Source organism: Rhododendron vialii, chromosome 5a (assembly GCF_030253575.1).
Source record: "Rhododendron vialii isolate Sample 1 chromosome 5a, ASM3025357v1".
Lineage (NCBI taxonomy): Eukaryota > Viridiplantae > Streptophyta > Magnoliopsida > Ericales > Ericaceae > Rhododendron > Rhododendron vialii.
This window is the reverse complement of record NC_080561.1, coordinates 36,975,528-37,118,812: the sequence shown is the minus strand read 5'-3', so window position 1 is coordinate 37,118,812 and position 143,285 is coordinate 36,975,528. Positions and strand designations below refer to the sequence as shown.

Below are 143,285 nucleotides of genomic sequence, written 5' to 3'. Positions count from 1 at the left end.
GTTGTGGATGGATTAAAGAATGTTGCTCCACAATGTCTATGTCTGTCTTGATCAATGGGGCAGCGACGCAAGAGTTCCAAACACAGAAAGGGCTGAGGCAAGGGGACCCCTTGTCCCCCTTTTTGTTCAACCTAGTGGCTGAAGCACTCAATATTATGCTGGAATGAGCTCGAGTGAAAAATATCATTAAGTGTGTTAAGTAGGGGAATAATGGAGTGACTGTCTCTCATCTCCAGTTCGTCAATGATACAATTCTTTTTTGCAACAATGATTTGGAGGAAATGGGGAACATTAAGCAAATTCTTAGGTGCTTTCAATTAATGTCTGGCCTGAAGATCAACTACTCTAAGAGTTCCCTTTGTGGTGTAAAAGTTCAACAACAGGATATTGAAGCACTTGCACAGGTGATGGAATGCAAAACGGAGTCTTTGCCCATTAAATAGCTTGGGCTTCCACTAGGTGCTAATCCCAGGATGGTGAAAATGTGGGAACCAGTTTTAGAAAGAGCTCAAAAGAGGTTATGTGTATGGAGAACGAGAACCATATCTACCGAGGGCAGGCTTACACTGATCAATCACAACTCTAGCACTTTGCCGATTTATTTTATGTCCCTTTTCAAAATGCCCATGGAAATAGCCAAATCGCTTGAGAATTTACAAAGGCAATTTTTTTGGGGTGATACACCGGACAAGAAGAAAATGCACATGGTCAATTGGGAGAGGATTACTATGAAGAAGGAAAATGGGGGTCTAGGGATCAAGAGACTGTTAACAGAATTTGGCTCTACTTGCTGAGTGGTGGTGGAGATTCAGCAGCGATAAAAACTCTTTGTAGGTAAAGGTTATTAAAGGAAAATACAATCTGGACCGGAGGAGCTGGCTCCCGTACTCGCCTGGTTCTGGGTCGGTATTTAACGTATGGAGGGACATTTATTCAGTTGGCAATGTTGATTCGGCACTTGGATTTTCTATTCGGGAGGGGTTCAAGGTGTAGGTAAACTCCGGTCAAGATACGCTATTCTGGGAACATACTTGGTTGGGTACTATTGCTTTAAAGATGAATTTCCCAGGTTGTATAGGCAATCAACACAACAGGATAAGGTTCTGAGTAGTTTTTGTGGATTAGGGGGTAGTGGTGATTGGAATTTGTTGTTTAGGGGCACACTAAGGGTTTGGGAATATCAGCAGTATAAGGTTTTGAAACAATGGTGTGACACTAGATCCTTCAAAGCCTGATCTGTTACAGTGGATTTGGACAACGGATAAAGTTTTCTTTGTAAAATTGGTTTATAGGCAGTGGGAAGACCAGACAGCCACGGAATACTCTACTCGGTTCATTGTGGAAGAATTTGAGTCCCCCTAAAGTGGAAATTTTCTCATGAATGGCCTTTCAAGATAGAGTTGCCACAAGGTCGGTACTTTTTGATAGGAATTTAATTTCTGAGATTCAATTGGCAATGTGCCTCTTGTGTGATTTGCATGTGGAAACACCTGAACATTTGCTCCTATATTGTCGATTTTCGTAGGTGGTATGGTCAGAAATTTTGGCTTGGTGGAACATCCAGTGGGTACGTCCATCCTCTTTAGCAGAGTTTGCACATTGGTGGTTTGAGAATAGGTATCAAAACTTGGAGAAAGATATCTGGGAAGTATGTTTTTTGGCCACGCTCTAGTCCATCTGGTTAATGAAGAATGGGTATATGTTCAATGGGCGACAACCTAGGCTTCGGAAGTGGCGGATTTAGTTAAAACAAGAGTAGCTATGTGGATGAAGGCTAAGTTTGACATTAAGATTTACACAATGGAGGATTTCAAAGGTTATTTGAATGGGATTCAAAAAGTGAAGGTGTGGAATGGATAAATGAGGTGTTTTATCCAACTTTGGTTGGATATATTTCTATGCTTATAGTTCTTTGTAAGTTTGCTTTCTCCTCGATGTATCCCTTCGAGATTTATAAAAGTTTCCTTTGCCGAGCAAAAAAAAAAAATGGCGACAAGCAAGCTACATTGTCGCTGAAAGTTTAACCGGCAACGGAGACATGTATCTCTGTCACTAAAACACACTTTAGGTAAAAAGAGGCCATTTTTGTCACTGAAAGTATATCAATGGCGACTCGACAAGCCACAATTATCGCTGAAAGCTTCATAAGCAACGGCTACATGTATCTATTTTGGCCTAATAAGTCAAATGACTTATTTTTCTATCTTTATTAAAAAAAATCGCATTAGTTAGTTTTTCTTTGATTTTTGGTGGATTATTACTCTGTCATGACGAGAGAAATCTAAAAAGTAAAAAACTACGACCAACATTCAATTTTTTTTTTTTTACCTACCCATGGGTTGTCAACGTGGTAAGAGCGAACATGCGCTTGTAACATAGTGGGGTTTGATTCCTTCCGGAGACAAACCATGATTTACGTGGGGGCCATGGCGGTGGGTTGCTGTGCTAGTCTTTCCCGAGGTTTGGATTACGCAGTTTGGTCCAATAGTGGCTCGGCTGTAGGGTTGTTCCTCGGTTACAAAAAAAAAATTCAATTTTTTTGAATAAAGACGAAAATTGCCTTATTGGTGTTTTTGTCTTTTTGAAAAATTTGGGTTTCGATCATAGGTTTTTACTTTTTAGATTCCTATCGTCATGACGACACAATAATTCACAAAAAATTGATGAAAAATTAACTAATGCGAAAAAAATTGAAGGACAAAAAATTTGCCATTTAACTTATAGGCAAAAATGGGTCGCTGACAATTTTTTTTTTTTTTTTGTCACCAAAAGTTATGAATCTAGGCACCCAAGCAACGGCAACATGGTTACGAGTAGACTGAGAGTTTAGAAAGCAACAGTGCAATAAATGGCATTCATGCAATCCGAACATGCGAATATGCGATGAACTTGGTAAATTGGAGATTTTCATTTTTAATAAGTTCCTTACGAAATTAAGAGTTGCGTGAAAGAAATTTGTGTGTCGGGGTCATAAATGAGACACCACTGAAAGAGTAAAGTATCTCCATAAAAAAATTTAAAATTTTATTTAAATAGACTTGAATTTACTCAATGATCAGATTCTTGTTGTAATGCAAAGTAAAGTTAAATTTGAAAATTTATTTCATAGTCAATTCTATTCAACCATGAGGTTTTCATTTTTCAATAGACTTGAATTTTGGTGTGGATGTAGTGTATTCGTCAAGCTCTACAATACGAACGGTTCGGATTCAATATTTTCTTTTAGAAGGGATGGGTTGTTTAGATTTTCGGAAGAAGAATAATCACAAAAGAAAATGAGGGCGTATTGGACCTTTAGTCATTTCCATTTCTCTTAACAGTGGAAGCATTTTTTTCATCAATTGGGTGTATCTGCAAGTTTTTACAAACCACATACAGGGGTGCGTATGAAACAAAGTGAACCAGAGAGGGTGTAATTAGAGGGAGTGTAATTGCACATGAGCCAAACCATGGAGAGGTTTAAAGTTAACTTTGCCCTACATGCATAGAAGATCGAGCAAGAAGAAGAAGATTGTTGGCACACATCAACAAACAAGGAAATATCGATTGCAAGAGACAAACTATGGAAACTTTATATCCATCTCAAACCAATTGGCAATGAATGGAGAGGTCCCAGATGTTATTAAGTGATCACCCATTCCACTCCCAAGCAATGTGAGATTCTATTTCCTTAACATCCCCCCTCACGTGCAGCCGCATTTGAGGTCTGTCACGTGTGGCCACTTTTTGGGTCCTATCATCGTGCAGCCTTTGTGCTGGTCTGTCATCGTGGGGTGTGGATTGTTAATTTTTAAAATGTGGGGTGGAACGGGCCCCGCTCTGATACCATGTAGAAACTTTATATCCATCTCAAAACCAATTGGCAATGAGTGGAGAGGTCCCAGATGTTATTAAGTGATCACCCATTCCACTCCCAAGCAATGTGGGATTCAATTCCTTAACATCCCCCCTCACGTGCAGCCGCGTTTGAGGTCTGTCACGTGTGGCCACTTTTGGGTCCTATCATCGTGCAGCCTTTTCGCTAGTCTGTCATCGCGGGGTGTGGATTGTTAATTTTTAAAATGTGGGGTGGAACGGGCCCCGCTCTGATACCATATGGAAACTTTATATCCATCTCAAAACCAATTGGCAATGAGTGGAGAGGTCCCAGATGTTATTAAGTGATCACCCATTCCACTCCCAAGCAATGTGGGATTCAATTCCTTAACACAAACACCCATCAAAGCACTCCATATGCCATAGCCATAGGCTATATTGTAGGATTGTGTGATAATCTCGAGCCACGATATATATATGAACAGAATGAATTAGCTGATCGGTCCGCAGCCTAACCCACTCGTAGGCTCGTACAACTTAGCTTCCTCAATACTATGCTTAACGATGACTGCCTCAAACATGTGGCCTCGTTGCGAAAGTGAGCAACACAACGCAAGACACAGGCAACACAGAGTCTGGTACACGACGTCTATGAAAACAATGGTTACCACTGCGAGGGCCGGCCCCAGGAAGACATATACGTTGACGTGTAAGTCGATGATGTCGTAGGCTTCGAAGACGGCCAAGATTGTGAAGACAACAGAGACGTACAACGCTGTTATAGCGACGATGTACCTTTTTTTTATCAGCAAAAATAATACTTCCTCCGTCCCATAATATTTGTTCGGTGCGCAAAATAAGAACGTAAAAATAATACTCCCTCCATCCCAAATTGTTTGTCCGGTCCGCAAAACGAGGACTCAAAAATAATGCACTTATTTCAAGAAAAAATTCAAACTTTTTTCATAAATTAAAAGAACTCATCGATATCTAGTGAATTGTTGAAAAAAATTTGATTTTTTCTTACAAAAATTGTATTATTTTTACATCCTCGTTTTGCGGACCGAACAAACATTATGGGACGGAGGGAGTACAATTTTTGCAAGAAAAATTAAATTTTTTTTAACAATTTACTAGATATCGATGAGTTCTTTTAATTTATGAAAAAAATTTGAATTTTTTCTAAAAAGAAATGCATTATTTTTTAGTCCTCGTTTTGCGGATCGGATAAACAATTTGGGACGGACGGAGTAGTATATATTAGATGGAAATGAAAGGAAATACTATCTACCAAGAATAAGCCAAGAAAGCAGAGAAAAAAGCACATGAGCTAACCAGAGTCTAATCAACAGAACAAACGCGAAATGGAATAAGCGGCGATGTAATTACCTGAAGGGCAATGCAGTGAAGAAGTCGCTGCTCGCGAACTTGGACAGCTGGATCACGACCATCTCCACCAGCGATAAAAAGGCGGCATACAGGGCGACGCCAGTGAACCACAAGAAAAGGAGCAGGCCTCGCTCTTTGTCCGTCCCATACAGGACCGGGCGGCCAGAACCCCGGCTGTCTCTGTTGGAATCGAAGCCTCCGGGGAGAGTGAAAACTGCGGCGTAGTTGACGGTGCCGATGAGTGCAGAGACGAGGAGCAGGCCGCCGTTCATTGATTTCAGGGCTTCCTCGGCATCTTTTCGTAGGCCGGAGTGGGTATCTTCGAACAGCTCAGTTGCCGTCTTCCCGTCGGAGTTTGGGTACCACGAGAGATGAGGAGGAGAATCATAATATACAAGCTGCATGAATATACATTTGAATATGGCAAAGGCTTACTATCTTGCTTATGTATTAATTATTCGTCCCTTTTAAGAATTCTAAGAAGACGTGAATGTAGCCCACGTACTTTTGAAGTTGTTACGAAAGCATAGTCTAAAATAATTTATATGTAAGCAAAGTGCCACCAAAAGTGGAGGAATATCTATCCACCAAAAGTGGAATTATTTTTGTGGATGGCTATCCAAAATAGCAATATAGCATAGCCTCAAAGTCTGTTCTAGTTAGTAGAGGAATTGTTGTTGCTGATCTACACTACCTCTGCCCCTACTGCAATGTTGAGAGGGAATCCCCGGTCCACCTTCTCTTTCTTCGCAATTTCTCTTGGAAAATATGGTCCGCATTGGTGGGGGATGACTCGGTTATGCCCTCCAACTCTTCAAGTTTTTCTACAATACCGGCATTTTTACAAATTCAAGAATCTGGAAAAAAAAATACGCTAGGCATGTTCCAACAAGGCAAGCTAGCATGCTTCTCTGCAACTTTGTGGACCATTTGGCTATGAGGTGGTGTTTAACAACAAAGTGTGCTATCATTGAAAACTAGAAGACTTCAAAAGGTGCCTGGAAGTTATGAGGAGAGTAAAGATATAGGATCGAGGTCCATTGGTTCCAGTTTGGCGTTTGTTGGTTGATGTGTGTGTGTTTCTTTTCTACTTGGGGATGCAGGGTCTGCAGTCTGTGTCTGGTATTTCTCTCTCCTTTCTTTGTTTCCTTTTCATTTTTGGGGTGGGTTGTGGTCCTGTTTGTGTCTTGTTCTTTAGGCTTGCACTTGGCTCTCTTTTTGTGTCCTTCGTTTCATTGGGGTCTGATCTTTTTCCTTTTTGGTCTCCGTTGGTTAGTTCTTTTTGTCTGGCCAGTTTCATATTTTTTATTTTTTTTTGCACTCGGGTGGTGCTTGGAGTTTGGTCCTTTTCTTCTGTTGTCTCTGGTGGTTTGGGGGTAGGCTTGGTGGTTGTGTCTTGGTTTTGTGTCTTTTGATCACACCCCATCCAATTTCTAATTAGGCCTTGTGTATGTGGTGGTGCTTCAGGTGCTGAGGTAGTGTTTCCCACTTTTCCGCCGGGTAGGAATGAGCGGAAAATCAAATGGTGCGTGCGGTATGAACACGGGCGTGCCAGGAGTTGTCGTCGTCCAACGTATAAAAGGCGGGAGTGCCTCGATCTGACTTCGTATGTATTGCGATTGCGTGTGACCCAAAAGGTGAGACCACAAAGAGATTCGTGATTTTGCCACAACAATCGTGGACTTATAATTTCCCAACCGTGTGAGAATATCGTAAAATAAACACGAACTTTATTATGTCGGAATAATAAAAAGTTGGGTACAACGGGAAAATAAAAAACCCAAATTACTTGAAGAAGTAATTGAGTTGGTACAGGAAAAGTAAAATAGGTGCTTCGCTGGAAAGACTTTGGTTTAAGCGCTGGACTTTGAGGTGTGGGAACTCTTTTTTCTTCTTGAGTTCTACTCCGTAATATTTATAGGCCATGGTTTCCTATGGTTTTTGCATGTGAATATCTCCTGACTTCACTCCATTGTGCCAAGTGTCCCATGCAACTGCACATCGTGGGCTAATGGGTGGTTAATAGCAGTTACTTCCCTGTTTTGGAGCCAAAAATCAGTCACACTCCCTTATGCCGTGGAACTAGCAGATAATGGGCCTTCAAAAGCTTCCAATGAAACACCAAGATGCCAAGTGTCCCACGATGGCTTGCAACTTCCAAGTAAAATGCCAATGCCAACTGCTCCTGATCGTGGGCCATTTCACATGCCCAAATTCTAAAATAAATCATAACCTCTCGGAATAATTACTTCCATGGAAAATTATTCGGTGTATCTTATTTTACCTGGGCTTTAATGAATTGGGTCTTGCTCCAAATCACAAAATTAATGTGACTCATTAAATTTTTAGCTTGAGCAACTCATAAATATTGGCCCAAATTAATCGAATTTCAATTAAATGGCCCTCCAGCGCTAGCCCAAGATTTGGTGTCAAAAACGGATGTAAACAGGTAGTGCGTACATTGGGCATGCTCTTTTAGAGTACAGAATTCATTTTCGCATATGATGGGGCTAAAATGTGCCTTTGATGTTTGGTTTCCCAGCTCAAATTGCTGCAGCTGTGGTAATATTTATGAAGCATGGTTCTAGTGGTGGTTTGGAACTTTTGGACGTCAAGCTTTCACTTTGCTGAAGATGCAATGCCATTATTGAGGAATGTGTCTAGTTGGGGATTTGGTTTTGCTTCTGCTCCTAGTCAAGAGTGACTAAGGATGCATGCCAGTCATTTGCATGACTAAGGATGCATGCCAACTTTTTGTGCCTTTGATTGGCAGTTTGTCTATATAGTCCGCTCATTGTATATTTGTAATATTCCTAGGCTTACAACTTTGCATCCAATTTTTTGTTAGATTGATGATGTTTTTGGTTTGGCCTTTCACTTTTCTTCATGTATCAATGTCTAGTGCTTTGGCTCTAGAGGTTGATACAACAGAATTTGGCTCTACTTGCTAAGTGGTGGTGGTGGTGGAGATTTAGCAACAATAAAAGCTCTCTTCGGGTAAAGGTTATTAGAGGGAAATACAATTTGGAACAGAGGAGCTGGCTCCCGTATACACATGGCTCTAGCTCAATCTCTAATGTATGGAGGGACATCTGCTCAATTGGAAATAATGATTTGGCCCTTGGATTTTCTATTCGGGAGGGTTTCAAAGTGCAGGTAAACTCAGGTCAAGATACGCTATTCTGGGAGCATACTTGGTTGGGTAATACTGCGATTAAAGATGAATTTCCAAGATTATATTTGCTATCTACTCAACAAGATGATGTTCTGAGCAATATTTATGGAGGAGGGGGTAGTGGTGACTGGAACTTGCTGTTTAAGAGAACGCTGCGTGTATGGGAGATTCTTCAACAATACGAGGATTTGAAGCAAAGATTGAATGGCGTGATACTAGATCCATCAAAACCTGACTCGTTACAGTGGATTTGGACAGCAGACAAAATCTTCTCTGTAAAATCGGTATATAGGCAGTGGAAAATCCAATCCCAGTCAGGTAATACTCTATTGGGTTCCTAGTGGAAGAATCTGGGCCCCTAAAGTGGAAATTTTCTCATAGATGGCCATTCAAGATAAAGTTGCAACAAGGTCGGTACATTTCAATAGGAATTTGATTTCTGAGATTCAATTGGCAGTGTGCCCCTTGTGTACCTTACATGTGGAAACACCTCAACATCTGCTCTTATACATTGTCGGTTCTCGTGGGTGGTGTGGTCAGAAATTTTGGATTGGTGGAACATCCAGTGGTTCTGTCCATCCTCATTAGCAAAGCTTGCGTCTTGGTGGTTTGGGAATAGGTTTCGAAATTTGGAGAAAGATATCTGGGAGGTGTGTTTCTTTGCAACTCTTTGGTCTATTTGGTTAGTTAGGAATGGTTATATCTTCAACAGTGCAACAACTCAAGCTTCGGAAGTGGCGGACTTGATCAAAACCAGAGTAGTCATGTGGATGAATGTTAAGTTTGACATCAAGATTTACACAGTGAATGATTTCAACGAGTTATTTGGATGGGATTCAAAAAGTGAAGTTGTAGAGTAAGTGAAGTGTTTTATCCAACTTTGGTTGGATATATTTCTATGCTTATAGATCTTTGTACTATTTTGCTTTCCCCTCAATGTACCCCTTTCAAGTTTTTATAAAAAAGTTTCGTTTGCCGAGCAGGAGAAAAAAATCTTGTGCTTTGGTCATTTCTTTTGCTTCTCGATGTATATACCCTTAACGAATTACAACTGAAGAAATTGTTATCGGTATGTCGAAAAAAAATTTGGGGTTTGGTTCTATGTAATTTATAATGTAGTGTGAGTAGTGTAGAAATTAGTTCAAGGGGGTTCATACCTTAAACCAATATACATTCCATGCCATCCGGTTCAAGCTTCCAAAGAGAACTCTAGGATGAGCACCGTCTTTGGCTGCCAAGTGCAAAATGGAGTTTTTATCATGATCAAGAGCTGCCATCATCCAATCCTTTCTAGCAACGTTCTTCTTCAAGAACCAGTACATTCTCTCGTCTTTCTTCTCCACTACTATGTGAAATATGTTCTTCCCGTTGCTATCGACGCAGTAGGCAGCCTCAGGGAATTTCCCGAGGATCTCTTCCACCAACTCTTGAATGCTGTTCTCTGCCGCTTGAAGAAGCGGGTTTCTTCTCGTTTTAGTAATGATGGGCTTCGGCCGATCATCATCGTCATCATGATTATACCTTCCACATGAGTTGGTGTAATGGCTCCAATCTTCTTCTTTTGCAATAAACCTTTTGGCTAGGTCCAGGGCACATGCATGCTTTTTCTTTACTTCATGAACTCCTTTTAGCCAAGGCACCACTAAACAATAGAAAAACAAATGAAAGGAATAAGAGACAAGCCCATAATTTTGCTAGTACCCTCCACCACAGATCACAAACCATGACATCCGAAAGGACCGAAACCCCAGCCGATTCGGAATCCTGGGGTGCGCCAATGTAGCCCAAAAACTGTCAAGATCCGATCCATAACCCTCGCCCCCAACGCCGCCCTCTATGCCAGCGGCCACTGCTTGCTCGACACGGCCTCATGTATATGTGGAGGAAAAGTAAAAACTTGATGGATCCAATTGTACAGCACAGTTGGATCTTTCAAGTTTTCGCTATCCCTTTCCCTCCACAAAGGATTTTGACAGTGTTTAATTTGTTCATGGTTTTGTGGAGGGAAAATGAAAGAGGAAGGAAGATCCAACGGTCATGAAACAAAATTGTGGTGACAAATTTGTTCGTTTTGCATTTTTGGGTATTTTAATTTTGGTAATGAGTGGAGAGAGAAATACGATAATGACAGAGAGATGGGTAATGAGTAGAAAGAAATAGAAAGAGAAATGAAAGTAATAATTAGATAAATAGGGTAATAATTGCAGAAAAAAATAAAATAATGTTTAAAAAACAAAACTAAAATGTGAAACCAACATGGCCCACAAGATTTGTGTGATATTTGTTGGAGAGGCTAGGAAATAAGTCAAACCTGAGATAATGTTTTCGATGAAAGAGCCTTTTGATTGGCAGATAAAAGGTTTATTCCTCTGGGGATCCTCTACATCTCCGGTAAGTTTAGAATCATTTATCCACATTGGAATGCCTACCAAAGTTGCAACAAGTAAATCGTTCGTCATATATGATCGAGAGTACGTAATAAAATACTATTTCATATTATAAAACAGAGCGATTTTTAATCAAAATATCTATGCATACAAACAGAACAGCTTTTACAACCGTTTGATCATGCTTCATGTTAACTTTGTAGCCGTCGGATCAAATAAATATTTTCTAATGTATAAACCTACAATAATGTAAACGTTTTGCTAGCATTGAAGAGAATTTCCTTTTAAGTTTTACACATTTCCCTCATACGGGAGAAACTAAACATATCCCCCTTTCTTTTCCAATTGATTTTGATTTAATTTGTTCTCTTTTCCTAAACCTAATTCAGTATTAATTTTATATCCTATATGACTTCCTAAATAAGTTTAAGTTCAAATTTTATTGGCCAAAGAAATGTCATGATTAATTGATTCCATGATTTGGGTATCTATAATAATTGATTTCAAATTGACCAAAGTATTTACTCAGAGCATTTCTCTCTCATTTACTCGTCCGTGTTTACCAATGTTAGCTATTCCACAATGGATCTGCAAACCACCACTCTGAATGAACAACTACTGTGCTATCTATAGCATCTTCGACTTATTCGTTGAATCTCATGTTCGATCGATCTCTTTATTTATCTCACTGTTTGTTCTAATTTTGAGTTTTATTTCTTTTTCTTTGTAGCTTCAATGGTGGGAAAGCTTTTTCACTGTAAGCGTTTATTGTTCAATTAAAGGAGGGTTGATAACTCTTATGAAAAGGTTATATCATTACCATTTTTTTCCCCAAATTCTTTCTACGTTAGAAGCAGGCAAGTTTCACAACCTCTCTCTACGTTGATTTACCTTTGGCGGAGTGCATAGCTTTAGCGGCGGCATTATTCGTGAGGTTTATTCTCGATTTCTCTAACTCCCTCACTGATTCCCTCTCTGTGATGGCGTTGTCCATGAGATTTGTGCCCGAAGTCTCTAATAAAAGTGGGGTTTGATACTTCATTTAAATTGCGCTTAGAATGAGTTGTGTCGTGCCTTCAGGCACGAACATCTATTATTATATTCTAAGACACAACTATTAAAAAAATGATATGTAAAAATTATGGAAACCCTAGAAATTGGAAAACAATCATAGTCACCATCACCACATGATACTTGAAATTGACGGAGCCCAGAATTTAACTATACAGGGTCGACCATGTATGCGGGATAAAAAATTAAAATCAACATGTATAATTACATAAATAGTAATAGCAAAACTAAAAAAAAAATGCAAAATAGCAATACTCCATACTTAGTTACAGTGGAGGACACAGAAAATCACAACAGTGGGGGCACATATTGTTTTGTAATCTTCAAGAAAAAATTTGTAAAAAAACAAATGACGCAAAGCTTGAATATTCAATACCGAATAAATTTGTATAATATGTATGTTTACAAAAAGTTTTTACAATATGTGTACCTATTAGGTATTTCTCCATGTTTTCAATAAAAAAAAATAGTTCTCCTAGACTTTACACAGATAAGATAAACTTCAAATACTAGCTAGTTAGATGAAAAGCCTTACCAATGACTAAGTACAAAATCTTTAAAATGAGGCTACAAAATACATTTAAAGTCCTAATTTATTCAATATACAAAGTCATGATTTGTTTATCAAAAAAAGGTACTCCTAATTTAGTTAACAAGAATTTCTAACTCAAGATCAAAATCAAAACTCCAATTTCAAGGTACAGTAGTCAATATTTACTTATCAAACAAAAGACCACCGCGGGTTCCAGGTTTGACCAAATGAAAATGAGAAAGTTAATAATGTTTGTCTTTCGTGAGATCGCATGTTCGAATCCTGCGAAAGCCAAACATTCCAAACCCTTGGGGGACACTAGAGGGTTTATCCAGTAGTTAAACCTCAGTACCCTGGAATCAGTCAAAGTGCGCCCAAGCTAATCCAAATATCTAGTTAGCAAACAAAAGTTGCAGCGGTGGGTTAGCTTGCTGTGGAACAATTCCTCTTTAAAATCTGAGGAATAAATCCTAAAAGGATAGCAATTACAAAAAAAAAAAAAAAAACCTTTGATTTGGGTTGAGGCACATGACCCCACGTGCCCCTTATTGCATCCGCCCCTGCTTAGTTATGCTTTTCATATTAATACTTAACGAATTACCTCAGTTATCTAGTAAAACTAGATATATTCAATTGCACTAGATGCTCTTTCACATCATTGAAAGTACTAAATTAGGCTCCGCCCTTTTGGACATAACTTAAATATGAAAATTTTGTTTTTATTTGAATTGTTTCGCATTTGTTAGTTTTGCGCCAAACTTTTTTGGAATATTGATTTGTCTCGACGAGAGAAATCGGAAAAGGTAAATTTTCATTTTTACTCTAAAAAGTGGTTATTTCTCAAATACTTGGGTAAATGTACCAAAATTTTACTTTTCCGATTTCTCTTGTCAAGACGAATCAATACCCCAAAAAAATTTGGCGCAAAATTAACAAATGTGAAAAAAATTCAAATAGAAACTAAATTTTCAAATTTTCAGTTAAGTCCAAAAGAACGGACTTAACGGGCCTGCAAAAATACTAATTTAATCACATATTCACATACGTACTTTTCAAAACATGCAATCTGCCTTTTAGCATTACCATTGCTTTTCTAAACAATATGTCATTACCAAAAACAAGCAACATTGAAAATTGATATAATAGTCAACAATTATCACTTATCGCATGACTATATCTAGAAGTCTAAAACAACAATTAGGCAAAAATATATCTACAGCATAGATTTTACCAACAATTAGGCAAAAATATGTCTACAGCATAGAATTTAACAAGGCATTAGGATTTTCAAAATCTCTTTTCCTTTGTTTCCATTTTCTTGAAACTGCCTTCACGTTTTAGTGATTAGGAATTTTGTGCTGAGAAAGAAAGGTCTCGTGTGCCATGGAAATTTCAGAGCAGAGTTTGAAACTCTTTTAATGATTGGGGATTTTTGTGGGATAAAAATTAACTTGTGAGTTTATTAATTAAAAATTCACAATGTTAACCCTTAAATTTAATATTTTGTTATGTTTTAACCCTTAGCATTTAAAAATTAATGTCAATACGCTTGTATAGCAAATTCAAAGTTAATACTGTTTGACTTTTTTTCCAAAATATTAAACGGGGTCTCGAACCTACATACTTTCATAGGAAATTTTTGTTTTCTAATATAATAATACAATTCTATGAAGTTAGTGTGTGTCGGTTTTCTTCTACTTGTTTCCCTCGATGTACCATTAGTATTTCTTTTGTCGGTCAGAAAAGAAGAAAAGAAAAGAAGACTGACTTACAAAGGTAGACGAGACACAAAAGAAACTGTAGGGGAATGAAGGGTCTACTGCCAAGATTCCTAAGCCAATAGGATGACCCACTTTTAAAGGAAACGGGTTTGCTGGCCAACATATTCAGTGCAGTGTCTCCATTTTTATCATGTGCTCCTGCAAGATTAGGAAATGATTCAACAATCTCCATAGCCAGACCTGCAGGTTCAAAACATTAACCAAAATTTTAATCAGTCCTTCTCGTAGAGAGAGAGAGAGAGAGAGAGAGAGAGAGAGGGGTGTTCTACTTATAGAAAGGACAAATGGGGAGGGAAAAAAATTACTGTAATGTTCTCCCATGATAGCGGCATGAAGAACAGTGCAGCCGTCGTCTCTCCTCAGCACCTCCTCAGTGTCCTCACTAGCAGCCGCCACTTTGAGAAGGTTGAACACCTCCCGCTCTCCATTCGCAGCTGCCGAGTAAAGCGGTGTCCCTCCCATTGCATTGAGCTCCGAAACCAACTCTCTCTCCCTCTCCATAATAATCTCCACAACATTGACCCTGCCAAACCTGGCTGCCTCATGGAGCACCGTGTCCCCTCTCCAGTTCCACGTCCTCATCTCTCCCCCACTGCCCCCGTTGCTCCTAGTCAGTAAGCCGCCATTAAACAGTTCTCTGAAGGCAGTGGCGTTGCCACCTGCTGCCAGGAAATGGAGTATGGTGTTGCCTTGCGCATCTTTTCGTGTCAGAGACTCAGAATATCCGGTTCGTCGGTCAGGATCCGGTGGAGTACCGGTAGCGATTTTGGGGTCCACGTTAGTGCTGCTCTGAGTGCTGCCGAGTGGCTGCTGTTGGCGAGGTTGGTTTCCATTTCTGTTGGGAAAACACACACGGAGTGTTTTACTGTTTTTGTTTCCTATGTATAGCTTAATAAGTTAACTTCTCCTGCAGAAAAAAGGATGTAAATAGAGATTAGTATCTCTTAGAGTGTTTCCCTGGTTTCTCCCTATAAATACTGATGCATTTGAAAGGTTGAGGAGTAGTGGGTTGAGCTGAGGAGAGTATGAGAGGGTGAGGTCCTGAGAGGGGGAGCCGGTTGTGGCTTTTTCCGGAGAGGTTTTTTTTCAAGTTTGTATATATTGCGTGAATATATATATAAATGGAGTTTTTCCTCTGTAATTTGTGTTTGGTGTGGTGTGAGTGTATGGGCAAACCTGGGGCACAACAATTGGTATTAAAGCTCAGAGGAGCAAAAATGGGTGCTCTGTCGAAATTTGCCTGGAAGGAAAGTTAGTCGAATCAAAATTTTGATCACACCAATGCGAAGCTCTCGTTGATAGGAGTTCAACGGTGCAAAGATCGGACCACTTAGGTGCACACGGGTTGCTCGCAGAGCCGTGTGCTCTGTCTTTTACTTCGAGTCTATTCCAGAGACTGACAAAGAAGAAAGGAGGTGCTGTCTTTTTAAAAAAGGAGAAGTTTTTCAGTGCTGGGTGGGCACCGTCACGCCAAGCACGCATCTCGGCTGTTCCAAACGTGTTTTAAATTATCCAGATTTATTTAGGCTTTATGGGGTATTTTGATAATTTTACACTTAAAAATTACCCAAACAGATTTGGACCATCCAAAATACGTTTGGACGGCCGAGATGATGCTCGACACCACGTGGCCCGTGCCCATCCCGCACTAAAAAATTCCTCTAAAAAAGGTAGCAGGTGAAGACTTTCTGGAAATGATGAATGAGAAGTTATATGGTGTGACAGGCACCTTTGGAGGGTATGTGCAACCGTATGGGTGAATAGTGTCGTACGTGGGAATAGTGCCATATGGGTGAATAGTGCTATACTGGTGAATAGTACTATCTAATACGCGGTTGAATTTGCACTAGAGGTCCCTAGAGTTCTATAGATTTACGTTTGAGTCCATAGAGTTGTAGAAAGTTGCAGTTCAGCCCCTGGACATGTTTTGGACCATTTCGGATTCAACCCCGCACTCCGTTTTTTGCGTGGAGGCTCCTAAGCTGGCGCGATTGCTTAGTGGAGCAAGAATCGAAGGTTTGGAGGTTGATTGGGTTATGAGGAGGCTTGTTGCAACAAGGTGATCTGTTCCGGACAACCATGGGGGTCGTGATCTATCATAGTAATCAAGGATACATTCTTTCGAGCATTATATCCCGATTTGGGGGATGCTGGAGAACTCGTCTGGTAATGACACAGGCGCTTACTAAGGGAAAGATCTATTACCGATGGAGATCGAGGGCTAGCTGCTGGAAAAGCCTGTAATGGAACGGGGGTGGGCTGATAGGGACAAGAGAGTTGATGGTTATAGAGCACACATAGACAGGCTGTAAGGAAGTTACCCACCTGAGGAGGATTAAATGACTTGCAAGGACCCAGAGGTTGATCAGTGCAACCTGGTGATTGATGAGATGATCGACAGTGGTTGGAGGCAGTCTGATTCAATCCAGGCAGACCTATCATCCGGAGATGCAGTTTTTTGATTCAAGTTGCAGGAGGAACTAATCGGATGGTGATTTTTGGTCTAACAGATGATAGGCCACTTATGCAGGCTTGAGGAAGTGCAGTGGCAGAATGGAGCTAATGTCAGGTCAAGTAGTATGGGTGTGTATTGACAATGAATGGAATGAGCAGCAGTTGCGGACGCACACGGAATAGGCACGGGACTACGAGGAGTTGCGACCTGAGATGTACTAATGTGTGTGCCTAGGAAGGAATCAGGAGGTGTGCGAGATACCGGCCGGTAATGATGAGTGCAACAGCTTGCTGGAAAGTGTTCATTGGTGCTCCGGACAGAGGAATTGAGATGGAGATGAAGACAAAGCTTTGCAGGATCTCTTCCCTTTATGGATTATGTGACTAAGATCAACTCCAGATGTGTGGCCACATGATGAGGAGAGATGATGTCACTGAGATGTGTCCTGTGACTAGGCACTGGCATTCGTGGATTGGCGGACGCAGACTACGGCATTCGGAGGAGTGATGCGAGCGCTTAAGCAGTGGAGGAGCGCAATATAAATCGACTCTGTTGCGAAATACTTGCAAACATTGTGAATTCTAGCAAAACAACTTAAGAGTTGAAGGAGAATGGTTTTTAAGGAGGCTGAGTCCCCACCATTCTTTCCTGGGAATTCACAATAGTTGAAGGCAAGTGGGTCATTCGAGTTCAGATGTGGAGGCATACTGGAGAGACAAACAGGGATATTGAGTTGGTTGAGCTCCGTCAAGTTCTGTTGGAGATCAGGCATGCGCAGGCCGAATGCAAACATTGTTTTTGGGGGATGAGGACATTGTTCTCATGGATGACAGATCAAGAGCATCTGGTTTTGGATGCGGGCACTCCAATTAGGGTGTTGCTTGACAATTTCTTAGTCCTAAATTAATGGGTTGCCCCAAGCATAGGGCGGAAACCGACGTAGCACAATATCCGGTAAATTCAAAGTCAAATCTACAGAGACGGGGATGTGTGCTGACTAAAAACTCGGGTTTAACTAATTTAACGGGCTCTTAGGTAGCCACCCCTTATCGTTTTATGCGGAGATTAACTAAAACCTAAAAATTAATTGTGCTTTTCAAATAATTAAAAGGAGGTACGGTCGTAGGGTTCATAGCACTCATAACCAGTCCGAATTAATCTACTCCATTCGGTGTTCTTAAAAACGTTCAACTTTAATTTGAAAAAGATACCCTGTAAGATGCAAAACCTCATGGCCGCCGTTTACCCATGCGCAGCGGAGAATGAGTTTTGGACCACCATTCTTCCGTTCACATGGGCTCCGATAATGCTCAGGTTCGTACTTGACCGATTTTTAGACCTAAGATAATGGATTGCCCCAAGCGTAGGGCTGAGACCGATGTGGCACAATACCCGGTAAGACTGGAGTCGAATCCACTAAGAACAGTGAAGTGTGTGCTGTGGAACCTCGGGTTGTAGTGTTAAAAATAGCTCTTAGGTAGCAACCCCTTGTCTTTTAGTTGATTAATAAACTAACATTAACAGATAGATTGCTCGAAAGATTAAAAAGAGAGGCGCAGTCGTAGGGAAACCGGCGCTTGCTTCCCAATCAGAATCCGCTCGCTTTTCAAAGTTCTAAAAAAATCGGTTAAATTTAGGGAGAATTGGAAACTCCGAAGGATGCGAATCCTCTGGTTGCCGGTCCCGTACACAGCAACAAACAAATTTTGGTCCCCCGTTCCTGCTCACATGAGTCTTGGCAATATCTCGGATTCGTCCAACGGACGTAGTTTTTACCAGCTAAAATCATTTAATTAAATTAATGAACGAAAAAGTTACGAGACAAATTCTAATTGGATCGCAGAGCGCCTTTACCCAACGACCAAACCTCAGAAAAATTACTTACTCATTATTAAACAAGGAACAAAAGAAACCCTAATTTGAAACATACTTCTATTACTCGATACAGAAAATGAACAAGAGATCCAAACCAAACAAAAATAAATGAACAGCTCTTATGAAGGACATAAATTAAAATAAGTTACCGAAATGCGAGTAATTAAACAAGACTTCAAATAACTTGGTGGAAAGAAAAACTCGGAACCAAAACAATATTCACGACAGCAGCTTCGTCTGTTTTCTGTGTTTCTTTTTTTCTTCCTTTTCCACGGCCAGAAGACCCGTCCAAAAGCTGCCGACTTCTTCCTTCAGTAGGTTAAATTATTTATATAGGTATTAAAAAGTTTAATCACACAAAGACCTTTGAACTTCATGAAATAATAAATCAATAATCTATCTTTAAACACTTTGCATTTAAACCCCAAGTTTCTTGTATCTTCCGCTTTAGTCCAAAATCTCAAACAATTAGCTCGAACAACCTATAAACAACAAAAGAACAAAATAAAATCAATTAACAAAAATAAATGAATAACAAATGTAGTTTGGAGGGCGAAAATATGTATATGTTGGCACTTATCAGTTCGTTCACGAGAAGTATTTTTTCAATCTAAAATCGTTTTTTATTGTTTGGAAATAGGAGCAGTACGCGGACTGGTCACGGTATGCTAATCACTCTGCGACCCTACCTATACGACTACTCACTCATCATTAAGCAATAAAAAAAAGAAATCCTAAATTGAAACATGCTTTTATTATGCGAGAAAAAAAATAAATAAAAGATCTAAGTTAAACAAGAACCAACGAATAATTTTTATAAAGAACAAAAATTAAAACGAATTATGGGAATACAAATAATTGAACAAAGTTTTAAAACTTGAAGGAAAAACTCACAAAAAAAGTAAACAATATTCGGAAAGAAAAACTCGGCAACCCCGTCCTCTACTGCTTCATCCGTGGAAGAAAATCTTTTTTTTAAAAAGCTCCGCACTCCAGTAGGTAAAAGGTTGGTTTTATAGAGTTTGAAAGCATTAATCACACAAAGACCGTTGGACTTCATGAAATAATAAACTAATAATTCATCTTTAAACACTTTGCATTTAGACCCTAAGTTTCTTGTATCTTTTGCTTTAATCCAAAATTTCGAACAATGAGTTCGAACAACCTATAAATAACAAAAGAACAAAATAAATATCAATTAACAAAAAATAAATGAATAACAAATGTAGTTTGGAGGGCCAAAATATATACTCCCTTCGTCTCACTTTGTTTCGCCTGTTTCCTTTTTTGGACGTCCCAAAAAATTGTCTATATCTCACAATCTATAATATTTTATATATTCAATATGGATCTTATTTGACAGATCTCAATTTATTTTATTAAACAAAGTTTTCAAAATCATAAAAAACATTATAGATTGTGAGATATAGACAATTTTTTGGGATGTTTCAAAAAGAAAACAGGCGGAACAAAGTGGGACGAAGGGAGTATATTTTAGCACTTATCGCACCCCCCAACTTACACTTTTCTAATTCTCAAGCAAAGAAAATTATAAAAGATTAATTCTAACTACGCCACTTTCGTAGGACTCATGATTGCACTTAGCCCGTGCAACAAGCCTTTTAAACTCCTAGGCGATTCCTAAAGGACGAGTGTAGTCTCGTGAGGGTTTTCAGCAGTAATCACCCACAAAACACTGTGAATCCTTTCCACATGAAATCCGAAAAACCATAAGACAGCTCAATGATACCTCAAACGAAGAACATGAAGCCATCATGAAGAGATAACGGGCATAAGCAGTTCTAGATACTATCAAGTCAGAAAAATAAGTCATGGACTTAGCGTATGTGAACAAGGGCTTCGGTCACAAGTGAAAAATAACCAAAAGTTCTCTCCAGACCGAGTCTCGACTTCAAATCTCACCATGTCATGCACTCAACAAATGAAATCACTCGAAACAATGTACATATTACTCTCAATATGTGCAGACAGAAATATGTAAATGAAAGCAAAGTATCCTGCACAAGTTGACACGAAAGGAAAACTTTATATAGTGGACACACGATCTCATGAATGGAATATCAAGTGTTGAAAACTCTCTCTATCCACCAATTCACAACCTATTGCCGCTAGGATCAAATAGGACTTCAATTCCGGTTATAATGTCAGGTAAGGGAACATATTTCAAAGCTAGATAAAATACTCAAGTGTCCGAGAATGGTTCACAACAATTCACATAGGGCAAATATAATAATGCGAGTCCCTCTAACTTCTCTTTCAACTCCACCACATCTCTCTTTCCTACCTTTCTTTCCCACATTAAGAACAAGTATTTCTCATTTCCTCAATAATTTGGTGTTTTCCTTTTTTTCTTTTTTTTTCTTTTTTCTTTTTTAATTTTTTTATGAGAAATATCACCAATCAATAAAACTCAATTCTCACTACATTTAATCTCTTTTCTGTATAATTCACCTCCACATAATTATTAAGCTTTCTCAAGACACAATTTAGATGGTGGAGCTCAACAAGAAAAAAATATCATGCGAGAGGTTCAAATGGGCTAACAAGAGATAAATATATGAAAGAAAGAAACGAACCTACTTTAAATAGCAAAAATGGCCTATAATCCTCTCCAATTGGCAACACAACCATGCAAATTCCAAACCCAAGAGATAAGTAGACAATTTAAAATATTCCCAACACTCGACGACAAAAATAATGAGATCAACAACGAATTTGCTATTTCATGACAAACAAAAGTTTATTTGACTCCACTCCAAGAAAAGGTAGGCTCTAAGCTCACATGGGCATAAGTTTCCACTAAACAAGCCATCAAAAACATTCAAGTCATAACTCACAAACAACCAAAGCCCAAATAAGCGTGAAGTGCAAATGTATTAGAAATAAATGCCATGACAAATTTTTCGCGACAAGTTAGTAAAAAGAACTACAATGCCACAATAATATTAAAAGAATGACTATCACATCTCAAACTCAATTAATCACGAGCCAATCTCAATAACCTTCAAGTCTCATGCAAAAAGTATTTCACCATTTTTTAATTAATTTTTTTTATTAACAAAATAAAGAACAAAGTGATCCCTCCCCCCAACTTAAACTATTCAATGCTCTCATTGAAAGCATGAAAAATAAAGATAGGACAGAAACGTAAAAGATAGAAGAGATATCACCTCGAAAAGCAGGGCTAAGGAGAGTAAACTATAGAGAAAGAAAGAGAGACCCCCCAACTTGGAACGAACAACCTACAAAATATTATCCTCCAAGACAACAAGAAAATAACTAAAAGAAATAAATAAGGCAAGAAATAAAATAAAATACAAAAAATCATCCACTTTCTACACTCGAAAGACACGGGTACTACTTTTATCTCTGGCCAAAAACTGTGGTTCCCTATTTGTTGGAAGGACAGTATGCATAGGATTCAACGATATCTTGAGAAGTGGTGTCATCATCTAATAGGCTGTTACTCCCTCTGGGGCTGCCAGATTCCTTATCCACCACTCCATTTGTGAAGCAATCTCTACAGAGTTTGGATATTAAAGTCAGATGGTTCAGACAGAATTTTCGCTACTAACTACGTGCTTGCCGTCAGACCCAACCTCCTAAGTACTACATACATAGCTTCGACCAAGTGGCTATACCAAACCATTATGCTAATTTATTTTTTTTCAATTTCCTCTTCTTCTTTTTTTTTTTTGAATTTTTATTGCTTAACAAGAAATAAAAGAATAAGTATACAAAGATTGTGCCCAAAACCCAAGTCAATGATGGGTACTTCTATTGCTAGGAGGCCGCGTCCACTTCTCAATGAAGAGAGTGGTACGCAAAAGCTACCCGTCAGAACTTAAGACAATGGGGCGGCCAGCGGCTTAAGAACTGGGTCCCAAGCGGCGTCATAGTTTTTTTTGTTCTATCAGTGTTAGTGTTTTTTTTTTTTTTTTTTGTGCAAATGGGGTGCGAGTCTGTGTTTGTTAGAAGAAGTGGCAATAGTGTGGCTCATTCTATTGCGAAGAGGGGTATTGGCGGGGTAGGTGATGGATGCTTGTTAGCGTTTGTTAATTGTGTAACAGATGATCATCAATAAAAATTTTATCATTTCGAAAAAAAGAAAAAGAGAAAAACAAGAAATCGTGCGTACAGACTAATTGGAATTCAAATAAAGAGAAAAACAAGAAATATATTGAATCCAAATGTGTACGTGCTTCTAGAGTAACCCACTAATAAATCGAACAAGGTAACGCCAGGCTACTAGTATTATTGTTCCAAAAAATTAAAAACCCATGAAAAAAAATGAGGAAATAAAAAACACATGTACTTCAAAGTTATTGTTTATCCTCTTTTTGCATGTTCCGAATTAAATGTCCAAACCCAAAATCAATGGATGAGCTTATGTAATTTTCCAACTCAATTGCTCAAATTTAGTTTCCCTAAAAAGTTGAAAAATTAAAATTGAACAAACAAATCGAGACGGGACGGACAAAGGAAGTATGTTGAATTTCAGGTCGATGTTATGGTAGGCTTCAAAGCACGCCGCAATTGCAAAGACGACGGAGACATACAATGCGGTCAAAGCATGCAGCAACGAATCTACAAGGCAATGCCTTGAAGAAATCGCGACTTAAAAAAAAAAACTTGGACGGATGGATCGCAACCATCGATACACCAATGAAATGAAGGCGGCAAACAAGGCTACTCCGGTGCGTACCACAAGAACAACAACTACTTTCACTCTCCATCGGTGCGGTATAGGTTCAAGTAACCGCGCGAAGTTTTTACAAAAGCATCAGGCAATACCGCAATAATTGATCATGTCTTTGAGTCCTTTCTTTGCGTTTGCTCATGGGCCCGAATCGTTTTCTTCGAACAGTTCACTTACGCTACCTTCCCATTGGAGTTCCGATGATACGCGGAATAAGTGGGAGGATCACTGCATATATACAAGTTGCAACCTGCATGCACGTGAAAGGAGATAAAAGAATAAAGGTTAGATTTTGGTGGATGTCGAGTTCTATATAGCTACAATTTAAGGTACTTTGAAAATCTACCTCTTGCAGTTTTCAGATGTAAACTGTGAATTGTTGGAGAACTTGGAGTAGGGTACTTGCAGTGGTGGAGAGAATTATTGTGCCAGAGACTGACTCCAGATAATAAACACAAACCAACAATCACAAAGATGAGAATGTCTTATTTACGAAAGTGCTGTAAACAGCCTGTTGTGTTTACAGCACCAACAAATCTCAGCTGTCTATTTGCACAATCAATAGTTGATATTCGTTTTCAATTATGACTGGTCACAATTAACTCTTTCTCGGAAAAGCTTCATCAACGTTTTGACCGTCCAAGTGTTTTGGACGGTCACGATTGAGTGTTGTAAACATTTGTTTACAACACCGCCGTAAAGAAGATTTCTCCACAAAGATTTACGTGGTTTGGTAATTGACTAGGTCTAGGGCCTGAGGATTTCAATATGTGGAGAAAGGAATACAATTCAATTCGTGACTCTCAATTCTCGACTATCTATTCTCTCTCTCTATCCCTGCCTACCTAGACTCACAATTAATAAGCTCAGTGTTTATGAGGGAGGATTGAGAAAGTTGATCAGATCAGGTCCGCAAGTGGATGTTCAAATCTCTGACCTTTGAAACCAAGCACAATCACCATGTATGTACTGTTCCAAACTCAGCTTGACAATTCAAAGCATTTCTCTTGGATTTGCAGATTTGTGTTGGATCATAAATATGAATATGGAGTTGATAATGCCAAAACCATTTTTGTTCCTGCTAAAATCCTTTTTGTTCCTGCCAAAACTCAGTCATTGCATGACTTAATTGTCCTCCACTAAACCATTTACTTTATGAAAATGCCCCTTCAAATCCAGAGAATTATTTTATCCTTCCAAAATAGTTTCTTGCACCCATTAGAAACTATACGCAGAGCTATTTTATACACAATAGTTCTTTATTTGAGTTCCCCCAAGTTTATTACTAGTATTCTACTGTTTATTGCAACCTTAGGGTTTGGACTTTTAGGGTTTGAACACCCACCATCACCTACCTATTGGGTATTTCCAAGTTTTATTAGTATTTCATTCCCGTCAACACCCACCATCCAAATGTCAATGTGGTGAAGAGTCTTGGCAGTGAGTGATTTGCTTTGATTTTTTTTGTTGTCAATGCGGTAATTTGTACAACGACAACTATGTATATTTCAACTCTCCATCGATAACATCATTAGTTAATGCCACGTTCTCTGTTCTTCTGTAAGGATGACTCTCAATTTATAGAATTAACATTATTACTCTTCTATTGTATTTTGGAACTTTAAGGGTTCGAATAAATGTAAAGTCTTTTTTTCTTTAACTTTCATAATGTAGATTTGATGAGTGAAGACTAGAGTATGCATAATGGAGTTTTTGTGCGAAGACCGGAGTATTATCATTTGTTATTCGCAACTTTAGAACTTTTTGGAATTGATGTTTAATTCTTGATGATGATGTGAACATGGCTCTTCAAAAATTTGCTCGTGTTTGTTAGATGGGTTGCTCATGAATTGATAAAATATGTAACTGGAAAACATTGAAGTTTAATTTTTGTTTGTTTCTCTTCTAAAATTAGTTCTAGTTTTGCTCGTGAATTGCATTTTTGCTTGAAAAAGTGGAACCGGAAAACGCCACTTATGGGATTTTTAGGGGTATTTTCGTAAAGTTAGTGATGTAGTAAAGGACAATTAAGTCATGCAATGAATGAGTTTTTGCGGGAACAAAAAGGGTTTTGGCAGGAACAAAAGTGGTTTTGGCATTATCATTTCCCTATGAATAAGTTCTTGGTCTAATATATTTTGGAATCCCAAGTCAAGCTCAAATATAGAAGATATTTTTGGAGGAGTCTTAATATCTAACTTCTAGAAGATCCAGAAGCTCCTTGTCAAAATATCAAGATTTTTTAGAGCACAAGTATAAATCTAAAATTCTCTATAAGAAATATCTATAAAATTCTCTATAAGAAATATCTTTAAATTAGAATCATCCATAAAGTAGTATAAATAGGGGAGAGTTCTACCAAGCCGAAAATATTTGCATTCTATTGTTATGACTTGTTGGACAAGATTTTGTTGGAGGTGATGTAACGACCCGGATTTTCAACCCTATTTTTTTTAATAGTAATAGTATTAATATTGTTAGGTCTTAAATTTTTTTACATTATATATATATATATATATATATATATATATATATATATATATATATATATTCATACATGCATTTTCTTTCTCCTGCACACATACATGCATGAACCCTTTTTTTTTTCCCTTCTGCCACCCCACTCTCTCTAACGACCCGGATTTTTAACCTTATTTTTTTAATAATAATAGTATTAATATTATTAGGTCTTAAATTTTTTTTACATAATATATATATTATTAGGTCTTAAATTTTTTTTACATAATATATATATATATATATATATATATACATACATTTTTTTTTCTCCTACACACATACATGCATGACCTTCTTTTTTCCTTCTGCCACCCCACTCTCTCTCCCATACCTCCTGTCTCTCCCTCTCCTGCAATGTCTCCCTCTCTCTCCCTCCCACAACTCCATATCTCTCCATGCAAAAACTCCTTCCATTTCTTCCCCTCCAAGAAAAACTAAGTTCTTTCCACATTGCCTAAAAACCAAAAAATCCTTCATCACCAAGCAAAATCCGAAATTCAATTCGTTTATATCCATTCATTGCTTCCTTTCTAGCCTTAAAAACAGTTCCAATTCGTCCATGCCTAGTTCCATGAATCCAACTCCATTAAATTTGATCATATCCTACCCCACCAAAATTCACCTATAAATACCCACTCCATTGACCCTCGAGCACACCACAATATTTCCCACACTCCATCGACCAGAGAAGAAGAGAAAAATAGAGGAAAACGAAGCTCCAATCTATGGAGTTTTAGAGAGAGAAAGAAAGAAAGAGAAAAGTGAGTTTTGTATCTACGCCCAACTGAAACCCAATTCAACCATACAAATCACCTCCTACACCCCTAGGCATCACCAAACAATATTCAATTCGGTCCCAAGGTTCCTTCATATCCAAAACCGTAGTCATCTTCCCCAAAATTCAAGTTTCGGTTTGTGAATCGATTCGATCCAATCGAGGTATTATAATCATATCCAACTCTTCTCTAAGTATATTAAAGTATTTTTAAGCTTAACTCTATGCCCCAAATGGACCCATGCATCAAAACCATCGCAAAACAACAAAAAAAAAACGATTCTGCTCCCAACCTTACGGCCACAACCTTCGTACCGCAAGGTTTGACTCGGTCATACCTTGTGGCTGGGGCTCCCACCGCAAACTTGGTTCATTTTTATTAAAAATCGTTCGAAACCATTTTGCGACCTTCCAAACAACATTTTTGACACTCGAACTAGTTTTCCTAGACTTCTCACATTTCAAAGATGATATCTTGTTAATTTTAAATTTTTTATTTAATTATCTATTTATTATTTATTTTACAAAGTTTTCAAACGAAAAATCTTTGTGACCTCATAATTCATGTCATTAATGCCCGAATAATTTTTTTTAGACTCTTTACATTCCTAAGATAAGACTTTGTTAATCTCAACATATGTTATTTATTAGATTATTTATTATCTATTTATTTTACTTTCAGCAACTTTCATTAATATCTTTATTTTTAAATATTTCCGCGACCCTTCGGGTCCAACTTTTGATACTCGAACATGTTGCATAGGACCGTAGGACTCGTTTTAAGGTCATGCTACTTCATTTAATATTATTATCTATTTTTTTGTATTTATTATGATTATTAATCTATTTAATTCTTAAATAAAACTAGTATAACCCCGGACTTAACTATTTTTTTTGACCAAAATGATTAATTTCCTTCTTAATAATTTGATAAAAGTTTCTTGCTTTATTAATAACATCTTGGTCATACAAGACTAAGGGCAACGGCCCATTCATAAAAAGTTATGTGATTGCATTGCTTGTTATTGTTTTAATTACTATTTTGATTAATTGTATATTGTTCCAATACTTGATTTGAATGCTAGATTGGACCCTAGAGACATGGGGTGGTATGCGAATAGATTTCATCTAGACGATACTAAGTTAATGAAAAAATGGTAAAGTTTGGAGTTATGAGATTGAGGATTTGAATTGGACCATTGTAGTGGTGAGAGTTACCAGTTGGGCCCTATATTGAAATGGGTTATCTGCGGGGCCCGGTGATGTTATTATGGCAACTCTAACGTATGGTACTCCATGGGAAGTTCCAAACAATAATCGTGCCCTTGCCAAACAAGCAAGGGGGGATTGTCCCATGACACGATCATGATTAGCGTTGTGGCGACTCTAACATATGTTACGCCATGAGAAGTTCCAAAGGGTAATCGTGCCCTTGCAGGGCCAGCAAGGGGGGATTGTCTCATGACACGGTCATAGTTAGTGTCTAAAGTATGATGATGACCCTAACGTATGGTACGCCATGGAAAGTTCTGAAGGGTAATCATGCCCCCTGCTATGGTTTTAAACGAATTCATACTAAGTACATAACTTAGGTGTACTCATTTAGGACCCTGTGTGCAGGACAAGTAAGGGGGGGATTTTCCATGACACGGTCATAGTTAGTGGATATGGGAGGAAAGGATCTTGTGAAGAAGATCTTAGATTTCACTTAGGTTAATAGATAGTAACAAACTAGTTTATGTGTAAAATCTTTGCTTGACTTCTTCGATTCAATATTATCTTGTTATCTGCTAGCTGTAAAGTAGGAGGGGTAGTTGGGTTAGATTATTCTACTGGGTGATTTATCACTCACGGATATGTTTGTATCCTGGCAAATCGGTTGTTTCGGCGATCAATTTGCCAGCGACTGCAGGATTCAATGATGGAGCGGCTTTGAGATAGGAGGAAAATCGGGAGTGGAGATCGAGTATGCTTGGAATCTGTATCAAGATTAGAGTCGCTCTGGAGTTATTTCAATAAAATTGTATTATTTTTAATGCCTCCGAAATTATTTAAAAAATCGGGGTGTTACAGGTGAGTAGAGTGATGTTGGGGATATTGGAGTGTCTGTTGTCAATATTGGAGAAGAACACGTTAGTTTTGATGATAACGAGGATGAGATGGCAAATGTTGGACTGTGAGCAAAGTTGATGGAGAAATAAAAGAGGTGAGGAAAAAGTTAGAAGGAGCTAAAAAATGCTATCTAAGTATGTTTTGGCCGATTCATTTTCGCTGAATGCTCTTGAAGATATTCTTCTGGAAGACCTTCCATTACAGGAACCTGTTGAGATCAGTGTCTTTAAAAAGTTATATGTGAAGATCGAAGTTCAATACCAAATGGGGTTTTGACCACACACATCTACTGAATTCTGATTGTATATTCCAAAAGATGCTTCATCGAGGTCTGGGAATAGATTGTGTTGTTTTGGAGGAAAGTGGAGGAAAATTTTACCTTAGGCTGTTAAAGCAGAAAATCAGAGTACTTATGTAAGTATTTTTTATTTAAAAAATGAATATGATGAAATTTCTTTTTCTAACTCGCTCTCACCCTTTTTTGTTGTGGTCAGGTTGACCTCGTCACAAGGATTGGACGAGATGATAAAACTAGGGTCTAAACTTCGACTCCTCATCCAAAAGAAGGAGCAGTTGGTGGAGCCTTCCAAGTGAGGCATTTCATTTCGATGATGAATAAATGTTGTTCATGTAGAAATTGACAAAAGCAAAAACATCAAGAACGTGAACAACATTTATTCATCATCGAAATGAAATGCCTCACTTAGAATGCTCCACCAACTTCTCTTTCTTTTGGATGAGGAGTCGAAGTTTAGACCCCTAGTTTTATCATCTCGTCCAATCTTTGTGACGAGGTCAACCTAACCACAACAAAAAAGGGTGAGTGCGAGTTAGAAAAAAAAAATTCATCATATTCACTTTTTAAATAAAAAATACTTACATAAGTACTCTGATTTTTTGCTTTAACAACCTAAGGTAAACTTTTCCTTCACTTTCCTCCAAAACAACACAATCTGTTCCCAGACCTCGACGAAGCATCTTTTGGAATATGCAATCAAAATGCAGCAAATGTGTGTGGTCAAAACCCCACTTGGTACTGAACTTCTTCACATATAACTTTTTAAACACACTGATCTCAACGGGCTCATACTCTAATGGAAGCTCTTCCAGAAGAATATCTTCAAGAGCATTCAACGAAAATGAATCGGCCAAAACATACTTAGATAGCATTTTTTAGCTCCTTCTAAATTTTTAAAATTTTTCCTTGCCTCTTTTATTTCTCCATCAACTTTGCTCGCAGCCTCAACATTTGCCGTCTCATCCTCGCTATCATCAAAACTTACATGTTCTTCTCCAATATTGACAGCAGATACTCCAATATCTCCAAAATCACTCTACTCACCTCCAACAAAATCTTGTCCAACATGTCATAAAACTGTAATATTGACCACTGGTTCTTCTATAGCAGGTGGTTCCATAGCTTTTGGTATTTTTCCAAAATCTCGAAGAATATGTTGTAAAGTGACAGATAGTACTTCATCAGAAACTGCAATTAATATTGACCAGCGATGTTCAACATTGTCAGTCGGCTGGCCTCCAAGGTGACCCCGGCCCCTTCTTACTGTTTAATAGTATAAGTTTTGATTACTTCTTCATTCAGATTTTAGGATAATAAAAAGTTAGATGATTAGATCGAGCACCTATAGGTATTAGATTGAGCTGATTTTTTGCGAGAACCCTTGAAAAAATATTTTACATTTAACGAATGGCTCGGATCATTTGTGTGAGAGCAGTAGTGGGCCCCACGACATATCTATGCAGAAAATCTAACCCTTTTTATTGTGTGTGTATCATTATTGGTTTGAATAACTTAGGGATGCAACAAACACTCCACTAGACAATGAGAAAAGTGATAAAAGTAACCTTAAAAAAATAAGTACTTATTTGTAATTTTCAAGCTTAAAAATAATTGACTTATTAAAATAATTTTTTATGTAATATGCATTTTGTTTTATAAATCTTTCTACCGTAACATCTCACTAGCTACAGTAGAAATACCACCTGTTACAGAAGAAATACCACTACCACCTCCAGAAGAAGTACCACCTGCTATAGAAGAACGCAGAAGTGTTGTTTTTGGAGGTCAGCAGAGTGATGATAGTGATGAGGAAACTGACAACGTCGAAGTCATGACGAAATCTTTGCACGAGAAAAAGTTACAAAAAACTAAAAAACGTGTGTGTGTATAAGATTGCTTTGGCGGATTCGTTGTCCCTAAATGCTGTTGAAGATCTTCTTCTAGAAGAGCTCCGAGCAGAATATGAACCCATTGACATCAGTGCACTAAAATACTTGTATGTAAACAATCTGAGAACTAAATGGGGATATGAATGCACACCTATGCCAGAATAAGTGGGGACTGTAGTTTTAACTTTTGCATGCTTTTCATTTGATTATGTTTGAAGACTCGGGGGTTTTCGTTTCTGCATTTTTGTGTAGTGCATATTGTGATTTGCAATATTAGTGGGTTTCAATGGAATTGGTTTATGTTTGAAGACTTGGGATGATACGATGAACTTTTGTCCAAATTCTGCATTTCATTACACTAGTGCTCTGCACATGCTCAATACCTTAAACTCATTCAATTTAGAATTACAAGTTTGTTGAAGCAGGTCCGACGTAGTCTACCTTGACTCATATAATGTTTCAGATCCTCATGCTTCTGAAGTGATAATATACCCATAATAGTGTATTAATTTGTCCCACGCCCCAACTCCCCAAGTGTGCGAGCCTCTGCGAGCCTCAATACTATTGTCTTAAAGACTACTGTAGGAGAATGGAGCAATTGCTCTAGGAGCATAGAATAATCTCTGTTCAAGTAGGGTACCTGAGGAAAAACATATCATTGATGTGGGATAAGATTTGAAAGATTAAATATGCTCAACTCCTCTGATTTTGACTAGTAATGTCTTCGACTATTTTATTGAATACTCTCTTATCTCTTACTTTTGAAATTAATGTGCAGTGTATTTATCACAAATTTTAAGGGACAACAATGTGATTTACCATTTTGTTTGTTTTTTTGTTTTATGGTGGCATTTTTTCTTTGGTCTGTTTTTCTTGGGGGTAAATTCTTCTTTCGGTCCATGCATAAACGAAGTAAAGGTAATTAGCCTCATTTTTGCCAAGAGGCCTTTGATCAAACTGCATTGGGGTGCACTACTTAGGTGCTACGAGAAAGGAGGTCACGGGTAACTCCTCTTTCAATATGTTAATCTAAGTATTATATCAATACTGACTTTGGTCAATAATATATATTAGGGAAAATGACGGCCCATGACGTGTTTTAATAATTTATACCCGCCAATGACATACTAAGAACATTTGTTAATACTGAAAATGTCCTTGACGAGTATTAATTATCAAAACACGTCATTGGCCGTCATTTTCCTTATATATTAGCCCGGCTTTTCTTCCACACTCTGTAATTTTGATAACCAATACCAATGAGCTTCACGGGAAACAAAAGTTACAGGGCCCAAAAGTTTACAAAGGTACAATAGTTTTGATGGGATGTCAACTAGCCCACTTAATGCACAAAAGTTTACTGGGCCGCCACGTTATAGCCAGCCCATTTCCTTCTTCCTGCCATTGTTTGCCTTCTTTCATATTTATTGGGCCAGCAACAGGCCAGGCCAGATTATGCCTGCATACGGTCTGGCCATAGGCCCACAGTTTACGCTTATTTGAAAATGATGCGAAAGCATCTAGGGAAAATGACGTCAATGACGTGTTTTGATAATTAATATCTGTTAAAAATATTTTTTGCATTAATAAATATTCTCACCATGTCTTTAGCGGGTATTAATTATCAAAATACGTCATGGGCCGTCATTTTCCCAAGCATTCTAATCTACTTCCTCCATCTCCAAATAAATGTTCGGCGCGCAAACCTAATTCTCCAAAAAGATGCATTTGTTTCGTTAAAAAAATAATTTTTTCCTCTATGGGAATGAGTTCTACTCCCTCCGTCCTCTTTTTAAACTCCAGCATTCTATTTTGTGTTGTTGCTTAATAAATGTCCATTTTATAAAGTTAGTAGGTAAAAGTTGGTACATTTTTTATTTTGCACCTTAAAGTAGATTTTCCTTTTTGAAAAGTTAGTGAGTAAAAATGTAATGATAATGTCTCTATAGAATGTAAGTAGAGAAAATGGAGATAAAAGTTGATGTGAAATGTGTAATGATGAAGTTTTCTTAATAAGTTGAAGTTACAAAGCGGGATACTTAAAAAAGGGACGGAATGAGTATTAGATTGTGAAAAAAAATTAAATTTTTTAACGAAAAACATGCATTTTTTGTAAGGTCTAGGTTTGCGTGCCGAACACTTATTTAGAGACAGAAGAAGTAATATAGAAAGGGAGAGCAATGTTTTGGTGTGGATTCTTTTGGAGACCGGCCAACACTTTTGAATTCCATTAATTTTACTACTATCATCTAATTGCCCGTTCAAAAATAAATAATAAATAATAAATCTAATTGCCGTGTATATTAACAAAAAAAAAAAGCTTTTACGCGTATATTAATAGTGTACCCAAACTATGTTAGATTCTTGAATTCTCCACTAGTTGCACACAATTAAAAAGTATATGTGGGGATTATTTGGCCACTCATCATGAAATTAATAAAACTTCTAGAGGTGATTTTACAATTTAGAATCATGAATCTTTTTAGAAAAAATTTCTTGCCAAGTGCAATTGGGACCCAAGTGAAAATTTGAAAAGGGTAGTGGAGAACTAGCAATAGGCAATAGCTTTTGGCCTCTATGAGTGGGTTTATCTACAGCAATCAAGTAATACCAAATTGTTGCATCTTTTGCCGATTGAGATAAGCATAGATCCATTCCAGTAAATAGACCAAAAATGTATAATAATAATAACAATAATAATAATAATAATTCCACAAAATGTGAGGCTTAGAGCACATCCAACCATTTTTTTTTTCTCATTTTTCTTAAACACAAAAGGGGTTTGGCTGAGTGGATACGAGAAAGCAACTAAAGGGGCTTGCCTTGCATTCACAAAATGCCGCGAATTCGAATCTCACGAAAGCCAAACATTCCAAACATTGGAGCCGCTATAGGTTTGTCCAGTTGTTAACTTCAGGGCCACGAATTAGTTGAGTTGCACGAAAACTGACCTGAACTTTCGGTTAAAAAAAAAACCATGTTTTCTTTTTTACAATTTTGGAGAATGAACACTTTATTTCGATCTTGGCAAATGAAGAATCAAGTTCGAGTCTTTATGTATGGAGGCACATCCAAACCATGAAGACATTTTCCTTCTTATTTTAGACTTTTGAAATATGTATAGCTTCTGATATTACGATTGATATTTGTAAAGTTTGCGCGGCCTGAACGATATTCTTGGTATTTTAAATATATCTAGAACATTTAAGAATATAAACTTTTTAAATTCAGAAGAAAAAAAGGAATTTTGAAAACAAAAATAAAGAATTAAATGAAGAACTATGATTGAAGTGTGCAATCTTTCAGTTTGTCGTTTAATTTTGTCGGGTTGTTTGCAGGGACATAGCCAGAATTCTATTTTGGGATGGACATAAATATGCCACCTGTTCCCTGTCCCCTGAATATGTCGAAATATGTATTATTGTCCCTAATTTTGTATTTCTTTCAATTATATCCTTAGTTGTTCTTTACAACCCTAAAAAATTACACTTTTATGCGTAAAGTATTTCAATTTCTGTATGTGTTTAGAAGTTGTTGTAAAAAATTGCATTATAATTTTTTATGCGTAGGGATAAATGGTTAAGTTTGGTATCGTTTAGTCGTGCTCTACAATGTGAGAATCTTTTCTAGAATATGATCTAAAATGCCCCCAATGACAAATCTCTGGATTGGATTCGCCATTGGTTGGATTTATCATTTACATTGTTTTAGTTAGCTACGCGTTATCATTAATGCTAGGGACAAAAAAAATTTACCACAAAAGTGCCCCTAAAGAGCAACTAGTGATTGAGATTCACTTTTGATGTGTGGATCGACCCAATCATCAAAGTGAATATCAACCACTGATTGCTTTTTTCAGGGCATTTTCGAGGCAAATTTTTGTTGTACCTAGCCTTACTCATATATTTGTTTTGGGATACTGTCTACAGTACTTATTCACAAATGTAAGGGAGTTTTTACCTATTTTGGCTTCGAATGAAATGAACCAATGCAAATAATACCATTCTTGTAAAACCTTAACTTTTTTTTCTTCGTTTTATGTATTTTGTTTGTCTTTTTTGAATTTTTGTTATATTCGATTAATCATGCGTCCATCTAGACGAGAGAACTCCAAAAAGTAAAAAATTACGACCAAAAGTAAAAAAAAAATTCACTAAAGACGAAAAAATGTATCAAATAGCTATCTTATTTATCTAAAGTGTTGTCTTATTTGAATTTTTTGAATATCGCTCTATATTTTTATACTTTTCCAATTCATCTCGTCGATACAAACGATTAACCCCAAAAATTACAACGAAAATCTAAACAAAAAATTACAAAAAAAAATACAGAAATAAGTTTTAGACTTATAATAAGTTTACAAGAACGCAACCACTAAAAAGAAATTCTATATAAATACTAATAATTAGTGCATCTTTTGATCAGAAGAGCTCATTTTAACCCTCATCAAGGTCATCCCGTAATACAGCCTCCCCTGATTAGATGATGGCTGGGTACATGTTTTTTAACAAATGAGATAATAATTTTTATCGAATAATTAGCAGCTTTCGGCTTTTAATTTGCTCAAGGGCCTTTTGAAACTCTAGTGGATCCAATTCCAATCAGAATTGGACACATTTTCCATTTAGGTGGATCCGATTCCAATCAGAATTCGACACATTTTCCATTTAGGTTGCTGCCATTTGTTTATTTAAATAAACACTGGTGCTAGCTGGATTCTCTCAAAAGGGTTTGGATTCTCGAACCGGGGAGCTGCACATTCTCGAACCCGGGGAGCTGCTGTGCGGTGATGTGCACATTCGGGCCATCCCTTCTGCAATTTAACGGTTCAAAATTTATATCGGCAATGAACGGTTCAGATGCTCAAATGGTAGAGATGAGATTTGGACCGTTGGATTGCCAAACGGACGGCTCGAATGTGCACAACACAGCATGGTGCCGCATGGCATCCTCCCCGGTACTGGATTCTCCCCGGTCCAAAATGCTGAACTTGACCGTTCAAAACCAAATCATACATTGGAATAAGCAATGGTTTGGATTTCTTCATAAACTATTAATTAGCAAATGTTAATCTGATTTAAGAGTCTATGAGTAAATTCGAACCGCCACAATATTATTGCAGTAATGAATCATTCAGATTTGTACTGTCCCGTCCCGTCTGAATTCAAGATGGGAGGAATCAAATCAAATCCGAAAGAGATTGATAAAGCAAAAATACTTTATTGTAATGATCAGAAACAAAACTAGTGTAGGTATATCCCAACGTGTTTAATGGGTACGTTCTCCGAATACGTTGGAGAGGCCAAAATAATTCTACGAGTATCCGAAGAGTTTTTTTTGTCAATAAGAGAGATCGCTTACATCTTACTCCGATATGAAATATAATGTACGAATCCGGAACACTTCATTAAATGTGAAAGAGTCTATGAGACAACTAAGCTCAATGATTCAACCGAAAATGTCCAATATCTAATGTGTGTGACCAATCTCAAGTCCACACAGATGATTGAAGATATTCATTTTGTAGAGAATAATTTCTTAACCTGCCTTTTGAAAATCAACACAATCTAGCATAGGTGTGTGTGTGTATAGGGAAGGGATCAAGGGACAAAACATTTGCCAAAACAATAGACACTAAATTCTAGCCATTAAAATGAACGGCTAAGATTAAAAATTAAAAGGCACATTCTCTCTCTTCCCCCATTCAACTCACGTGCTCTCTCTCTCTCTCTCTCTCTCTCTCTCTCTCTCTCTCTCTCTCTCTCTCTCTCTCTCTCTCTCTCTCTCTCACAAAAACTCCCACTGTCAACGAGCATCTACTGCTGAAGTTTCGACCTCCGGCGACGAATGAAATCCGCCTGAGTGCTCTCTATTTCTGGCAACTGTATCACTATCTCACCCCTCTCTCAAAACCCCAATCCAAGCCCTAATTCTGGTGAGACAGTTTCGGCGACGATAGCTTTCCTATGAATACCTCTAAGTATTATCGACACTAAGAATCATTCATTAACTAAAGGATTAAGGTAATTTTTTGTTTTTGAATTCTTGGTGATGTAATTTTTGGGATTTCTTGTTTCAAATGGAAGGATGTAGTGGCCGGAAAAAAAAAAATTAAACCAAATAAAAAAAATTCCTGGGCGACATTTTTTCGGAGTTGTCTCTAATATCTTTTCGGAGTTGTCTCTCACACGATTCTTGGTCGACATGCACGTGCGTACATATTCTAGTTGTCTCTAACACCTTGCTGGTTAATTCGCTAGAGTGCAAGGGATTTTCAGAGCTATGCTTTCTAGTCAAACAAAGTTCTGTTTCTGGGATTTTTTTTTTTTCTTGATAGGTTGTCTTGCTTGATCATGTAACTCGAAAATTTAAAAAAGAACCACAGGATATGTTCCCTGGTCCACAACTAAGGCTGTAAATGAACTGAGCCATTCGCGAACTGTTCGAGGTTCGGTTCGGTAAGAGCCTGTTCGAGTTCAATTCGTCTGTTAAACGAACTTAACCTGAACCTCAATTCTAGGCTCGTTCCGTAAATGAGCCGAACCTGAGCCTAACGGTATTCGGCTCGGTTAGGTTCGCGAACCTATACTTAAATTTAATTAATAATTCAATAGGGGTCTATTTGTAAATGTAAAAAATTTTAAGGTTATATATATAATTCAATACTTATTTTTTTCCCAAATTCTATACGATCAATGAGAGAGTTTGGGTTCGCTTGAGTTTAATGAGCTGAGCCGAATCAAACCTGAGTCTTGACGAGCTCAATTCGAGCTTAGATTCGGCTCGGCTCGATTCATTTGAGTTTAACGAGCCAAACTCGAGCTAAGATGTTCAAGTTCGAATCGAACCCGAGCCGAATTCGAGCCGAACTCGAGCCAGACTAGTATCTTAACGAACCCAACCGAGCCGAACCCGAGCCTTAAAAAATTTTAACAAGCCGAACTCATACCTTAACGAATCCGAGCTGAACTTAACAAGGTTCGGCTCGATTCGGTTCATTTACAGCCCTATCCACAACCATTAACTCCAAGGATTAGAAAATTGCATTTGTTTTACTGTTGTTTTTTATTTGGTCTTATTTTATTCCAATTATGTGATTGATGCTTTAAGTGCTTTGAATTATGATAAGCAACCGAGAATGTAATGTAGGGTGCGCTAGTGCCTAGTTTTAGTTTAATTAAAGTACTAATTAGTTATTATTAACGTTGTTTGCTTGTAGAGTGTTCTAGTTCTGTTTTGTAGGTGAATCGCCAAATAGAGGAATTTTTGAGGCCTAAGGCATGTCAAGGCGGGAACAACCCGATGGCCAAGGAATTGCCAAGGCAAGGATGACCCGACGGCTAAAACAGCTCAAGCAGAACTGCCAAGGCAAGGCAGAGAAAAGCCAAGGCAACAGGCAAGGCAGAGGATGGCAGCCAAGCATCGAGCTATTAAGCTCGGCATCGATGTAAAGTGTTATAGTCCATGGATGCCGAGGCAATTAGTGGAATTGGGCAAAGCAGCTCGGCATCGATGTAAAGTGTTTTAGTCCATCGATGCCGAAGCACATAGCAGAGCACTCTAAGGCCGTTGCCATCGATGCCGAGGGGCTATGTGGTGGATTTTCTGAGTATCTTGAGAATATTCCAGGCGCGGATCTTCAGGATATAAAAGCTTGTGTCATCATTTTGTACAAACAAGTAGAATAGATTCAAGTAGTACGTTTTCTAGATCTAGATTAGATTTCATTGCAATTCAAATTTGTTCTTGAGTGTTCTTCATTTTCAGCTTTGAATATTTTAATTTCTGCCTTTAGTTGTTAGTTATTGATATTATCGCCTTAATTAAAGTTGTTTCTTTACTCCCGATCTATCTTAATCTCTAGTTTATTTTAAGTCTTGTTATTTCATTATGTTAAGTAAATTTTCACTTGCTCCTATCTCAATAGATATGGGTGAGTAGTTTACCAAGGTTAGGTCATGGGGTGATTAGCACCTCATGGCTCAAGTAGAATTGCGTTTTTCACCATAAAGTTTAAATCTTTGGATTCGATCATTGATGTGGGGTTCGGATTTATTTGTCAAATCAATGCCTACCTACCACATATGATACTTGGAGCTCTGACGCACGAGGCATTTGCTAAATAAATTCTAGAGCTAACTTGGTGATCGAACCATTCTATTTTCCGATTCGGGAACCTTAATTGTGTATTCTGAATTGCGTATTTGGGTAAGAAATGCAATTTTAACTTGAGTCGTGAGTGTTAGTAATTCCTAGACCTAACCTGTCTTTTATCTTAGTTTATTAACTTTTTAATTTAGCCCCTTTTAATTTCCACTACGCACGTAAAACCAAGTTGGCTGTCTAAAAGCCAAAAGCCCTTGCTTGCATCTACAAATCCAGCAAAGCCGTATTAATTATTCCCTTGGGTACGATCCCGGATTTTTGAATTATCATGCTTCAATTGACGTATTAGGCCCTACGCTTGGGGCGTTATCTCTTATATCGGAGCGAACGAAGCAAATTACCTAGGCATTATTTTTTGGGTCATTGTGATCAATTGGTATCTCCTGATTGGATTGTAGTGCGCTTTTATATGCTAATTTTTGTTGTTGTTCCCATCATTGCACATAAGCAATAATATAGTTTATTGACACATGGTGTAGTTTATTAGGACTACATTAAAAAAGTTTTTTTGGATTACATTGAAAGCAATAATTTGTTGGCACTGTAAGTGTTTGCTCCTTGTGAAGGGTGAGCAATGGAAGAATTAACCTTTTGAATTAAATGATTTCGAAGTAGATGAAGGGTTAAAAACACCATCAAGTGGGATGTCTTTTGAGACAATTGAAGAAGCATGGAAGTATTATGAAGATTATGGTAGACAAAATGGTTTTTGGATTCATACTCGGACTTCATGCAAAGGACATAACCGGTCGAATGAAGTGACTAGTATGCTATTTGTTTGTGCAAAAGAAGGGAAGTATGTTGCGAAGATTGAGAACGATTGTGTCGTGGAGGAGACTAATGAGACAAGAGAAGATGGGAAAGAGATACCGAAGAAAAGAGCTAAAAGTTGTTCAACTATTAATTAGTATGACAAATGGAGTAGCAAATTAATGGAAAGTAAAAGTTTTCACCGATGCTCACAATCACCCATTAGTGACTCCATCTAAGAGAATGAGAATGAAGTCAAATCGACACATGCCCAAAGCAATTAAGAAATTGACGAAAGCTTTTCACAAAGATACAATTTGGAAACTTTTGGATAGTTGCAGCAAGCGATGATGATGATACTAGCTCTGCTTGGATTATGGTTGTGTTCGTGGTAGCAAGTTATAGAGTTTGAAGCATGCTATTGCAAGATTTTGAAGCATGCTAGTCAAAGGAAAGCTAGGCCAGTACAATGGTTTGCTTATTTTGATACTAATGCAAACTTTTAGTCTAGTTAGAACTGAAATTTGGTGGAGGATTGAGATTTGGTGTGAATATTTGCTATTGTGTCTACTAATGCAAACTATTCGTTTGGATTATGCAAACTTTGCTATTATGTATCAACCAAAAGTATCATTGTATTAATGAAGAATATCTGCATTTGTTGCTTTGTGGTTCATTTCCTATAATCTACTGCTGTTGATGATATTGCTCATTCAAGATGCTTAATACATGTGGGTGTGGTGTTATGGTGGTTTCATTACCATCCCCTTTTTCTGTTTCAGTGATGTCTTTGTTGGTGTAGTAATAATATTTCAATAAACATTAGGCCTGGTTTTGCTGGGGTTGGCTTCTCGCCAACTCTTCTCCTTATGTGGTAGCGGGTGACAAATAATTGTCCTTAGCCTTGGTGCCAACATAGTTGAGATGTAGGTTTTTTGTTGTGATACCGTTTTTCTCCCGTGCCCGTTTAATCTTTGTAACTTTTGGTTCAAAGATTAATAAAATTCTTTCGCCGATCAAAAAAACCTTAATGTGTTCTATTGACTATTGTCTGATTCCACGTTTGTTTGTTTATGTTGAATCCTTAATTTTCTTGCGATCTCTAAGTCCCTCAGGATTTGAAGTAATTTTCACTTCTTGAGAATGTTTTTTTCTTGGTTTGTTTTTCTGACAATAGAAGCTTATATTGTTCTCTCTTTTCTGTTACCTTTTCATTTATTCTTATGGAAAAAAATAGGAATATTGAGAAGATATAATAAGATAAATTTTCCAACAAATTCCCCTACATGATTCCAAAAAAATTATTGTCACATGGAAAAATTTTAAAAAAATAGTTTTACATAATTTTACATTCATTATGGATCTTATTTTGTAGATTTTTTCAAGTAGATTTTAGAAATATAAAATTTATAAAATTAAATTTGTACAACAAAAGTTACACACATTTTAAGATTTAAAATCAAAAAGGAAGGAAGGAGAGGGGGAGAGAGAGAGAGAGAGAGAGAACGTGATTTGAATGGGGAAAAGAGAGAATGTGCCTTTTCATTTTTATTATCAGCTGTCCATTTTAATGGCTAAGATTTAGTGTTTATTGTTTTGACAAATGTTTTGTCCCTTGATCCCTCCCCATGATTGTTATATTGAGATCGATAAACGCAAAAATTGATACACTAATATATGTTGCATCTGTATGATATTCTCACCGTCCCGATTTGTATGTCGAAATTAGACAAATAAATTGGGACAAAGGGAGTATTTAAATCAAATCAATGCTTGCTTTCTTTTGAAAAAGCAAAGGAACATATGTATGATAGTATTTAAAAATCTGATACTATTTGAAACTTTAGGCAATCGGACAAAATACCTGAGTGGACCGTAGCCGTAAATACATGCAGCCCTGGCTAGCTATAAATACACCACCATCAAGGCTTAAAGCCTTAAACCTCCTACTCCTCACCTCGTCTGCTCTTAATAGTACAACTTCAGCCTTCAGAATGACTGTAAATATAACCAGCTCCATCGAAACCTCATCCAATGGAATTTGGCAAGGCGATAATCCCCTCAACTACGCCTTCCCGCTGCTCATAGTCCAGACCACCTTGGTCCTCTTCCTCAGCCGACTCCTCTCTTTCCTCCTCAAACCCCTCCGCCAACCCAAAGTCCTCGCAGAAATCATCGTATGCTTTACTAATCACTTACTTTGTCTGTCCTTCTTTTCTTCGGCGAAAGTCAGTATTATTAATCATAACCAGCGAAGTTTGAACCTTAGTCAAGTGCATAGGAGTATACGATGCTTATCACTCCACTAGCTGCTTACTCTGTTTTTTTTTTTTTGTCCCAGAAAATCGAAATTTACTAGTAGTTTTGCCAACTCTTGGTGTCAGTTTACGCAGACAGTAACTTTTTTTCGACTTTAAATAAAAAAAAAAAAAAACTTTACTTGTGGACATTGGAAATATCTAGCTTAAATGTTACTCCCTCCGTCCCCTTTTTAATGTCCAGTATTTCATTTTGGGCTGTCCCTTAATAAGTGTCTATTTTGTAAAATTAGTGGGTAAAGCTAGTACATTTTCCATTTTGCCCCTAAAAGTAGATTCCATTTTAAAAAATTAGTGAGTAAAAGTGTAATGATGATGTCTCCATAGAGGGTAAGTAGGGAAAACAGAGGTAAAAATTGATGTGAAAGGTATAATGATAATGTTTTTTTAATAAGTTGAAATTACGAAGTGGAACACTTAAAAAGGGACGGATGGAGTAATTGAAATGTGCGTAAGTTAATCAAGGACACTTAGACACTACGAATATAAGAAAACTAGTACTGCTTAACAAAAAGTTGCGAAAAGAGAAAAATACCGAAATAAATTTCAGACTTATAAATTTACGAGAACACAGCCTAATTATGCTTTAACATGCAGGGCGGGATTCTTCTCGGTCCATCGGCTTTGGGGCGAAACGCGGAGTATTCACACCTGATTTTCCCCTCATGGAGCACTCCGATACTCGAATCGGTATCGAGCATCGGTCTCTTGTTCTTCCTCTTCCTCGTCGGCCTCGAGCTCGACTTGACCTCGATTCGCCGGAGCGGTAGGCGAGCTTTAGCCATTGCCGCCGCCGGGATATCGGTCCCGTTCATCTCTGGCATCGGAGTCGCCTTCGTGCTGAGGAAAGTCGTGCGCGGCGAGGATAAAGTCGGTTACGTCGCCTTGGTGGTGTTCATCGGCGTTTCTCTCTCCGTAACCGCATTCCCTGTCCTCGCGCGCATTTTAGCAGAACTCAAGCTCCTCACCACGCGAGTCGGAGAGACCGCCATGGCCGCCGCAGCGTTCAACGACGTCGTTGCGTGGATTCTCCTCGCTCTCGCCGTTGCCACGGCGGGGAACGGCAGCGACGGACCCCACAAGAGCCCCTTGGTATTGTTAGAAATATTATTCTCTGTGTGTTTTAAATTCTACTCCATATGCGACAAAGATTTAAGTTTGATTTGTATATTTTTTTAAAGGAAATAATATTGACACTCCAAAAATTGATGCAAGCACTCTAAAATCAGTGTAACTCCAAAGTCACTTTCCTTTATTTTTTGAAGTGTCTGCATCAATTTTTGAAGTGTCAATATCATTTCCCTTTTTTAATCACAGGTCAATGATTTCTACGTGATATTAATTGAGGTTATGCGTATAGCTTAGTAGTTAAATCACACCATAATGCATGAAAAACACCGTTTGAGATTAAATTTCTTCCACCGCCAGTAAAAATCATGGGTTTTCTACCACCGCCCTTATGAATCCCACCATGCTTTTATTGGTGATCTGAATCATTCATGTTGTAAGATCCATAGCGTAGTACAATTACTAAAAAAAATAATTATGTGATGTGTGACATTAATATAATGATATAATATATCAAGATTCACAGTTAAAAATTGTATTTCGCCTAAATAATTATCACGTATAATCTCCCAAAATGTATATTATGTGATGTGTGACGTTATTAATATAATGTTATAATATATGCGTGTCTTATGAAATCACACGTCTCTTCAATCTTTACTATTAGAGTGTATTCCACTAACTAAAATAAATACACTTATTTTTTGAATTAAATACAATTAGCGGAACGGGGCCTTAGTCGCAAATAGGGCTGTGTTTTAATACTAAAAACTTCTTGCTGGACCCTTGCCAGGCTTGTCTCTGAAATAACAACAAAAAAACATTTTTACAGGTATCAGTCTGGGTCCTCCTCTCCGGCATAGCATTCATCACTTTCATGATGGTCATGATCCGACCCGCAATGAAATGGGTCGCCCGCCGCTGCTCCTCTGGGGATGCCGTCGTCGTCGAAAGCTTCATCTGCTTAACCCTAGCCGGAGTGATGGTCTCCGGCTTCATGACGGACCTGATCGGTATTCACGCCATATTTGGCGCTTTCGTCTTCGGACTAACCATCCCGAAGGGAAAATTTTCCGAGAGGTTGATCTCGAGGATCGAGGACTTCGTCTCGGGTCTACTTCTCCCGCTCTACTTCGCGTCAAGCGGGTTGAAGACGGACGTGGCTAAGATATGCGGGGTGGAGGCGTGGGGGCTCTTGGTGCTGGTGATTGTGACGGCGTGCGCCGGGAAGATTTTGGGGACGTTCGCGGTAGCGATGTCGTTTAGGGTTCCGACGAGAGAGTCGTTTACGCTTGGTGTTTTGATGAATACTAAAGGGTTGGTGGAGCTAATTGTACTCAACATTGGCAAAGAGAAGAAGGTTAGTTACCATATTTTAACTTATTTTTTCCGTATTTTTAAAATTTTAGCTCATTCCGCATTTGAATTTTTTGAATTATTTGTTCATCTCAGCGATTGAAATCTAAGAAAATAATAAGTAAACATTTAACAAAATTCACGAAAGACCACAGAATAATATAATATGGACAGATATTTTAGATAACTTTTATATTTTCCCAACTTTTTTAAGTGATACCCAGATCCGGATCCTTTCCTAATCAGCAATTGTCTAGTGGAGGTGATAAGTAAAATTACTTTCTTACCCTTCTGTGTTGAAAAAACAGTGCAAACTTTATTCTGCCGAAACCACTGTAGTTGGTGATTGTGTACGTATTACTTAGGCCCCATTTCCGAATAACAAATAAGTACTTATTTTTTAAGAAGACAATTTCAAGCTCAAAAATCATGTGCTTATGCAAATAATTTTCCTATCACTATGGATCTTATTTGATAGATCTCATTAAGATCTTTAACACGGTGCAAAAAAAATTAAAAATTATTTTTCATTTACATTATTTTTGAGTTAGAAAATGTAAAATAAGTACTTATTCTTTAAGAAGATGTTTTGGAAGGGAGCCTTACTCCCTTGATATTTTAATTGCATGGTAACTGTACTTCCAAGAGCGCTGAATAATTACTCAATCCATAGTGATGAGCACACCAAGAGTCCGAATGCTTTTAAGGCCCCGTTCCAGAACGGGTTTTAAGTCCTTATTTTTTAAAAAGACAATTTCAAGCTCAAAAATTATAGGCTTATTGAAATTTAAAAATATGCAATATGGATCTTGTTTGATAGATCTCATTGAGATATTTAATACGATGCAAAAAAATTAAAAAATTGTTTTTCATTTACATTATTTTTGAGTTTAAAAATGTGAAATAAGTACTTATTTTTTAAAAAGATGTTCTGGAACGGGGCCTAAGCAGATCAACCAGATGAGTAGTCTAATCAAAATCGTTAGTGCGCACATCACCAAATTAGAATAAAGGCAAAATTCTCCATTACTAACTAATTATGCATGAAAAGTTGAGATTCTTGGCATATATCTTCTGCCACCACTGCAACTGTATTGCAGTGCCGCAATTCTATCATGACCACATTTGGTGACAATGACTAGTATACCATATAACTATCTTTCTCCCATTGATTAAAAAAAAAAAAAACCATAACAGGTGAGGCCCCGTTTCACCGGTGTATTAAAGACGACTTGCATGGCATCCTAAATATGGTCACCAAATGTGGCAGCATATCTTTTAATCTACCAAATTACAATGAAGTTGAAGTTGGTACTCAATTCAAATACTTCTTTTTAGCTACTTGAAAATGTGTAAAGATTCTAATTAGTGAAAGAAAAAGGGAAATGATTTTATCACTCCCTTTTTTATTAACGCCACTCCCCTGCAAGTATATTTTTGCACCAAAAATACATTTGCAGGGGAGTGGCGTTAACAAAAAAAGAAATGGCAAAATTAGCAGCCAAGAAAAAGGATCAAATATATTTATCTGGTTCGATTTGTGGAAAAATACTCTTGCAGGGGAGTGACGTTAACAAAAAAAAGTGGCAAAATCAGCGGCCAAGAAAAATGATCAAATATATTTATCTGGTTCGAGTCGATCTCTCAAGAATGAAGATCTAAACTCGTTATTGGCTAACACGCAACTACCTAGATATGCTCAAGTATATGTTTTATAACACGTGATGGTAGTGAGAGCGATGCTCCTATTTGTACCCCAAGAAAGATGAAATACTTTCTAATTAGGATCTTGATTTTTGGGTCACACAGATCTTTGTCCACTGGTATTCTGTGTTTGTCTAGCAATGTAAAGGCAGCATCTTCTTTTTTCTGAGGAATGGGATCATCTCATGTCGTTCATTTGGATTGGACGGGAAAGTCTATATCTAAATCACAAGTTACGGAAAAGTACTTTGAATCACAAGTTACGTTATTGCTATAGCGGACAATCAAGTACTTATTGAATGGTCCGGTAGCACCACCTCATCGTGTTGCAACGCTCTCCAACCACTGTACAATTTTTAAATGGAAGGAACATGGAGAATTCATAGTGATAACTACTTATCTTAATTTAAAATGAAAAAAAAAAGAATCTAAGTACCTCAATATTTTTGCATTTTTTTGGCTTATACCAGTCAATTACCATTTAAATTAATTTTGGCATATGGTTCTCACCAGGTACTCAACGATGAGGTATTTGCAATATTGGTCCTCATGGCACTGTTCACTACCTTCATGACTACTCCCACAGTCATGGCCATCTACAAACCCGCCTGCAACGTCTCCTCCTCCTCCTCCTCCTCCTCCACCACAACTAACGGCCGCTTCAAATCCGCTGCTCTAAAAACCACCAAAAATGACGAGTTCCACCTCCTCGCCTGCGTCCACGGCCCCGGAAACGTCCCTGCACTCGTCAACCTCATCGAGTCAACTCGATCGACCACCAACGCCCGCCTCAAACTCTACCTCATGCACCTCGTCGAGCTCACCGAGCGCTCCTCCTCCATCGTCATGGTCCAACGGGTCCGCAAAAACGGCTTCCCGTTCATCAACCAGCACTGCAACCAGGGTGAGTTATACGACCGAGTCGCCGTAGCATTCCAAGCTTACACCCAACTCGGCCAAGTCAGCATCCAACCCGTAACTGCCATATCAGCATTGTCCACAATGCACGAGGATATATGCCACATCGCGGCAGATAAAAGGGTGAAAATGATTATCTTGCCATTCCACAAAAAGTGGAGGAAATCGGATGGTGATAGTGAGCTGATGGTGGAGAATGCGGGCCATGGGTGGAGGGGTGTCAATCAAAGGGTACTGAAGGATTCGCCGTGTTCGGTGGGGGTGCTTGTGGACCGTGGATTTAGTGGCGGTGGTGGTAGTGACAGTGACAGTGTTAGTAGTAGTAGTGGCAGCGGCAGCGTTAGTAGTAGTGGTAGGGCCCATAAGACTCCTGGGCGCATTCCCACCATGGCGCAAAGGGTGTGTATTTTGTTTTTTGGCGGGCCCGACGATCGTGAGGCATTGGCATTGGGTCGGAGGATGGCGGAACATCCGGCCATTAAGGTTAGCGTCACGAGGTTCATTGAGAAAGAAGTATTGGAGGGCAACGGCGTTACGTTACGGCCATCACTAAACAAGAGTAGCGAGACAAGTTACAACTTCTCAATTGCTGCAATGGACCGCGAAAAGGAGAAGGTATTCTCTCTCTCTCTCACACATACACACCCGGCTCGCTCTAGGTATAGGCAAACCAGGCAGCCATCTAGATCCCCCAAATTTTAGATCCAAAAAAGGCCCCTATTTAGAGTTTTTACAAGGATTAATAATAAAATTGTTTGCAACATGCATGGTTTGGTTCATTGTTAGGCCGAAAGCAGCCCAGACGCAGGTGCCGATTCGTGGCAGAATCGCCCCTAATTAATGAGGCAGAAAATTCTGGTTGGGTTGCTATGGGTTGAACCTGCTCTCAAGATGATATCAAGCAAACAACTAGGATAAATTACGGATTAGTCCAAAAAATGCACCATAATTCCCATTAAAAAGTATGGCCTATTTTTTTGGAAATTGATTTTTACACTCCCTTTTTTGTCTTCTAGCAAAAAAAATACATATATTTTCAACACTAAAATCCAAAAAAAAGGAATGTGGTTATCAAAAAATGGAGTGTAGAAATTAATTCCCCTTTTATTTACTTAGAAGTTTGTGTGGAAAAGTGTGAGCCTCTCCTTTATGGTGGATTTCTAGATTGGGCTAGAGTTCTTGGGAATATGAGTCAATTACCTAGACTGGCCCGTAATTTATCCCAACAACTTCACTGCATCAACATTTGAAAGCCCACATTGGCGTAACATTCTTGGGCTATGATCTGATTCCCCCTAAATTAGACTTGTTCTTCAGATATTTTTGGAAAAATGACAGCCCAATACGTGTTTTGATAATTAATACCCATTTAGAACAAACTAAAAAAAAATTTAAATACTGAAAATATCCTTGGCAGGAGGTATTAATCATCAAAACACGTACTTGCCCGTCATTTTCCCGATATTTTTCCCCCTAAACTGGACTTGTTTTTCAGATATTTAGGCCGATATTAGCCCAAGTTGATATTATGGCACAACAACCTCTCTTTATATTGAAAAAGTAAAAATAATGTCTTATTTTGATCCTCTATTTAAGAGTGTTGGGTTGGAGATGCTCTTAATTGGTTGAACTAGTTACGCGTGCGTAACAAAACTCCCGAACCCATTATAGCTTATTGAAATTTGTTTTCATTTGGCTGCAGATGCTAGATGATGAAGCCGTGGCGGAGTTCCGAACCAAGTGGGATGGTGTGGTGGAGTACATCGAAAAGGCGGCAGGCAACCTTGTCGAAGGTGTAATGGTGATCGGACGGAGCGGGGATCATGATCTAATCGTCCTAGGCAAAGGGCGGTTCCCTTCGACAATGGTTCCATCACTGGCCGACTGTGAAGCCGAGCACGCTGAGCTAGGGCCCATCGGAGACTTGCTGGCCTCTTCGGGCCAGAGCATAGTGTCTTCCGTGCTCGTGATCCAACAACATGACTCAGCCCACACGGAGGAAGCCCCGGTGTCTAAGACGCTCGACATCGAGGATGACCCAATACAATCCCACGGGCAATCTGGTTCGGAAATTCACCATGATATCGTGTGAGAAATAGTAATTACCAAAATCCAGGCCATGTAACATCCGTTGTAACTTGATTTCTTCAAATCAGACCTCATATCCCCAAGGCAAAGGAGTGTGCCCTTTGGTTTCCAAAAGCCTCAGTGTGAACAACACTCCGATGTGGCACTTGACCAGATTTAAGTATGTCGCAGTATTAGACTATATCCAAGGAGACCATACATACGACGTTTGATTAAAAACTTAACAGAGCCAGGATAGCAATACTTATCGAACATATAATCCGACAGAAGGACAAGATACATATAATACCATAAGACAATTACAATGATATTTTTCTTCACTATTCTTCGTATCATGTTCATCATTATAAAAAACACACACATACAGTATCAACTTGATTGACACCCTCATAGTTCTCTTTGTTCTTGTCATTCTAGCAAGTAGGAGAGGACATTCTAATTCACTCAGCAATCTCACCACTAAATGAATTCTTAGCTAACTATTTACTGCTTATGAGTTATGGCAGGTTTAGCTCTCCAAGCTCTAGATGACTAACAAGTGAACAATCAGAACATATACTTTAGGGTTTGTCAACAGATAAGGAACTATATTCTTCACACACCCAACATACAAAGCTTAAATGAAAGATATAGAGTCGAAGAGTCGAGTTTAGTCTAGGCCATTTCATTGGGAGAACGCAAATGATATTTTGTCAAAACTATCATGTTTGTCAAAAAGTGAAAGCAACTACTCCATACAAAAAGGTCATGTCGCATCCAAAAAAAAAAGGGCAGGAATTGAACCACAGTAAAAAGTAGAAACAGTGGAAAGAAATACTCACGCTTCTCAACGATGTTCTTCCAACGGCCTCTAAGGCACTGAAGTATGGTCAAGTCTCTCACACCTCCTTTGGACCTTCTGAGGTAAGTGTACACAGCAAATTCCATTTATTTTAAAGTTGTTGTGACTTGACAAAAATGGTGATGTGACGGAAAGGTGGAGTGTGATGAGTGTTTATATACACAGTAAACGATAAAAATCCTATCCAGCAACCCTAGACAACTGTTCTTTCAGAGAGGGAGAGAATATGAGAAATGGTACACTCCATGAAATAGAAAACATGAATCCATATTTATCAAAAAAAAAAACATTAATCCGTCCATGAAGTACATGGCAACCAAGAAGTGGTTTTGTGTGGGGCCCTTGCTTCTTTACATTTCTTTTGTTCTATTTTTTCCTACTAACAGATAAACTTTTGGTTGCAAATTCTGGCTCTCCAAAAAATACAACCGACGATCCGGATTAAAAGCACCGAACATATTTTTAAAAAAATGAAAAGTGTGTTTTAATATAAACCGTCAACAATTGAATTTTTGAAAATTTTGGACGATCCAAATGTACGCAAAGGGTACCACGTCAGCCGCAACCAAAAGTTTCTCCATGAAACGACGCCATTTCATGGGTTTAAGAGACTCACACCTTCTCGTTTTCTAAGGCTCGTTTGCCCCTCCATGGATGGATTCATGTTTTTTTTTTTTTTTGGTAAATATGAATTCATGTTTTTTCTTTCATGGAGTGTACCATTTCTCATATTCCCTCACTCTGAAAGGAGAGCTGTCTAGGGTAGCCGGATAGGATTTTTATCCTTTACTGTGTATAAAAACACTCATCACAATCCACATTCCCGTCACATTGTCCAGTCACATCAACTTTTAAATAAAGGGAAAATACGCTATTGCTGTGTACAATTACCTCAGAAGGTGCAAGAGACTTGACCATATTTCAGTGCCTTAGAGGCCGCTGGAAGAACAACATTGAGAAGCATGAGTATTTCTTTCCACTGTTTCTACTTTTTACCTTGGTTCAATTCCTGCCCTTTTTTTGGGGGGTACGACCTAACCTTTTTGTATGGAGTAGTTGCTTTCCTGTTTTGACAAACATGATAGTTTTGACAAAATATCATTTGTGTTCTCTCAATGAAATAGCCTAGACTAAACTTGACTCTATATCTTTCATTTCTGCTTTGTATGTTGGCTGTCTAATTCAAAAAACAAACAAAAACAACCACGAAAACCTGGCCGAATTCTGCCGTGAAAACGGTTTTGGTGAATCTACCAATAGGGCTCCTAGAATTTTACTATTTTTTTCCAATGACGTACATTGGTCAACAGAAAACAAGTATTTCAACAAAAATACGTACTTGTTTTACCAATACAATCTGTATAATTACCCACAGAAGTTTAAGAGAACACTTAATGATTCAAATTTCAAATCAAAGTGCAGTACACAGAAGTCAATAAAAAATTCAAAACAAACTACAGTAAAGCGACCTAAGTTTAGAAGTCGCAGCAATGTTCCTCACACACAAAGGCAGCGCTAGTCCTTTTGGGTTGTGCACTTAACCCACAATGTTCACAATTATACATATGTAAACTATTCTCGGCCATTAAGCGGCCAAAATAAATGAAACAAAGAAAAGTTGGTGATAGTATACTAACCTCAGAGAAAGCCGCCTCCGGTCCAGTTGGAATCTGGTTTTCCATTGTGACTAACAGTTTTCGTACTGGATGCGCTTTGGTAAAAGTTATCAAATCCATCATCCTTAGCATCATCCCAACCAGCCCACCCATCCCCATTACTAGCTGCTGCAGGCTTTGTAGTTTGTTCTTTCTTGTTGTCCTTTTGATCCCAATCATCCCAAGAACTGAAATTACTAGAATGTGCAGTGGATGAGGATTGCCCTCCACCGGAACTAGGTCCTTTGGACTCTTGTGAAAACTCCTGATAGTATCCATTGCCCTCGCTTTCGTTTCGTTGCCAGTTGTCGGCCTTCCAGCTGACAGTACCTTCCTTAGAGAACTCCTCCACCTTCTGTGACGCCAATGCCATGACACCTTTCATTATCCCCCATGTCTTCTGCCCAATCTCTGTTGTTTTTGCAGTGACAACAGTGACCGTTTCATTCACCTTGGTGTCGTAACCCCCCTCTTTGACCTGTTAGAAATACTTTACCCATTTATTTTACTCCAATCATACCGTATGATTGATTCAAATTAGTAATCACATGCTCCAATGATAAATGCCATTGCATTTATTTGACCAACAACTGACAAACGAGACCTTGTCACCTGACATGATCAGATCATGCCCAGATCATGACCAACCAAGCTACAGCATGTCGGTGCGGCAACGCAACCGAACAGCCACAAACCACAAATTATGCAAGTCAAGACACGACCAAGGAGTGTCAGAGAGCTACAAGCCCGTGAATCAGCCACCTATGATAGGATGCTACCTATCCTCATAAGAGAGGTTGCCTTGCCATTTAAAGTCAACACCTTCAGTCCTAATGTTGTAGAGGTTCTTAACGGTGATATCAAGCTACACACAAAGAGTAATATCCAACATCAGAAATACACGCCACGATTTTTCTCCTTTCCTGTCGTTTTCTTAAAGGCCCCGTTTGATAAGGGATTGGATTAGCCATTCCAAGGGGATTCCCTCCTTGGACCAGGTACTGTGATCCTGTCAGTCCTGTCCAGAGACCTGGAATGCTGAAAGACGAGACTGCCATGCAGCCCTAGCCCCTAGGTCAATCCAACTAATGGCCAATATACCCCAAACTTATATCATGTATACGAAACCCTAGGTCCCAATTCTCAACATTTTGTGCATCCATTGTTCTGCAGAGACCTTCCAACGGTGCAAGGAAGACAGATTGGCCCAATTTACTTCCAGTTAGTACGAAAACCACTGGGCAAGGCATAGGTTTTGGCTTTCTGTTTTTAAGTTATAGACGATTTAATGCAGGTTCTGGGCTATACAAGTTCCAGAATTGGGTCCTGTGAAATGCAGGTTTTAAAGGAAACCATGTTTTGAAATACGGTTTTGAGTTATGGGTTTGTGTTCATTTCTGGAAATCTTGTTTTTGTACTTGTGTTCATTTCAGTGGCGGAGGGAGTAAGGGACGAACGGGGGCACGCGCCCCCACTGTTTTTTTTTTTTTTTTGAATTCAAAATTTAAAAATGTATATTTGACATTTTGTCTTGGTAATTGTATTTCATAAATTTACTTTTAATCACTCTAAGACATTTCGAATATCATTCATTCTCAATTTTATTTGACATATTAGAACAATGTCATTACACTTGCGAAATAAGATGTTTAATGCAAATAATAGTGGCCACTTACTCTTTGGAACTCTCTAATGCATAATGTCCACAATTCAAAAGTGCCTAAACCATGGGCTGTGGGTTTTATACTTTATAAATTATTAACAATGGAAGCAAGATTGCTAAATATTGTGTAGTAAATTGCTCTTAGACTTGATCCGTTAAGACAATTCAAATTTGTTTGTTTTATATTCTATGTATGTTACTTTCTTAATAAATAGGTTAGGTTTTTCAATTCTCAGCACGAACGTTAATTATTTATTATACTAACATTGTTTGGTATGATTTTTTTTGGTTGAAATGTGTTCAAAAGGTGCCCCCACTTATATAGATTCCTAGCTACGCCACTGGTTCATTTTATTGGTTTCGTTACTCGGACATTTCTGGGTTAAAAGTGATTGTACTGTGTTTTGCAAAAAAGTTGAAAAGACCTATAGTTCTGGATAAAATGCATAGTTGGGTTCTGTTAATATATGTTGCCTGAAAGGAAAATTATTGGGTTCTGCGTTTGTATTTTTGAAGCACAGGTTGCAAAATCCTATGCCTTGTAAAAGTTTCATCAACCCAAGGGCAATTTGAGAATAATGATTTTTAATCCCATCCACTCATTTGCAAACAAACAATAGCACAAGACTAATAATCAAATCTCAAGATCTAATGCTGCCGAAAACAAACATGGGTTTGGAATTAGAGGATGTTGGCAATCCATTGGCATGGTGAATCTTATCCTAATCCCACCACCTTACTAGTCCCACCGCTTCTAGTTGGTTATTAAACAGCACAAAAGAGTACATGGAAGAACATTTTGTTCAGTACAAAAGAAGAACATCAGATGCATTAGTTATCCGCTGATTTAGTATATATGAAGTCAGGTTGCCTCTTATGGGGATTCAAAACCAAGTGTTTGTGAAATGGAAGCCATGATTACCACCAAGCTATCATTACCCGTGCCTCTTTTTCACATTCTTTGGACAAGTACGTGTCTACATGCCTTGTCCCAAGGACCCAACCATCCTTCTGATACGTGCTACTCTGAAGTGTCCCTTACGGCCTATTTGTTAGCGAGATTAGATTTGGAGGGACGTTGGGAGGATATAGTAGGAGGGGGTTATAGTAGGATAGGACATTATTTGAGAGGGATCAATCGGGTGATTAACTATACAGGGTTTGTTCAAGTATTTTATAGAAAGGGGATATGGATGGATATGAGTACGTAAATGGCATTTTTGTAATTAGTAATGGGAATTTCATACTTAATCATGGCATTACTGTAAATAGAGCCAGAATATATAAGGGAGACTAATTATGGACCGGGTATGAGATGGGATTTGGGAAGATCTATTCCCCAACCATGGGGATAAAAACATTCCCCCGGATCATATCCAGTTCGAAAGGAGTTAACAACTGGTTTGGTTCACTCTGGATTGCCATATCCGGGGTGATGTAATATCCCCTCCCTTTCACCCCAAACAAACAGACCCTCAAGGAAAAACAACTGCTCAAAGCTAAGAATTAATATGAACAAGTACTAAGAAATACTACAATATTTCCATTATCTCAAGTCCCCAGGTTGACTTGCAATACAGTGGACTTTACTTCATTATCCTTGTTGTCACACTTTAGGGCTTGTTTCAAATCCAAAGGACGAGGAAGAGGAAAGCAACTTCATGAAAATGTCTAGGAGACATCATAACAAGTATCTCGAATGAACAGCCTAAACCCAGTACGACAAGGGTCATCATACAACTACCCTTGCTTAACAGTAGGTGAGGATCTTGCACCATAAAATTCTTCTTGAAAGTGGTCAACTTGCACCTCTCCTCAACGAAAAGAGTTTAGGTCTCCCTCCCTCCTTCCCTCCCTCTGTGTGTGTGTGCATGAGCGCGTACAGCCATGGTTATCAATGGTTGCCAAAGCTATTATGAATCCTCTGAAGAAACCTTATTAGGGCAGTTTTGGGATAAGAACTACCAGAAACTTCAATGAGGCCATGTTCACAGGAACATGGCTGATGCGTGCTGACTTTTGCCCCGGAATATGCCTTTGTTTCTAACAAAAAATCAAAACTTGAAACTCATACAGTCTCACCTTCTATCCATCTCTCGACACTCACCTTCTGGCTTCCTTCTAGGATCTAGCAATCTAATCCAGCTATCAACCCGAGCTTTTCCCATACCATTGAACATAACATCTCTTAGTTGTATAAAACTATGATTCAAAAATGCTTTCCTTTTTCTTTTTTTCTTTTCATCAAAGGTTACTCTTTGCTCAATAATTATTTTACTGATTTTGGATTCACCTTCAAGTCACAAGAATAAAAAGGTACAATCAAATAAAACACAATAAATTGTGCCTTCCTGAGAGCCGAGAGGTCACAGTATCCCCTAACATTCTCGCGTTTGTATCTTCCAGAGTTCAAAGTTAAAACAAAGTCAACCAACAACCTCCCCAATAACTGCAACATTGTAATAGCATTGTAATAGAATCGTAGAAGTTATATATTCGCTAATGTGATGAACATGCTTTCCCCCAAAAATCCTGGTCATACTAACACAACTATCACTGTGATCCTCAGCAATAAGAACATAATAATAGTAAACAGTTGCCACACGACAACTCAGAATTAGCGAAAATAGGGCAAATTAAAATTAAGGAAGCGCAAAATACCTTGGAACTAATCTCCTTTGTACCAGCTTGAACAACAGTGGCTGCAGATTGCGCTGCAGATGCAGCAACCATAGATAGCCTACCAAATCCCTGCACACAACATACATAACCAAAGATAAGATCAACATACCAAAACAAACACAAGATCAACCCATAAAAAGATCAGTATTCCAAAGGCATGTTTGATGCCGGGATTGTAATCCCGCACCCATGGTAAACATGTGAAGCCACAATCCACATGTTCCTGAGGATAAGACAATACCACATTTGTCACGCGGGACTAAATATAATACCGGACTAGATGGGGACTATTTGGCCGCTTTACCATATTTAAGGGATATCCAATACGACCCAGGGGTGGTATTAGTTAATCCTGACGTTTAGGAATATTTCCCTCTTCATCCAGTGATCAAAAATGATTCTTTACACTAAATGTCTCATACTTTATCCCACCCAAATCAAACATACCACAACTAATACTGTACTACATACAATCTCATCTATTAGTTAATCCGGACTTTAGGAATATTTCCCTCTTCATCCAATGATCAAAAATGATTCTTAACACCCAATGTCTCATACTTTATCCCTCCCAAATCAAACATACTACAACTAATCCTGTACTACATACAATCTCATCTATTATACCGGTAATTCCAAAATTTTCAACTCTACCACTACTTCGTACAACTAATCCTATCCTACCTATAATCCCATCTATTATAGCAGGATCCACAAGTCCTTTATCACCATCATTAATCCCAAATTTTCCAATCCATCCAAAACATAGTCCGACAATCAAACGTGCCCCGCGTGAATTAACCTCAAATGCACAGAAAATCTACCTGACTAACGGCAGAGAGCACATCCCCTTGCGAATCATTCCTCGGCGCCACCGGGTTCAGACTCGATCCAAACCCCACGTACTTCCCACCCTGCGACGGCGGCAGCCCCTCCGGCCGCGACTCGTTCTCCACCATCTTCCTCGCGAAGAAGCTCTCCTTGTTCGCCGCCGATGCCTCCAGCTGCCCCTTCGTATATATATCCTGACTCGACCTCGACCTCGCCGGTCCCCCACCCCCTCCCCCTCCGCTCCTAAAATCGCTCACCGACTGGTTCCTCCTCACCTCCGACCCCGATCTGACGTCATCATCCCAGCTATCCCAGCCCCCAGCAACAGTATTATTCCTAGGGCCTGGATCCAACGGAGGTTTCTTCTTAACCACGGGCGGGTCCCGCCAGGGTTTGCCCTCGGCTAGGGCTTGGATCCGGTCGCGGTAGACCGCGGCTGCGTCGGTGTTGTATTTCTTGACGATTTCGGTGTCCTTTGGGATCCCGTATCGGGCGAGGAAAGTGTTGAGGGCGTCGTTGCCGCCGGACTCCATTTTCTTGAGCTGGATCTCGGACCAGGAGTCCATGGTGACGGACCGGACGAAGCTGATGTGGACGCCGAGGCCGCGGTGCTTGCCGGAGCACTCGAGGCACATGAACACGCCGTAGGAGACCGAGGCCCACTGGGGGTTCTTCTGGGAGCAGTCGACGCAGGTCTTGTTGGAGGGCTGGGATTGGAGCTCGCGGAGGCGCCGCGACGATGCCGCCATTGTCCGACGGTCGGGATCGATCGTCCGATTGGATTCGGGGACGATCTGGATCGCTCGGTTTCAGATCTCCTGCAGGGAATGCGGGTAGCTGTACGAACTCGTTTCGATTTGTATAGGGAGGGTTGAGTGATTAGATCATGGAAAAGTGATTAGATCATGGAATAAGAAAATCTGAGAGAGAGAGAGAGAGAGAGAGAGACCCCTTCTCTTTGTCTCGAGGGGAGAGAGAGGGGTAGAGCGAGATTGTCGACACCGTCCAAATGGGGTTGATAACGGCTGGATTGCGGGTGTGCGCAAATTATGTGCGATGTTATGAGCACTGCAGTATGGAGTGTTTTTTTTTCCGTGGTACCTTGACCAATTTACAATTAAGCTCCGTTTCAGAACTCAAAAAAAGCCTTTATTTTGTAAAAAGACAATTTCAAGTTAAAAACTGAAGGTTTATTGAAATCTAAAAATATGCACTATGGATCTTGTTTGAAAGATCTCATTGAGATCTTTTATAAGATGCAAAAAAAATTGAAAATTTATTTTTCATTTATATTATTTTTGAGTTTGAAAATGTAAAATAAGCTGTTTATTTTTTAAGAAAGTTTCTGGAACGGGGCCTTAATAAAGTATGTTTTTGTGGGGTTCATTTATTTAGTGATAGACCCTATAAAAATCTAAATCATCCAAATACATCTAGGCGGTCAGAATTATGCACACAATCAACACAACGGTTACGCAAGTAGCATTTTTGCTATAAAAATGTGTGATTGTAAAGCGGTCTAAGTACCACGTGACCGTACTTACGATTTACTGTATAATTTCACGAGGCTTTCAGGATTCATTTTGAGCATTTACAAGCTCATTCTGAGCTCACAACAATAATCGAAATCGTTCTATAGATCTCGCCAACAATATCACTCACGCTAACTAATTACTATAGTTTGATCAAAAATTGGTAGGCACGCAACAAATTTGTACCCAAAAAATTAGAGAAAAAAATAGTACAAAATTTATATTTTTTATTTTTTCTTGTAAAAATATGTTGTGGTCATGTACTTATCTATGTTCAATTAAATCATTATAATTATTTTTCATGAAAAACAAATCAACGATTTCAATTACCGTTGTGAGTTTGGTGTGGACCCAGAAAGGCACAAAACTGGACCAGTACAGAGGAATCTGGACAGGTGCCTCCCCGTATGTATGCATGTATGACGAGAGAGAGAGAGAGAGAGAGAGAGAGAGGTGGTTTCAACTTTCAACGAGTAGTAGTAAATTCGTTTTTTTATAATTGATTTGTACAGTACCATATTACTAATAATTGGGGTGTGATGCACATGATGACTCTCTTATGTCCAAAGGAACAATAAATGAATTTCTATTTGATCGAAAAAAAAGAAAAAAAGGAACAATAAATAAGTAGTATAAAAAAAATAATTAAACAAGGAAAGACAATTAATTTGCAACTGTAAGACATTGGTGGCATTCCACTTTTTAAAAAGGAACGTTTTGAGAAAAAGAAGGTAATTTCAAGGTTAAAAATTTTGGGTTGATGTAAATAATTTTTCTACCAATATGGATCTTGTTTGATAGATCTCATTGAGATCTTTTAAACGGTGCAAAAAAAATTAAAAAATTATTTTTTATTTTCATTATATTTGAATTTGAAATCACCTTCTTTTTGAAAAAGAAGATTTTGAGAGAAAGCGAAACGAGGTCTTAGACCATCAAAGCAAGGATGGGATCAGGGGGGTCTAGTGGCGGCGACCGCCACGACAAGAATTTTAGAAAATGCAATTATTATATGTAAAAAAAATATTATGCCTAACTTATATAGTCTCGCCACTACTAGATTTTTTTAGAATATATTTCGCCACTGCTAGGGTAAAATTCCGGTTCCGTCCTTGCATCAAAGTGCATACCTTTATACTGGATTTGCAGCTCTTTGTTAGTTCTTTTTTTTTTTTTTTAACAAAACACACAATTTCATTGCTCAAAAAGAAATTGTGTGATCTGTTAGCTTTTTTGTTCTTTGTTGCTAGATTGTGCAAAATCCAAATGATTTTCCATTTACCTTCTTCAATTTGATTTTGTTTATTGTTCGCGCGGCACAAAAATTTCCGAAGTTGATAGAAGAGCAACCTAAAAGTGCCCTGTCCTAACAAGACAATTATTACAGTAATACTAACAACACAGATTTTTCAAGCACAGATTGTGATGTGGGGTTCACTGCAGGTCCCACACAAATGATTCGAGCCGTTTGTTAAATTTGAAACATGTTTTCAAGGGCCCTTGCATGAAATCAATTCAATTCGCTACTTATAAGTATTCGATCCAATCATCTAACTTTTCATTCAGTTTTTAGGATCTTAAAACTTGAAAGAAAAAGTTAGATGATTGGATCGAACACTTATAGATAGCGGATTGAGCTGATTTCTCTTAAGGGCCCTTGAAAACATGTTTTTAAATTTAATGAACGGCTCGGATTGTTTGTGTAGGACCCATAGTGGCCGCACATCACAATCTATGCACAATTTGTGGGTGAAAAATCTGTGTCATTAGCATTACTGCAATAATAATAGGGCAAAGTCCACTTAGAGCATCAGCAATGTAATAATCAAAAGTGAATAATCAAAACTTACCATGTCAATTTTTGATTATTCATTTAGAGGGTTGCTAAAGTTAACAATGTGAAGTCCAACATTGTTACTTTTGATTATTCAAATGCCCAAATTTGATTATTGGTTATGAGGTTGCTAACTTTGATTATTACAATGTAAGCACTTTTTTAAGTACACATTGCTAACTTTAGCAATCTTTTGATTTTGATTATTACATTGCGGATGCTCTTATACTTCATGTGGTTTGTGTCATGTGCGAATACACCTCATCAGGCTCATGAATCCACACCCATTATGGTTTTTGAAAACTTGCAAACGTACCCAATAAAAAAAGTGAATTTTTTGAGAAATATCTCCGACGTCCATTTCCGCCAATCGATCGGTCGGACATGCATGGCGTTCTATTTGTGAGTATGCGTCTTCGGCGTGTTTTCAAAACATGAGCGGACGGAATCACGCGGGCGGCTCAACATGCAACGTTCATTTTATAACACGTCCGTTCCCAATGTGTTATAATGTTGATCGATTTGCACTCATCGGTTTGCTATGCAAGGTTTAATGGGCACACAAAGTTCAGAATAGCTTTGAACCCAATTTATCTGAGCCATCTTTGACAATGTTGGCACAAGGCACTTGTCAAGTGGGATGATCGAAAACGATCAACTGCAGCAAATCCCAGTGATTTGCTTGAAAATCTTGGTGAACGTGGATTTGTTTTTGTTTACCAACTTCAACCTTGAAGTCGTAGAAATCTCATAATCCTTCAAAATGTCACCCGTTTAGTCATATAACCCTTCGAAAATGCTCTGCGCTTCCGCTTTTAATTATCGAACTGCGCTCGTGCTCTCAATTCTCGTTCTTACGAATTTTAGTAGCCTAGAATGTGTTTTAAAAACGCTTTCACTCGCGCACACAAAGTATGTGTCTTTCATCCAATCTTGTCTTTGTTTGGAGGACGATTGGAAAATTTCCCAAACTTCACCGCTGAAGTAGAAATCCCAAGAGTAATTATTCAATACTTCAGGAGTATTGAATATTGTTAATATACTTTCGAAGTATTGAATAATTTTCTAAATCGAGTAATTATTCAATACTCCTGGAGTATATGAACAATATGCTCTATCTCTCCTCTCACATATTCCGAGAGTATTGAATAATTTTCGGAATCGCAAATGTAACAAATCCCGTCCGATCTTTTGTTTTTTCTCACGAAAACACAAGGGAAATGAGGTGGGAAACCCCCAGGAATAAAAACAGCAAAAAGAAAAAGAGAACACGGGACTTTACGTTGACTTTTTAAATACATTTCCTAATGGAGTAGTAGATTTTGGAATTCATCCTTCAAAAATTAATTGAGATCCCAGTAAAAGGAAAAGTCTACCCTTACCGACCCAAAATCCCGATCGGAATCCCGACGTCCCGCCGGGCACACTCCGGCCACCGGACAGCCGATCCGAGCCGTCCAAAAATTCTAAAAAAAAAAAACCAAGTGGGCCTTAGCGGGAATAAACGGCATCCGACCGGTGTAGATGGCCGATCCAAACAACCCATTTTTGTGTTTGGATCTGCCAAAAATGGAGTGTTTGGATCGGCTAAAAATGGAGTGCTTGAATCGGCTACCTACACACGTCGGACCGTTTATTCTCCCAAAGGCCACTCGATTTTTTTTTTAGAATTTTTGAACGGCTCGGGTCGGCCGTCCGGTTACCGGAATGTGCCCGGCGGGACGTCGGGATTCCGATCGGGATTTTGGCCGTCGGAAACTGTAGCTTTACTCCCAGTAAAATGCCCGTAAATTATTCTAGACATCTAGGGTTGTAAACAATAATAGACAAAATAAAAACACAAAAGACAAAAATGGCGTGGTTCGAGATTCGGTCAATAAGCACGCACCCAGCTATCATCATATATGGGATGAAATAAAAGACTCCATATATTCTCTCGTGTCTTCTCAGCAGCGCTACGTGCATAGTCACTCACCGCTATCTGTAATTGGTGACTATGCACGAGAAACTCATAACATTTGACGGTTTCAAAACCATCTGTGATCGGTGTCTATGTTCGTAACATTTCTCGTGTCATTTTGTTCTCAACTAATAAACTGTTCGCAATTGATTTAAATTTGGTCCGAAAGGAATCTTAGGCCTCGTCGTCCACCTCCCACAACCCAAGGGCTCGGACCACGTAAAACGAGCCGGCGACAACAACCGCCGCGAAAACCGGAGGCACCACCGTGTCCAGCTTAGACCGCTGGAACATGTGAGCCGGAAAACACATAACCTCCGTCGGAACATCGAGCGGAACCCTGACGGATCCCTCCGCCGGGCACGGCCGAGAGAAGGCCGAAGTCGGAGAGATCGCAGACACGAACGCAAACTCCGGCGAGAAAGACGCCACGGCGACGGTGATTGTCAGGATCGCCGTCCACGTCGCGGCGTACAGCAGGAGCGGCCACCGCAGGGTGAGGCGTTGGAGTATCGAATTGAAGAGAGAGAGAGTTATTTCAAACATCGAAAATCCGCGACGAAGAATATCCGGTGTTTAAGTTCTTTAATTTGAGTGCATTTATAGATATCATGTGGAGTATACAATTCGGTACTCAAGCTCTTGAGATGAGGTGGAGATGAAGGTTAACCTAATCTCAACTAATATGGTTGGGGAATTTGTGAAGTGGACTAACTCCCCTTTAAGGCTGGTAAAGTATGGACTTATTTGTTTGTTTGGGTTCGGTAAAGACGGAGGAGCTGCTTTTGACAAAACACTTCCGGCCCCCGGACGAGGGATGACCAAGCGTAGCAACTGTTCTCCGAATGTGATCATACGAACTCCAAACCTGCGATGGAGATTTGAAATCCGTAAGTGCCCACCACCCCCACCCGAGACAGAAGAAGGCAATTGGCATATTACGAGTGCAAGGGAGCATCGGCACGCCTCGAACCAGTGACTACATGAGAGCCAAATCCATTGCCAATGCCATACTATCACCCAGGTTGGCACCCAGAGGGCCACAGCAGGGTGTCATGCGCTTAAAATGAGTCCTGTTCTGGGTCTATGGGGGCGGGATTCAAACGGATCATTCTGTTCAACTGTGAGTTTGTTGATCGTAACAAAAGTGAGATGAATCAAATACCAAAACCCAAATGAACATTCTTTCTTGAAGAACAATAACAAGCTATGATTTGAAATATTTAACTCAAAGAAAAATATTTCCGAACAGTTCATCTTTGGCATGTACAATCTACTTAGCAAGCCGAACAAAATGAACAATTCAAATCAGACTAGTAAGCCTGGGGCATACCCCTTCAGAAAACATGTCCTGCTGTGGTTTGAGCCTAGGTCCGGTTTAGCGTATGGCATCAAATGCGATTTGGATGAATGAGAGAAGAATGGCACTCTTTTCCCACCATCTAAAATTGAACAGAAAAAACAAGGACTACAATTTCGATTACCCCAAACGACAAGGAGTATGTCGCAGGGCACTCATTAGAGACAACTTATATAGTTCACAGGGTGCACCATCGCTGATTTAAAACAAACACACTTCAAAAGAAAATTGTCAGAACTTCCAAAGTACTACAAATACCATCAGCACAACAGAAAATGATTCTTAGCTCCTAGAGCACCGGGCCTTTTTCACCGCCAAGAATGTGGCTCCCACACAAATGTGTGATAAAGAAGGCCCTGAAGCACAACACCGGAGCCTAAACTTATTTATGCACACTGCCAAGGACAAGAAAGTTAAACCAGTGAGTAGTGACCAAAGACAGATTACGTAGCCTCTGCCATGGAGAAGTGCAACTTTGTGATAGAGTTCTTAAGGAAACTACTCCCGCAATATGCGTCTGAGTTACCAACACCAAAATGCTCCAATTTCTCACAGGGTTCATTGAATTCAAACTCTGTGTTATCGTTATTTGGCCACTGGGAAAAACTCTTAGAACTCTCGCTGTACTTTCGAACCTGCTTCTTATCTTTGCTGCCACCCACTCTAGAAGGTTTGCCTTTCTGTTTGTTCTTTCCATTCTTTTTATCATACTTCTTCCGTTCATTCTTAGGCCGTCTTTTGCTATTTCTCGAAAGAGTTGGTGCTGATGGAGGAGGATCATAGACATCCGGAGCCCAGGTGACCGTGAGCTTCTTTTGGGATTTCCCCTGTCTCTCGCGGCTACCCTTCAGAGCTGATACAAGCTTAAAATGTGTCTGAAAAGAAACAAAAGTTTTAAGAAGAAAATCAAACCGTTAAGAAAACTTATAAAAAAAACCCATCAGAATACTGGTTCTCACTTCTCAACAACATATACATAACCAGCTCAGAGAAATAAAGAATAACTTCATCCATCCTGAAAAGACTGATTGGCAGCAATTCTTTTTTGCAGACATAAACAGCAATTCTTTTTTGCAGACACAAACAGAAACAATTTCGGCCTATAATCAAAAATTGACATACAATATTGCTTCCAGAAAGTTGCAGGTCAATTAGACCGAAAAGCTTCATTTACTCAAGGGAAGTACATCATATCTTTAGAATGTTACTCAGGCAAATAGTAAATTGAGGGATTAAATAAATATGAGATACGTAACACAGACAAAAACTTCACAGTTCCCATTAGTGCCAAAGGATTAACCCCCCACCATAGACGAAGTTGCATATGGACGATAGTTCTCTACTTGCACTATTAACCATCTCTTCGAACATCATTTTATCATATATCTGGACCAGCCCCAGAAAAAAAATACTACATGGCCTCTGTTTCAAGAGTATTCCTTCAATATAGATGGGTATCCCCAACCTTTTCCAACACGAAGTAATTAAATTCACTGTTTTATATTTGTTGTTGAACAATAAATAACAGTTATTTCATGTGGGATTCTTACTTTCACTCCACTTATCTAGGCCACCCTTCAATCAAATTTATGGCTACAGCCTTGACCCCAATCACCTAGACATGCATAGTCAACCCCACGAGAAATGAACAATATTCCGAATATGTCGAAAGGAGTTCATTAATTACGTCAAAGTAGCACATCCACCAGCATCGTCATTTGAATTTAACTAAATACGGCGCAGGTATTTGCTGATGATAGGATACTTTTAAGACACACAATCAAGTGTATATCCCATAGATCTATCCAGCATCAATCCAAAGATTGTGACATGATAATAGGGAATACGAAAGACAGAATAAAACATCTGAATTCAAAGGTCAAATGTAATGCAAACTTACAGGCAAAGATATGGATCGAGGGTTTGCAGGCTTAACAGTTTCACAGCCACTTTGCATCGATACAGCAGCAGCTATGTCATCTTCCCCATCGATAGGCACAGAAGCTGGGGATTTCTTACCAGAGGACGGAAATGTTGCAAACTTGAATAAGCATTTCTCCGAAGTTACAGTCGCCGATTCAGATTGACCAGGATCTTCAAATTCTTGTTCCATCTCCTCATTGGGGTTATCAGTTTTGTCTGAAGATTGACACAAAATGGACTTTGACGGCAATAACTGACCATCTTGAACACGTAGAAATTCAGCCAGACTGTTTCCAAGCTCATCAATAGATATATATTCCAAGAAATGACGATTACAATGTGATGGCTCTGTATACAGCTTCTTCAAGGCATCAGGCCTGTTAACATCTTTAGAAGCTGGGACATCCTCTGGAGAACCAGGGTTCATTGCGAAAATCACAAGCTGTCAGGGAACTGCCAAAGCACAATTAGTCACAAAGCACAATTAGTCAGAGAACAAATTACAAGTTACTTCAACATCATTGCATGTAACTGAAAAATAGAGAAAGGGGTTAGGAAGGGTGACAGACAGAGTGAAGATCTTATATATAAGTGTCACGGTATATCTAAAAAAATAATGAAGCCCCACTAGATGATGGTGGGACCGGTCCCCGGATTGCCAAATTATTAAAGAAGAATATATAAATATAAAGCAACTAAAAGGACTTGTCACTTTCTAATGAATCTACGCCGAGAAAATTGGCAATTCCAAAGGAAGTGAAAACTACCAAACAACCCAATAGATATGAGGCAAAAAGGTATTGCAAAGCAAAATGTATTTACAAATGCCACAAGTACTTGAGGCAACGGATCTGGCAGGTCACAATGAAGACTTAAAAGAGTGTTGACAGAGAAACTAATTGGATGATTTGGTTCTCTCATAGATATACCTCCTCAAATGAGCCTCTTCATAACCAATAAAAAAAGGATACCCGTAGAGCAAATGGAGAATGACTGATATCACATTAGAAGTTTATACACAAGAAGATTCTACATCTATAAAAAATAAGAAGGGCAAGGTCAAAAGGGTTACATCATACGGAAAAGCTAGCTAAAAAAAAGAAAATAGTAGTTGGGCAACAAGCACAGCACGATTGTGAAATTCAAGCATTTGACAATAGTTGTCAACCGGGAAACGAATGAAGAATCAAAATGCTCCCTTTTTGTTTTGTGAATTGAATAATTTGAATCGAATCATGAATCATTCAGTTATATCATGACTTCTAAAATCCATGAAAAAATTATATTTATGCATTTCAGCGACATGAAAATTCATATGGTATGCTTCTAATGCAATTTGCAAGATATGTGGACTCGTGAATCAATGTATGACCCTTTGTGGAAAAGAGTTCAAAATACAATCAAAGTGATCAAACCATAAGAATGTCTTCACTCTTCAGGTTATTGTCAGTCATCTTGTCTTTGCCTCTATTTACTCTCAAGATAAATTTGTCATCTTTGTTATAGTACTAATGAGAGGAAAATCTATTTTCCAGAGCAAATAAGGAGAAACATCGACAAAAAATGGCATATATTATACAAGAGCCCTTTTAAAAAATAGTCATGACCTTTTTTCCAACAAAGAAAATGCAAAAAGTAGCCAAAATCGAATCATCAATTCACAGCTATTTTCCATTCATGGAATCTATGCTTATCGTTGACCCACGCACAAGTCACAACACAAATCATGAATCGTACATATATTATAGCTATGCATTTGACTTTAAGAAAAAGTGCAACTAACGTAACCTTTCCAGAATAAAAAATTAACATAACCAACCAGTAAATAGATTCATTTTAATCAAGATCGACGTGGTAAAGTATTAAGCGGGAAAAAAAAAAAATTTTCCATGCAACAAGAACACCTAAAATTAAAGAAAGTGAACTTATGCAACATCAAACATCAGTTATCGAATAGCAAAGCAGAAGTGATGGTGAGAACAACTGTTCACCAAACGTACCATGAGCGTGAGGGCACATAGACAACATGTACAAATTTGAAGTAGTTATCTGTGTTCGTGGATTTCTTTGAAGTAAGTTTTTGTTTCCTAGAGCATCAATCCTTTCACAAGTAACTACATCTAATGGAAAACAACAAGATGCAGTGGACGAAGGGTAAACGAAAACACAAAGATAGTTTATACAGGTATGATCTGCGCATCGTGGAATGTAATTTCAAATTGGGCAAACCCCCTGTATTCCTTCAAAATGCTTACTACAATTATGTAAAATATAATTGATATCTCAGTCTCTGGCGGAGCCAGGATATTGGCTTGAGGGGGCCCAACATAATAGACAAATAGACAAATTTTTTATCTAAACATATGCTTATAATATCATAGTTTTTTTGTTTTGCAATATAATACCTTTCTAAATTGAAATTGAAATTAAAATTATTCTAGCCTAATGCAGTAAAACTATATGAATCATTTTGTTCTTATTCTTTAGACTACAACACTTACATGATTATTTTTTATTTGTGAAAGAAATTGAAAAATGAGAACGTAAAATAACGTGTTTTTATTAAGTAAAACCGAAATTATTAAGATTCTAAGAAGCTATTACACTAATAATATTAATAACACTCAAATTAGAAGTCATATTAACAGAAATTTAAAATTCGGTGGGCGCCCCAGCCCCAAGGTAGCTCTGCCAATGATCTAGCCTACCCGCACCTCGACTATCTCGACTAATCCCGATTCCCGAGACCATCACAACGTCCACCACCCTGAGTAATTTTTTTGTATGAGAATGTAAAATAACCTGTTTTTATTAAGTAAAACCAAAATTATTAAGATTCTAAAAGAAGCTTTAAACTAATAGAAATTTAAAATTTGGGGGACGCGGGGGCCCCACCCCACCCCAAGGTATAGCTCTGCCAATGATCCAGCTTACGCGCACCCCGAATATCTCCACTTATCCTGATTCCCGGGACCATCACAACGTCCACCAGTGGCAGCCGATTTAAACACAATCACAGTTCATACATGTATTATCTGCGCATTGAGGAGTTACATATTTGTAAATTGGGGAAAACCCCTGCATCGCTACAAAATACATGGTACAGTTATGAAAATCTTTTTAGATATCTCAGGTCTCCGGGCCCTCAACTAATTGTGGGACTAATCATAGCATCCACCGGCGGAGTTCAATTAAAACCGGAGCAAATAAACAAGCATGATAAGAAAATATAAATGGACTATAAATACCAAAAAAAATTCCAACCCTATTTCAAGTCAAAATACACACAAATAAAAACTACCTTAGGCAGGCGAAACCCACAGCGCAGTACCAAGCTTTCACGACCTTGATCTCCGATTTGTTGATAACTAATTGGGCCAAACTACTCGAAGAAGATCGGACAAGAAAAAACAAAATCCAAACAACAAAATCCCCCAAATCAAAACGAAACGCTAACAGATCAAACGTTAACTAAGATTACCACGCCGGTCGCCTTTTTCCAAACGTTTCAGGCGATGAGAGCATGATTTACCATAGAAAGAGGTCAGAGAAGGGGTAACGCTACGGGTTACGAATTCAACTGTGGGCACCGAAGGCATTTTCGTATGCTCTTCGTAACCCTAACGCCTATCAAAAGTAACGCAACCCAAGCTCATCGATGAGGAAAGGGAGGAGAAAAAGCGAGCTTATTTGGGTGGAGATCGGAATGGGAAACGAAGAGCACGGCGGTTACCGACGTTGAGTGCGTTGAAATCTGAATGAAGATTCGTTGGTTGGGTATTGGGAAAGAGTTTCATGAGAGAGAGAGAGAGAGAGAGAGAGAGTTTGGCGGATTGATAACCGCGTTAAAGTCAATTAAATTATCGGATAAGAACAGTTTCTTTTCTTTAAATGGGAATCAATAACAAGTTTTGATCTTATCCATTTCTTCTCTCTCAGAGATTCGGATTGGGAGCTGCCAAGCGGTGCCGAACGGCCGATCCGATCGTTCATCTCGAATATATTAATGGCTTGAATTTTGACTAAGCAGTAGAGGGTTCAGATTTATAGATTCTCAAGTTCAATTCAAATCGTCTGTACCGAGATGAATAGTTGGATGCCGCTCGACGCTCCGCTGGGCTAGGGTGCTTGGCAACGTACGGCTCGTTTGATGGCCAGATAAATTTTTACTATGAGATAAGAAATGAAAGTGGACAAGAGTGGGATATAGTAAAAGCGAGGATAGGATTAGTTAAGAATAGTAGGAGTATTTGTTTGGTAGTTAATACGTGGATGTTCAAAAAAAAAAAAAAATTGCTGGTTGAGCGGATGGATAAGGAAATCTACGGGAAATCAATTAGTTGTCCTTATAGTACTACTGTATATCATTTTTGTAATGAGATTATAAATGGAAAATGATATTGACACTCCAAAAATTGATGCAAGCATTTCAAAAAATAAAGAAAAGTGGCTTTGGAGTTATACTGATTTTTGAGTGCCTGTATTCATTTTTAGAGTAACAATATTATTTCCCTTATAAAAAAGGATTAGAGAGTTTACGAAAGCACCTTGGTAATTTTTCACACCCTTGGTAATTTTTGCAATTCGGGTGCTAAAGGCGAACCAAACACCGAATAAAAACTATGTCTCTTTTTAGCTTATCTCGGCGCCCCACCATTATCCCACTCTCTTCTCCTCCAAGGCTCCAACAAACAAGCAGTTACAAGCTATCAAAGGGAAAATTTGATTCTTCAAAATGGTAAGCAAGTAAAGTACGATAATGAGTGAAACAAGATCCTTAAATAATACTCCAAGCATTAAAACATCACAATCACCTTATTTGGTTCAACATTTTGAAAATTATTTTTGCTGTAATGAGTGGTAATGAATGAAAAGAGATAAAAAGAAAAATGTATTGAAAAAAGTGTAAAAAAAAAAATGAGATGAGATGAAATGAGAGTTGAATCAAATAAGGCAAATGTCTTCTGCCATTCTACCAAACAACCAATCATGGCACCTGGTTCGATTCAATCATTCCCTACTCACTTGTCCTGATATCTGACAAGGTGATAGTTCAAGATGTTACTATTTAACTCTTTTTCATCAAGAACACAAAGTGCAGAAAATGCCTCCAAAATATAGGTATAAAAAGATAGGAGTGCTCAAGAAAACTGCCTGAAGCGCAAACACCGGTTCAATTCGGATCGAACCGTCTGATTTAGTCGGGTTCTGCGATTAATTAGTTAGGTTATGGTTTCAAAAAAATAAGAATCGTTAATTTTGATTCAGTTACTGGTTCTCAATTAAAAAATTGTGGTTAGAACCGAACCGGACCAATTAGAACTAATATATATAAAAATACATACATGTGTGTTATTAAATATGTAATTTGAATTTTGTAGGTTAATCTTTTCATGCTAAAGTTAATTTATTTAGAGATGAAATCTTATTTGTTAGGAAAGTTTTTAATAAAATTTCTATTTTTATTTTACCTATGAGTTTTTTGGTGCTTTAAATTTTCAATTTTTATGAGTTCATATGAATAAGCGATGTGTTTCTCGTTAGGTTCCATGCATATATTGGTTAGATTTTGGTTCCCAATTTTCTAGAACCGTTTAAAATGGTCCGGTTATTAATTTTCTAAAAAACTGGACCAATTCAGACTATGTGCACCCCTGTAAAAAGATGCCATGGAACAAATTCTGGCCCGAAAGGCCGAAACAAACACATTCCTTTTCTCTGTCTTCGTATAAAAAATATAAAATTTGATCAGCAGATCAAGAGAAATCAGTGGATTTGCCTGTCGCGTTGAAGGAGCCGCAAAAGAGTGAGATTTGGTCAGCGGCGGAGACAGTGGTGACAAGCGGTAGTAGTGGCGGTGGACGTTGGAATCCTTCAACATCCAAGTAAAGAGGTGGAGATGCTAGCTTTCACGCCAATTTTTGCTCAAATCTAAGTAAAAACTTGAGTTAGTTGGGTTGGAGATGCTAGTCTACTATTACTATTCCAAAGTGAGAACCCTTTTCTCCATCTTATAAAGGGAAAGTCTCGTGACACTCCCATTTTTATAACTAAACTTACAATTGATTAACCAACACAAAATATTTTGATGGAAATTATGAAACAAGCACAAGCTAAGAATCCAACACCCTGGACTGCTGCCCAGTAAGCATACTGGTCGCCTCTGGGCGAGGAGAAGATGCTCCGTTGACTGAGGACGCAACCGATACCTCAATCCAAAGCGAAGGAGAGGCTCCGAGGCAAGCCCCTACTGCCACGACAGGCTTTGAGCACGGAGACCGGAAAAGAAATCCGTAATAGGCTAAAATTCCAAATCTCGCGATCACGACAACCAGTGATTGAAAACCCACTTCTGCAGATTTATGTCAAGTGCTCAAACAAAACCTTAGGGCAAAGCCTGGTGTTTATTCACCATTGCCTCAAACCGGAAATGCAGAAAACCCATGGAACCAACCCAATACTTATCAGCACACCACTGCACCCTTCGGATCTGGGGGAAACTCAGACAAAAACCCAAACGGACTGGGAAAACCAGCCGGAGAAACAGCCAAAATAAGCTAGAGAATAAAGACCGTGCTACTACTAAGGGAGTGTTTCCAGTAGTGAGTAAATTGTGAGAAGAAATTTATAGCAATCAAGTTTTTAGGTGTTTTCGGTAGTGAGCAAGTTGTTGAGAAATGTCAAATTATTTTCGATAGTGAATAAGTTGTAGGTAGATTTGTGATTGGAATTACTATACAAAAAAAAAAATTTATTGACAAGTTACTAATTTCTGTGAACAACATGGTAATTAAAATGCAAAACTTGTTAATTTTTGTGAACGAACGCTTACGTTTTTTTCCGAAAATTGTATTCGAAAACATGGCCAACCCGGCACACCATCTCCGGCAAGGCAGCTAACAAACCCGTCTACTATTATGCAATGCCATGCAATAGGACGCGGGAGCTCTGCTGCGCACCATGGGCAGCAGCCCCTGCCCACACCTCACACACACCTCACACGGCACCGTTTTGGAAAGGAAAGAAAAAACAAAACTCTCCGTTTGCAATCCTATGAAGCAGAAACGTGATTATGAAAGTCATAGAGTTAAAATTTAATTATGTTTCTTTAGAATAATATGATCAGAATAATAAGATCTTCGAGTCAATTCAAACGGATTGAAAATTGAAGCACTTAAATTTTTAATCATATTTTTTAATATATAAACGGTCTAAAAAAAATTAAGTGCGCTAATTTTTAATTCGTTTGAACAAATACGAAGATCTTATTATTCTGATCATATTATTCTAAAGAGATATAATTAATTTTTGTCTATAGTGCTCTCATAATCACGTTTCTGATCTACAGGATCCTAAATAAAGAGCATATACTTAATTATGAGAGCCCTATAGACAAAAATTAATTATGATACTTTAGAATAATATGATTAGAATAATAAGATCTTCGTACTTGTTCAAACGAATTAAAACTTGGCGTACTTAATTTTTTTTTAGACCGTTTATATATTAAAAAATTGATTAAAAAATTAAGTGCTCCAATTTTCAATCCGTTTGAATTGACACGAAGATCTTATTATTCTGATCATATTATTCTAAAGAGACATAATTAAATTTTAATTCTAGAGCTCTCATAATCACGTTTCTGCTCTATAAGATTGCAAACGAAAAGTTTGGTTTTTCTTTCCTTCCCAAAACGGTGCCGTGTGAGGTGTGTGTGAGGTGTGGGCAGGGGCTACTGCCCATGGTGGGCAGCAGAGCCCCGTGTCCATAATAGATACCCCACATAATGACAAATGAAAAGAACCCTGCTATTGACGTTACACTATACCGCGTTTTGTGAGATCCACTTTGGGATCTCAAACATTTGATCGGAGCAACTCAATTTTTTCAAAAAATCTTTTTTAAGGATTTTTTTGAAAAAAAATCAGCTCAATCCGATATCAGTAAAGGCTTATCAATTCTTTGCTCAATTTTCTGTTAACAAGTTGGGCGTAGAAAGCCTTTATTGATATACTTAACATACCCTCGATCTTGCTTCTGCTATCTTTTCCGAAAACTTGCGCACCTCCCGCGACCACCAAAATCACTGCTGACCACCGAAAATTGCTGACCAACAAAGCACCACGACCACCACCTGCCACCATCAGAAAATAGCCATTGAAAATTTGGGTTTGAATCCCCTTTGAAGGATTGAAAGACTTTGAATCGGAGTTTAGGTTTGAGTAAAGGCGGAAATGCCTATTCTCATTAGCAATGGAGAAAAACTTATTCATGAAAGAACCGTGAATCTCTCTTGTTTCTCTCTCTAAACTTTTCTACAGCTAAGTTTTTCCGTTGGGGGAGGGGCCCCCGCCCCCCCCCTTCCCCCCCCCCCCCCCCCCCCCTTTTTCCCCTAATTTCCCCCCTTCCTCCCCTCCTTTCTGCTGTTCACACCTCTCAGTTCTCGTTTCGTCTATTGTTGAGCTCGGCGCTTGGACTCCGGCCATAGCTCGTGGGTTTCTCCGTTCGGTCCTCACAGTGGAGTCTCAGATCTGGTAGCTGGTGGTCGGTGGTTGGATTTAATAAGGTGAGGTGTTTTGAAATTAGGGTTTTCTTTTCCTTTTCTGACGATTTTTCATCTCCTCTACCGGCTGGTCTTTTCAGTCCGGTTGTGTACCGATTCGCGTCTCCCCCGGATCTGGTGAGGTTGTGGTAGTGGGCAAATAATTTCTTTTTCGTTCTTGTTCTGGTATGGGTTGTGGATGAGTTTCAACGGATAGTCTTCTTGAAGGTTACCGGTCGCCGTGACCACGCTCAGCCGGCCGGACCTAGTTTGGTTTGCTTCGGTTGCGTGGTTGGAGCTGATAAGCCCACAATTGTGGTTATATTCGGGCTTATCTCGCTCATTTTTGGTACGCGCGCGCGCATAACTCTATGTTTTTGAATGATATTGTGCGAAGGGTGCGTTTTGGTGTTTGCAGGTTCTTTTCTTTAATAAGGCAGTTTTAACGCCATGAGCCTATCCCATCGTGATTCGGGGACCCGTGGGGTAAATGAAGCGATAGCGGAGTCCGGATGAGCTGTGTCGAAGCCCCGGAGAGTTTGGAGAAGTCCAGAAGAAGCTGATCAAAATTCGTAGAAAAGGAAGTTCTACCGGTAGGAGATCAATGCCTACCGGTATAATCTCATTCCTACCGGTAGGAGGGCCTGCTCTACCGGTCCAACGCCTAATCAGAGAGGTCACAAAGTTGCACCATTCAAGTTCTACCGGTAGGAGATCAATGCCTACCGGTAGGAAGCCAGATTTTTCAGTGTCCCCTTTTGCTCGAAGCCGTTCTACCGGTAGGAGATCAATGCCTACCGGTAGGAAGCCCCAATTTCTGCAGATTTCTATTTTCTTTTGTAACTTTAAAGGGATGCTATAAATACTCTTTTGCACGTTTTTAGGGTTATGTTATGTTCTTAGACATCAGCTCTTTTCTTTCTCTACCGCCTCTTCTCACCAACTCTTTTCTCCCTCATTAATGGAGCATTGATTTGGGGATTTGGAGGAGGATTGCTTTCATTAATGTTGTAAGTTTCATTGGGATCCTTATTAATCTAGTTTTTATTTCTGCTTTCAGCATGATTTCGTGTTCTCTCATCCGAATCCTAATCCATATCACTTCTCCTTTCATTATGTGTGAGTAGTGTAGCAAGACTAGGTTATGAGATGATTAACATCCCGTAACCAGGGGTGGGCTCGTTCTCCTCTCGAGAACTCTTGTTTTCCAGCTTAAACATGGCAAGGACCTATTTTATGAATCAAAACCTTGAGGTGTTACTCTCTTGGATCAAATGTAAGCAATGGTTAATCCTTTTGCCACATTTGATACCTAGAGCTATGTCCCTCCTCGTGTTTGTCTAAATGCTCAAAAAGGACCCCAGACATGTTTAACACTTTCGTTAAAAAGAGAAGAATCGAGCTTATCCTTGCGTTATGATTGTTAGTTATCCCTAGACCGAGCCTTTAGTTTAACCTCCAGTCAAAAAGCCGTAGTTAGGTTAAGTAGCCAGTTAACCAAATCTTTCAAGTTGGCCGTCTAAAAGCCGAAGATCGGTTGGCGGTCCTAACACTAAAACTCTCTTAAAGCTAATCTCTGAGACAAGTTATGGATGCGCTCCCTGAGGATTCGACCCCGGACTTCTGGGTATTATTATTATGCTTTCAACCGACCTAGCCCTACGCTTGGGGCATTCTTATTGCAACACACATTAAGGTCGCAAGCAGGAGCTTGCTGTGGCAGCGGAGGCTTACTGCGGAGTTTTCTCTGATCGGCTGGCATGCTAAAAGGACAGTAGTTCATGGGACCGGAAGGCTGCCTATTTGGTTGATTTCTGTCGTGGGCTGGCCTTGCGCCGGCGGAGACGGCTGCAGGTCAAGGAGAAGGAGGATTTGGTCTTCGGCCGGCCTTTTCGCTTGTGATCTGTTTGTTGTTCTGATTACATCTGTTATGTTTGTGTAATGGTTTGTACTGGGATTTCGTTTCGATTTCTCTCTGCCTAGTCCTGGATGGAATTCTCATATCGGCACCTAGTGTTGATTGCTTTTGTAGGGTGTCCATTAATCCCTGAGTAGGTAGTTCGGTGCACTCCTGTATTTTGCTTGCGATGTAATCATTGCCTTCGGACTTGTTAAGAAATGAAATTGACATTTTCAAAAAAAAAAAGAAAAAGAAACCGTGAATAAGTTTTACGATGCTCAATCTCGACCGTTCAAAAGTGTTTTGGGCGGCTAAGATTGCGCGGAGTGTCGTGAATAAATTTCTCTCTTAGCAATGACCCATTGCTAGTATAGTACAGTATATGCGACAATCTAACCCGGGGTTGGACAAAAAAAGGAACTTCAACACTTTGTTTAAATGTCAGTTTTGAGATTAAAAAAAAAAAGTTTTATAAGTTTGCGTATTTTTCGTTCTTTGTCAATTTTTAAAACATTTTAACAAACTCTTTTTCTTTTTTAATAGAGGTATGTTTATATACATCAAAAAAAAAAAGTAATAAATTTGATAAAAGAAATCACTAAAGATGAAAAAAAACACGGACGACGCAACAGTAAAAAAAAATTAAAAAAATATTTATGAGGGAGAACCAAACAAAATGAGGAAGTTAATTAGACGTCAGCCATGAGCTAATCCGGTCCAACTCAACTTGACCCCTACGTGGCTGTACTTAATTAATTATCGTAAACCTTAATTAAAATTAAGGGAACTGATTTTCGCGCTCCAAGATTTACTGCAGGCGCTCTACCTTTTTGTTTTTATACTGTGATGTTGCTGGCAACATCAGTGTATATTTTGTTTTTACACTGTGATGTTGCTGACAACATCACAGTGTAAAAACAAAAAGGTGGAGCGCCTGCAGTAAATCTTGGAGCGCGAATATCAATTCCCAAAATTAAATACGATGTTAAGATGATTAAGCGATGACGTTGATTCCCAATGTTTTTATATCTTTGTATATATACCACTATAATCAAATTCTGGAGGATTATTTATTTAGTTAATTATGAAGTAAGCGATGACGTTGATTCCCAATGTTTTTCCCTCTTTGTGTACACTATAATATAATTAATCAAACTCTGGAAGATTATTTAGTTAATTATGAAGTAAGCGATGACGTTGATATTCCCGATGTTTTTGTGTCCAATAGACCTAATTTCCAACATTTGAGCTAAATAAATCTAAGACTTGCAAAATGAACAGTTCGGATAATCGAACAAGACCGTACATGATAGATTGCATCCATTTTTGAGTCACGTAAGAATCATAGATGGATCATCACATTAGAAAATCTCGATTCTTATCATTATTTCACCTTAACTCCCTCGACTTTATAAGGGGGCATGTATATCATCGCTTACGATAAAAATGATCAGTCGATGTGCGGACACATGATTAGTTTTCAAAAAAATCACTTGTGATAATTAACGTCATTGACCAACGTTCCTCTATAAATTGAGGAGCTCATCTCTCACCCAACACACACACACACACAGAGATGTTGAGCAACAAACAAGTGGTGCTGAGGGAGTATGCCGAAGGTGCTCCTAAAGATTCGGACATGGAAGTCATCACGAACAACAGCATTGGAGCGAACGTACCGCAAGGTTCGAATGCAGTGCTGGTGAAGAACCTCTACTTGTCATGCGACCTTTACATGGGACATCTAATGCACAAAACACAAGGAGGACTAGACATTTTCACTCCCTACACTCCTGGTTCTGTATGTACCCCCACCCTCCCTCTCTCCCTCTCTCTCTCTCTCTCTCTCTCTCTCCTTGTTCTCTTTGTTTCTTTTTTATAGGCAAATTAACCTCGTTTCTCATGCCACTATAAGTGTATTTCTAAGCGCCGATGCCGTCAGGTCAAAGGCCTTCTTAGCTACTTGTACGATATTGTGAATTTTAATTGTGATCATGTGCAGGTAATAATGGGTTATGGAGTGGCTAAAGTAATGGATTCAGGGCACCCAAATTTCAAGAAGGGTGACTTGGTTTGGGGAACTACTGGATGGGAAGAGTACAGTCTTATTACGAAGCCTGAAGGCCTCTTCAAAATTGATCATACTGATGTACCACTATCATATTACACAGGAATTTTGGGTAATTAATTCATGATCACCTTCTCTATCTCAACTATCTAACAAATATTGACTTTCGCCGATAAAAATAAAAATAAAAAAAGCCTAAAAGCCACCCCAGTGTTTCAAACTCATGCCGAATCATCTTTTACTCAAAATTTTACTCGATTCAAGGGAGACTTGAATTTTTACTCAAAGTTAGAAGACTATTTCTTCTCTCTTTTGTTTGTAACTATGCTATAGAAGATTTATGACTAGTATATATAATAAAATTTAGCAGTGGCGAGACTATATAAATTGGGGATAAAAAAAAAGTCACATATAATAATTGCATTTCTAAAATTCTTGTCGTGGAGATTGTTGGGATATTGCTTGATGATTTCTATATTTTCACTTCTCTCTAAATGTGATAAAATTGTTATAAATAGGTATGCCTGGCATGACTGCTCATTATGGGTTTTATGAGAAATGTGCACCCAAGGAAGGAGAATATGTGTTTGTATCAGCAGCAGCAGGTGCAATTGGTCAGCTTGTTGGCCAGTTTGCAAAACTAATGGGCTGCTACGTTGTTGGAAGTGCTGGAAGTCAGGAAAAGGTAACTAACTCATCATATACAATTGTACTGGAAATTCGGAACATGGGTAGGGCGGTCGCCCGGGCTCATATGCCTCTTGATCCATCCTTGCCTAGAAGATAAGCAAGTGCATGGCATAGGAAGAATCGGTATCCAAGTAGTGAAACCAATCTGTGGATTGAAACCTATTTTTTGTTCCATTGATTCGATGAATCGATCGGGATAAAACTAACCTGTTTTAGTATGTTTTATTCGTGCCAAGATTGATCTGCTGAAGGATAAGTTTGGATTTGACGAGGCTTTCAATTATAAGGAAGAGCAAGATTTGGATGCAGCGTTGAAAAGGTAACTTTCTGAATTTTAGGAAGGAAATTTAGAAGTCTAAGATGTTGCTCTTGGAACTGAGGACCCTGTAGTACAGAGGGGTGCACAATTTGAGCCGTCCAAACATCCTTGGTTCAGATTCACTGTCTGGAATGTGATATCACTACTTGATAGTGATTTTGCTTTTGGTTACTTGTTCTGTTTCAAGTGCTCAGCACCATTACATCTCTATTCTCTGCTATGGCTAGGTGCTTCCCGGAAGGCATCGACATTTACTTCGACAACGTCGGGGGGAAGATGCTGGATGCAGTGCTCCTCAATATGCGAAACCACGGCCGCATAGCTGTTTGTGGAATGGTCTCCCAATACAGTCTTGAGCAGCCTGAGGGGGTGAAAAACTTAATGCATGTTGTGTTCAAGCGTGTGCGAGTGGAAGGATTCGCCGTTATCGATTACTTTCCTTCCTACTCCAAATTTTTGGAAAGCATCCTGCCTTATATCCGAGAAGGAAGAATTTTCTACGCTGAAGATGTCGCGGAAGGCCTTGAGAGTGGCCCCTCAGCCCTTGCCGGACTTTTCAGCGGCCGCAACATCGGGAAACAAGTGGTGGTTGTTGCTCATGACTGATTCACACTCTCTTCCCATTCTGTACTTCTAAGGCCCAAATATCACTGTTTTTGTGGCCTTCCTCATATTGGTTAAAGCATGCATCTCTGTAAAGTTCCCATTATCCAAGGGTCAAATGGGTCAAATAAGCATGGAATGTCCTAATGCTAGTGTGCTGTATCAAGTAAATTGAAGGAAATAAGAAGAGGTGTTGCTTTCCCCCTTCTAATTTTTGTTTGATCTCATCAAGGTTAATTTTGTTAAATACAAACAGCATTTTTCTATAGCATTGTCTATAATATTATGTCTTCTTATAGTTCTTCCGTTTTCCAATCAAACCAGACAACTCAACTATGTCACTCAAATACCATTTGTTGTTACGCAACTTTTAGCCGCTGGTGTGAACATTTTTGAACTAATAATGATGAATGGAATACCTCAATTTCCTAGTATTTATGTCCGCTTTGTGTCGGGTTTTGGAATAAAATTTTGAAATAGTTTACTACGGAGTATAATTTTTGATTTATCACTGGACTCTTCCAAAAAGGGAAAAATTGAACTCAAAAGAAGATGATGTCCTCTCACTCTGATTCTACCACGGTGAATGAATTCTTCCCAGTCTTTTACTTGTACACAGTCTTAATTGAGTGGTTGATATCAAATACACAAGGTTTACGATTTAGGGTTGGGGGAACATTAAAACAAAAATTGCAAATTTCAAACGTAGGATGAATTGAATCATTCAATTGTCATGAGTGAGTAGGGTTTTTTTTTGGTCACGAGTGACGTTGATAGGGAACTTCATTTCATGTTTACGATCTTTCACCTTTCATTAAGAGCGACATGATTGTCACTTTAAATCTTGTCAAACTTTTTCTTCTGGTAAAGAAAGATTCAGCGTCTGCTTTCTGTAAAGTAGATTTATCTTGTTGCGTCGGCTACAATTTTATTAGTCAAGACCAATTAAAAATGTACCATATGGTTGATAGATCCAACGGAAGATCTAGCTCATGCCTATCTCTTTTTTGAGTTTCATGGGCATTATTTGAGCTTATGTAATTTGCTTCGAAGTTCTTCACTATGTTTTTTTTGGGTGAGAGTTCTTTACTACGATGTTGTAACACAATATGTAACAAATACTAGTAGTTAAGCATTGTATTTTGTCAAAAAAAAGAAGAAGAAGAAGAAGAAGGAGAAGAAGAAGAAGAAGAAGAAGATAGAAGCATTGTAAAGTAAATTCAGAAAAGAGCAATGCTACCTACAAAACTAAATACAATTCCAGACACAATTTTGTCCCGAGCCGTCCAATTCATCTGTCCCTGCACAGTCAAGTCCGGCCCATTTATGGGCTCCATATTTTGATGATTAGAGTCGTTCCCTTTTCAAACCTTGTTGAGAAGTTCAGTCACAGTAAAAATTAAAGCTGATCGAATACTGCTTGATATACTTTCAGCACACATCTATGTTGCAAAAAATTGTTTTCGATTCAGTGTTCAAAACTTTATTGTTTCAATATTTTGTAAGACAAATGTGTTCCAGAAGCATATCGTATGTTACCCGATCAACGCTTTTGTCATAACTTTAAGTTGGTCTAAAAACTAAATACTCCGCTTTGATCATCAACTTGGGCCCGAAAAAGGCCCACTGCTGGGCCAGACTAGAGGTCCCTCAGCTGGGCAACAGCAAAGAGGACGAACCCAGAAATATAAAGAGAAGAATACAGACCCAAGTTTTCCTGAAGAATTCGCCAGGCCTCGGCAATTAAGCTTATCAGACACGAGCCCCGTAAATGTATCGGAGGAGAATTCACTTCTGTAGAATAGAAGCTAAGCCCTATTTGGCCACACCTAAGATGGAAATGTAACTTTGATCAGGTGGGCAAGTTTTAGAAGACATGGGAAAGCTGACAAAATCATTCCACTTGGCCCCGGTTCGCTACAAATAATGGCAGCAAATAAGTAGTAGTGAACAAAAAATACTTTAATACATCAAATGGCAGAAGCTTCAACTTGTAAGTTTCATTACTGTCAATGTATAGAGAGCGATTTCGCCACCATCACCATGAACTATAAGGAACAATTCATCCGTTAACATGATACAAGCCCACAAATGTGAATCCACGGGTTCATATGCAGCGGAATGTTGAGAAGATTTGAAGACAATGAAGCAAGATATAGATAAACTACCAACAGCACCAACGAGCGTGATGTTTATGGTAAATGTGAACTACCGCCTCAAGCTTTCCACGATATAGTCCGCATAGAGATCCCTACATGGTTGAACAGAAAAAACACGATAAGATTTAAGGTCATAATCCATGTAGATGAGATTGATGACAAGCAGAGTATTAATTGATGAAAATCCTTACAAAGTGAAAGATGGAACTCTAACGATGTATGGGTGTTGCCGAGTTTTAAAAAAAAAATGTATGGGTGTAAATCTAGCAACCAACACCAGCTGGAACAAAGCTAGAGAAATCATTTCATGGAGACCACGGTAAGATAAGAAAAAGATTAAAAAAAAATTAGTTTCACGAAATCTATAATCTTTCTTCTGTGTTATAATAGAATAACCAAGAAATCAAAAATCTGTCAGTTTATGGTGTATCATATATCTGAATAAATCAACCTCAATGATATTTGTATTAATAGAAAAGGCAAAAGGCACATACATACATATCTAAAAAACACATCGATGCTATCTAAAAAACACATCGATGCAATTACGTAATATGTGAAACAAGTGAAGTTGTTTACGCAATATTTATGTTGAATACTCATAAAATAGAGGTCAATCAAAAGAAGTTTTCAAATTGGGCTATCCCATAAAAATTATCCAATCAATACGTGGATAGTACCATAACTACGGAGCAGACGTTCATCCCTGCAAACAGGCTTTCAACACCAAAAGGGGTAAATGTAAGATAACGGAAGGATTGAAAACTAATTCGAAGTCACAGAAGCTAGGCCCTTCAGGGTATGGTTGAAACACAAATGGCTTCTTCTGTAGTCAGTTCTACCAAGGCTCATTCAATCTTGCATCATTGTTTATTGTGAAGCAAACAGCTTGATGTTGACTGTATGGATGAGTCCATCCAATACAACACACATACTAAGTATAATGGGAAAAAGAACACTGAAACATAGTATAATTGATCACTTACATTGACTGCTGGATAGAGTCAACCGCTTTTGAGGCAGGCAGGAAATCATTAACGGCAACCTCCTTGTTCTCATTTTTCTTGTCTATTTACTAGTTAAGAGAAAACTACATTCTTCTATTTCCTTTCATTTTGCAGCTTTCTGGAAGAAAACGAACGGTGTAGGGTAGAAATATTTGCTGTATACATCGTATCAAAGATGCAAGGCACAAAAATTGATCAAATATAAATGAAAAAGTTTTACAAGGATACAGTCCTCAAAGAAGCGGCGAATCTCAGCCAATCGATGTGGTGGCAGGTCCTTGATATCAGTATACCCCTTGTACTCGGGATCATCAGCACACACTGCAATTATCTTGTCATCTTTCTCACCCTTCATTCAAGAAAAAGGTTAGTATTTCCGATAGCTGAACCAAACTCAGCCTATCAAAACTTAAATGTAGGGACAGTATACATGCCTGATCAATCATAGGCATAAGACCTATTGCTTTAGCACGAAGAAAGCATCCTGGAAGAACTGGCTCCTGTATTTGTTCGTAAAAGCTTGTGGTAAAGCATTGCATGGCAGTATAAAAATAAAAATCTGGACTACATGTGCATATGGAAATGAATTTGTAGTGGACTATGTCACCCAATTGAGGTGCAACCGCAAGGCTACTGTAAATCGGACCACGCATACTCCAATGCTGTAACATTTGGGTGGTAAAAAAGTGTATTATGGTGACTCGTCACTTTAGAATTCAATTATCCTGCAATAAAATCCACTGGTTCTGCTAAAATCCACTACCCCATCCGGAGCACGTGAGAATCTACACCTTGTCATCAGGTAAAAAATGGAAAAATGACATCTTAACAAAGTCATCAATTTTCTACGTACAGAGTAACCTTTTTCCCTTAAATTTGCAATGTAAAACCCATCTCAAGGTCATTAGACAGTGTTCATTTATGGATTGAAATATGTCTTTCTATCATTATCTGAACAGGGTTTGCTGTCCAATAATACACCTGGCAGAATAGAACCAGTATAGCCAACCAAGGGGCCACCCCTTGCAGTGAAAATTATGTTCTCTTTTGATTTGTTATGTTAAACATTTTCACTCATTTCTTCACAGATAGAAAGACTCTAAAAGACACCACATGAGCATTTCTCTTCCACTTCTCTGTCTATAACTACTTGTTTTCATAGGTCTCTGACTCTCTCACTGTAACAATATAGTAATACCTTCGAAAGATTCTGACCAAGCTAATAGTCCCCAAAATTTAAAATCTCATAAGGAACCAGAAGCAGGTTACAAAATATTTGGCCATAATTGCTAAGGTAAGCAAATAATTGCAAATGTCAGTGATTGCATATCAAACAGCCCACCTGCATAATAACTAAGACATCCAGGGGGTCATTGTCCTCGCAGAGAGTACGAGGGATGAAGCCATAGTTATGTGGATACACAACTGATGAGTATAGCACACGGTCGACCTGCAAACATACATAGGCTTAAGCAACCTTGTAAGATGGAAAAAAAATCTACTGATATGGCAACTGACTAGTCATGATTACCTTGATCATTCCAGTTTTCTTGTCAAGTTCGTATTTCACCTTACTACCCTTGCTGATTTCAACCACCTGAAATAATTAACACATTTATTCTAGAGTATGTGTGAAGCGAGACCTCTAGATATTCTGTGATTGTTTATGGGCAGTTTGCACAAGGGATTGGATCATCTCCAGTCCATTTGGAGGGACTAGACGGTCCAGTCCGACCTATGTTCAGGCTCTTTCCAGGCTTATTTTGGTGATTGGGACCTTCACTCTTTGGGCCTCACTGAGAACATTAGGCACGCCAAAAATCATGTTGATCAGCTATCGTCTGATATGTTTTCATAGTAACAGATTATCTTGAGAAAATGGATTTCTATGAAGTGTTGCAATGTTTTCAAAAGCCATATTTCCAAGATAAAAGTGTTACACAAACATAGCACACAATATCAGATCAATATGATTTTTTGCATACTTGATGTTCTCGAAGAAGTCTAAAATGGTGGACCGTCCCAATAATTGAAATGGAAATGGAAAGAGCCTAAAAATGGGTCATAATGGCCATCCAATTTCTCCAAGAGACTGGAGAGGATCCATTTCGTCGTTTGTAAAATTGACAGAAGGTAAAATAAAGAATATCTTTATACACATACAATGAAAAAAACTATCTCTAAAGTGATAAAAATTCACATCTGTACTAGCTAGTAAGGACTTGTTTGAAACTTCAAACCAAGTGCGTATCACAAACGATGCTGGTATACGTTTTTTGAGGACTCAAAGAACTAAAGCCATTTTGCCTGGTATAAGAAATGCCCCCTCCATTTTCCCAAACAAAAGAGCATGAAGCAAAATTATCTGTCTCCACTACATAAAGCAAAATTTTGATGATTGCCAGGTTCCTTAATCATGGGATAGCAAAGTATCTGATGAAGCTTATGCCCACAGCCACTAAATCCCCTTTGCACAAACATGGTACAGACTAGAATAGTACTTGAGCAAAAACAGACCAGAACAAATTTTTTAAGGCAATACTGCCAGTTGTTTTCTATGTATTCCCATAGGTACTGTGGGACCTTAAACAAAATCAATAAGTTGGTTAAATACCATAATAGCAAACACGTGCAGTTGTTTAGAAGCATAATTCGAAATAGAAAACAGAAAAGTGGGCAAAACACTATACACCACATCAAAACTGTGGACAAAATTGTGTGGGTTTTTCAGAAGTCCAAACTCCAAAAGGGAACACATCAAATAAGGTCTACCCTTAGTCAAATAGTCCTTCAAAATGCTTTGCGCTCCCGCAGTCAATCCTCGCACTGCGCTCGTGCTTCCATCGTTCTCGCGAATTTTAGCAGTTTGAGATATTTTCAAAAACTTGGGGATTATGTGACTGTCTACCTCTACTCTTCATGTCATGTAACCAGTTCAAAGGTTTATTAACTATGCTTAGTGTTTAAAACTAAAACTGTTGATTTTGTTATGCTATTCCTCCAACAAAAAATATTCAACTTGAACTACAATTGGTCTTCCTTGTGTTTATCCTCTAATTTTTAGAATGCTAAAATTAGCCAATAAATTCAGCCATATCAAGTTCTGAATCCTTACACAGTTGAAAACTGCAGGGGCTCCAGGTCCTGCAATGAATCATAAGGACAGAATTACAGACCAGAGATATTATATCAGTAAAAATCAAGAAAATTGTATCAACACTCAATTCCTTATAATAAAATACCTATCTCAAGATCATGCCAAGGATGTGCAGCAATTGATTTTCTGGTCATGGATGTAAGAATTCTTTCATTAAGAGGCCCATGAGATCCATGACCATGAGAATTAGGTGCTTTGTTTGGTATCTCGGTAGGTAGATCCATACTTGCAAGCTGCATGGACAACAATAACGGCGGTAAGGTTTCTCTCTTCTGTGACACAAAACTAGCGACTAACTTTACAAATTACTGGGCATTATAATAAAATGAAGCACTTTAACAACATCCATGTCCCAAAATTCTAATGAAATTGAGCCAGATTACATTTTCCCATAAATACATAATGTAAATTGCAGTCTTGCAGACCATATGAAATTTGCGTCAGATGAAAACTGCCATTGACAGAGAAATGGGCATTGCTTCATGTCTAGTAAACTAACAAAGCTAGTAATCAAAGGTATATCCGGAGAATAAAAACACTAACACATAACACACATAACCCCTTATATTGGAGTCACTGATGACCTTGACCATACATTACACAACCTAGAAATACTTCATATCATAGAAATTTACAACTCTTATGACCCAAAAATGTAGATGTGGTCCAGCCACTTGCACTATAAAGCAAAACAAACAACCTGAAAATGGGAAGTAGCATATATACCACCCTTCCGCAAGGAGGGAAGGAAACACGTAAGAAACTAAAATTTAAGATGCATCTTGAACTAAGATGACTTCTGAGCTCTTAAATTGCGTTATGACTATGAAATAAGACAGAATTTAAACACATGATAACATAGCAAGGATGGAACAACCACACTTCAAAAGCCACAGGCAGTTGGGTCACATGATTTTGGAGCCTCGTATGTGTGTTAATAATCTTAAGAAATGTCATCACAAATAATTCACACGAAATGCACTAAATGAAGCACGAAGACAGACAGAAGTAAATTGAAGTGGTCATAACATGATTCTTTGGACCTATGTATGATAAAATCGGAACATCCAACTTAGCAAAGCCATGTTTTAACTATTTGCACCCAGCAACATGCCAACATCAAATCTGGAATCCAATCTCGCTCTGTCTACGATTATACTTCCTTGATACTTCCTAACATGACAAATAGACAAGTCTTGAACACAAAAGTCAAACATGGTCTAACAAAAGATCAAGGATAACTAAATTACCGATTAAAGGAAATTACCGACGAATATATCAGGATTAAAAGACCCCAGCAACTGTAGGGCAGATAGAAGGTCCGCCAAAATACCTCAACTGAATTAGAAATGCATCGTTTCAAACCTTGACCTCAATTCAATAGGTTTTGGGATATTTTATCATCAGAAGTTGGCACAGTGATGATACTCATTAAACTATTCTCAGTGCCCGAATATGCTTCAACTATCAGTCAAAGCCAAACCAAATTATGATTATGCTATACATTCAATCTAGTGATATACATTAAATTACAATATTTAACGTAGTGATAGACATTAACTATTCCCTTCTGTTACTTCTCAGCCCTAGAAAAAAAAAATAGGAAATGACTTCTTTGCCGTATGTGTTAGCAGTCCGGGCAATCTCCGCCGCACAAAAGTATTTTTAACAGTAAGATAGATTATATAAAGACTCCAAAAAATAGTTACTTCCCGGGAAGAGTCTTTTTCTAAAATCTAAACCATTGATTATTAAAATGAACGGACGAGATGAGACTGAAGAGTCTTTTTCTAAAATCTAAATCAGACTTGGTCCAGGCAATCTCCTTCGTACAAAAAGTGTTTTTAATGATTAGATTTTGTTGAACTCGTCGTGTGGGAAGAATGTTTTAAAATCTAAACCATTGATTACCGGAATGAATGGACGAATTGAGACTGTAAAGACTTATTATGTGCTACGAACACAAAAAAACACAGATCTGCCGAAACGCAGAAAAATCGCACCAAATTTTCAAGTGTCTCAGCTGAACTTTAGAACGCGAAATTACAACAATCCCCAAACAAATTCACAAGCACATGCACGCACGTGCATTTATTTAGAAAAGGTGTAAGCATACACCGGAATTTGAAGAGAATCGACGTTGAATCGGAAGGAAAAAAAAAAACTCCGATTAAACGCTGGAAACTGAAGCCTTACCAGGACAAGGGGGAAAAAAAACTGCAGAAGAAGATAGATCTCAGCGCTCGGAAAACCGAAGTTGAAACGTACCTGAAGTGATGAAAGAAGTAGCCTTCTGTGAGAAGAGTTGAAGGAAAGGCTCAGATCTCGAGGCGTGAGAGAGAGAGGGGGGGGCACTTGGGAAGAGGAAAGCTGAAGGTGTACGCGTTCCCGCTCTGTGCTTTTTCTTCGCTTTATATATTATGTGCTCAGAGAAGAAGATGAAAAAGGAAAAAGAAGAAGAAAAGGACAAAGGAGAAATTCCCTACGTTTCTTCATTCTCGGTCCTTCTATGGGTACGGATGGAATGGGTATGGCCCGTGCATTACGGTTGTTGGGCTCATTTCGGAGTTTCACACGAATAATCCGAGCAATTCAAAATAATTTTTCAAATGGTCTTGCAAGAAACCAGCTCAATTGGATATCTCTGAGTTCTCGATCCAAACTTTCATTCTTCATTCATAATTTAGAATCCTAACTTCTAAATGAAAAATTGAAAGAGTAGACCAAATACTTATGAATATTCAATTGAGGTGATTTTTTTTAAAAGTATATTCAAAAATTATTTTAAAATTATTGAACGACATGGATCATTTATGTGAAATTTCGAAGTAGGGTCCACACTGTATGTGCCCTGTCCGTACCCATTTCATCGGTAGCCATAACTTTCCTGTTCTCTCTCTCTATTTTTATAATATTATATACACGCGACTAATGGCATTTCCTTTTTAATAAAAATGAAATGATATAGGTACCGACCGAGCGGAGGGAATTCATACCGACTGGCTGCACCAGACCGTCTCTGGCCACCAAACAGCCAATTTGAGCAGTTCAAAAATTCTACAATAAAAACCGATGGGACCCACGCGAGAATCAATGACATTCAATGTGTGTAAGGTGTTTGATCTAAACACCATTTTTTAGATCAAGCACTGTACATGCATCTGATGCCATTGGTTCCCGCAAGGAACCATCGGTTTTTTTTTTAGAATTTTGAAACGGCTCGGATCGGCCGTCCGGTGGCCGGAGACGGTCTCTGCGCGGCCGGTCGGTACTCATGGCATTTTTTAAGTTTGGAGAGAGACTAATGCCATGTGGAATCGGAATATTCTAACGGATCGAAGAATGACGTGAAGCCAGCTGCGCTGTTCCGGTACGTGTCGGAATGTAGTTGGACGGTTCGTCTGAGCTGGGGGACAATAGGGGACCCAGTGCGGACGAAGACGGAGTTCCTAACGGTCGTGGACTCGTGGGGCTAATTTTTCCCGGAAAATTAGTCTTAACTATGGTAAAATAATTTTCATTGATGCAAACAAAATAATTTTTAATAGAGCTCCTTCAATTTTTTGAATTTTTTAGCCATAAGGCCAAAACATGTTTAAGTACTTTCATATTGTTTTAGAGTTTAACAGTTTTAGATACTTTCATAGGGTACCTTAGTGTTTTGGGCACTTTCATATATACAGTACCCTAGAATTTTAAGTATTTTCATAGGGTATTCTAGGATTTTAGCCACTTTCATATGAACATTTGTCCTTATGTTTGATTGCGAAATGTGTTTGTTCTTTACCTCAAAAAATGGAAATATGAGAAATTTTTGCTAAGTCTAATGCTATATGTACCAACTGAGGGGGAGAGAAAATGTACCGCAGGCGGGATGCACGAAAAATGGGTACTCAGATCAAGTACCCTACACACCTCGGATGCCGTTGATTCCCGCGAAAGCCCATTGATGTTTTTTGTTAGAATTTTTGGATGGCTCGGATCGGCCGTCCAGTAGCCGGAGACGGCCCGCCGGAGGCCATCGGTACGTTTTCTCTCCCCCGGTCGGTACATGTATATTTTCAATTTTTTTTACCTTATCGAAAACAGGAGGGGAAGGAGAGATTAATCAAAAATGATAAAGGTACATATTTTTAATCTGTACCTTCGTGTACAAATCAGTTTTGAGCCCGTTTTGGGTTCTAAAAAAAATTCGATCCACTCATTTTGTTTAAAATACTTTATTCATTAGGGTCTCCGTAAAAAATCAACGAAACTGGATATCATTATGGGTGTTTGCGATACATCCAACTTTGCTATAGAATTCTAGCCCGAATTCTTGGACAAAATTGGATGCATAGTAAACGCCTCTACCGATATTCGATTTAGCTTATTCTTTGCAGGGATCCTGAGCAAAATATTTTAAACAAAATGAGCAAATTTGATCATTTTTTTAAACCCAAAACGGGCTCAAAACTGGTTTCTACGCGGGGTATGTATATACTGGTATGTCTGTACCAATAGCATCTCTGGAGATTAATTTAGTGTTTATTGTCTCGTGGTTCTTCAAGCGCTTCTATCGACTATCGCCACATGTGAAATTCATACAATTAGTGTCGAGCCCTATTTAATGTATGACGGTGGAAGAATTTGAGACATCACGGCAGTATCCCAAGAGTTGTGGGTAATTTTTTAGTAAGGAGTGTTTTGCCTATTGGATCTAGTCGAGCCGAGCTAAGCAGTGCCACATCAGCAAAATCACAGGAGCAAAAGTGATCAGCTCCGCTCCATACCCATTTATAAACTCGCTCTGAGTTTAAAACAATGATTCAAATTATTCATTTCCTAGAAATCTAGTGTGGAAACTTTTATAAGTAATAATAAGTTTGATCGGTATCAATAAGTACATAAAAAGAGATTGTATTTTAATAGTAATTAAAATAACAATAAAAAAATTTAAACACTTAAACCATCTATTTTATATATTAAACAAAATCTAGTTCGTTCATATCGTTATCAATATTTGTAAAGATGACTTTGTATAGATGTGATCATACTTGTTAGCCCCTATGAAATGAACAATTCAAATCAATATTTTGATATAAGATCCTAAATGAGACAATGAAGAAGCATAGACATGGACTAGTTTTTCACCCTGTTGTCTTACCACATTTTGCTTCTTATTTTTATGGACATTTTGCTTCTTATTTTTATAGACATTTTGCTTGTTAATAATTTCATTACACCTAGCACTACTATTGCATAATGATGTTTATGTTAACTCCATATCCATTAAGGCATTAAGCACCCATTTAGCCTTTTGCATAGATTTTGCATTATTTTGTGGGGAGCTTTATTGAGAGAGAAAAATCCAAGAAATTCTACTTCTTCACATAGAAACAAAAAATAAAAAATAAATACAAGTTTTATGTACGTTTTCCTCCCTTCGAGACCTTGAATGAAATCAGAACAATACAAAAACACTAGTACTTGTTTTTTAACCTGCTGACAAAAACTTCTACACATATCTAATATCAATTTCACATCGGTGTTTTACCTATACTTTTGTTGTGTACCTTCTATAAAAGAGTGCCTATGGTTAGAATTTTATAATTAGCTAGCTTTTCCATTGTAACTAGATTGATTAATATAACTTTTTATTTCGTTTCTAAAAGATGTTTGTTTACTTTATTTGTTTTATAGATCAAAGTTAAATTTAAATAAAAAGATAAATGTAGAGATCAACAAAAGGCATAATTAGACTTGTTGCAAAACAAACATAAAAATGCATAGGTGGAAAAAAAACTATAACAAAAATTTTATGGGCACAAACTAGAATGCATTGATCTGGATACAGATACATTCATAACTACCCGATGGGTGTAGGCTCTCTATATACTGTATGAGATTCACGTGCATCGAACAATTTCAGACACATTATTAAAACGATTACAGCTGTGGAGATTGAATGGTGTGGATGGCGGAAGAGGTGGTCTTAAAGCAACCTCAATCTCGATACACAGATGGGTTATCCTATCCATTGCATTTGCTCGTCGGCCAAGGGAATTGTGAATGAGTGCAATCCCATTAATTAAAGTCAAAAAGGCTGGCAATTTTCGTTCGTTTTGTCTCGTACTTAACCTACCATTCTTCAAGACTGCAGTACTAGTTTGGAAAAGTAGAGCTCTAGGAGACGGTGGATCCTCTCAACCTATCGTAAAGTTTGGTCAAAGTGAAGATAAGAATTTCACAAAGGCAAAATATTTTAAATTTTCGGGTCATCAGAGGGTTTGCATGGTCATTAATTTTAAGGCCTGAAATTTAGTCAAGTTGCGTGCAAATTAATTTGGAAATCCAATTTCCGGGTCATCAAAGGGTTTTCACCATTATTATTCTCGTTGAGTTCTATAATAACGATTCGGATCATCGAAATGGACTGAAAATCTCACACAGAACCTAACAGGACCACGGGAAGAAATTTTAATTTAATTGGGATATGCCTATTCTACTTGGGAGAAAATCTGTGACCCAATTAATGAGGACACTTATGGGCCTTTCCTCAAAAACCTTCAAGTCTATGAGCTAGCTGAATTACTATTTATTATTAATCTAGCATTACCTGCCTGCCTACCTACTTGTGGAATTAATGTTGGAGCAAGTTTTCATCTCATTCATTGTATCATTTATGTTTGCATTCCCGTTAGGGTTTTACATAATTCGTGATATTCTGACCAGTTTTTTTTTTCCGAACATCACTTATACCATCTGGAGGATTAGTTCCAGAGTTTAGCAGTAGATGACCAGATTAAAGTCGGAGCAAATTTCAATGAATTGGTTCCCCAAGAGTTGATAAAACTTAAAAAAAAAAATTCAGCTTATTGTTTGTGCAGGAGGAAAAATATTTCGTCACTGAAAGTTCAAAAGCACTGTAGGGAGTTGGGCAGCACATTTCGAGCTCAAAAATTTGATCACTGTTCGTTTTGTTGAGCTTTTTGAGTAGCTCATCTCAATAAATGTTAGATTGAACGGGCATCGATAATTCAGTAATCAAACTACATTTGTCTTACAAATGAAAGTCAAATGTGATTATGGGATAGACTTATGAGATAAATTTTATTTGTCTCGTGGTTATTGATCTTCAATTGACTTGATTGCATGTTTCCAAGAACGCTTTACTCACTGAGATTTATGTGTTAGAAAATTATACTAAAAATCATGTTTTTGTGTAATGGATTAAATATTTTTTATTGTTATTTATTAATCAGTTTTATCCCTTTTTTATGAGTTTTTTTTTATGGATAATGTTTGCATAATATTATTGTATGTTGTGCATGTGTGTCTTTTATTTTATAAAGTAGATGATCCGGTGTGTAGAGTTCAGCTTACACACAGAAGATCTGATCATCTGTTCTTGTCAACTATAAGAAATAGTTCATGGTTTTAGATGGAACTGGACACACTATTGGTAGGACTGTAGTACAATGTTTTTAGTAGGTCTGTCTTTGTCACGCCCTCGATTTTCAACATGATTAAGTAATACATTTCAATAAAAGAAAAACCTCGCATATCATATACGTTACCCAAAGGAGTTTCTCACCAGTTTAATTTACAAACAAATCCTTAAGTTTAGATAATTACAACTTTAGTCAAAAGAAAACTCAATAGTAATTATTTACAAAACCATCTTTAACGAAATGAGATCTTCTCAAAGATGACGAAATAACCAGTGATGTCAGCTTCCAAAAGTCTTTTACTGTCAAGCACACAATGCATGCAATCTATTGCCCGGCATCAGAACCTAAAAAGAAAGATTTGGTTGAGCTACACTAGCCCAGTAGAGAATTCTAAGCTCAAGCTATATGTAGTTTGAATGAATCATACATCGAGAATGAATGAGTATGGACAGATACGCCTATAATACAAGTGACTATCAACAAGCTGCAAATTATCGCCTAAGAGTCCTAGACTTCACATCAAGGTCACTAGCCGTTTACTTCTTTAACTAGTTACATTATTAAACTCACGTCATTCCACATTTGTCTATAATCAAATCAAAACATCTTATTATTCTTCGTACGGTAGTACAATCTGTAACGCCTCGACTTTTCGGAAGCAATATAAAATAAAATCTTAAGAAAATTTGCTAAATAAATATAATTTTTCAAAATAAAGTTTAGCTATTACAGTCACAAGATAAATTACTGATTCAAAATACATTAACTTCAGAGCTGACTCTAAACTTGATACAAATCTGAAGCATACTAGATCTTCATTCTTGATATTCTTTCCGTGTTGAACTGCACCATCTTTGAATCATCTCCATTGAATCCTGTGCCCACTGGCAAATTGATCGCCGAAGCAAACGATTTGCCAGGATACAGACGTATCCGTGAGTGATAAATCACCCAGTAGAATAATTCAACCCAACCACCCCTCTTACTTTACAATTAGCAGGTAACAAGATAATATTGAATCGAAGAAGCCAAACAAATATTCTCCACATAAGCCAGTTCATTACTATTCATAACCTAATGTGAAATCTAAGATCTCTCCGCGAGATCTTTCCTCCCCAACCGCTAGCTATGCCCTGTCCCATGAGCTCACTTTCTTTTGTTGTCGCGGATTGCACTTCAGTTATGTACCTAGCGTGTATCCCTCTCATTACAACAAAAGAAAGCTTATCATGCCCGAATCATAACTAGGGTTCGCTTATCTTATATACCACTTCACAATCATCACTGGGCTTACTTTGCCAGTATCAATACATCATTCATCATTGGGCTTACTTTGCCAATCATCATTCATCAATCAACACTGGGCTTACTTTGCCAGTTTCAAACCATCACATCCAACTCATCACATCTCAAAATCCCGCCTGCAGGCAATCTAAAAATAAAACTTTTCAATTTATCCATTATTTAGCATCGTCTAGATGAGTTCTATTTCGCAATACCACCCCATGTCTCTAGGGTCCAATCTAGCATTCAAATCAAGTATCGATGCAATATACAACAAATCAATAATAATTAAAACAATTAATAAACAATGTAATCACGTAACTTATTATGAACGGGCCGTTGCCCTTAATCTTGTATAGTCACAATGTCAATAATAAAGTAAGAGTTTTTAAAATAAATTAAAAGGAAAATTTTCTGGGCTTTTATTAATTAATTCTAAGATAATAGATTAATTAAAAACTAATTTAATACATTAATTAGATAAAAATATTGGAGTATTTATCATGACCTAAATAAGAGTCCTAAAGATCCTACGCAACCAGTGGAGTGTCAAAAGTTGGATTCGGAGGGTCACAGGATTTATTTAAATAAAGACGTTAAATAAAGTGATCAAAAGTGAAGTAAATAGATAATAAATAATTTACAGTTTAAAATATATTGCGGTTAACAAAATTTTATCTTCAGAATGTAGAGAGTCTAAATAAAATTATTTGGGCATTTATAATAAGGTTTATAAGGTCGTAAAGAATTTTTGATTGAAAACGCTATAAAAATAACAATAAATAGTAAATTAAATAAAAAAAATATTAATTTAACAAGATATTATCTTTGAGATGCAAGGAGTCTAGGAAAAATTAGTTTGGGTGTTAAAACGTTGTTTAGAAGGTCGCAAAGATTTTTCGTTTGTAAACTTTGATAGATAACTAATAAATAATTAAATAAATAGATAATTAATTAAAAAAAATATGATCTTAACAAGTTATGATCCTTGAGTTGTGAAAAGTCTAGGAAAAATAGTTCGGGTGTCATAAACGATGTTCGGAAGGTCGCAAAGTTGTTTCGAAACGTTTAAAATCAACTTAATCTATCAGATAAATTAAACTGATATAATTAATACGTTTTATACTTGATGATATTATTTTGTAAGAAAATAATATCAAGTCAGTAGTTTCAAATAATAATAATATCAGACGGATTGTAAAATAAATATCAAAAGAGTCATCTTCTTCGTAAATAATTACAAATACAATGTCGGGCTCAAAAATAATATCAGAGTGGTGAATATGGCAGAAAACGCGCAGTAAACTATATTTTTTTCGTTCAGGACATAGGGTTAAGCATATAAACACTTAATATACTTAAAGAAGAGGTTGGATAGGATTATAGTACCTTTAATCGGATCGAATTGATTTAAAAACGAATCTTGAATTTTGGGAAAGAAAAACTTCGGGTTCTTTGATCGGAAGACTTTGGAACCAAATTGGACGATGCTTGGTGATGCTAGGAGTAGTAGGAAGAGATTAGAATGGTCGGATTGAGTTTTGGTTGAGTCTTGGTACGAAACCCACTTTTCTCTCTCTCTTTCTCTCTCTAAAACTCCATTGATTGAAGCTTGGGTTTCTCTGATTTTTCTCTCTCTTTTGGACTGGTAGGGCGTGGGAAATATTTGTGGTGTAAATTTCATGGGTCAATGGGGTGGGGTATTTATAGGAGAATTTTGGTGGAAGAGAATAAGAGTGAATTTAATAGGGTTGGGTTCATGGGATTTGGAATGGACGAATTTGGCTTGGTTTTAGGGTTAGGGAGGAAGTAGAGACTGAGTAGGAGACGGAGAGACGGAAGGAGTTTGAGGTGAGGGAGGAAAAGGAGTGTGCATGTACGCATGTATGTGTAGGAAAATTAAAAAAAGAATGCATAATTATATTGTATGCATAATTATATTTAAAAAAAAGAATTGCATTAAGGAAAATAATTCTAATATTATTATATTTAGAAAAAAAATTGGGTCAAAAATCCGGGTCGTTACACAATCTTTCTCGTGTCCACATTGACCTCCATTAAATCCCTTTATTGCGAAACCTTTCTCTTCCTTTAATCCTGTATTTCCCATCAATAATCACTAGGGTCACCTCGGGTCTAGTTCCCTCGAGCGTAGGGTCACCCCGAGTCTCTTCCCTTAATAATAATAATCAGGTGGGGTCACCTCGGGTCTAGTTCCCTCGAGCATAGGGTCACCCCGAGTCTTTTCCCTCAATAACGACCACTTGGGTCACCTTTCACACTTTTCTCAATTCGACATCATTTCATAATCAATTTCATCGTCCCTTCGACGGTTATACCACTGAATTTTAATTAATCATTACGTGACTCCACAAATGTACATGTTCATGCCTTTTCATTGGTTTACCCATTCGCATCTAACATAGCGTATCAAGCCCATACGTATAATCCTACCATACTTTATCCATTAGTTTCAACACTTAAACCTCATAGATAGAGTGTCAAAAGGATTAAAAGACTTGACGAGTCGAAAGGACACAAGTTGTTTTATCATCTCAAACAATTCTTTCTCCCATCGATTTTCACTTCAAGCATTCTAAACAATCTACCAATCCACTACGTTGATTACATCTCAAACCGTTCCTACCTGTCATCCATGTCAAGACTCTGACTAATTAATTAATGCACGCCTTTTTCTTTAAGTGCACCATAATCCCACACGTCCTCACCGTACCTCTAAGTACATTTCTCGTACCTTTACAAGCCACATATTAATCCACGACTAGACTCTACGATGCCCGATTTTTTAGTTTCTATACTCGGAGTCCGTAAAAGCATGTACTAAAGGAATCTAAGAATTTTACGAGTCGGGAGAAAGAACAGATTGCAATACTATTCATTGAATCCCTAGACATGGTCACTCTAGTCCATTGAATGTCATTCTAAGTGAGATACGAGTAATACTCACCAAAACACTTGGAATGATACTTAAACACACTCATTAGAGTCAATGAAAAGCTTCGATATGCGAGTTGAAGGATATAAGGAAGCAGCTGAAAGATACTGCAGCAGCTCAAATAAGGAAGCAGCTGAAAGATACTGCAGCAGCTCAAATAAGGAAGCAGCTGAAAGATACTGCAGCAGCTCAAAGAAACTGCTCAAACTCCTGATCTCCTGCCGGTAGAACTTGAAAATAGAAACGCAACCTACCGGTAGGCAAGCAAGTCCTGCTGGCAGCTGAAAGATACTGCAGCAGCTCAAAGAAGCAGCTCAAACTCCTGATCTCCTGCCGGTAGAACTTGAAAATAGAAACGCAACCTACCGGTAGGCAAGCAAGTCCTGCTGGTAGAACTTGAAAATAGAAAGGCCAACATTCAAGTTCGTGCTTGACCTACCTATCGGTAGGACTTGCTGGTAAAACTTGAAAACAGAAAGGCCAACATTCAACCAACATTCAAGTTCGTGCTTGACCTACTGGTAGGTAAGGGATTCCTACCGGTAGAAGTTCGGTACGTTGAGCAGCTTTTGAGCTGCTGCTATACGTTTGAGCTGGTTGACGAAATTTCTCAAACGTTCTACCGGTAGGTGAAAAGTTCCTACCGGTAGGGAATCGATTTTCTGGTAAAGTAACAACGTTCTACCGGTAGAAAGGACGGGCCTACCGGTAGGAATCCAGGAAAAACAGACAATTCTGACAGCAACTACGAATTTTCAATCCAAACTTAAACATGACATTACAAGCACGATTCATGCACCAAATCACTCATAAAACATATAAAGAGAGGTAGAATTCCCTACCTCAAGTCGAGAAGCGAAACCCACGCAAGTTGAGCAAGCCCTAGCTCTCCAAACTTCGAAAAACAACTGAATACTCCTCCTCCGAGCAAGACCCACGAGATACGAACCACAAGACGCGTAGGGATGAATGATGGAAGGTTGATTTGAGTGGGTTTTGAGTTTGGAGGAGAGTTTTTGGGTGAGGGAGTGAGAGAGGTAGAGAGAGAGCCGAGAGAGGGAACGGGAGAGAGAATGGGATTAATTTTCCCCTGGCACACACACTTATACACACATGCACCTTATCACACTAACACCCACATATTTCAAACTCTTGCACATTGACCCACAACTATAATCTTCACACTTAACCATTATTTGTCCACTTATAAAATGTTAAAATTTAAAAGAAAATTTCGGGTCTTTACAGTCTTTACTACGAGGAACGGTCTAGTTTCAACCTATTGTGTTAGTACACTTTGTGTGTATTGAACGAGACCGCTTTGAGGTAATCATTTTTATACTAATTTTATAAGACAATTAAAACCTCATTGTTATTATGAATGTTTATGCTTTTAATCCAAAGATAATTAATAGGTATATCTATCAAATGTTGTTGACTTTGATTTATTAGAGAGTGAGATCCTCTTTAGGGTCAATATAATTAAGTCTCAGTAAGTTAGGGCACAACATTATTTTATGATAGTTATTAATTATCAATGTAATCCATGCCCCAAAAAAGATTGATGATACCCTCTTAAGTAAGCTTATAAGTTTGGATTATGTCAAATTCTGCAGGTGGATATTTGTATCCGACATATCAAATAAGTTAAGTGGACAGTCTCCAAGAATTATAGATGTTGATTAAATATAATTGTCGGTAATTTGATTTAATCAACGAGTATCTGTAATCTTAACGTGAGGAGATATTTAAGTGTTTAATATCATAGAGCTCGTAATATAATTGAGATAAGAACGGGAGTGCAATTATTATTCCAAAGTTGGGTGAATTATAATTAGTGAAATCAGAAATAGAATCTGGGATTAGGATTTCTTATTTACACTAGAAGCCCGGACTTATTACTCCTTAGGTCCCTATCATAGTATATATACGTCATGCTCTCTAGGTCAATCACACATGTTTTTCTATTATTCATGAAATAGAGAGACTTAGAGAGAGCAAACAGATCGTGTTCGTGTCGCAGGAGATGAGGTAAAACCCTAGTTCTGCCTTGTAATTGAGCCCTTTTAAATCTACGATATGCATCTGCATACTAAGCGAGGACGATTTTTGAATCTTATCTCTCTATAAATCCTAACCATTGATTTGCTTCATAAATCCTACGGCTCTTCCCCTCTCTCTCTCTCTCTCAAATAATATTAATTGTAGAATTGCCACTAATTAGATCTCACGTTACGTCATGTCTTCAGACACGGACAAACCCTAGTTTTTTATAATTGAAGATTTAGACAGAAGCTTTAATATTAGCTTAACACAATCTAATTAGTTAAGCATCTCATGATTTGTGGGGTATTATACGACTTTCAAAATTAGGATTTTCTTGGACTCAGTCACTCAGCTCTTCTCTCGCCCATGGGCTGGACAATAAAATTAGCCCGTTTGTGGGCCCTTTTTCGGATTAATATGATCTTTCAAATCGTCCGTATTTAGAACTTATCGAGAACATAGTTACACCTAAAGCCAAGTTGATCAAATATCGTTTGATATGCTTTTCAAACACATTTGTTTTAGAATACAACAAAATTACAACAACAAATCAGAACCCATTTATCTTAAAACAAATGCATCCCCAAATTATATCAACTTATGTGTGCGAATTTTTGACATGGTTGGTGTTATCAACAAGTTCTAAATTGTGACCAACGAAACAACAAGTGTAGAAAAGGTATAACAGATGCTCATCCAACCGCGGGGTCGGTCAAAATACAGTAACGAATAAAATTCTAATTCTGCACACACTGGATTGGGTTCACCAAACCTGTTCTGCATAGGCTCGTGCACATATTTGCGTTCAATAATCCCAGGGGGCTTTCACTTTGACACGTCTTCCCTCGACCTTCTGATCTCCGTTTCAAAACGATAAATAAGTACTTATTTTTTAAGAATGTAATTTCAAGCTCAAAAATCATGTGCTTACGCAGATAATTTTTCTATCACTATGGATCTTGTTTGATAGACCTCATTGAGATCTTTAATACGGTGAAAAAAAATTAAATTATTTTTTATTTACATTATTTTTAAGTTTAAAAATGTAAAATAAGCTGCTTATTTTTTAAGAAGATTTCTAAAACATGTCGTAGTCTTTGTGTAGGCTGTAAAAGGGTAGTTCTTCCGGTATGAGTTCGGCATCCCTACGTTCCTGACTTGACCTGAGGAAGGAATGACCTTATTATAGCAAACATTTTTCTAGGATAAAACCTATTCTATGGCTACCTTTTATATGAGGAGAATGCCCAGAACATCACACACTTGAGCAATAAACAGGCCGTACGACACCAAAGCCAAGGCAGAAAGATCGCATTACCCTGTCTCTGCCCTGGCCCTCCCGATTTTGTATTCCGTTCAAGTATAATTGGTATCAAATTAACATGAATTCAAACCGCACTCATATGTTTCAACGAGAACTACGATATGAACGGAACAGATTTTCGAAATGAGTCGGACAAGTGACTAGGAAAAATACAACTGCGTGGGGTGCGGTTTCTAGCAAAATTATTCATCAGTTTTGGCACCGGTACGGTTGCGACGGAAAACAAAAGAGTAAGTCTACAGTTACCGATCGGGAAATCCCGATCGGAATCCCGACGCCCCGCCGGGCATTCTCCGGCCACCGGACGGCCTATCCGATCCGTCCAATAATTCTAAAAAAAAAATTCAAGTGGGCTAATGCTAGAATAAACGGCATCTGACGTGTGTAAGTGTCCGATCCAAGCACTCCATTTTTGTGTTTGGATCGGCCAAAAAAGGAGTGCTTGGATCGGCCACTTACACACGTCGGATGCCATTTATTTTCGCAAAAGTCCACTCGGTTTTTTTTTATAGAATTATTGGACGGATCGGATCGGCCATCCAGTGGCCGGAGAGTGCCCGGCGAGGCGTCGGGATTCCGATCGGGATTTCCCGATCGGCAACCGTAGACTTTCTGAAAACAAAAAAACAAAAAAAGTACGGGTCTTGGGAATAGACAGGTGAGAGGCACTTACGTGTTTTTGGGTCCAATCACACAGTTCTACTGCTTCAATTAAAGCTAGGGGGAGTTGAAGGACAGTGGGGTTGGGGCAATTTATTCCCAATCCATGGACTATTTTTTATGGAATTCATCTGAATATGAAATGGAAGAAAATAATTTTTCATACTCCTACATGAAAAAGACAACTAAAAAGACAAATACACCCTCTCAAGTGAAACCCTAAATCCCCAACCCCAAATCACTTCTTCCTCATTGCTGCATCTCCAACCCCAAATTTGGTCAAGTGGATAAACCCAGGTACATAGCCACGTCTCTCTCTCTCTCTCCACATTCTTCCTTCTTTCCTCCTCCCCCTACTCTCCGTCCACTTCCCACCCCTCCTCTCTGTATGGCGTAGTCGTCGTCGTCGTCGTTGTCGTCAAAGGGGCGCGACGTGGCGTGGATTTCATCTCCATTCGTGTAAAAGACTCCATTTTTCAGCTCTTTATCTCTCTCTGCAAATCAGATCAAAAGGCATGGTGGTGGTTGCTATGGAGATTGGGGGTGACTGTGACGGTTACGGTACCGGAGAAGTGGATTTGTGCATCATGACCAGGAAGAAATTCTACAACTCAAGATGGAGTCGGAGAAGAAAATATAGAGGAGATGTGTTTTTTTTTCTTATACTTTTGCTCATTGTATCAATATATGTTGCTCTTTTTATTAAAATTTATTGCATCTTGTTGCTCCTTATTTTTTGAAGTAGCAGCATTTATCTAAGTTACTCATTTTATCAATATATGTTACTCTTTGTGTGATCTAAGTTGCTCCTTGTATCACCGTGTGTTGCTCTCCCTTTTAAAAATTAAAAGGATATATTAGTCTACCAAAAATATGAATTTCATGAGTTGGGAATTAATATTTTTCTTTCCATGACTTATTAATTCCAAAAAAGTAGTCCTTGGGTCGGGGTAAATCCACTGTCCTGCAATCCCCCCGTAAAGCTATTGGTACGCCATTTAGCGTAGCCCAAATGAACACCGCATTGTGTGGAATATATCTCGGAGTCTTGCATAAATCATTGAAGCCGCTCAATTTATTTAAAATATATTTGTTAGGATCTTTGTTAAAAATCAGTTTGGTCAGACATTGATAATAGGTTGATCAATTCTTTGCTCTATTTTTTGATTTAAAATTGAGCACAGAATCGATTAAGCTCTTACGGATGTTCGACTACGGCTCCGTTCTGTTAAGATTCTTATTTTTTCGTTTTATGAGACAGGTCAATCTCTTACAATAGAACCCTTTTAATTCAAAAAAATAAGTACATATACTTAGTTGGCAAAACGGGCCTCAGTTGATTTCTTACCGAAATTCTTTATAGAAATTGAGCGATTCCGATCTTTTGTGTAGAATCCTGAGATGAGTCTCACACCACACAATGTGCGGCCTCCCCAACCAAAAGAAAACCCGTATAGTTTCGTTCGCGCCAATGAGCTCTGTTGGCATAACCCACCGCCTTCTACAGACTACAGTAGAGGCCCGAGTTCGAGTCTCATGAGCGACGGAACGGTTGGGGTCCGTGTGGGAAAAAAAAAAAAAAAAAACCCCCCCCCCCCCCCTCCTTCGCCGTCCCAACATTCCCCACATCCACGGTAACGGCGAAACCTCCTCTAGATCCAACGGTTCGGCTTGGTCTTACCAGAAAACCTACACTGCACTCGCCCGCATCATATTCTCTCTCTCTCTCTCTCTAGAAAATATTTCTTTCAACGGCCGACCGGAGCTGACGCTTCCCTCCTCTTTTTTCTTCTCTTCCCCACTCGTTCCAACAAAAGACAAAAAAAAAAATCTCCGATCTGGTACACACATCGTCACTTTACTTGTACAAAATGCATACATATACGTATCTGTTCATTTCGTTTTCAGATTTTCGATTGTTGATTTTGACGTTGTATTTTTCGATTGCATATTTATCAACCAAAAAAAAAAAGAAAAAAGAAGGGCCTGTTTCTAGGGTTTCTTCTTCATCAAATGGCCGCTCCACCTGTCAGAGCCCGAGCGGATTACGATTACCTCATTAAGCTCCTCTTGATCGGCGACAGCGGTAAGTGTACCTTCGTGTTTATGTGTGCATATAAATATTTATTTACATGTTCGATTTATAGATTCAAATTTGAATATGTGAATTATCCTGTTTCAAGATGGTGGAACTTGTAAATTTATGTGGTTTCCTGTTCGGATCTTATTCGTAAGGTTTAATCTTGACTTGAGATTAATCTCTAATGAAATCGGGGACGTGAAAGTAGGAAAGAGGGAAGAAAAATTTACCGGTGGCCGTGTTTTGGGTTGTTAAAACTTAAAGGGGTAATCCATCCCTTGACCAATTTTAAGATTGGTTTGAGGTTTTCCATTCCAATACAATGCATAGGGCCTTTTTGTTTTGTGGCCTTTTTTGTATAAGGGCGACATTCTCTTAATGACTTCTTTCTGATGTAATTATTTACTTAAAGTGGGTAATTTGGGAAAAAAGAGCGAGCGAGCCTCAAAACTGACATTCAGAACAAAATGGTGTCCTTTCATAATAGTAATAGATTATGTTGGTGAAGAATGCGTCTGCATTATGCAGATCTATTAGATGTCATTCTAGTTATTGCCCATCCAATAATGTATCAGTTTTGATATGAAAACTGCTGCATGTATTTTGTTTTTCTGGGTAAGTTTGCCTACACAGCAGAATAGTTTTTCTCAAAGCTTCATCAAATTCGGTCAACGTTCTGTGTAAAGGGAAAAAAAAAGGGGTTTAATTCACATTTGGAGTGCCATTGTTTTATGCCCAATATGAAAGAGAAGCTATCTCTAATAATTATTTGCTATTAAAAGTGAAGGTTGATCAAAGTGTAAAGTAATGTATGATTGCAAACAGATTGGGAGGTGTAGTTGGTATTTGGAAGTGATTTATCGCAGATAAGTTTTAAACTAGCATGAAAGGTAGTTCGCATATTATCCTAGAAGATAGACCTTATTTGCACCCCCTGCATAGGTTTTTCCTTTGAAAGTGGAGCTATTTTTTTTTTTAAATTCTGCAAGGGATTCGGATTGTTGAGAAATAATGATGATGGTCATTTACTGAAAACTGATCTATGTAAACACTATTGTGTCTCTTACCATTTGAGTTTGAATGTGATTGGGCTCTTATTTTTGGGAGCGGAATTATTGGAAAATGCATTGTTATGGACTTGTTCCTCTATAGGAGTAGAGAACAATATGTAGCAGATGTTACAGGAATAGCTGGCAAATGATAAATTAATATTGTTATGGTTCTACGATTTCTGACTCATCAATACGTAGGCTGTTATGAACTGCTAGGGCTGCTTTATATGTCTAGTTTCAAACCCACCGCCGCCACACCACCCCCCCCCCCCCTTCCTTTATACAAGGTTTATATATATGAACTGCTAGGGCTGCTTTATATGTCTAGTTTCAAACCCACCACCGCCGCCCCCCCTTCCTTTATACAAGGTTTATATATTTGGTTACTAGATTCCATTTCCTACCTAGAAACATGAGGTCTAGGAATACCAAAGCTTTGGATTTACATTGGCAGTAAGTGTAGAAAAGAAAGCAGGAAATACAAAGTGAGGATTTCCTCCGAAACCATTACACTATATGGAGATGGACTTATGGAAAAAAGAACTATTCTAGAGAGATGGATAGTGAAAATTATGCCTCTATGTGGGATGAGAAGTTCATGTATGCTACGAAGATACTTCAGATCAAGTGCAGTGAGATGCATCTTGGATATGAGGGAAGGTCATGTCTGCTCCGCCGCCACCTCCTTTGTTGTTCCGATAGTTGATAATGTATTATTCTGGACAAATACGGTAGATGCCGCTGGTTTCATGCATTGAGATTTATAAAGTTGGGTTCTTGAACTCTTTCCTTTTTAACTACTAGTTCCAGGTAAAAGTACGTCCCTCCAGGTAATAGTGACCCTTATGTGGAGAAATCTTTTCCTGATGGTACCGGTTATCACACTTTTTTTTAACGGCAAAAAAATTTCATTTATCTTTGAGGTTGTTACAAAGACTAATAGGACAAGGGGAACAACATCATATTCCTAACAAAGCTAAGAACAATCCTGTGCCCAGTCTGAAGCCCAACACCTATTGGGTCAAAGCCCAAAAACCTAAAGGACCTTAGGGTCATCAGAATACAGGAAACTCAATCTCAATGTTGATTGGCGAACACAGTCTGCAGTTATAGACGAAGAACTAGAGAACTAGTTCTTTGGCTGGTCCAAAACTGCACATATTCCTATGAGAATCTAAGGACCTGTCTGTTTTAGGGAGCTTATGCCTATACCATGTATAGAAGGTGACATTCTTTAGTTCTGGGCCTTCTGGCCGTAGGTTTAACCCAATGTAGTTGGTCAGTTCATTATGCATGTCTTTCCCTCAAAAAAGCAAAACAACGCATTAGATGCGCGGGCGTGGCAGGATCAGGTTTCGTTCGAGTGTGAAAAACTGACTTTTAAATAGGCGAACTGTGTGTGGAGATGAAAATCCACTGCTGAATTTTTTTTTTCCTCAACGAAGAGGACACAATGTTCTCAAGTGAGTAAAAGAGAAGCGAGTGCTGGCTCAAACGTAAATAACATAGGAGAAACAGAATTAGGATTTCCAGTACTGAAAAATAAAGTTACAACCATGGAGTTGTGCGACATGAAATATGCGGAGAATAGACATAGTCTTGGGCTATGGAAAATGAAATTGATAAAGGGGGGGCATTGGTTGTGTGGTCACTGGTCAGGGACCTTTTCTGTTCTTTGTCTTCTCCTTTTGTACTGCCAAAAGTGGCAGTTACTTGCCATGTTTCCATGAACAGCATGTTCATTCCTCTTTGTTCTACTAGTGCCATGTGTCCCACTTTCTTGAGCAACCATCGGTTACTCACAGACCCGTGAAATCATGTTCACATTTTCACCAGGAAAATGGGTTTTGCCTTGCACGTCATTTGCTGCCACATACACTTCTGTTCCTCACCAAATGAATTACTCGACTAAGAGATAATGGGTACAGCAAATTAAAGAGGTAAAATATTTTCCACAAACACCCACCTCCAACCAATTTCGGCAGCTCGAGGAAAGAAATCCCATTATGCTCTGCTCTCATTTTTACCAGTTATTTGGAAAATGCCCCTTTTTTTTTATTGGTGGTCATTTTTGGGTACAAACAGAAAGATTCCATCAGTGCAGAAGCTTCTGTGAGACTCCAAGTTGGCGAGGTCATTTTGCTTGAGAGTTTTGACAGAGACTTTGTTTGGGGGGGGGGTTTGTTGTGGTGGGGGGTGTTGTGCTGATTCTAGTTGGGTTTTACCTTCTGAGTTTATTTACTTATTTATTTGCTCTCTAATTTGGCAGGAGTGGGTAAAAGTTGCCTCCTTTTGCGTTTCTCTGATGGTTCCTTCACCACTAGCTTTATTACAACCATAGGGTGGGTATCTTCTATATGAATGTCAATATAGTCTTTTTTTTTTCCTTCTCTTCTACAAATTGCTTTTGATCTCACCATATTGGCCTTTCTCATATAGCATTGATTTCAAGATAAGGACCATAGAGCTTGATGGCAAACGGATCAAACTGCAAATCTGGGATACTGCTGGTCAGGAGCGATTCCGTACAATTACAACAGGTAAGCATGGGTATTTCTGTATGTTAAGAGCTGAATGGTGTAGTCACTGTACTTCATTGAAACATGTCCTCCTAGAGGGTCACGGGAGTGAATTTAAAGCAAGCATTTAATTACCACTGTTTCAGTTGAGACTTAAAATGGAGGCCAAAAGTCACAATTACTTAATTAGTACTTCATAACTTTTACTTTTACAATGTTAAACTTCAACAAGATTACGTGTGGATGATCTTTTTCCCTGCACATGTTCGGAATTTTATACAAAAAAGATACCTCTAAATGATGCTAGACCAAAGAAGGAAACTAGCGGGTTAACATGATTAGCAACTCCAAAAAGAATCCAAAATGCTCATCTCTTCCATCATTCTCTTAATTTGTTTCTTTCCCTCTTTCTTCTTCTTGTGCATGAAGTGAGGTGACGCTGGGAATTTGTTTCCTTAAATGTGTTGGTATTGAAGCTAGGGATTTGATGGGGGTTCTTGTTGGTAGGGGTTAACGCATACCCTAACACATGACTTCCTCTGGTTGACATCACCTTCCTGTGGTTTTGAACACCAGAAAGACATTATCTTATTACTGGCTACAGAATTGCTGATATTGTGCCATTAAACTTGCAGTATTAACTATCAGTGGCAACAGCCTTGTTGAAATTCCACTGTTATTACCATTTGTCATGACATTCCCATATTCATTTGAAATTTGAATTGAGAAACTGATAGTAAAATCCCCTTACTAATTCAGACAAACTAGTTTTTCAGAAAATTGAATACATCGTAGGCACGGAGGTCAAAACCCTTTGCTCACTTGGTAACTGGATGTTCATTTTTTCACTCTAAATTGCTGCTGAATGTAGAACTGAAGTAGGGTTTGAAATTGCAGAAACCTGTGGTTCACCTTGTTCTGTAAACAGAAGGGGTTAGGTGGGCATTGCTGGCTCTCACCTAGGGATGCGCTTTAAAATGCATCCCTGTGTGGCTAGCAATTGAAATGCTTGGGAAGCAATTGCTTGTCCAAAAGCTGTTTTAGCTGACTCACCTTGCACTTCTATGAATGCATTTTCATCTTGCTGCTGCTGGAAGATGCAATGAAAAGCAGGTCCGTCAAGTTTATGCTGCTGCCTCCTTCCCACAAACCAAACCAAACCAAGCCTCGTGTCCTCACTCTCAAAAGAAAAAGAAGACACTTAAAGAGAAAAGCAAATATTAGGTCACATTTAGCAACGATTTTAATCTGCTGATTGAAAAGCTACGTTCCTTATTTATGAACCTCAAAAGAGATGATAATCATTTGCTTTTCATGTCTCTTTGTTTTTGTCTGGCAAGATTGTGCAGTGTGAATTTAGTTATGCTTTCAAGTCATGTTTGTTTGTATTGTTGTGTGAGTGTGCTTGCGCGCGCGCGTGTATATATATACATTTGTACACTTGTACATACAATACATAAATACACACACACACACAGACACACTTGCATGTGTGTGTGTGTGTGTGTGTGGGAGCAAATATTGACTCACTCATTGGAGCCTGGTCACCATTGCAAGATCATTCCATTCTGTAGTTTGCATGCAAGGAGACTGCTTTTTTGGGTGCGAGATGATGTTTGAATTCAAATTGAGAATATTTAAGTGTCGTTTTCTAGTGCAACCTGATATAGCTTTAGATGCTTTACATGTTTGTTTAGTTTTTTACTTGGCATGGATTATACCACATTGACTTCAAAGAATAGTATCGCATTTTTAAATTTCTAAGGAAATTTCTCAAGTATTTCTTCTCCCTCTTCTGCAGCTTACTACCGGGGAGCCATGGGTATTTTGCTGGTGTATGACGTAACTGACGAGTCTTCTTTCAATAGTAATTTCTTTTTCCAATCCTTCAATTCATGTTTGGATTCTCTTTTGCCTTTAGTCTAGTTTTCTTGGTTGAATATATATATATATATATATATATATATCGGTATATATATATATTTTTTTCTGTCATTGAACCAAAGGGTGATGTCCACTTTAACATACTGCTGGTTTTCTTTTGGGTCTTATTTGTTAAGTGAAAGGGAAGGGAAATGGAACTAGTTACCCTCTTCATTATTTTGTGGGTAGCGAATCAAAAATATAATTTTGAGCACATATTCATTCTGTTCTTGATTCTTCTATCCAAACAAAATTCCTTCTTAAGAACGGAGCCAACTGGCGGATCTTTCGCTGTCCCCATAAGCCGATATCTGTAAAAAAATAAGTCCCTCTATGATTTTTTCCCCTTTCTTGTACCTTTCCTCTTTATTAAGAAAAAAGAAATGCTTGGATATGTCTGTGGAATGTACTTTTGAATATTTGATACTAGGTTGTTGAGGATGTTTGCTTTGCATGGTGAAGCTTTATACACCATAGTCTTGATCTTTTTTATTTTATGTGACTTAATTTCCCGATTTTTAGACATTAGGAATTGGATTCGTAACATTGAACAGCATGCTTCTGACAATGTTAACAAGATACTGGTTGGCAACAAGGCTGACATGGATGAAAGCAAAAGGGTACTCTCTCTCTCTCTCTCTCTCTCTCTCTCTCTCTCTCTCTCTCTCTCTCCATATGCGTGTGAGCACGTTTTACTTCGCAATCTTCAATGATTGGTTTTTAAAATTTGTTAATTTTAGGCTGTTCCTACATCAAAGGGCCAAGCGCTTGCTGATGAATATGGCATCAAATTCTTCGAGACTGTAAGTTTGTTGCTAATGTTGAAATTACTTGGGTTATTGTATCAAATATTCTCACTGTACTTTTTTGACACGCAGAGTGCAAAAACGAACTTGAATGTGGAAGAGGTTTTCTTTTCAATAGGAAGGGATATAAAGCAGAGACTTGCTGAAACTGACTCGAAAGTTGAGGTATGAGTTCTTCAAATTCCTGTGTTTAATCCCTCTAACCTGATGATTTGTGGAAATGCATGTTTTAGGTTCGCATGCATGACAGATTGTTCCACTAAATACTAAATCATTTGTGTCTTTAACCTTTGGAAGTTTCCGTTTAGAAGTTCACATGTCACCACTGCATCCCTTTCTCTCCGTTGCACGTTTCTTGTCAGTGTTGGAAAATTTTGTTGAAAAAGAACTGTTGGGAAAAGAAGAGAGAGTAACATTAGGCATGCACTATCTTACTTGGACTCAGACACAAGTGTCGAGTGTGGATCTGTATCTAAGAGGAGGGATTCATCCAATTTTGATTTAAAGGACATGGGGACTCGCCATATTTCTGCAGTAAATGGTATTTACAAGGTGTCTTCCGTCAGTTCGTGCTCGGTATACGAGTTCTATACATAGTTCATAATGTGTTTGCTAGTTGAATGTCTATAACTAAGCATGTTGGACACTGATCTCATGTAGCAATTGGAGAGTGTCGAGACTGTCCAACACAGGTTTTTCATATGATGTAAGATAGGGTATGCGCAATACCTTGTATGTGTAGGAAAGTCAGAGATTTGTCTTATATTTAGTTGTCTTCTAAACATTTAGCTGCCCTCTGGTTGCAGCCTCAAGCCATCAGGATCAACCAACAAGATCAGGCAGGAGGGGCTGCTCAAGTTGCACAAAAGTCGGCTTGCTGTGGTTCTTAAACTCCTCCTTGTCAAACTTACGACAGAAGGCTACAATCTTCGAAGCAGTGTCGAGGTGGTAGCAGTGTCGCTTGTACTGTTTCGTGCTATCATTATTTTGAGCTATACTACTCATTTGTGTTTGAACTTTGATACAGTGTCCTATTTGACAAATGAATTTATTCACAAGCTTTATCCTTTTCTGTTAGCAACTGTACTTGCCAACATGCTTCCATGTCTCCCTCGTGCAAGTATTTGTTTCAAGAGTCAATTATACCGAAAGAGATCGATACTAATACAACCACCAACAGTCAATATCACACACAATCTTTGCCCACGCCACTTGCGCGAGATATTGCTCTCGAGTTAGAGTGAGCCGAGCTCGAGCTGACCGATACGATCACCATGCATCAAAGAACATCTGGCTTGTAAGAGTTTATCAAGTTAATTGAAAATCTAGTGGACTTGGCACATGCATTGACACTAAGAGATCCACCAAACAGGACGTTAATACTTGGGTTGTGGAAATGTGTTAAGATAACAATCACATAGGGGGAAGGAATCTTGTTTCACTCGTCTGGGTCATCACAGAACAATGTGCTCATCTCTAATTGCATTTTCCTTCTCTAACTGGATTTTATTCCAAAGATGTGATCTTAGAGCTCACTTAGACCGTCAGTGGGAACTTTGCTTTCTGTTGGAAGTGTCTCTCTCGTTTTCATTTCCCTACACAAAACAAAACCCCGAGGAGTTGGCGTGGTGGTCAAGGCCTGAGACTTGAGGGTTTGCTTCCTCTGAAGAATTTTTTTTAAAAAAAAAAATCCGAATCATTGAAAACACTTTTGGGCAGCTTTGATGATGCCCTGCTGTCTCCTATAGTGTTGGGGTGCACTACTACACTACGTGTTGGGTTGCACTACAGGGTCTCCGATTTCCTCAATCGTCACCCTTCTCTTGTGTGTGTCCTCTAAGAACTCTAACCTGTGCGTTGTAACATGTAGTTGATTAGTGCCTTAGAGCATCTCCAATCCAACACCCTCCAAATCTCTATTTGAGAGGATCAAATTAATGAGTACTGCTATATACACCGACCATTTTGGACCGAAACCGTACCGCCGGCCACCGGACGGCCGATCCGAGCCGTCCAAAAATTTTTAAAAAAAAAACCGAGGGGCCGAACGCGGGAATCAACGTCATCCGATGTGTGTAGGGTGCTTGATCTAAACACCCTATTTTTCGTGTATATATGTATACACGAAAAATAGGGTGTTTAGATCAAGCACCCTACACACATCGGATGACGTTGATTCCCGCGTTGGGCCCCTCGGTTTTTTTTTTTAAAATTTTTGGACGGCTCGGATCGGCCGTTCGGTGGCCGGAGACGGCCGCGCGCGGCCGTCGGTACGGTTTCGGTCCAAAAATGGTCGGTACACATAGGATTTTCCCAAATTAATCTATTTTATTTGAAAAGTAAATTTAGAAGATTGTACTATTTATCTCAACTCCAACCCAATACTCTATTTATCAACTCCAACACATATTTGGAGGAGATCATCTATTTTTTCCTTCATCCTCTATATTTAGAGGATCAAAGTTCATCCTCCCAAATGAAGGAGAGTTTTATAGGATGGATTGAAGAATGTTTTTCCTCCAAAATGAAGAAATGGAGTGTGGGTTGGAGATGCTCTTAGAGCATCTCCAACCCATCTCTAAAATTCTAAAATGGAGAATAGATGTAACATATTAAAGAGAGATTTTATAATTTATTCTCACTTTTTGCACTTTATGAGAGAATCTAGGAGAGACCAAAGTATATTGGTCTCTCTTAGATTCTCTCATAAAGTGCAAAAAGTGAAAATAATAAAATTTCCCTCCAATATGTCACATTCATTCTCTATTTTGGACTATTAGAGCAAGTTTACTGGTGGATAGGTATACTACCTTGTGAATAGTTCATAATTCTACTTTAGCTATCAATCTTTTCTTTCACAATTACACCAACACTATTTATTTTACCTAACACAAATTAAAATATACATTTTTTCACTTTTTTCCTTTTATCTTTATTGTTTATTTATTGCGAAGGAAGAAGAAGGGGAGAGAGAGAGAGAGAGAGAGAGAGAGAGAGAGAGGAACAATAAAATAATGAGTAGATTGTGAATAGTTCTTACGCAAAAGAAGCGAAGAACAGTAGATAAAGGAATTTTACCTTCTTGTTTACCTATGCTACTATACCTGAACATTTCTCACTTTGATGAGCTAAAATATCTATAACGATAGTTTACCTATGCTGGTAAACTTGCTCTTAGAGCATATACATCGGTGCATGGTCAAAAATATTAGTGAACAGTACACATTTTTCATTTTACCTAGTCATATCTCTTTCAATACTACACCAATACTATCTATTTTACCTATTATGTATTAAAATATTAATTTTACCTATTCACAGGTGAGAGGAGGAGGGGAGAAGAGGAGAGAGAGTGAAGGGGAATAGTGCTAATGTATATTTACCTAAGCACTGTTGATGGATGCATTTTACCTAGGCCTTTACCTAATCTGCTGCAATGCCTATTTGAGGGTTTTGCTTAGGTAAAATAGCTAAAAAAGTCTTTTACCTCTTTTGATGTACTTGCTCTTAGAGATGAGTTGGAGATGCTCTTAGTGGGTAAATTCCACAGAATACCCCTATCGTTCACCATTGCCTGGGTTTCACAGGTGAAAATTGCAATCCAAATGATCATCAACTGAGTTAGACAGGGCGCTATGGATTGGACTATTTGAACACAAATTCGGAAGTTCACGGATGAAACTAACAAAATTGGAAAAATTAGAACGCGGGGGAATTTTGCTCCCTTCGATCCAAAACCATTGGATTTTGGTCAGTATGTCCAAAACTGCGGTCTGCCAAAAAAATGGATTTAGGAATTGATCCGAAGAGCACACGGGGAAAGTTTATAGGTGTGCTAGAATTTCAGTCATTTACAAACTGACCACATTGCCCAAAATCCAACAGTTGAAGAATGTGATCGCTTGTCTTCTAAGAAATCTCGAGTCTTTGATATTCGGGTTCAAATACCCATGGATTCACTGTTTGTTTACTGGCTTCATATAATTAAGAAAACACTAGTTTTCGTGAAGCTTCTTGTTCATATCTCTCATCCTTTTGCAAGATAATAGATTCGATTCCATGATATCACAATATACTTTGATTATCAACGCAATATACTTTCATAATCCTCCATTGTCCTACGATGTTGAGGTCGAATCGCGAATCCTAGGGGAAAATGGGGGTGTTGGGTGTTTGTCAGTGTCATCGTCGGAACTATGTCAGAATATTAGTTAGGTAATGGCCACAAAAGAAGCCAGATGAGGTATAAGAATCTTGTGAAGCAGAGAATCTTTCTTGAATTGAGAAAGAAGCTGATGGATTGCAAAGTGGAATTGAACCAGCAAGTTGAAAAAACAACATTTTTATGCAAGATACCCAACGGCACATTGCGATATAGCTAGATGAGCTCCGAACTCAACTAACGGAAACAAATTCCGGATCATAAAGCAAGTACAGAACAAAAAAAAGTTGCAAACATGACTTCCGAAAGCTGTCATTTACCTGATTCTCGGCTAGAACCTAGCGAGAATCAAGATAGTGAATTACGCGTTTACATTGGATACAAAACAGAAAGAACAGAAGGGTTTATCGGCAAAACAAATCGCATGAATGTAAGGGAATGACGATTGTAGGAGAATCAGATTTCATTCTTCCATTAATCAACATTAGCTTTCTTCTCATGCTTCTGGGTTCCTGCATTGTTTAATTCGGATTCTCAGGAATTCCACCAAATTACCTATAGGCCCCCCCCACCCAAATACACATTCCAATAGGCAAACAGATTCCTCCCACCCACTCAAAAACAAAAGACAATACAAAAAACAAAAAAGGAAATCAAAAGATGGTGTGTCTGCAAAGCTTCATCACTCTATTCAGGACACTTTTGACCACACTAGGACACTAAAAGATTAGCTCTCATAGCCCCTCCATATTCTTTTGTTGGATGTAAAGGGATCCACAAGGATAAAGTTCACGTAACAAATATCCCAGTACATTTAGCTTCACATGCCGTGCCCGACTCAACTTACAGGGCTAATTACGCGGACCTGCATTTAAGCTTCTTACAGTTATGCTAACCTCATGTGTGTTTCTGAGATTACGCTAACCCAACGAAATCCCACCCCTACGTGTGCAATTTAACTTGACCGATTTTGAAATCAACTATTTCATCAAATAGGAATAAAGAGGACATCTTCATTCGATAACTCAAAGTGCTGCTAATTTTCTCTTCCAAGCCTGTTAATGATGACTTGACAGAAAGGATTAAGGAACAAGGACCAAGTAATTATCCTTGGTACAGACCCGGAAGTGATAGGAAGGACGGTTCATTAATGCACACACAATCCTGATTTGCAGTGTAAACAAAACTCCATCAACAAATCAAGAACAAACTGTCTTTAAGCGATCAGTTTTTGTAAGCAGAAGCATAGTCCCAGTGGCACAACCTTGTCAAGGAGTAAGTGGCGTGCACGGCATGAACCCACTTATTGAAGGACAAATCTTTTGATGTGAAGGGGACACCAGAATATATGACAGGATGCTAATGGAGTTCCGAATGGGATGTCTATGCAAAATGATAAAGCACAGGGCAGAAAAATATACAGTGTAAAGTATGGATTAGTGGGATTTGAGTGCCAAGTACATGGTACACAATGCATAGTGCCTAGTGCCATGACACAGCCTAGCCCATAAACTAATAATGTTAAAGCACCGGAAAGAAGTTGTTCAAGTGGGATTTATCAGTTAAACAATGCAACGTCACCTTCGACAATGGCAATGATGCAAATGATGTCTACGCATACATATATACATGGACGTATCTTCCCAACAGAAACTTGCCAAGTTCTGTGGGCTAACACAGAAATTCCTTTTGCTCAAGACCACAAGACCTCTGTAGCTGCATATGGAGATGAAACCGATGTACCCTAGACATCAATCCTGCAGATTTAAGACCGGGTACTATGACTATATGAAGGTGTTATAATAGGAACAATTTAACTAAGGAACTAAATCTCATTTGAACGTGAAAACAACAACCCACACAGGCAGTTAAATGGTAAGAATACGAGGAATCTCTTTATTGTGGCGTACAATTTTGCCAATAATGAACAACACTGTGAACCAATCACAAATCAACTTGAGAGAGCTCTATATTGATAAAAGCGACTCCATAAAGCTTTAGTCATCGGTCAAACAATTATGACAAAAAATAGAAAGGCACTAAGGTCTGATGTTTCATAAGCAATTTTGTTGTCACAGGTGGACACCAATAGGTTTGCGCGAAGAAAGATGTCTCCTGTTGATGTTTGGTGACAGGGCCTTTTAAGCAATAATTGACTTTTTATTTGTTAGTGGACTCCCCTGCTATAAAGCATGTTGAAGATATCTGAATCTGACTACTACAACATTGTTGCACAAAACAGGAAAACGAAACAACTACAAATATGAACACTGAGCTCATTAAATTTCCATTTCAAAATTTCACGAGCGTTGAGTAGTTAAGAGAGCAGTGTGTAACTATGGGTAAGCTGTATCAGAGGATGAAGCCTTTCATTGGTGTCATTCTCTTGCAATTTGGGTTTGCAGGGATGGATATCCTTTCCAAGGTAGCATTGAATGAGGGGATGAGCAATTATGTATTTGTTGTGTACCGCCATGCCGTTGCCACTATTGTCATCGTCCCCTTTGCGATCATTTTGGACAAGTCTCTCTCTCTCTCTCTCTCTCTCTCTCTCTCTCTCTCTCTCTATATATATATATATATATATATATATATATACACACACACATGCGTGTGTGTGTCTCATGTGATAATTCCATAGAAGTAACACAAACAGATGACATAACATTTCAACAGGAAAACAAGACCGAAGATGACTTTCTCAATCTTTGCCAAAATTATGCTGCTGAGCTTACTCGAGTAATTTCCCACCAAATATTACACATGTTTTTATTCCCTCCTATTCCTCATGCAATGACCTTCTTACAAGCTACTCTCTCCCTCTGTGCACGTGTGTGTGCAGGCCAGTCATTGACCAGAACCTATATTTTTTGGGGATGAAATACACAACAGCAACATTTGCAACTGCAATGTCCAACATTCTTCCCGCCATAACTTTTGTTATGGCATGGGTTCTAAGGTAATCAATACCATACAATAAAAAATACTATAAGGTTCAATATAAGTATGCACCGGCATGGACACAGAAATGGGTTTTTTATAAACATGTCTGATATGGTTTTTGTATGTCTGTAAATTTCCCTGTGGTAGGATGGAGAAGTTAAAGATTAATAGCATTCGCAGCCAAGCTAAGATAATGGGGACGGTAGCCACTGTTGCAGGAGCCATGCTCATGACACTGGTAAAAGGCCCAGTTATTGAGCTGTTTAGGGCAAAAGGAAGCAGCACTCCTGAACTTCAAGGGGCCGGGTTAACTCTTAAACATTCAATTAAGGGGTCGCTAATGATCACAGTTGGATGCTTCAGCTGGGCAGCTTTCATGAACCTTCAAGTACGCCAATATAGTTATAAACTAACAGACACCAAAATTTACATGTTTTACGAGATCATGTTAATCTTTTGTGTTTATCCAGGCAATCACGCTAAGAACATATCCCACTGAGCTCTCCCTCACCGCTTGGATATGCATATTGGGAACAGCCCAGGGAGCAGTAGTGGCGCTTATAATGGAAAGGGGAAAAGCCAGTGTTTGGTCTATAAACTGGGACGCTAAATTCCTGGCAGCTGTTTACAGTGTAAGGAGAATAAATAGAAAAACGAAAATTTCTTTCTTAGCTAGAATGTTCTCAATGGATAAGAAAATCAAACAACATATTAGGTGTATGAGTGGGTGGTTGAGTTCAAGTAATTTTACTACTTTGCCCTAACGGTTAACTCATTTATAGTAAACACAGTTGCAAAATTTGTTTTATCCTTAGAACAATATAGGAAATCACTTTCATGACACAACTTCAAAAATTTGTTTAGACCGAGTTTTGTTCTACATTTCTATATTAAAATAGATATTAATCTAGAACTAAAATTCTGCAACTACCACAGAGAAGGATGTTTAATAAGAGAAGGAGAACAAAGTTGCCAACATTGGTAACTTACTACAACTTTTTGTTTTTCTAAAAACATGCACGCAGGGCATAGTCTGCTCGGGCTTTGCTTACTACATTCAAGGAGTAATAATGAAAGACAAAGGACCCGTTTTCGTAACGGCTTTCAGCCCACTCAGCATGGTGATTGTTGCTGTGATGAGTTCCTTTATATTGGCTGAGCAAATGACCCTGGGAAGGTAATCTCTCAATACACACTGTTAATTACAAGCAGCTGGTTAAAAAGGGAAATGACCTAGGCGATGGTGTAATTTACAGGGTGATGGGCGCGATGGTCATAGTGGCAGGACTATATCTTGTCATATGGGGTAAAAGCAAGGATTACAAGTCCGAATCTCTAATAACTGACGAGCAAACAACACAAGCTAAGCAACTGACAGAGAGCGGCAACAATGGAGACTTAATTCCATGTCATGGCGTCATCACCATAAATGCATCAAACGAAGGAACCATGACTGTAGAGGAACAAAAGCGTGACAAAGGAAACCAGATTAAGCCTAGCAATTGAATTTTCTGATGGGGTTAACTTCAGTTATTTCAAGGAAATAAACAGTACCAAACTCATTTTCCGAAGCATCATCCTTTTGGAAAGACTATTTATCTATCCAAGCTTCTCATTTATATGGGAGATAGTGCCGGAAAAGAGAAACTTATATAGATTATTTTTGTATTGCAATTTCTTAGCTCTAAGGAATGAAGTTAATAGTGGTGAATTATTTGTTAAATATCTACTCTACTTGTGAGCCATTTTACCGTAATAGGTAAGGTGAGCCTATTTAATAGTTGAAGTTAAGAAACCTTCTTAGTTCGTCTATGTAGGGGTCTGTTACGTCTGCAACTTATCGTATGAAGAAAAATGAGCTAGAAGAGAAATGTCGTAGTTTTTCTTGCTTCTGTTCATGAGATGCCATACAGCAGCGTTTGATTCCAGAAAACCTAAATGAGATACTAAATCCTCGCAAACTGGAAATTATACACGAAAAGGCATACGCTTATAAAAAGATGAAATACAAGTATTTATCATAAGTGCTGCTGATTTTAATGAACTTTGACATTGGCACGTAGCAAAAAGTAGTCATTTAATATCTTGTGCCAACCACATCTCATGTCTACCTTAGGAGCTGTGAACCCTTTCAGTATTTATATGCCATGGAATTGTTATGAGAACCACAAATTGGACTAGGCAAATTTAATTATCAACCTTTTCAGTATTTATATGCCATGGAATTGTTATGAGAACCACAAACTGGACTAGGCAAATTTGATTATCAAGTGAACTCCCCAGAAAATCAATGGTCGTATTTCTTTACCCTCCTCAAAGAATTGAAAAATCTTCCCAGCTGGAGATCATTGGATTCATACAAAGTAAACAGAGTACCTTTATCTAATGCCACTGGGGCAGGAAAAGACAAATACTTGCTATTCTGGAGATGGACGTGCCGGCCGGAGTTGGTCTGAGAATGGTGGGGTGTGTGGTGGTGGTGGGATGGGGGGGTGGGAAGGGTGATTAGGTGAGTAGATGGAGAGGGAGGAGAGAGCGTGTTCTAATCTCAGCCATTGAAATGAATGGCTGAGATCTTGTGTTAAAGTTTTGTTAAAATTTGTGTGGGTAGAACTGGCCCCTATATATCTGAACTTCTATAAAATATATCCTATCCTGACCTTAAGCAGATTAACTGGTATTAGATCCACATAAAGTCTGCCTTTTGAGAGTGACCCTGCTAAATTACAACTCACAAAGTAAGAGCAAAGGTTGAGAAGCCGAGAAGATAACGGGCTTCAACCAAGTTGTGCCAAAGATTAATCACAAGAAAAAAACATGTGATGAACTATCAAGTGTCAACACAACCTATCTAGAAAATAAAACTTGCTAAACCTTGAGCAGACCAAAAGATTTTTCCGGTGCTGTGGAACACTGGTTCCTATTAGCACAACAAAACCTTGTCTCTAAACAATAATGATGGCAGTGATGAGCACAAAACAAGGATAAGCCTACCTTTATTATTGAACAAGGTGACTCTATGAGACTAAGCTATTGCCCTTCATCCTACCATATGTACACTGAAAAATTCACGAGTCACTGCTAGGAATTATTCTGACAAAGGAATTTTTTGAGGTGGAAACCAGAGGTGTAGCCAAATATAGTAAATGGTCATTGGTGGCTAAACCACGTACTTAAATTACCTTTCAAAGATGGAAAGATTTCCGGTTAATGGAGGACCCGATAATTGTCCGGATAACTTCAACCAACATGATTGAGGTGTGTTCTTGAAATGGGTATGTTAGTGACATGGTGCTGTCATCCCCTTTGTTATATGGTCGATCCTGGCAATGTGGGCATGATATTGTCATCCACCCTGATTGGAGAGGTATTCAACCAGATAAAGATAATGCTTGGAATGAACAAGTTTGATAATCAGGTTTAAGGGGGATGATGTCGAAATAAACTTGATTGCTCACATTCAGAGCCTCCAAAGTGAATGACCAACTTCCTACAGCTCCCAACAGATTGAACGGTGCATCGATTCAAGCTACTAATGAGGTTTCTTAATTCACCTCCAATTTCAATCGGAAAATCAGCCTATGTATGTGTGTGCGATTCAGTGTGTAGAGCATGTAAAGCAACAGAGTATAAGTCTAATTTAGATCCAAAAGTTCTGCCCAAGAAGATCTGTCTAATTCACTACCTTCTTCTTAAACGTGAATTCTTTGCGCTCTGTCTGTTTTGGGCAGAAAACGTCTTCTGGAAAACATTTTCTGGATAATAATGTGCTTTCCAGTGTTTGATTGTAACTTGAGAATGTTTCCCGGAAAACGCTTCCATTGATTTTTATATTTCCGTTGAACCAAACACAGGAACTTGTTTTTCACGGAATTTTTTTTTGAAGAAAGTAATTGATCTTCACACTCCCTTTTTTATAACCACACTCCCTCTTTGTCCTCTTGTGATGTGAATTTGCAAAATTAACCTTCCATTTGTATACTAGTTTACATTTGGAAGTACAACATAGTGAATTCACATTAAGACAAAAAAAAGGAGTGGTTATTTAAAAAAAAAGAGAGGAAGTGTTTTCCGCCCAAAACAACGGAGAGTTAAATCATCCAGCACTACACACAAAAAAAAAAAAACAAAAACAAATAAGGAATTCCTCGTCCTAATTCAGTTCAAGCTCAACTAATATACCGAACTTTCATCCTTCATAACTTATATAAACTGAAGAAACTCGAAGGGTTGGCCAAGTGGTTATGATAAAATAATAAGTGCTAGGTTTCAAATATTCTAAATCTTGAGGCCACTGGAGTCTTGTCCGGTTGTTTGTTAACCTTCAAGGCCCTAGAATTAGTCGAGGTGAGCGCAAGCTAGCCCGAACATCTCGTTATTAAAAAAAAACACTTATGAACTGAAGAACAGAATAGTGAGAATACGGAGCCAAGTGGTTATGATAAAATAATAAGTGCTATGAGGTCATAGGTTTCAAATATTCTAAATCTTGGGGCCACTGGAGTCTTGTCCGGTTGTTTGTTAACCTTTAAGGCCCTGAAATTAGTCGAGGTGAGCGCAAGCTAGCCCGAACATCTCGTTATTAAAATAAAAAAAACTTATGAACTGAAGAACAGAATAGTGAGAATACAGAGCAATCAGATGCTGTAGTACTCTCTTGTATTTAACAAATACCAAATTTTCTCGGCAACCAAACACAAGGCCGTACCGGAATCCTACTTCTCCCATAGAAAAAAGAGAGCGCGAAAATTCAACGATTTGAAACCTAGTAATACATCATAACGGAAGCGAATAGTGAGTCGATGAGATTACATATAAATATTCACGTACGTGTGTACCTTTATTAATGATGACCGTAATCTCTCCGGCCAAGTTTTTCCGGCGATTGTACGGCCGAGGGCGGCGGCGAGATACATATGATTGGTTGGGGTAAGGATTTTTCACTCGGAAGATTATCGTGGACCACAATCCGTGCCGTCAAAGTGGAGGAGTAATATTCGATCTGGACCGTCTGTTTAGTGATTATTTTACTAATTAAATTAATTTGATTATTTTAATTAAAAATATTCATCTTAACGGGAGGAGTCTTTTTTTTTTTTTTTCTTTCCACAGCGATATACATCGGCAAGGGTTAACAGGGCTGTTAGAGTTAGCACGGGGAGATGAGAGGAGCCTTTTTTTTTTTTTTTCCATGGCGATATACATTAGCGAGGGTTAGTGGAGGTGTTAGAGTTAGCACGGAGAGACAAGAGGAGTCTTTTTTTTTTTGCCACGGCGATATACATCAGCGGAGGTTAGTAGGGGTGTTAGAGTGGGAGTGTTAGAGTCAGGGAGACGAGAGGACTCTTTTTTTTTTTTGCCACGGCGATATACATCAGCGGGGGTTAGTGGGGGTGTTGGAGTTAGCACGAGGAGACCAGAAGCTATCCATAGCCCTAGTCCCCTAAAGGGCTTGCTCTCTGTGGGCTCGAACCCAAGACCTTCCACAAAAGGGAGGCAATGACTGACTAATTGCACTAAGCAGTGGTTGTAATAAGTGGAAAAAAAAATTGATCAAAATCATTAAAACACAAAAAAAATTCACCAAAGACGAAAAAATATCAAACAACTATCTTTTTTGTCTAAAGTAACCACATTTTTATATTTTATACATTTCTGGTTTTTTTTCTCTAAACAAATGATTAACCCCCAAATTTAAGACGAAAAATTCAACAAAAAGTTACAAAGAGTAAAAAATGCCGGAAAATTTTTTTTAGGTCATATGGACTTGTAACAAAAGCATACTATTGATTTAACTACCTGACCCAAGATAAATTGGACCAAAATAAACACCTTTTGTTTGGTTTCCATCTTTGAAAATTATTTTTGATGTATTGAGTGGTAATAAATGAAGAGAAATAAATAGAAAAAGTTATTGAGAATCGTGCAGGGAGACAAATATTTTCCCAAAAGATGGGAGAAGAACAAAAGTGTGTATATTTTGGAAAACTGGCTTTTATAATTTAAGAGAAAACTACTATCATTCGTAACAAACAGGAGCTTATTGAATCATTTCCCAAAAAATAAAAAATAATAAAAAATTGGGTTGAAAACATTAAGGAAATTTAAAAAACGAATTCTTTTTGGGCAAATCATGGGAAGATCAGCCCACCAAAACTTGGGTCAAGGCCCACCAAAACTCAGAGTTCTCAGTAAAGCCCACGGACCAAAAATCAGCAGCAGGCCTGGCCGACAACCCACGGCCCAATCTGATTATATGACCCCGTTTTTAAGTAGCAAGAGATGGTGGGCAAACATCCAAAACTAAGAGGGAAAATGACGGCCAATGACGTCTTTTGCCAATATTTTCAGCATGTCCTTGGCGGGGTATTAATTATCAAAATACATTCTGGACCGTCATTTTCCCAAACTAATACATAAAGAACTATGAATTATTTAAATTCGAACCAATTCTCATTTCGAGTCAAACTTAACTAATCAAATACGTGGAATTTTACTGTAAAATTATCCTATGCAATACAATTCCCATATTAAAGCTTCTACATAAACAAGACGAGACCAGATCCGTTATCCGAACTATATACCTCGTCCACATTCCAAAGATTCTTTAACTCTCGTTTTTAACACACGTATGCCGTGCAAATGTGAGAATGCATTGTAAGCGTTGATTGATTGAGTGCAGGCGTGTCAAGACTTGTAGCGCCTAACTTGGATGGTGATTGCCGTCGTAATTCTTGACTTCTAACTCGTAGAGCGATTGTGGGTTGCCACACGGTTTGAGGCGGTTATTCACGATCATGGGTTGCTACTTCACCTTCCAAGTTTTCTTATTAGTCCGCCAACTGTGCATAACCGTTCCCATCTTCTCCGAATAATTACTTTCATGGAAAATTATTCGATGCATCTCACTTCACATGAGTTTTAATTAATTTTTAGCCCAAGTAAACAATGAATATTGGCCCAATTTAATTAATTTTTAATTAAATGGCTCTCCAGTGCTGATCCGAGATTTGTTGCAAAAAATGGACATAAACACTGTTGTATATGAAAGAGTGAATTCAGGACAGACGATCTTGGGTGAATGAGATCACACAACATAAATTTAGTACAAATTTTTTTTGGTCGCTAAGTAAACTTAGAACAAACTTTGACATTTCGATAAACTAATACAAGATTCTCATTTTTCCTAATGTCAACCCTTCCTCTATAAAGCTATTCAATGTTTAACCAATTAACAATTTATATCTCATCTCCGTCCCCTCCAAAAAAAAATATATACTAGAAGAAACGATCTCTGTCTGTACCCGAGCGCACAGATCCTTTTCGAACCCATTTCGCATCGGGCTGTGCTATGTGCACAGACTGCTGTGCACGAATCATTTCTGTTTCGCATCTCACAGATAAAACTGCGAGAATCAAACATAACAAAGCTGAATTACATTCTTCAAACCAATGGTCAAAACGGCTCAGAATTCCATGTTGAAATAAGTAGCTACCACTCTCTGTCCATCATCAGTCATCATGATCCAACGGTCCCTGATCAACCCACGTGTCATCCATCCGGCGTGCCGGCACGCCCCAACCCGCATGTCATTTTGTAACTTATCTCAATTTGGTTCAACAGAGAATATGGGTTGGGCCAATCATGACACTCAAAGCCCGTAAAATTTTCTTTTGAACAAAAATGAAAGTACAGGTATGGTGACTATGGTCTCCGTCACCTCTGCCGGAGAGTAAAAAGCCCACGAATTTTTTAGAACTCACAAAACCGTTAAAAATTCCGGCGGAGTCAGAGGGATGCTTCTCCAGTGTGTCCTGTTGACGCGTCGGTGTGTCATTGGAGTGGCCACCTTGGTGTGCTCTGTATGCAGCTTTGAGCCCTGGTTATGAGCAACAATTCATCTGCCTCAATTTTGGCAAAACATATTGGTGGCAATCCACTGGCAGTTGGAACCGGCAACGGTCGCGGTGGCAGCAGTGGTGGTGATTTGGTGGTGGTTGAGCTAGTAATGGGTGTGGGCTTGTTTTTGTTGGCGAAATTGACTTGGACTGAGAAGAGAGAATAAACTGGCCTGTGGTCTGAGAATTTGGACTCACCTCTCACATACCATATTTGCTTCAGTCCTTCACCTTTCCACAATATTCTGTCGCACCTATCATTTCCATATGACCAAAAAAGTGATAAATTAGGTAGCTTATTTTGCTAGAGAGAGAGTTGATATTTCAATATGACCAAATATAGTTATACATTTTCCTTCCATAGTTAAACATCTTCTTTCCCTCGTACCAATCTAGATAGTAACCATCTGTACCATCTGACCTACCAAACTTTAGCCTAACCAAGTGACTCAAAAGTTATAACCAGGAATGGAGCCAAGATTTTACCCTAGCAGTGGCGAAATATATATTTAAAAAATAAAAGGAGCCATAAAAAGATGCATAAAAAATACGAATGTCATCGGCTCTAGGAAATTTTTTAAAGACATAATAAAAACTACTCAATAGTAAATGAAGTTTGTCATGTACACATGGAGTACGAAAAATGATCTAACTTTAATTTAATCTATTTATTATACTGGGACATCTTAAATTGTGTCTGACACTCTTTCATGTCGTTAAAATGCATCGATGATTTTTGTTTCGGAAAACTTTTTTGGGTCTCCTTTCTTGAAAAAAAAAAATTAAAAGATTAAGGACTAGTATATAGCAAATAATAGTGAAAAAAGTCTAGCGGTGACAGGTCTATATACATTGGGGATAATTTTTTTTACATATAATAATTACATTATATTTTCTAAAATTCTTGTCATGATGGTCATCATCACTAGACCTCCTGTGACTCCATCCTTGGTTATAACTTATGTTAGTAGTAGCTGGTAGTGGGCATTACCTGAATTGGGGATGGTGCGTAGTACGGTGCTGTGTACACTATTACACAGCACCAATCCGAAGTCCCCATTACCTTATCTATTTCCTCGACATTTCTATATGTTTCCGAGGTGGGATTTCACGGTCTCTTCATAAATTCAAGATTCAAATGCTAAGAAATTTGTTCAAAACGCTTTAGTAGTATAAAATGAGTAAAGACAGTATGAAGTATTTGACCAATAGAATCTCCTTGCAGTAACTAAGACAGGTTAAGCAAGGAAGGCGGTGCAAGTTAATTAAACATTGACAGGGTCGGCGTAAGGAATTTATTCTATGACAGGAGTAAAGTAAAAGCTTGAACCGACTGATCAGTTGTTTCCCAATGCAAGCAATGAGAAACCCAGGTGGTCTGTGCATTACTTTATTCTCTCTCTCTCTCTCTCTCTCTCTCTCTCTCTCTCCATATGGATCAATGTAAGCCCCTAATTCCCTGTGTTGAGTTGCAATTTTCACTTAGTGGAATCTTTTGCCTAGCTAAAAGTACAATCTATATTTTACCTATTCACTTGTCCATCTATGTGTTCAAACCCCACTCTCTAAAATTAAAATTAACTTTAACAAATTTTACAAGAGAAATGTTCTTGCTACATACGTGGTGAAAGAATATACCGGTGAAGTTGCAGAAAAAAGGTAAAGAGAGGTAGAGGGAGGATAGAGATTGTCCTTGGTAGCCGGGAAAGGGATTCGCCTAGTGAAATTTGGCTACCTACACGGCTACACGTAAAGAGTAAGGATGGACTTAGCCAAAACGCCTCGCCTCATACAGATCGAGTTCGTTGGAGAATATAAAGGTGTATATGATTTGCTATATTTGCTAACAGGCCATATATGCCTAGTGGGTTGGAGATGCTTTGAGACATTGACCGGGATCGCTAGCTTAATGTAATCAAATGAAACCAAATTATTGTAAAACTTGATTGTAGAGCAATGCAGAGTAAAATAAGTACCAGGCAGGAGTCCTTTGCTTCTCTTTAGAAGTAGAGATTTGGACAACATAATTATCAGAGTTGGTGAGGTACTTGTAAGTTGGAGCAAAATATATCCTCCCTTCTTCCCATTCCTTAAACACACGGCCAGCTCTTTTCTCTATCCTCAACTGCCAACAGGGCCACATCAATTATAATGTCATAACATGATTTCACATAGACAAGTGATTAAATAGTAACAACTAGAGAAATTCCTAAAGGTGGTACATAGGGTGAGGACAGAGATAAAACAAACAAAAAAAAGAGAGCGAATCCGTCATTAAGTCTCTCTAACCTGATCTTTCTCTAAAAGTGATTTCCAATCGTTATTCTTCAGTAGCTCATGTGTGTCAGCACAACCCGAAGCAAGTCGATAATTCAAGTCTCCGAGCCAAATGATCTTACTAATTAGGGGGAAAAGTTAAAGAAGTTAGGATACAGATCAAACTTCTACATTACAATATCTTGAATGTGGAACTTAATGATCGAACACTTACTCATGTTCCAAAATGCTCTCAGGAGGGATTGCTTTCCCGAGTCCTCTGCACGCATGAGAGAACCTTGTTTTCTTCAAAATTTCCATAACATCTGAATTTCTTCGGACTTCGTCGCCTTCTTTCTCTCCAGAGGCCAAATGGGTGCAAACAAAGCAAAATGTTGTCTTGTGCAATGTCATACTAATTGATATTGATCCCTATTAACCCATAAAAATGAAAAATATATAAGAACGAAGAATCCCACTTGTAGATTGAGCTCATTTTGTGATCGCTCGTTTGGAACTTGTTCAGGTTCTTTTAAAAGAGTAATAATTCAAACTACAACACATTTTGAAGCTCAACTGAAGAGTTTAGTATGTGTCTAGCTATTTACCTTATTGCCAAGATATCCCATGATGCCTCTTCCAACACAAGAGACCTTCAAATTGCTAATGTTGCGATACAGGTCCACTCGAACCCATACGCACAAGAAAATACCCACCATCTGTTTACTAGCTGCCAAACAATATTGATGGTTATCAAGACTACTGGTACTAGGTCGGCCAGGCGAGCCTTCTTCCGTCGAGTTTGAATTCGAGCTCAGAAACCTCTGAAAATCCTCATCGTTGAGTTCATCTTCTAGTGAGAGCAAGTCGGAGAAGCTTACTCTTGGTTTTGCACTCGGTGGTGATTGTTTTAGGTCAACATTAGGGGAACTATTGTAATATTTCAAAACTTCAGGGTCAGTTGTGTTATTGTTCAAAGCTTCGCGGATTAGGGAGAGCCACTTGCCAGCTGGACTATTGTCCTCTGCCCCGAGTATGTTTCCTGCGTTGAGTGGTACGATTTCCTGGAACCTGATATCCACAATAACGGGGTGAAAATGGTTAGTCAAAACTTCCCTTGAGAGATTATCCGGCCGTTAAATTTTAAACATAAAAAAAAAAAATTACTCAATCCAACCGCCGAAATGTTTTTTGGGTTTGATTTTCGGTGGCGTTCATCGGTGTGCCCGTGATCCGTTAAAACTTTGTAATCTTATTCAAAGATTTATAAAAAAGTTTTGCTGATCAAAAAATAAACCTCAGAGGCATAGAAGTTTTTGAGACAGAGGAGATCCGACCTCGTATCTATATGAAGTTCAACAGTAACCCTCCAAATCCCTAGCGAGGAGTTTGTGATTGGTTTATGAGTTTAGGTTTTTATAAAAAAAAAATATTCTTTTTAAATTTATGACATAAGTAATTCACTTCGTCAGCACTCTCGATTGTGGAACCGTGGAAGGGGTCAAGGAAGCAGCAGCAAAAAGTAGTAGGGGCGGTGGGGCAAACGGGTGAAACTTTGAAAAGGGAGAAAATTTTCAGTGTCCACGTGGTGCCCACTTGGTGTATCCGGACCGTTCATTTGAGTTTTGGACGGCTCGAATTTAGAGAGAGAAAGAGGAGAGAGAGTGTGGAGATGAGAGGAGAGAGGAGAGAAAATGTTTCAATTTGGATCGTTCAATACACTTTTGAACGGCTCGAATGTGCTTACTCGGATACCACATCAACCGGTTAACATAGTACCCACCCGGCACTTAAGAATTTCTCATGAAGAGGACACGAGAAAGGACTTGGGGGATGACTTCTGCGGGCACGTTACTGATGAGCTGGTGTGCATGTGTTATAACTTGGCGTCAAGAAAAAACACAAGACCCAACGTAACATGTTGGCGCGTGGTTCATTAGCACTTTTCACTAATTTCCAAATTAAGGTACGAGATTACTACTATTTTGTCTCTAATCGGACTTTGTAGTGCGCCCTTTACTATAGGGTTGTAGTGCACAATTCGAACTGTCTCATTTCTACAATCTAATAATCCCAATGATGGCTCGAATTACAAACTATGTCTCATTTCTACAATCTAATAGTCCCAATGATGGCTCGAATTACAAACTATACCTCTGCACTGTAGGGTTTCCGAGTTCAATCTTAGTGATACATTATGTGATTTTTAACCGCATAACTTGTAAAATTCACTTCACTTGAACTCCCAGAATTACTCGGGGTAAATGAGACATTGAGGCGAAAACTCATATTAATGAGTGGTTGGGAGGGAGTTTCAAACAAATACATGCACTTAAGAGCATCTTCAACCCATCTCTAAAATCGTAATATGGATGTGACACATAGGAGATAGATTTTGTAATTTATTTTTATTTTTTGCACTTTACAAAAGAATCCAGGAGGGATCTATTATTCTTTTTAGATGTTTGGGTTTCTAAATTGTTTTTGGTTCTCCAAATATGGAGACCTTACTTCCATTTTGAAGACAAAATCTCTAAAAGTACGATAGGTTTCTCTTAAATTCTCTCATAAAGTATAAAAAGTGCGAATGAATTACAAAATCTTCTTCCAATATGTCACATCCATTCTCTATTTAGGAGTTTTAGAAATGGGTTAGAGCATCTCCAACCCATCCTCTAAAACACAAAAATAGAGAATGTATGTGACATATTGAGGAGAGATTTTGTAATTTATTCTCTCTTTTTCACTTTATGAGAGAATATTGAAGGGAGCCATAGCACTTTTTAGAGATTTGGACCCCAAATTTACTTTTGGATCTCCAAAAATAGAGACCCTGCTTTTCATTTTGGAGACCAAATCTCTAAAAAGTACCATGGTTCCTCCAAAATTCTCTCATAAAGTGCAAAAAGAGAAAATAAATTACAAAATCTTCTTTTAATATGTCACATTCATTCTCTATTTTTGTGTTTCAGAGCTTGGTTGGAGATGCTCTTGGTACTGCAACATACATGAAGAAATAGTCTATGGTTTTGGACATGCCTACGCTATAAATGGCGAACTTCTTGATACGGAAGTAGTAGGAGAGTGGCATAAAGAACTAAGCAGCGGGTTTTGGTGAGAGAACAAAAGATTTACAGTGAGAGAGCACCTAGCCGGCTTTGTTTTTCCGGAGTTTAAAACGAAAATTAAAGATGAGATTCCATGATGCTGGTCTATTACATGGTGTACCAAAGTAGGAGAGCCCACCAAGGTGCCATTTTATTAAAAGTGTACTAAAATACTTTTGAACGATTGAAATTGTGCAGTACATACCACGTTCGAGAGGGAGAGATATCAGTTGAGCGGGAGGGATGTAAATAAGGAGGAGGAGTGTAGAGTTGTACATACCCAAGGACGTAGATGTCAGCTGGGGCAGGCGTCCGTAGCCAATCTCTTAAATTCAACCCTTCATGTGGCGACTTCCCTCCTACGTTCCATGTCCCTATGAACATCCTGTAATTATACGATCTCGTTTTCATTAACAAAAAAATTGTCAATAATTTTTTTTACAGCAACTCTACTCATAAAACCATCAGTAACTTATTTATTACCGGAAAAACTTAATATTTATCAACAACTTATTCACTACCGAAAACACTTAACAACTTTTCGACCATAAATAAAAATTTACAAATGTTTCAATACTAAAAACACCCCTCAATAATTGCTCCCCATATTACCTTTATAATTTAAAAAGCAAGATTAAAGAGAGAATCTTTTTGAATTGATTGGCCATTGCCAATTTCTAAGCCAGTAATTGGGGTAAAAATATGGAGATACTAAGAGCCGGTTTGATTTTTACGTCTTATTTATTTGTTGTTATTTTTGAATAAATATAGACACAACAATAAAAAGTAAAGACACGAGCAAATAAAATACAATTATCAAATGGGTCCTAAGTGCTCGTTTGACTTGTCATCAAACGATATGCTTATACTTCTCTTCAAAAGTATGGTTGCACTAGTAAGTACGTAAATATTAAGCAGTATTTTGTTGATTTGTTTATTTAATTTATTTGACAAAAAGAAGCAAATAAACAGGCTAAGCAAACAAGCCCTAACAAATTTCCTAATTTAACCTTCAATTTAGAAATACTTGCCTAACCTGAGGTTGAGATCATCCGCGACTGTGGTACACCCGGTTTCAAATCTCGGCCGTTGAATACTATCTCTAGCTTCCATCAACCAGCCTTCTGGTGAGATCAGAAATTAATTGTGGAAGGAAAGATTTACCATCGACGAAACAAAAGGCTGAAGGAGTACAGTACATGGTGCTCTGCGGACCCACGGGAAAATTACCTGAAAGCTCCTCCGGTACGACGACGTAGGAGTCCTTGTCAGAGCAACTCTTTCTTCTCTCACTTCTTCCATCCACCATAGCTGTTTTTTTCCACAAAAAACAACAAATCTCTTAAATAACCAATGGACAATTTTCAGGCCCATCTCGAGTTTATTTCGACGATGCTGCCAAGCGATTCCTGTCAAGCGCATCTGGATTGTCTGTCTCGACAATTTGGACCATTGAAAAAACTTTTTGATGGTCCGGATGCGCCCTGCACCCGCTCGGCAAGATGTTTGGCAGCGTCCCCGAGTCCTGCTTTGTGGTGTTTGTTAAAAACATCAATCATGTCAAAAACTACGTGGAACGGATCTAAACCATTCCTGATTGGAAATATTTGTCTTAAAGAACTACATTTAATCCAGGGTGTCAAGTTTATTTCCTAATGATAAATGCCATCAATCACATGCCTATCAGCTCCAATCAACATGATTTTCGGCACGATTAATGTTCTTGACGATTGTGCCGGCGAAAAATGCAGTTTGCCTCTCAACTACTGAGGAGTCTTGTTCTAAAAAACATATGCCCCAAATACAATTATACCCAGAACTAAAATCGACGAGAAAATTAAAAAAACCAAGGATTGAACTTACCCCTGATCTTGTAATCAGAATGGAATTCATCTGCGCCAGTCTTGATATTCAGCCATTTTCTCACCACCACTTTTGGCCATGAAGACTGCAAAACATTTTCTCTCTCAGCTTTGCATATACTGGTATATAAATACAACAAAAAGAAGTTTAGGAACGCATCTTCCTAACACAATAATGGTATCCGCAACCGTTCGATATATATCTTGTAGTGCGGCATCTCATCCATCCGTCTCGGCGTCCAACTCTCATCTCGGCAATGACCGACCTAGATTCGCAAGAGCCGAGATGAAATATGAACCATTGATTGCCGAACGGCTCGGATGCCGCACTAGACCATGTAGAACTCCTCTGCACAACAGAATTTCCTATTCCATGCGGGCCCACATGAACTACTGAATGACTCGACAGATGAAATTGTGTTCGAAGTTGTGTTCCTAAGCATCGCTATATATGTATACTCGCATGAATATAAATGGGTATTGATTGATTATTAGCATACCTTGGAATTCCTCACGCGCTCTGTTCTCATTGCTCCAAAATCCAAACCAAAACTGTCTCAAGAAACTGAACCCAGTTTATGCAATTAGCTGCGAATTCGTCGGTTACGCGCAGATATTAATGGAAGATCTTAGATTAATGAAATCGAGGAGAGAGAAACAATAAAAAGGGTTTTAATTGACGTTTTTAATTTTGGAAGGGTTGAATTATGACTCAGAACTGATTTTTCAATGAAAGGGCGCCATAAATTAGTGCGAAATTGAGTATTCAACGGGGAATAATAAAAGACCCAGTTGCAAAAATGGAGACAGCTTCTGCGGAAGGATCGTAAAGGAAGGAACTGATGAATGAGAAGATGACCGACCGTATACTTATAAGTTATTATACATATTCGTACATATATAAATGTGTATGTATGTGAGTATACTTTAGAATTTAATTATGTATCTAGGTCAGTATAAGCTCACCTCGACTGGTCCTCGTGAACCAATCGCGAGAGAATTTCCGCACTTGCCGATTTTGAACCCGAGAGCTAAGAGAGAACAAGTTTATAAGTCTTGGGACTTGATCACCGGCCAACCTCCTTGGGATATTATATTGGAGAGGGGGAGGGAGGCCAGGTAATTACTTTTCCTTGAAGAGTAGGAAGCTTGATGTAGGAACTTTACAGAGAGGATGAACAATCAAAGAATTTTTTAGCTTTTTTATTTTATTTTTGAGATCTATGAGAGTTGGATCAAATATTCTCCATTAAATCACCCCCAAGTAGAAGAAAAATCACCTTTCTGAGTTCATCTCACCTGTAAAGCTTCGTTGAAAGGACATTACTAACAGAAGGGTATATTAACTTAAACTGCACAGAAAATGAGATTTCCGGAGATCAATCCGAGCCGAAAAAATCGAAATTTCGGTGCAAAAATTGAAAATTGTGCTGAAATCCCAAGATCTTGATGACTTTTTACGCGAATCTTATTAGCCGAATGTAGTCAGCGGCATTGCTGATTACTCATGAAGTCAAGAGTGAATAAATGCCAATAATTGAAACTAGAAAAGGGATGTTGACGAAAAAGCTTATCGGCGAAAGTCAGAAAAGAAGTTGAACTCCTAACCTTCCTTCCATAGCAACTAAATGCACCCTATTGTGTAGAAAGGTTGTGTGTGTGAGAGAGAGAGAGAGAGAGAGAGAGAGAGAGAGAGAGAGAGAGATTGTGTTAGCACTTACGTGAGTAGCAGTTTCGTCCCTTTTGTCGATCTTCCCTGATGGTTTCTATTGAAGAGAGAGAGAGAGAGGTGTTGATGTGTGATATTTTATTTTACCATTTAGGACTGTGTTTTGGTTGGTGGTGAAGAGGAGACAGAGGAGGTTTGGAGGCGTTCCTCGGAGAAGAAAAAGGAGCAGTTGGCTCTCAATTTATAACGCTCTTTCTATTGCCCAGTGGGGGGTATAATAGTCCTTTTCGCATACACTCCGTAAGAGAAATCAGCATGCAGCATCCTATTGACCAGTGGGGGGGTATAATAGTCCTTTTCATTTGAGAGAACTGGAGTTACGTGCGGAAAGTTTCGGTGCACAGATTTTTAGGAATCGTTTCCGTTGAACTAAATAAATTACTATAAGAGATTAAATTTTTTACATTGTCGGTGTAAATATTTGTTTTTTTTAAATTAATTATATTATGTTACGTCGTCAAATTCTATTGATTGAGATCACTGTTTTGCAACGTGTGCGCGATGTAATTGATTTAGAGAAAATAAATGTTTACATAGGCGTTATAAAGAATTATTCTCCTACTATAAAGTCCATGTTTTCGTAAATTTATAACCATATTATTTTCTTCACATACATCAGTTAAAATATCACTTAGCGGTAACAACTTATTACTGTCGTTAGAGTATCCACAATACTATAATCAAAAGTAAAATATTTTTAAAGTTAACAATGTTGGTGCAAAATATGGTTCACAATGTTATAATTAAACTTAACAACTTCAGAAATAATCAAATTTTGAATTTTGAATAACCAAAAATAGCAACCTTTTGACAATAACTAAATTTAATAGACTCTATATATTCTCAATCATTATACAAAAATGTTCTCTCTCTTTCCTTTTCCCCTCTTTCTTTTTCTTTTTCGAACAATATTTTCAAAAAAATAAATATTTTTCTAAAAAATGTTTTTTTAAGAAAACAATTTTTGAAAAATAGAAATAGTATTTTTCCAAAAAAAAGTTTCAAAAACGATTTTCTATTTCTAGTAAATAGTTTTTATTAGTTTTAAAACTATTTTTAGAAAAACTATTTTCTATTGTACACAGTTTTTAGTTTTTTGTAGTTTGAAAATATGATGTGATAAGTTTTCGTTATCTAATTTTGATTATATAATTTTAAATGAATAATCAAAAGCTGATGTAGCAACTTTTAGATATCAATTTTTGATTATAACATTATAGATGTTTTTAGAGTTGTCAGATGCACGGAAACACCAAAAAATAGTGAGAGTTTCATGTGCATCAAATGACAGATTTGTGCACATAAGTATGGCCGTATGGGCAAGTAGCTAAGTAATGAAATGCGCAAGGGCGTATGTGAAACGTCATTTTGTAAAAAGTATCAAACTATTAAAATTCATAAGAGTGAGAATTGGAAGTGAAAATGTAATTGAAAAATGCTAATCTCCGTCCAGTGAATATTAATGGTTGATATGCAAAAAATGCATTGATAACTCTGGAACATATATTAAAGCAAAGATTGGGAGCAGAACGGAAGATCTTACTAATAGATTATGCGACCAGGCAAGTAGTATTGCTTCCATTTGACTCTAGTCGCAGGTTGGACTTTTGGAGGTAAAAAATAAATAAATCGAAAACATTCTTTCGAGCTGCGAATAACACAAAAAATGTATTATCGTAATAAGAAAAAGTAGACGAGAGTATGTAAAAACCTAATAGACTGTGCTAAGGGGAGTGGTTTTCACACTCCAAATTTATTTGCGAAAATCAATATGAGCTGATGAAACTAAAAGTATGGAGAGAATATTTATTTTAATAAAGTGTAAAAGCCTTTAAATTTTGCTATCTGAATAGTTCTAGCTTTTTGAGCCACATGATGAAAAGATAGGCACTTTGGCATCAACATTATAAAGGTTGTCAGGAGAGCAAGTGAAATAAACTTTTTATGTACTTTTGGAAGGTTTCTTAACATGTTATAATTTGAACTAGACAACTTCGTTGCCCTCCTGTTACTGAAGTGGGTGGGACCCAAGATGGTCCGGTGTATATTTGATGTACAAAATATCATTTTTGGTAAAAATAAGCTAATGAGCTAAAGGTTATTCAACCATAGTGAGAATAGTAGAATAGGGCAAAAATAGTAGGGATGGCATAGTTTCCTCAAGAAGTGAAATTCGTAATTGAAGCTATCGCTAGGTTCGGTGGTGGCGATTTTGGTGGTGGTCAGGTGGTTTGTGGCGGATGGTGGTGAAGGAGGTGGTTAGCGCTTTGTTTTGTTTTTGTTTTTGTTTTTTTGTTTTTGGTTTTCAGGTGGAGGCCACTATGGTGCTGATGTTGGCGGCATTTTCAGATCCCGGTGTGGTGGCTGATCGGATGGAAGGCAACAATTAGGGTTTTGGGCTTAGGCCTCTGGGTATCCTAAGCTGTTTCCTAGGCTGGGCTTTGGCCTTTGTGGTGTGGGCTACGTTTCTATTGGGTGTCCTTAGTTGGTTTTTTGCTAATCGAGGGTTTAGGTCTCAGACTAGGCATATGATTATTCTTTGAATATGATGATGTCTCCTTATTTCTATTGATCTTTGTAACAATTTTAATGATTAATGAAATTTTTTTGCCTTTAAAAAAAATGTATTCATTAAATTTTTAAGAAAATAAACTAAATAAAGTTAATTTAGTAAGTTACAAAAAACAGGGGCTAAAGTAGGACTTCAGGAATTCAACTCCTCTTCTAAGATGTTGTATAATTTAATTAGGCCCTGTTTTGCTAAGAGAAATAAGTACTTATTTTTCAAATAAATACATATTTTTTGAATTAAAGATAATATATTATGAGAGAATAATTTTTCTCGTAAAACAAAAAATAAGTACTTAAAAAATAAAAACCTTAAAAAAAAAGACCTAATATTCTAATAATATTGACTTTCGCCAATAAAAAAGGGGCCAACGTATTCATAAATCCTGAAAATTTAGTTTTGTCATACCCAACACTTGTTACACATGCTATAAGGTGACAGGACGGTCCAATTTGAGTTAAACAGTTTTCGCTAAATTGAAGACACCTGTTACATGCAACATAAATATCACTATTTAACAAAAGGAAAAAAAAGAAAAAGAAAACTCTATTTAATCGATCATGAAAGCGAACCAAGCCATTGATTCAAAAAAAAAAGAAAAAGAAAAAGAAAAAAGAATATAGCTTGTCTCCGGTCCAAGTTATCGCAACCATCGGTTAGCGTTTTCAATAGTTCAGATTTGTTTTAAATCTTTTACCTTTAAGAGTATATTAATACCTCAATTATTAATAGAGGTATTAATATACTTTTATCGATAAAAGATTCAACAAATCTGAACTATTAATTATCAATATGAATGATCCAAATTGAACTATACATTATTCTCTGCAGAGTCAGCTACAGAGAAGCCGAATCCTTAAAAAAATTATACTCAAGAATGATGTTTGGGACCATTGGGTACGCAATTAAACGTGGCAATCCCAGCAGTTTTCATGCTATGGAAGTTTCCATGACTTATTTAAATACTACCTTTACCTTTGGACCCAAAGCACCGGTAACTTTGTAGAGTTATGAGATTTAGGAGGGTTAGACTTGTCCCATATCGCTCATCTAAGTCATTCAAGTTTGGTTAATAAATTCTAGAGGCCACTTCACCTATAGCCAATTGGTTTTAGGTTGGAATCCTTCAAGAAATCTAACATGGTATCAGAGCTAGGTTTTTGGTGGCCTCACCTCTCGGTGCATCCGGGCAGCACGTGAAGGGAAGTGTTAGACTTGTCCCACATCGCTCATCTAAGCCACCCAAACTGGGTTAATAAATTCTAGAGACTGCTCCACCTATAGTCAATTGGTTTTAGGTTGGAAACCTCCAAAAAAATCTAACAAGGAGTTTGCTTCCTCTAAAGGTTTTTGGTACAAAACCTCTTAAATGCTATCAACTTTTTTGAGGTTACAGATGTTTGCTCTGAATTTAATTTAGAACGCCGATAGTGGACGGTGGGATATTGGTCTCCCAGAATTAATCGGTTATAAAAATAAAAAAAAGACCCTTTATATCCAAAAGTTTCTGGACGTGTGTAATTTTGCTCCCATAATCAGTGCCAGAAAACGATGTTAATTTTCTGAAATTTGCCGTGTCATTGAGAAGATAAAGCTTGACCTTTACTTCTACATAGGTGAGCATATGGTTTTTTTTTTTGACATCAAAAAAGAACATCATATATATATATATATTATATATATGAAAGAAATATTAAAAAGGGTTTAACGAACATAATATAAATCACAACTGTGCTATCGCCTAAGATAAAAGGGCGCCGATGACATGCGAAGGCCATGAAGCCTAAGGAACAGAACACAGTGTGAAAACAAGCAGGAAAAAAACGCGGAAACAAAACAATAAATAAATAATAACAGAACCGCAACCGAGTGCCACCACCACGAAGTGAGAATAGTCCGGTGTATGTTTGGTGTACAATATTATTTTTTTGGTAAAAATAAGCTAATGAGCTAAAGGTTATTCAACCATAGTGAGAATAGTAGAATAGGGCAAAAATAGTAGGGATGTCATAGTTTTCCTCAAGAAGTGAAATTCGTAATTGAAGCTATCGCTGGGTTCGGCGGCGGCGATTTTGGTGGTGGTCTGGTGGTTTGTGGCGGATGGTGGTGAAGGAGGTGGCTGTGGGAGAGATGATCTGATCAACTCAAAAGTCAAGACCTAATTTATTGGTGATCGTACCCAGAGAATTCGAGTCCCAAAATGAACAAGGTTGAATGGTGTGGGAGAGATGACCCGATCAACTCAAAAGTCAAGACCTAAGTTAATTATTTGAAGAAGGACGTTGCAGAACTAGGCACATTATTGACGACTCCAGTCCAGGCTTCGGAGTTGGCTACTGGTACTAGAAACAGTAGACAATTTATTAATCCAACGTAGTACTTGACAAGAAAGTACTCCTCCCGTCCTAAATTAGAGTCTCTCTTGGGAATTCTAATTTTTTAGGGGACACAAAATCATTAGACCAACTTTTCACCATTATTTTTATATTCTATCTATTTTACATCATTTGTATTTATATATGAGGGACGCTTTTGAAATTTTATCAAATTTTTACTTCTATTTTTAGAAAAAGACAATCATTTTAGAACATCGAAAAATGGAATAAGGGGCTCTCAACTAGAAACGGAGGGAGTAGTAAATAGTTAAACAACTTTTAGTGGAATATGTACTGCACAAATTTCCAGAACCGTGAGAAATGCTACATATCCCGAAAAGATACTCCGAAATATACCCTGAAAGAGAAATCAACAGTTCAGTTTTGGTACCCCGAAAAGAGAAATCAACTTAGATCTGAACTGTTGGTTTCTTTTTTCGGGATATTTTTTTGGGTACCTTTTCAAGTTACTTAGAATTATTGAACCTTAACCGCAAAATTGGTGGTAGCATTTATTACTATCTTTTACCGTGTCATTTTTTTAATATTATATTATAAGAAATGAAAATAATTTTGTCATTCCACTTTTTTATATGAAAAAATCTTATTTATGGAGGTGCTGTAAACACTTGTACTCAATTGTGACCGTCCAAAAGTCATTCAAAAGTGACTTTTGGACGGTCAAGATGTTAATGAAACTTTTCTGGGAAAGAGTTAATTGTGATCGGTCATAATTGAAAATGAATCTCAGTCATAGATTGCGCGAATAGACGGCTGAGATTGGTTGGTGTTCTAAACAGACTGTTTATAGTACATCCGATAAGACAGTCTCTTTTTATATATGCACTACAAAACTTGTCTTCTAGTTCTAGTGTGCTTCGAAAGTTTTGCTATGTATAATTTTAAGCCCTAAATGACAAGTATTGAAGTGCATATATGAAATAGTGGAGTGCCAAAATTTTGGCCTATCGGAAATTATAATTTGATACTTTTGATGTCAATGTAAAATATCAATAAAACAATCCATGCATGTCAATCTAAAATATAAAGTTTTTGGACTAAGGTCGTATGCTTATTTTTAGATACTTTTATAAAAAGTATGCATCAAAACTTTAATAGATTGTAAGTATAGGACCTAATTTAGTATGATTAAGTGTAGTTGACTGTGATAATAAAATTTAATCTAAAATATACTCTAATTTTTTTTGGTCTAAGGTTGTAAGGTCGTTTTTAGATGTACTTTATAACAAGTATGCATTATAAATTTTTATCGATTGTAATGTAGGACCTAATTTTGTGTGATTAAGTGTAGTTGACTAGGATAATAAAAATTTATGTAAGATATACTCTAAATTTTTTTTGTCTAAGGTTGTAAGCTCATTTTCTTAGATATTTTTTTTATATAAAAAGTATGCATTATAAACTTTTATCGATTGTAATGTATAACCTAATTTAGTATGATTAAGTGTAGTTGACTAGGATAATAAAATTTTGTAACTATGATTAATAAAGTGCCCCACACTAAAACACTATCTCCTGATAGCGTGGCCTTGCCTGATTTGCCAATCAAGGGAAAATGCAAAATCCTGTTACATGAAACCATATTTTAACAAATTACTCCAATATTAATAGAGGACTAGCTAGGAGATGAACTCATTCCAACATGATGTAATTGACCAAAAATCACCAAGATTGACTAGATAAAAAGGATATGTAAAGACCATAGAAAGGATCCCTAGCAAATCAAATATATTTATTATAAGGTGCATAAAGTACTAGAGATATGTAAAGACCATATAAAGGAGTTTGACCAAACGGGCATGATAAAATTAATAAACGTACATTTGTCTTTTATGAGATCGCATGTTAATTCGAATTTCACGGAGGGACTAAACATTTCAAATCTTGGGGCCACTAATTCGTTTTTCAGGTCATACACTTCAAGATCCTGGAATTAGCTGAAGTGTATACAAGCTGGCCCAAACATCCGGTTATTAAAAAGGTGGATAATCTGGCTAGGCTTGGGGGACCCTTTAACCAATAGTTCAAATTTTAGTTTTGGATTGTACTATACGACGGATGCTTGTGAAGCATGTGGCCTTTCCTATGCGGTCCAGAAGATTTTACACAAATCATGCCTAAAACCTAACCCAAGTACTTCTGCTGACTGAAGTAATTACAGTAATATTTTATGAAGAGAGAAACTTATTCATGGTTCTGCCAATTTCAGCCGTCCGTTTCGACAATCATTGATTCGGATTTATAAAAAAAAAAAACTCTTTCAGCGAATAGTTTTTTTAAAATCCGAACCGTCCGAAACACTTTTGGAAGCATGCGATTGAGCGCCGTAAAATATATTCACGGCTCCGCTATAAAGAAGTTTTTCTCCTTTATGAAATTCACTGTGTATTTATTTATTTTCCAGCAAAAATGTGCTTTTCAGCTCGGCCCAAAGAAAAATAAACGATGACTTTCGTTGTTTTTCGGCTATATCCATTTATATTGTTTGGTGCCATATGTACATTTCAGACAATTCTTCCTTGTAGGTGAGATTTTAAAACTGCAACAATAATAGTACCCATGTTTGTCTTGGCATTAATTGGGCCTTCTGTTGGTGGACGGTGGGATTGGTTTTCCAGGATTACTCGATCTGTACGTAAGCCGGTCTGAACACCTGAGTTACCAAAAGAAAAAAAAAAGAGTACCCGTATCTTTTTTTTGAACGGCAAAACAGTACCCATGTAACCCCCGTATTCCATGTTGCGATTTATCTGAAGCCAATTATTTTTTTTGTTGGAAGAGTAAGAAATTTGTATACATATAGCGGCAAAGACTACAAAGTGACAACCCATTGTGTGCAGTTATTAGAATAAGAAGAGAAAAAAAGGCATAATGCAAACCGACTACACGGGAATAACCAATGGATACATCATGTCGGAGATGTGAATGCTAATTAAGCATAGATAAATGTCCCAGGACTCAGATTTTGATCATCCTAATCTTAAGTAAACTGCCCCCCTCCCCAAAAGGGCCTAATCTTGATTAAATTACTGCCCCCCAAAAACCCACTAAGCAATCCTTAACAATAAGTTATTTGGTTACTTTCCTAGATTAGTACCTAATTAATAGTGCTTTGGTCTAAAAGTAATATTTAATTTGGTATTACGCAATGAGATTTTCTAAGGCATAAACAACAAATGGAAGAGTTTGATGATCCCATCCACATATTTTTGACTAGTCAAGATCTTGAGAGAACAAGTTCATTACGTGTGGGATTACTGCTTAATTATTTTATCTAGTTTGTGAGAGATTATAAACGAGAGCAATGCTACAAATTATTTATATATCGAGACTGGGGTTCACAAATTCAAATATAAATGTGTTTGGAACCGTCCACATTAGCTGTTGGGTTTATATATAGAGACGGGAGTTCACAAATTCAGACACAAATGTGTCTGGAACCGTCCATATTAGATGTTGGGTCCATACACATCAGACGACTTCGAACACATCTGTGCAATTTCGTGTTTGCTCGTAAGTAGTATTTCTGTATAAATGAATGAAATTATCCCTTGTGACATGTACTTTTTTCCTACCTCCTACATCATCTGATATGCTTACTAGTAATATTTATACTAGTACTAATAAAATGGCTTTCAAAGAGGTGACGCTAGTGCGGATCAAAAAAAAAAAAAAAAAAAAGAGGTGACGCTAGTGACTTTTGTCTATCTGACTGGAAACAGCTACTCGGATTCTGTCCATTTGCTTCGGATAAGTTCGGTTTATTTGGGTGCATTCGAGATTTTGGAAGGCTCAGATTTAAAAAGAGTATTTTTGTTTTTTTATTTTTTTTTAAAAAATACTCATTTAAATCTGAGCCGTCCAAACAGCAAGACCACTACCATTGATTAGAGCAACATGTTTTGAATAAATCGGATAAGGCTGACAACACTCCACTCCAGTAAACAGTGGTTAACGTACAAAAAGTGAATCGATATTTGAAAAAGGGGTGCGGAATTTTCGTGAAAGTGAATTAATATATGTGAACAATGAACAAAAACTCGTTAACAGTTTTGATATTTATTGTATGTGCATTATTCAATGCCGAGTGGGCTCTGGTTAGCAAACCCGTTATTAATTCAAGGGTTAAATAACTTAAATTGATAGCTAGGTTTTCCCTTCTGGTATGTGGCGGTGTGTGGACCGACTTTTGAACTACTTGGTGTTAATTAAATGTGAATCTACCAGTAGATTGATAACGAAAGGAACAGTAGTTAGATCCTGTGCTGTCTAGGAAAGTGATCTCTTATTTTACTATGAGTATGGAGAATGAGTGATAACTTATATTTTTAATAATTCGGATGTCTGGACACGCATATAGACTAATCTTAGCGGGCCAATTACCGTTCAC

At 38.1% G+C, this 143,285-nt stretch overlaps 10 protein-coding genes and 1 long non-coding RNA gene across 18 annotated transcripts; 4 read left to right on the top strand and 7 right to left on the bottom strand.

The window, feature by feature from the left end:
* Positions 1–4,303: 4,303 nt before the first annotated feature.
* On the bottom strand, positions 4,304–17,399 carry LOC131327879 (uncharacterized). The gene is made up of 9 exons (XM_058361004.1): positions 17,097–17,399; positions 16,477–16,566; positions 16,230–16,410; positions 14,457–15,029; positions 14,143–14,331; positions 10,692–10,805; positions 9,538–10,022; positions 5,206–5,603; positions 4,304–4,611 (listed from the first exon to the last, which is right to left on the bottom strand). Exons 1-9 carry the CDS (start codon positions 17,397–17,399, stop codon positions 4,308–4,310), a joined length of 2,637 nt encoding a protein of 878 aa, XP_058216987.1. The 3' UTR covers positions 4,304–4,307.
* Positions 17,400–41,649: 24,250 nt separating this feature from the next.
* On the top strand, positions 41,650–49,470 carry LOC131326351 (cation/H(+) antiporter 20). Its single transcript, XM_058359106.1, has 5 exons — positions 41,650–41,888; positions 42,627–43,121; positions 43,930–44,457; positions 46,671–47,690; positions 48,778–49,470. The coding sequence occupies exons 1-5, from the start codon at positions 41,706–41,708 to the stop codon at positions 49,165–49,167; spliced, it is 2,616 nt and encodes an 871-aa protein (XP_058215089.1). The 5' UTR covers positions 41,650–41,705; the 3' UTR covers positions 49,168–49,470.
* Positions 49,471–51,382: 1,912 nt separating this feature from the next.
* On the bottom strand, positions 51,383–57,912 carry LOC131326350 (probable ADP-ribosylation factor GTPase-activating protein AGD6). The gene is made up of 3 exons (XM_058359105.1): positions 56,829–57,912; positions 55,984–56,073; positions 51,383–52,137 (listed from the first exon to the last, which is right to left on the bottom strand). The coding sequence occupies exons 1-3, from the start codon at positions 57,582–57,584 to the stop codon at positions 51,643–51,645; spliced, it is 1,341 nt and encodes a 446-aa protein (XP_058215088.1). The 5' UTR covers positions 57,585–57,912; the 3' UTR covers positions 51,383–51,642.
* A 4,194-nt stretch (positions 57,913–62,106) lies between these two features.
* Positions 62,107–62,790, bottom strand: LOC131326349 (uncharacterized). The gene has a single exon (XM_058359103.1). The coding sequence runs from the start codon at positions 62,705–62,707 to the stop codon at positions 62,336–62,338; it is 372 nt and encodes a 123-aa protein (XP_058215086.1). The 5' UTR covers positions 62,708–62,790; the 3' UTR covers positions 62,107–62,335.
* Positions 62,791–63,635: 845 nt separating this feature from the next.
* On the bottom strand, positions 63,636–69,333 carry LOC131326348 (uncharacterized). Its single transcript, XM_058359102.1, has 3 exons — positions 68,746–69,333; positions 65,422–65,897; positions 63,636–64,396 (listed from the first exon to the last, which is right to left on the bottom strand). Exons 2-3 carry the CDS (start codon positions 65,869–65,871, stop codon positions 63,965–63,967), a joined length of 882 nt encoding a protein of 293 aa, XP_058215085.1. The 5' UTR covers positions 65,872–65,897; positions 68,746–69,333; the 3' UTR covers positions 63,636–63,964.
* An 8,095-nt stretch (positions 69,334–77,428) lies between these two features.
* LOC131326347 (2-alkenal reductase (NADP(+)-dependent)-like) lies at positions 77,429–79,768 on the top strand. The gene is made up of 5 exons (XM_058359101.1): positions 77,429–77,687; positions 77,889–78,066; positions 78,473–78,639; positions 78,881–78,963; positions 79,191–79,768. Exons 1-5 carry the CDS (start codon positions 77,463–77,465, stop codon positions 79,567–79,569), a joined length of 1,032 nt encoding a protein of 343 aa, XP_058215084.1. The 5' UTR covers positions 77,429–77,462; the 3' UTR covers positions 79,570–79,768.
* A 1,773-nt stretch (positions 79,769–81,541) lies between these two features.
* On the bottom strand, positions 81,542–88,448 carry LOC131326345 (soluble inorganic pyrophosphatase 1). 4 transcript variants are annotated; one of them, XM_058359098.1, is made up of 9 exons: positions 88,158–88,448; positions 85,975–86,122; positions 85,848–85,876; positions 84,264–84,329; positions 84,075–84,182; positions 83,167–83,232; positions 82,961–83,081; positions 82,712–82,793; positions 81,542–81,817 (listed from the first exon to the last, which is right to left on the bottom strand). In XM_058359098.1, the coding sequence occupies exons 2-9, from the start codon at positions 86,111–86,113 to the stop codon at positions 81,775–81,777; spliced, it is 654 nt and encodes a 217-aa protein (XP_058215081.1). In that variant the 5' UTR covers positions 86,114–86,122; positions 88,158–88,448; the 3' UTR covers positions 81,542–81,774. The 4 variants fall into 4 exon arrangements, with proteins under 4 accessions (XP_058215081.1, XP_058215083.1, XP_058215082.1 ...); XM_058359100.1 differs by lacking the exon at positions 88,158–88,448 and adding an exon at positions 87,157–87,539; XM_058359099.1 differs by lacking the exon at positions 88,158–88,448 and adding an exon at positions 87,140–87,357.
* A 15,094-nt stretch (positions 88,449–103,542) lies between these two features.
* LOC131326344 (ras-related protein RABE1c-like) lies at positions 103,543–111,053 on the top strand. Its single transcript, XM_058359096.1, has 8 exons — positions 103,543–103,678; positions 106,994–107,066; positions 107,164–107,264; positions 109,045–109,110; positions 109,689–109,786; positions 109,907–109,969; positions 110,045–110,137; positions 110,779–111,053. Exons 1-8 carry the CDS (start codon positions 103,606–103,608, stop codon positions 110,860–110,862), a joined length of 651 nt encoding a protein of 216 aa, XP_058215079.1. The 5' UTR covers positions 103,543–103,605; the 3' UTR covers positions 110,863–111,053.
* Positions 111,054–115,555: 4,502 nt separating this feature from the next.
* LOC131326343 (uncharacterized) lies at positions 115,556–116,874 on the bottom strand. 2 transcript variants are annotated; one of them, XR_009199981.1, is made up of 3 exons: positions 116,742–116,874; positions 116,221–116,679; positions 115,556–115,891 (listed from the first exon to the last, which is right to left on the bottom strand). It is a non-coding gene; the product is annotated as an uncharacterized LOC131326343 (long non-coding RNA). The 2 variants fall into 2 exon arrangements; XR_009199982.1 differs by having other exon boundaries at positions 116,221–116,683; positions 116,742–116,865.
* LOC131326342 (WAT1-related protein At2g37460-like) lies at positions 116,324–118,872 on the top strand. The gene is made up of 7 exons (XM_058359095.1): positions 116,324–116,657; positions 116,811–116,873; positions 116,977–117,093; positions 117,225–117,465; positions 117,548–117,709; positions 118,103–118,254; positions 118,334–118,872. Exons 1-7 carry the CDS (start codon positions 116,473–116,475, stop codon positions 118,581–118,583), a joined length of 1,170 nt encoding a protein of 389 aa, XP_058215078.1. The 5' UTR covers positions 116,324–116,472; the 3' UTR covers positions 118,584–118,872.
* Positions 118,873–124,150: 5,278 nt separating this feature from the next.
* LOC131326341 (type I inositol polyphosphate 5-phosphatase 8) lies at positions 124,151–134,080 on the bottom strand. 4 transcript variants are annotated; one of them, XM_058359094.1, is made up of 11 exons: positions 133,923–134,080; positions 132,702–132,789; positions 132,203–132,287; positions 131,570–131,650; positions 131,376–131,460; positions 130,620–130,724; positions 127,841–128,303; positions 127,468–127,664; positions 127,266–127,374; positions 126,953–127,101; positions 124,151–125,230 (listed from the first exon to the last, which is right to left on the bottom strand). In XM_058359094.1, the coding sequence occupies exons 2-11, from the start codon at positions 132,729–132,731 to the stop codon at positions 124,912–124,914; spliced, it is 1,623 nt and encodes a 540-aa protein (XP_058215077.1). In that variant the 5' UTR covers positions 132,732–132,789; positions 133,923–134,080; the 3' UTR covers positions 124,151–124,911. The 4 variants fall into 4 exon arrangements, with proteins under 4 accessions (XP_058215077.1, XP_058215074.1, XP_058215073.1 ...); XM_058359091.1 differs by having other exon boundaries at positions 131,376–131,463; positions 132,702–132,766; XM_058359090.1 differs by having other exon boundaries at positions 131,376–131,463; positions 133,923–134,077.
* Between the last annotated feature and the right edge of the window lie 9,205 nt (positions 134,081–143,285).

Bases quoted from the DNA above. Each gene is read 5' to 3' on its own strand.
- LOC131326341 (XM_058359091.1), bottom strand. From the start codon at position 132,731: ATGAGAACAGAGCGCGTGAGGAATTCCAAG. The intron at 132,288-132,701 runs GTATGCTAATAA...AATGTTTTGCAG, and splicing joins AGCGCGTGAGGAATTCCAAG to TCTTCATGGCCAAAAGTGGT. The intron at 125,231-126,952 runs GTACTTATTTTA...TGGAAATGATAG, and splicing joins AAGCAAAGGACTCCTGCCTG to GTGCGACAGAATATTGTGGA.
- LOC131326344 (XM_058359096.1), top strand. From the start codon at position 103,606: ATGGCCGCTCCACCTGTCAGAGCCCGAGCGGATTACGATTACCTCATT. The intron at 103,679-106,993 runs GTAAGTGTACCT...CTAATTTGGCAG, and splicing joins CCTCTTGATCGGCGACAGCG to GAGTGGGTAAAAGTTGCCTC. The intron at 109,970-110,044 runs GTAAGTTTGTTG...TTTGACACGCAG, and splicing joins GCATCAAATTCTTCGAGACT to AGTGCAAAAACGAACTTGAA.
- LOC131326349 (XM_058359103.1), bottom strand. From the start codon at position 62,707: ATGTTTGAAATAACTCTCTCTCTCTTCAATTCGATACTCCAACGCCTC.
- LOC131326351 (XM_058359106.1), top strand. From the start codon at position 41,706: ATGACTGTAAATATAACCAGCTCCATCGAAACCTCATCCAATGGAATT. The intron at 43,122-43,929 runs GTATTGTTAGAA...ACATTTTTACAG, and splicing joins GACCCCACAAGAGCCCCTTG to GTATCAGTCTGGGTCCTCCT. The intron at 44,458-46,670 runs GTTAGTTACCAT...GGTTCTCACCAG, and splicing joins ACATTGGCAAAGAGAAGAAG to GTACTCAACGATGAGGTATT.
- LOC131327879 (XM_058361004.1), bottom strand. From the start codon at position 17,399: ATGTTTGCATTCGGCCTGCGCATGCCTGATCTCCAACAGAACTTGACG. The intron at 10,023-10,691 runs GTTTGACTTATT...TCTATTGTTTAG, and splicing joins CATCGAAAACATTATCTCAG to TGGTGCCTTGGCTAAAAGGA. The intron at 5,604-9,537 runs GTATGAACCCCC...ATATTCATGCAG, and splicing joins GGAATGTATATTGGTTTAAG to CTTGTATATTATGATTCTCC.
- LOC131326342 (XM_058359095.1), top strand. From the start codon at position 116,473: ATGGGTAAGCTGTATCAGAGGATGAAGCCTTTCATTGGTGTCATTCTC. The intron at 116,658-116,810 runs GTCTCTCTCTCT...ACATTTCAACAG, and splicing joins TTTGCGATCATTTTGGACAA to GAAAACAAGACCGAAGATGA. The intron at 117,466-117,547 runs GTACGCCAATAT...GTGTTTATCCAG, and splicing joins CAGCTTTCATGAACCTTCAA to GCAATCACGCTAAGAACATA.
- LOC131326350 (XM_058359105.1), bottom strand. From the start codon at position 57,584: ATGGCGGCATCGTCGCGGCGCCTCCGCGAGCTCCAATCCCAGCCCTCC. The intron at 56,074-56,828 runs GTAGATTTTCTG...TGTTGTGTGCAG, and splicing joins TGCTCTCTGCCGTTAGTCAG to GGATTTGGTAGGCTATCTAT. The intron at 52,138-55,983 runs GTATTTTGCGCT...TATTTCTAACAG, and splicing joins CAAAGGAGATTAGTTCCAAG to GTCAAAGAGGGGGGTTACGA.
- LOC131326347 (XM_058359101.1), top strand. From the start codon at position 77,463: ATGTTGAGCAACAAACAAGTGGTGCTGAGGGAGTATGCCGAAGGTGCT. The intron at 77,688-77,888 runs GTATGTACCCCC...GATCATGTGCAG, and splicing joins CTCCCTACACTCCTGGTTCT to GTAATAATGGGTTATGGAGT. The intron at 78,964-79,190 runs GTAACTTTCTGA...TGCTATGGCTAG, and splicing joins TTGGATGCAGCGTTGAAAAG to GTGCTTCCCGGAAGGCATCG.
- LOC131326345 (XM_058359097.1), bottom strand. From the start codon at position 86,128: ATGCAGCTTGCAAGTATGGATCTACCTACCGAGATACCAAACAAAGCA. The intron at 84,330-85,847 runs GTAAGGATTCAG...TAATTATTTCAG, and splicing joins CCCCTGCAGTTTTCAACTGT to GTGGTTGAAATCAGCAAGGG. The intron at 83,233-84,074 runs GTGGGCTGTTTG...GAACAAATACAG, and splicing joins ATGTCTTAGTTATTATGCAG to GAGCCAGTTCTTCCAGGATG.
- LOC131326348 (XM_058359102.1), bottom strand. From the start codon at position 65,871: ATGAACCCTGGTTCTCCAGAGGATGTCCCAGCTTCTAAAGATGTTAAC. The intron at 64,397-65,421 runs GTAAGTTTGCAT...GTTTCTTTTCAG, and splicing joins CTCGATCCATATCTTTGCCT to ACACATTTTAAGCTTGTATC.